The sequence below is a fragment of the Falco peregrinus genome, chromosome 4 (assembly GCF_023634155.1).
Source record: "Falco peregrinus isolate bFalPer1 chromosome 4, bFalPer1.pri, whole genome shotgun sequence".
NCBI lineage: Eukaryota > Metazoa > Chordata > Aves > Falconiformes > Falconidae > Falco > Falco peregrinus.
In genome coordinates this window covers 118,459,046-118,603,224 of record NC_073724.1, presented here as the reverse complement: position 1 = coordinate 118,603,224, position 144,179 = coordinate 118,459,046, and the positions used below count along the sequence as shown (strand labels likewise).

General features: G+C 44.3%; 2 protein-coding genes across 8 annotated transcripts; both read right to left on the bottom strand.

Moving 5' to 3' along the window:
• Positions 1-42,548: 42,548 nt before the first annotated feature.
• Positions 42,549-65,490, bottom strand: LRRC32 (leucine rich repeat containing 32). 4 transcript variants are annotated; one of them, XM_055802840.1, is made up of 3 exons: positions 65,120-65,490; positions 55,994-56,087; positions 42,549-51,432 (listed from the first exon to the last, which is right to left on the bottom strand). In XM_055802840.1, the coding sequence occupies exons 2-3, from the start codon at positions 56,078-56,080 to the stop codon at positions 49,492-49,494; spliced, it is 2,028 nt and encodes a 675-aa protein (XP_055658815.1). In that variant the 5' UTR covers positions 56,081-56,087; positions 65,120-65,490; the 3' UTR covers positions 42,549-49,491. The 4 variants fall into 4 exon arrangements, with proteins under 4 accessions (XP_055658815.1, XP_027633694.1, XP_005231193.1 ...); XM_027777893.2 differs by having other exon boundaries at positions 42,550-51,432; positions 55,994-56,084; XM_005231136.3 differs by lacking the exon at positions 65,120-65,490 and adding an exon at positions 60,362-63,633 and having other exon boundaries at positions 42,550-51,432; positions 55,994-56,084.
• Positions 65,491-78,243: 12,753 nt separating this feature from the next.
• On the bottom strand, positions 78,244-132,198 carry GUCY2F (guanylate cyclase 2F, retinal). Of its 4 annotated transcripts, XM_027777897.2 has the most exons (20): positions 131,732-132,198; positions 129,995-130,797; positions 127,958-128,259; positions 126,061-126,415; positions 121,420-121,504; positions 117,250-117,346; positions 116,318-116,452; positions 114,784-114,864; positions 113,579-113,755; positions 112,504-112,660; positions 110,997-111,146; positions 108,685-108,833; positions 107,287-107,450; positions 106,802-106,994; positions 106,487-106,661; positions 101,469-101,567; positions 99,056-99,150; positions 97,921-98,006; positions 88,300-88,391; positions 82,913-83,025 (listed from the first exon to the last, which is right to left on the bottom strand). In XM_027777897.2, exons 2-19 carry the CDS (start codon positions 130,731-130,733, stop codon positions 88,307-88,309), a joined length of 3,324 nt encoding a protein of 1,107 aa, XP_027633698.2. In that variant the 5' UTR covers positions 130,734-130,797; positions 131,732-132,198; the 3' UTR covers positions 82,913-83,025; positions 88,300-88,306. The 4 variants fall into 4 exon arrangements, with proteins under 4 accessions (XP_027633695.2, XP_027633697.2, XP_027633696.2 ...); XM_027777894.2 differs by lacking the exon at positions 88,300-88,391 and having other exon boundaries at positions 78,244-83,025; XM_027777896.2 differs by lacking the exon at positions 88,300-88,391 and having other exon boundaries at positions 78,244-83,025; positions 108,697-108,833.
• Between the last annotated feature and the right edge of the window lie 11,981 nt (positions 132,199-144,179).

The window sequence follows — 144,179 nt, the reverse complement described above, 5'->3', positions numbered from 1 at the left end:
AGCAGGAAATGTCATTAAGCCCAGTGCAGCCATCATGGCAGTTATGTATAATTCAGGTACACCTGGGCAAACGTTCAGTTGAACAGAATCTTCAAGTCTTTGTAGGTGCCATGAGGGGTCTTTTCAGGTTCTCTGTTGGTGCAGCTGTATTTGGCTGTTTCTCTCGTCTGTTGATGGGAAACAATCCTTTGATACCAGGCTAGCCATGAAATTCTACATGTGTGCAGTAACAGAAAACACCAAATTGTTTTTTTGGCTTGATATGGGTGCTGTATGAGTAAACCATAACAGTCTTGTGACCCTTTATAAGCTAACATTGGCACACGGCCAAAACTTGCTCTGTTCTTCCAGGCTTTCACATCCCTCTGACTTTTACCATATCCCAAACTGGGGAGATACTATTTGTCTAGCTCTCTTCCCAGCAGAAGGGAGAAAGAGTCTGGGAAGGGGGCTGTAGTCCTTGGCACTGCCTCAGCTCTGCCAATGCTGCTGCCTCTGCCCAGCAGCCTCAGAGCTAAGCAGAGCTGGCCAGCGTCTGGAGGTACTTCTCCTGGAAGAGAGAATCAAAAAACATTTCCCATCTCTTCACTGTTCTTCTGGGTGGCAAACCTCTGTTTAGTTCTAGCTCCTGCCTTGTACCCTCTTTCTTACTGGGCCATCGAGTCTGCCTTCCATGATCCAGGTTGGGCACTGGGGGCCAAACTCCATACACACCCGCAGCACCACAAACCTCCAGTGTTTCCACTGAAAGTTCCTCAAAATCATTTTACGTTTTCACCAGCAAGAACAGAGGTGACTGCGTTCCACTGGTACCAACACTAAGATCATTTCATCTTCCTCCACTACCAAACTGTTTTTCTGCTCCTGTTGTAGTCAATAGTCTTCTAGATCTTCACTATTCACTTAATTTACTTCTTTTAGGGTATTTTTCATCAAGGGCCAGCCATCTGCCTTTGAAGTCTTCTACTGACTTCAAGATTTCTCTTCTGTGCTAGAGAAAAATTAGTTCCTGACTGTAAAATCAGCTTTACTCCTCATGGACAATGAGAACACAATTTCAGGCTCTGTCTTTGTATGGCAATACACACAAGATTGATGAGGAATGCACACTGCACTGAATTTTTCTCACTGAACTTACTGTCCCGTTTACATGTCAGTCTGTAAAGTATCCCTCCAGATTTTTCATTTCTAGTCATCTTTGTGCAATGCAAAATGAAGCGTGCATCAGAATTATTCATACCCTAAGATGACTCGTAACATTTTTCTACAAGAGGCGCTAGAGTTTGAAGTAGCATTAGATGAATACAGGAAAATTAAGAAGCATATTGAAGGATATTGTATCAGAACCAAGGGCTGCAGGCAAGATACTGGAAGGCCCATAATTTTCATTAATAGATCTGTAGCCTTCAAATATGAAATTAACCCAAGATTAGATTCTGTCATCCAGCCTGGAAAAAAAACAAAACCCTGTGAGTGTTACAAGGATTTTATTTGGCTTCTGTGAGCTGGGATTCAAAGACACTGTAAGTAGGGCACAATATCTCTGTAGTCATCAATGCTTCTGGGTCAATAGTTTCAAGAAAGAGGAGGTGAATTGTGTGCCTAACTGGATAGATCCAATCCAGGTTTGTGGCAATTTCCTTTAGTTAGTAGAATTCCCAGCATATGTGATGCCTGACCGTCCCTCTATTGCATTTGCCTGCTTCTGGCAGTGGTCAGCAGCAATGTCTTAGAGAAGGGGAGCATGACAGATTTCTTCCCCAGCAAACTCTTCTCTGCCAGCAACATCTGGCTTGGCAAGCAGATGAGCAGGTATGGGGACCAGGACAGTTTCACAATCGTAATGAACTGAAGCACAGGCATAGCACTTTTTAATCATGATTTTTTGTCCTGCCCAGGACTTAATCTGCCTTTTCTTCACATCCATCAGAAGAAATCTCATCTCCTTCAATACTACCATGAACCATGGCCCTCCAGGTGAGTCACAAAGAAAGTTCTTAGCAGCAGGCAGGGAGCCTGATCATTTCTTAATTACCTCTCCGGGAAGAGTTCAATTATAACCATTTCCTAAGTGTGGAAATAAACACTTTGTGTAGGTTGCTCCAGTGGTTAAGAACCTCCTACCATATCCTGACTTACAGACAAAAAAATTGTCCTCCTGCTAGTTAGGAATAAAACAAAAAAATGTATCTTGTTTTAGCCTTCCTAAACCTGAAACCTTCTTAAAAGTCTCAGAAAAGCAAACAAGCAAAAAACCCCAAACCCTAGCCAACCAAAACTATTCCTCTGTCTCTTCTCATCCATGCTCCTATGTGGAACAGCTGGGAGCAGCTTGTTAGGAGACACCAGCTTATGGTCAGCCCATCCTACTTCACAGAGAGGGAATAACAGCTGAAAACAAGAGTGCTTCCAGTGACAGCCACCATCCAGGGAACACTGGGTAAGAAAGCTGCTCTCCCCTTTGCTCTTCATAAAACCCTCATTACCTAAACGGAGCTGACAAAGCTCTTTCTAGGCACCTTGACAGGTTAATTTATTACAATTCTTTTCTCTAGCAAATGGGCCCAAAGCAAAAAAAAATATTTTGGGGGTATGGTCTGAAGTATATATCCCTGAAGATTCAGGGCAATTTATCATTCCCATCCTCTCTTCAGTGTGTACGATACAGAACTCTCACTTCCAGCTGAGTTTTGGAGCAATAAGCTTTACTGACCACAGTCACAGGAACTACTTCATCGACACGAAGCTTGACTTGAGTTGCCTTAAAACACACACAATTCAAGTCACGTCAAGGGTCTGATAATATTTTCCTGCATGAGGGCTACTCTTTGAACTTTGTGGGGTGCCAATCACCCCAGAACAGTGGGGCGGGGTGTGTCAGGACATGGGGAGAGCTGACCCACCCATCCCCTCAGAGGCATGGTCCTTTTCATGAACCCCAGCAGATAACAGGGCATGACTGCACTCACCCATATATAAAGTCCAACAGATGGCTGGATTATGTGGGATGTACAAGCCAAGGGAGGCAAAGCTCTGGCTGCGGGAGGGATGTCTCAGAGTAGCTGGAAGTGATATCAGAGATGAAGAACATAAAACAGCCCCAAATCTGCCTTCTGAATGACTAATGGGGCTGAGTATTGACTGAATATCAGATGGTGTCTCATCTACAGCCAGACTCTGCTATCATGCTTCACCGATGCTAAAAATTAATAGTGTGGTAAACTCCTCTCCGGAGGAGAAATGTTTGCAGTGTACAAGATGCACATCAAACTTTTTGAAACCTCAGGAGTTCTGCAAACAATAGAAATGATAAAAGTCCAGTTTCTTACTAAGCTGGGGGTCTTGGTCAATTGGCTTTGGTGGCTGAAAATCCTGTGAGCTCTAACTTATATTTTTCTTGCTGTGGGGTCATTTATAACATCTCTCTCGCTTATTCTCACCCCGCTATATGAGTTCCCAAATGAGCATTTGTAGGATCTCCCTCCTGCCCAGATGATGGGAACATGATACAGCTGAGACATGGGATAGACACCAAGCACCCACTCACGACCCACAAAAGCCTTCTTTTTGGGGATTATCCATAGACAAAATGGCTTACACCCAAATAAAAGGAATTAAAGAAAGTTAGTAATTTCCAAGGCTTTGGGACTATCTGGGAACTTTGAGATAATCTTATCTGTCTGGGTTGTACAACTCGAGCTAAACAACTGCACTAATGGCTTCTGCACAAAGCCTTTTTTTTTTTTTTTTAGCAAACAGACATCACCTTAGAGAAGAAACAGTAAACTGGGATTTGAGATCAGCATTCAGTATCAGATCTCCTGTTTCACTTTGTGTTGCTTAATTTATTCTCTGCTTCAATTCCCTCTAGGCAAAATATAAACAACAATACTTCACTGTTTCACAAAATTATTGTAGCTGTTAAATGTTTGTAAAGTCATTCAGATACCACAGTGGTGAGAGCCATGGAAAAATCTATACATAAATCAGAACTGTTTATATTTCTGCTGATAGCAGAGATATCACAGAGTTTTTCTTGTATGTTTTTTTTTCTTTTTTTTTGAAATCCCCAAGTGTGGAGAAGATGGCGCTTCTGTCATATTACACACTGAAAAAAAAATCAAGCTCATCAACATCATAGCACAGAAAAGGGGAATAAATACTTCTTAGCAGCAGTGTCCTTCTTCACATCTTCAAAGCACTTCACAAATATCTGCCAGGAAGCTGACTTTCCACTCTGACGTTCAGATTCCCAGGGTATTGTTTCTATTTTGGTGAAATGTTTGTTATGACAGCATGACCTTCCTGAAAGAATAGCTTCAACATTTGAGAACCCATCCCTGGCAGAACTACATCTCAAACTGCATTTTTAAGTGGCTCTTCTAAAATATATCTGAAAACACGTATCAATAATCCCATTTTTTCTTATGATTGGCAAGGAGTTGTCTGTACAGATGAGAATGAATGGAGTCTTTCTCCTACCACATGTAATAAGGAGGCTGGAGGGATGCCTTCATGGGAGGAGTTGGGATTAACATCATAAACATAGTTTTGGGGAAAAAAAAGGTGAAAGCTGAAATGGCGTGTACTAAGGAGACCGTCCTCCCACCATTCCCCTCCTCAGTGGTGCAGAAGGGCACAGAGAGCTGAGGGGCTGCTCCTGGGGCAGTGAACTGCAAGAAGAGAGCTGAGCTTTGGGTGAGATGCTTTGGAGGACCTGAGCAGCTAAGGTCAGTGGTCATAAGAGGCAGTCCTCTACAAATCATTGCTCCTGGAGAGCTCCGAAACGGAGTTGCCTGAGAAACTGAGACCTCAGAACTCATGCCAAGGACCGCACAGCGTGGCCCCTCCAAGCTCAGGGTGAGAATGCCCTCCCTTCGCTGTAAGTGAGCAAGGCAGCATGGTCAGCATTGGGGCTGGGGCTGTTTCCTGGGGCGGTGTGACTCTGTGAGCCTCTTTGTGCAGGAGGAAGGGTCTTTTTGCCATACTCCTCTTTACAAACCCAAGACTGAATGTCATCCAGAGGGTTTCAAGATGTTGTCATGGAAATGGTTGCTCAGAGAAAGTCCCAATAAGGGCTCCAGCTGAGAGAAAAGCTGTGGCATGAGCCCAGACTTTCTCTGACAGCAGGAATCACCTGCATAACCTCACTCTGGACACCACGAGCTTCTTTTGTTTTGAACCCTAGATTCAGGTAAAAGTTGCTCATTGGGAAGGAGGCAGGAGAGCAGAAGAGAAGAGTCTGCTCTCACCAGAGATTTTCAGCGTTGATGTTTTTCAGTGTTTTTTTGGCTTCCTTCTCCGTGTCTAATGATTAAACTGCACGTTTTCTTGCGAGCGAGCACAGCCAAGGCTTCCAGCTGCAGCACGGGCACTGAAATCCACCATGTTGTAGGACAGCCTCGCTGTAGCCTCCTGTCACTCTGGTGCGATGCAGAGCAGCAACAAGCAGCGTAAACAGATCAGCCTGGAGAAATAAACATTAGACTACAGATTACTTAATGACTGTTTTTAATCAAGTAATTTACTGACCAAGGTCAGTGGCATGGGGTCTCGCCTCCCATGAAGACCCTGAGGATTGTGGTCTGCAAGAGGTGTAAATCAGGGGAATTTCTTTGAAGTGCAGAGACTGCCCCAGTTTACACCCAGATAAGGATCTGACCCTGTGAGTTTGCCACTTGCTTTGGCTGGAAGAAGGGCAAGCCCAGGTTTTGCAAGACTAAAAAAGATCAAAGAGGTACAGTTTCTTGGAAACAGCGGAGGAGGGAAAGCCGGTCCCTAAAGATTTCCTGCTCCTTCTGTAGGAGAAATGAACAAACAGCCCAACAGAAAAAGCAAGCAACAGGGTTCCTGGTATAACCAAGCCTCCTTTTAAACATCTCTCTCCATCTGGGATATGTATAATTGCTATCTTCCGGTTTAAGCCACAAATAAAAGGCACTGTAAACATTTCAGAAGAGCCCGGCTTCATCCTACCTAAATATAGGCAATGAGCCGTGCTTTCCATGTTAAAAGCACGTCACTCTAGGCTCCCTCTATGATTAATAGAAAGTGTATACTTTCTACACCACTAAGCCAGAGGGACAGTGAGTGCGACCCGGTCTAAGACTGATGTTCATTGCTTATGGTTGTCACCCTCTGGAGTCAACAGTTTGCATTGAATTTACACCACCTTGACTCTGCTCTGGACTCTGTGGTTCCAAGACCTAACGAGCCCAGAAAGAGAACTGCACATCCCAGGCTGCATCCAAGGAAACGTGGCCAGCATGTCGAGGGAGAAGATTCTCCTCTCTACTGTGCTTTCCTGAGACCCCACCTGCAGTACTGCATCCAGCTCTGGGGTCTTCAGTACAGGACCAACACGGACCTGTTGGAACAAATCCAGAGGAGGCCACAAAGATGATTGGAGGGCTGAGACACTTCTGCTATGGAGAGGCTGAGCGAGTTGGGGTTGTTGAGCCTGGAGAAGAGAAGGCTCTGGGGAGACCTTAGAGCAGCTGCCAGTACCTAAAGGAGCCTACAGGGAAGCTGGGGAGGGGCTTTTTTTCAGTGAGTGTAGTGATATGACAAGGGGTAACAGTTTTACACTGAAAGAGGGGAGATTTAGGATGGACATGAGGAAGAAACCCTTCCCCGTGAGGGCGGCGAGGCGCTGGCCCAGGCTGCCCAGAGCAGCTGTGGGTGCCCCATCCCTGGCAGGGCTCAAGGCCAGGCTGGACGGGGCTGGGAGCAGCCTGGGCTGGGGGGAGGGGGGCCCTGCCCGGGGCAGGGGGTGGGACTGGGTGGCTGTTAAAGGCCTCTTTCAACCCAAACCATTCTGTGATTCTATATGCATTTCCATTCAAAGTATCTGAAATAATGTAAGCAGTGCTGATCCCACCAGCATAGTGCGATGATGAGATGTAACCACAAAGATGTTGAATGCTCTGGGTGGTGGATCAGGGCATTGGGGGGTGTCTGAAGGTGCAAAGTTTGCTGAACCTGTGCTGGAGGACTGCATGACCAGTTCTTCTCCTGGATCAAGCTCAGGCCTGAGCAGAGGTAGGGAAAAATGAACAAGCCAGAGTTGAGGGCTGAAGCTGGTCTCTGACATGCTTTTGTTCAGTACAGTGTATAATAAACATTTATTTAGGAGTGCATTAATACACTCAGAGACATGCTCTAAGACCTGGTGTCCAAGGATTCTGTCAGCTCACGTGGTCACCCTCCCAGTGCAAGTGTGGCATAGAGGTGGTCTTACATCCTATTAGAACAGTGTGGCAAGGGGAGATTGGTTGCTGTGCCCCAGGAGAAGAGGAGCACTCACGTGGGAGCCTCATGAGAGCTAAACCTGTGCTAATACTAGCAGATCCTCCTTTCTCAAACAATTGTTAATAAGTTGTGTTCCTAGAGACTTCAAATTCTTACATGATTTCTTGTATTAGCCTTCAGTAAACTCATCTTGGTGTGGTTAGCCTGCCGTGTTGGGACTCACCAAGTGTAAGAAAGGAAATAATTCTTTATCCCCAGCAGAAGATAACAAGCTGTGTTTTAGTGTCACGTACACAGAGACAAAACCTGGATGCTAGGAATAAACTGGAGAAAAAGAATCAAAGATGATGATGTATTGGTGGATCATGCTCTTGACCTGGCAGTTTTGATGGGCTGTACTTCTTGTCAAGCAGCCTGCTGATTCACAATCTGCACTCCTTGGAGGATACATTCGTGATTGCACCCAGATGTTCTTGAATGGGAGTGAACAGTGTCTGTGATAAAAATGGAGAAACTGTTGGTAGCTCTGTTGGCCACAGCTGAAAAGTGAAAGGGCTCTTGCAGCATTGTACACACCAGGGTGAGTTCTTGGGAGAAATGAGTAAAAGGTGATGTGGTCTGTCTGGTTTATTGGTGTTTGTTTCCTAGAGACCTACTCAGTCCTTTGGGGAAACGTTTGGATTAACAAGAATTTTGCCTGCGGGCCAAAGTACTCTACGTTACCCCCTCTGTATGCTGGCATGCCAGGATTTTCATCCTGCAAACCTCCAGAGGGATATGACACATCTCCTTTACATCATCTTTGTTTAGAAATTTGGAGTTACTTGTTACTTAGTGTGATGTTCTTCTACCTGAGGCTTCACCATACACATAAATGGTGCTGCTGTGCAGCTAACAAAGCAGCAGAGCCTCCTCTTTGAGCTAGAGGAGCACTCAGGTTTATTTTAGGACAGCATATTTAGAGCAAGTGAAAGGAGATGATCTGATGTGGCATACAGCACTTTTGTACCGACACAAATCTTGATGGTAGTTATTACATCAGTTTGTTTTTTGGAAAAGAAAATTGCCCTCTAAACCAAAACAACAATAATGGTAAGAAATTTGAAGGTATACCAAACCTAGACCCACAGACCTATTTCAGCATCACAAGTTGCTATGCAAGGGCGTGCAGGGAGTGGAACAGGTGGGACACACATGATCAAAATAGCAAACCCAGTAAGCCTTATTAGACAGGCTGAGTATGGGACGAATATGTGACTTTCTCCTGTCACAGTGGTTGTCTAAGGGAATGTGTGTTGAACCAGATCCTAAATGTCTCACAATATTTTTACGCACCTGGATTAACCCAGAGTAAAGATTCCCCTCCCCACCAAACTGCAAGGAGCTATGCCCTGAAAAAACCCACATCCTAAAAATTCAAAAAGCTCCCCTAGATACTTTTTGTGACTACAACTGCCAAAATCATGTCACTGTTACTTGAGCACAGGGAGTAGTTGTGAACTAAAACATAGCTTCTCATTCCCTGGAAAACTGTGGGTCCTGGGAGTCTGATAAATTTTATTGTGGGGATTACTTCTTCAAAAGCCCACAGGGCTGAATAAGACAACTTCAAAATAACTGAAGCCTTTGCCTGTATTTCTTTGAGCAATTTTGACCTCATGTAGGGGCACAGAAAAAATGCAGCAATTCCTAGCTAAAATGTCTCAAGCAATGAAGCCTGTAGGAATTCCTAGGAATCAAGCTGAGTTAAAGGAGAAATGAATAATACTTAATTAATGGAGCCAGAAAGGTTAGGCTGGTCAACAGAAAATAATTTTAAATCAGTGAAGATTGTTTACTCCCTCCACATTTTTCTCTTGAAGAGGCGTGTAGAGTGAGCTGTCGGTTTAACGTAAACAACTGCAGATAAATGCCATCAGATGCTGATGCACTTCAGCTTTATTTCATGATGGAAAAAACCCCAGCAGCAACAACAACAAAACTGCCAGGAGCGGGACCTCACCCCCAACCCCCACTAAGGAAAGCTCTGCCAGGGTCTCAATCTGTCACCTACAAGGACGGAGGTTTCCTCAAACCTTTGCTTTGAAGTAATATATTTTGGCAGGGGGCAAAATACCTTTTGGGTCTTGGACTGGGAGGATGCGATGGTGCCTGCCTGACTTTTGGTCTTGTCAAAGGCTTGTGTTGCTCACCTGGGTGGATCTGCTACAAGTCACCTGTTTATTGCTCGGTTAATATAATTACTCCTGTTGGTTGTTCAAGTCCCAGTTCTGCGTTGCTTATCTCATGGCAGCAGGAGCTGAGCAAGCAGAGAGATGCTGGGTCGCTGAGCAGGTCAGCAGTGGTACTCATACCCAGCAATTAGTAGATAGCTAATTATCTGATAGCTTTTCGTCTTTAAAAATCCTTGGGTTTGCCATTGTCCAGGTCAGAAAAGAAGGCAAAGTAGGGTGTTATTTTTGACACGTTATTTTTTCACTATCGTAATTTCTGGACCAGAGAACTGTTTTAGTTTTCCAGGCTTCAGTGGGACTCCATTAGGAGAAATATATCCCTTTGCTCAGAAACTGCAGGTTTTTTCCCCTTCACTCTTCTGCTGCACGTTCTCATGGGGTTAGCTGATCACCCCATGGGTGTGGTAGGAGAAGCAAGACTGATAACTATGCATACCAGGACACATATTCAGAAAAATATTCTACTATTTGGGGCAGATGAATTGGAAACATATGCATATCCACAGAACTGAAAGCCAAAGCAGAGCTGTTTATCTGCTTGATTTTATGTACTACTGCTCACAAAAAAAATCAGTGAGGAATACACACTATTGAAAAAATGAAGTGCTACTTCAGCGTTGTCCTTACAAATGCCCTTTCTTCTCCAATGCAATTATCCAAATGGCACCAGCCTCCGAGCTGGCAGATGGTGAGATTGCTGTATTCAAGCAGCTGGGTGGTGGTCCCAAGGCTGTGTGAAAGTCCTGGTAGGAAATGCTAATTTCAGATAGCACAAGCTTTATGCACCCGGACAGACATACTGTCCACAGGAAGACCCTGGCTGTCACCTCCAAAGCAAGGATTTGTTATGCCTGAGACTGGGCAGTCCCCATCAAAGGCAGCTTGGCTGCCCCTTCGAAATCCTTAAGCCAGAGAAGTGGAAAGGCAGGTCTGGGATTAAAGGAAAGAAATAGAATCTGCACAAGAAATTGTGACATCATTTAAATGGATCCATGGTCATCAGGTCATACTTGGAGAGTGGGTCTCAGTGCTCCCGGTGTCTCAACATTGACCCATGACCTGACACCCAAGGTGGAGCAGCCAAAGGAGACAGAAAAGCAACACACAATTTTTTTTTTTTCATAAATGCTCCCATATTTTTTTTTTCAGTTAGTTCCTCAGAGCATAATAAATGGGATAATAAGTGGCGTCAGGGCATTTGGATTTTGTGTCCCATTCCTCTTTTTATGTGAAGCTGTCTCTTGGATGAGTTGAATGCTCTGTTTTGAAGACAGAATTTTCAATTCAGCTGTGTGGGGAAAGGGTCCGGTCCCAGGGCAGGCTTGGGAAAAGGTTAAGCCATCACCAGCACTCATGCAACACAAACATCACACCTACAGAGATAAACCCTGAAGAAAGTGATTGTAATGATGGTGGTGGGCCTGAAGACCCTGCCTGCAGGACAGTTGCGATTTGTGAAGCTGACTTTATATATATCCATGAATTCAGAATCAGCGATAGAAAGTATATGTGATATTCATACATATATAAACATAAGTGCCATATGTGCCACCAGCAATGCCTCCTTGCCAGTGTTTATTTTAAATTCTGTCTTCTGATTTGATTCCCCTTCCTTGTTTTTGTTGTCAGCCATGTCTGGACATTTTTGTCAGTTTCTGAGACTTGAAAGCTTTTTCTTCTAAGCACTAAGTTCACAGACTCTCCTTCTGATAAAGCAGATAAACATCTGAAGCACAGGGGCGTCTACTAGAAAACAGCCCAGCCAGCCTGGGGACCTCCGACACCAACTTAGCTGGATACAGCTGGAAAGTCTGGGAGAAAGGGACAGTCTCGGCTCAGATAAGACTTTTTAACCCCCTGAAACAAATATTCAGCTGCAAAATAAAATCCAAACTTTGTATCTTTTGGGGATGGAAAATGTACAGCTATGACTAATTTCATGACTATCTCGTTTTTCCTCCTTGCTGATTCTATTAGGATGTTTTCCAGAGAGAACCTGTGAGAAACTGATGTCTTGTTCTCAGTGAAGTGTTGAGATCACAAGGCATGTGATTTCCCCCCGCCTTTTTTTTTTCTTTTTGTCTGGTCTCAAAGCAGAGAAGAAGAGCAATGAAGAGGGAGGTTAGTAATGAAGTTATTTTGCACACATGCAAACACACACTTTAGATCTCAGTGATGCAAACCAGATGTTCCCTGTCTGACTCTTAGGAAGACTCTAATTTAACTCATCCAGAGTTGTAGAAAATATGGAGTATTCTGTCAAAGTGTTGCCAAAAGAGAATTTAGCTATTTCTAATAAGAACTATGCATTTTTACCTAATATAGTTGTTACAAATTAATCCTTGGTTGATTAAAACATTGTTCTTTAATAATGAGAAATTTTGGAGACTCCATTATTACTTGTAAGAAAGGAGTTTCACTGAAAATTTTTCATCTTGTGACAGGAGTTCCTGATTTCTCCTCCTGTGGCTACAGTTCTGAAATTTAACTCCATTTTAATCAGCCTTGATGTCCTCAGTTAAAAAATAACTGAATTTCCACTAGTCTCATAATCCTGTTCATAAATCCATTGACCTCTCAGCTGGGAGCTGCTGCTAGGTGCTTGGTTGTTCTCGTGCTGTTCATTAAGGTCTGTACTGGCCTCTGCTTCTATTTTTGGTTTTGGTTTTCTTTACTACATATAGCTCATATGGTATCATTTAAGCTCCCTGGTTGCACACAATCTAAATAGGAGGATGACAGCTCCAAAATACAGTTTCAGTGACAATTTTTAAGTGAATAAATGTTACAGTTCATTTCAGGATTCCCAAGCGCACTCTAATCACCCTCCAACAGCCAGTAACAAGACCTTGCCAATCAAAGTGATCCAAAAGCTGGGTTTCCATTTAAGAGCATACTTACAGCTCTGGTTTAAGGTTAACGTTCTGCTCTCTGGCTACCAATCACTATCACACTGCACTTCAGAAACAGACCACTGTTTTAGTTAGTCTTTTGATGTTGCTGCAGCATTTTAGGTGAAATTCATCTCCCCTAATTTTGATGTGTATGTAGTGGAGGCATCCCCAGGAGTTCTCGTTGCCCAGGTCAATTTTATAGTCATTGAAGAGAAGCAGGCACTTTGGAGACTCATCTGCCTTATTTTACACATCTTCTGGAGGAAGAGGTTTCTATCCTATCACTGCATATTTCTCTTCAGTGTCCCCTGTTAGTTCTCCCACTCCTTGTCCACTGAAGGATCTACTCTGTTGTATTACAACTACCCTACCTGAAGGCAGAGATACAATCTTTATGCCACTACTGTTATGAAATAGCTCTAAAACCTGCTCGAACCTTCAAGGGAATTCCGTCCAAAAGACCTTGGTCTATTGCAGCCTCCAAAAGATGGCTGGAAGGAGGCTTTTCAGGTGTCCTTCATGCTTCGTGTGGTTCAGGGTGGGACTGAACGAAGATGGTTTAAGCAGAGCTTTACTTGCACCCCTGTCCCAAGCTACATGTACTCCACAGCTGTGGTAGGTCTCCACGCCAGCATGCCATTCATTTCTGGGAACCATGTTCCTGGATAGCTATGGATGTGTGAGAAAGTATTAAAGAGACTGATACGTAAAGCTTGGCATGGAGATGACTGAGGAGGATCGTAGAATAGGAGTCAGCTGAGATGTGAAGGCTGTGAACATAAAAGGAAGCAAGGGATTATTCACTGAGCTTTGCCGAGAGGAAATAGCACAAATGGGATGAGGCCCAAAAGAAAACGTCAGCCTGGCTTTCGGGAAACTGGATGCATTTTTAGGATGCCCGGAGTGAGGATTAAATAAGCAGTGCGTTATCAGATAAGATGCTGAATCATGTGAGATAATTATGATAAAACATGGAAGAGAGCCCCAGCCTGGCAGCTGGGAGCCAGAGTCCTCTCCCTGGCTTTTTCATCTGTTTGCCGGCCTTGGGAAACCTGCTTCTTGCCCTCCCTTGTTATTTCATTAAGCCGTAATTGCTTTGGGAAAAGACTTTTGGGACTTATTTTGAGTTTATTTTACAACTTCTGTCCTGAGGGAACTATTTTCTGGGTGCTGCAACAATAACATCAGTAGGTAGTCTTCACCACGGTCAGATTTACAGGGAGGGTTGCTCAGTGTAGTGGTGTTCTGGGTGCCTAACTTCTCCTGGGCAGCTCATGCTGGATTTGGATTTGCCATAAAATGTTATGCACCAAGGACAAGGTTTATGATGCTGAGCAGAGAGCTACCTAAGACAGAAAACGGAAAATGTAGTGGAAGGACAGTGCTTTATTTTCAGGCTCCAAAGAGGACCAGTCCTCCCAGTGCTTTCCTGGTGGAAGGCTCTTTTCAGGTTTCATCAGCTTTCTTCTTGTGCTGCCTAAATCCTTTCTCATGCAACGTGTAGAAGAACTAAAGCTTCTCCCTTTTAACTCCAGGTGACCTCAAAGTGTTCATGGAAGACATGACATGCTGGATCCCTCCTCTCCCTCAGGTGACTTGAAGACAAAGCCCCTTCACCAAAATGAGTGCCCTTGCAGCATGCTAAAGGACATCGCAGAACCACATTTCCCTGCTGATGTTTTGTGGGACAGGGCAACATCTGGATGTCTTTACCAGGCCAGACTGGAGAGGACACAGAGAAACATCTTGTTTATGAGCTCCATTGGGTTGTAGAAGTAAGCTGAGTACTGAAAGGTTGATGCCAAGACTTAGGCAGTCCTTTTCATACCACCAAAAGGCTATTGTAGGCTGCTATGGAATGCTGCTACTGGGCGCACACACAAATAGGTTTTTAGGGATCTTTAGGGACAGCAAGCAGCTAATTGAAGGTGTTCGGCATTATTCTGATGCCAGAAGTAACAACAAGATGCTTAAGTCTTTTGGTGGGATTTAGCATTTAAACTTTGAAAACTTCTTCTTCCAGTTTCTTGAGACCTAACAGTGTAACAACCTTCCAGCAGGTTAAGATTTCCAGTGAATTGAGAAATTTTCAAAACAAAGCAAAACTGAAACAAGACCAGGATGTGGTAGTAGCAATAAATACAATAGAGCTTTCCTTTCCTCTCACAGCAATGTTCCTTTGCTGGGAACTTTGCCTTCAAAATGCCTGCTGGGAGGTTCCCTGGCAAAGACAGAGCAGGTGAAATGCTTCCAAGCTAATGAGCTCCAACAGATAAGAGCAGGAACTCATCTGGCAAAGAGATGACTCCTTTCTTTTTTCTTCCAAAGGAGCTTTCAGAGTAGCATTGCTGGGTAACCACAATTCACATAACATAGTTGCTCTTTGGAAAAGGAAGCTGAGATATAGTCTTAAGTCTGGCAGAAAATCCCAATAGTCCCCAGAGAATATGGAACGTGAAGGGGAAATACTGTTGGCTCCGCAGTTCAAAGCAGAGATAAAAACTCCACAAACTACAATTTTTCTTTTAAACAGTATTTGTAGCCTTTAATGTAAACTCTTCGCGTGCAGTCCTCTTGCTCTGAATTTCTCCCTCACACATGTTGCTCCCGAATCTTTGGAGTCCTTAAATGGCAGAGAGGACAGAAGTTCACATTCCCTTTGATGTGTGCATGCGTGTGCGTGTAACCTGCTGGCAGAGCTGCGATAGCGTTGGCCACCGCATTGTATAGATGTACTGGAACTGGATCCTGCTACACTTGGTGCCACAGACAGATGTAAGCGGTGACCATCTTTCTCTAAACAAGATTACAAATGATATAACAGACCTATGAGACACATAAATAAATGTTATTCAGTGAAAGGAGACAAGATGATCAGCAAATATAGTAGGGAATGTTATATTGTCTGCTGAAAGGCCATTCAAGGCAAAACGTGGTTCTTGGTGGTCTGTAAGAGAGCTGCCCCTTGTACCTAATATTGGAAACTGGACTTTGAGTCCTGAGCTTGGGTCCTGCTGGCAAGCCATGGGTGGAATGCTTATTATGCACTGTAAGCACTGAAGTGGGGAAACTAGTATTATCAATAATTTTAAGCACCAGACAAAATTATTTCGTCCATCTCTGAACTTAGCCTGACTTTTGGCAATATTTGCTTCAGCAGAAAGCTTTGGGACAGGGGATGAAGGTAATGATGAGGAGGTAGTACCGTAACAGCCCTGGCCAGGACTGTCCAGTGGTTTAGTCTGATTGTGAAAATGGAGACTCAAACTCTGCTTTGACCAAGGACATCAGAACTCCTCAGGTTCTTCTGACACAGCAACACAGCAGCTTTTTTTTGCCAGTGCTGTCCCTGGGTGCTCCAGCCTTTCAAGGGGATATCCTCCCCCTGCTTTGTGAATTTCATTGTGGCAGATTTATTAATTTTTTTACCCTTTCATGACAGTTAGAATTATAGCGTGTTCACCTCCAGATGAAATAGATGATAGAAAGTACTAAGGAAATGTTTGTAATAAAAACAGCACAAAATCCTCCCCAATTCCCCTATCCTGCTGACTTCAAAACACACTAGTTGGCTCATATTGACCTAGGAATGACTACTAGGACATCCGAATGTACAGGATATGTAATATTTCTAGGAACAGCTGCTAAGATGCAAGCCAAGCATCTTATGTTGGGAATCACATTCATAAACATTGGGAAAGAAGAACTTTGAACTCATTCTGATCCTTGCTCATGGTCCTGGAGGAAGGTCACCACAAACTCAAGAATGATACAGACCTGTGTGTCCTTGCTTCTGACATTCTTGAATTCTCTAGTGTTTCAGATGGGATAAATATTTTGGCCCAGATCATGAGCTAGCAGCACGTTTTTCCCCAGAAGGAACAAACTGTAAGTTGTAATCTTAGATCTAAACATTCCTTATTAACCCGTTTTTTAATCAGTGATAGCATTAATTAAAGTACACATTATTAAGAGCAAGAAAAAACAGGAAAAAACAAATCTATTCTAATATGTTTAATTAGGGCCATGTTTAAGTCAAAACTGAATGTTTTCCTTACAAATACTCATTTGTGCAAATAGAAACTTGCCCCAAGGAGCCCATTCCCTGCATTATACAGGCTATCAGGCTGAAAAATCAAACTGATCCACTCTGGACACCTGTGACTCAAACTCAATTCTACTAGTGTGGCTGAGAAAGAAGCCATATCTAGACAGCAAGCATCACCAGACCATAAGCAGATATCTGTCCTTTTCTACAGCCCATTAGACTGGTCCTCTCGGACAAGTAGGCAGAAACACACTCTTCCAAGCAAAATAGAGGTGGCCCAGTTGCTTTCAACTGTTGCTTAACATAGCTAATGAAACATTTACAGAAAATAGGACAATGATTCAAATGAAATCCTGTAGAAACATCAATTCCTGGTAGTTCCAGGGAAGTCCATGTTCTAATAGTGGATGTTTTCCAAGTATAACTTCCACACAAACCCATCATCCTATAAGGAACAGAGAAGAACAAGCTGTGATAGCAAAGACAAGTAGATGTGAGGAAAAGGATTACAATGGGCTTCCTCTTGGCATTAGGCACAGTGCCTGGGATGTCAAAGAACTGAAGAGACAGATGAGTCAGATGGATCTGGGCTTTAGGGTCAGGTATACTCAACACCCTTATTCCTCGCAAGTTCATGGAGGAGCTTCTGGAGAGTCCTGCTGACTTCTCGGAGTTGAACTGGTGTAAAAGAGTTAAAAAATTTGACCTGCGTGTCTCTTAGATGTCTCTTCTTGTAATGAGGAAAATCAGGAACTGAAGCCAAGAATAATTATTCTGAATGAAGTTCTACAACTGTCTGATTTCCAAATGCAAAAACTATGCCTCCACCTTGGCTCACAGAAGCAATTCACATACTAGACCCTCAGGGCCTCCACTGAAGCTCCCTGCAATATTTTTTTCATCTGGGAACTGCCTTTAAGTTTTTATCAGAACTCAGCTATCTGCCTGCATTATTTATATGCATACACATGTGTAACAGATCCTCAGTTAACTAATTTATAGCCACTGAAGAATGCAAGAAGCAATATGCCATAGTTGTACTTGGAGCTGATTTTTTTATTTTTAACAAAGTTTTTCCTTTTTTTAGAAAACTGTGACATTATTCTCAAAATAAGTGGTTTTTTTATTTTATTTTTTATTTTTAGTGTATTTCAGGGACAGTAGTAATTTGAGTTCTGTGTCATTGCTGGGTTGGACCCCCGACTCAAGGTATGAAAACATGTGTTTTGGGACATTCCCTTGTGATTGTCTACTTGAAGGGGCCAATGCTAATTGTCTCTTTGATGACCAAACCAGTGGGTTGGTTTTGAGGTCAAAGCTATGTGCGTGCAAGAGGGCTTTGTGGTAAGCCAACTCATATCAAAATCTCTAGTGGTTTGGGATCAAAGAAAATGGTGTTGTTTTTAATAACTTGGAGAAAGATCTGTGGACATTTGCTGGAAATGAGCTTGTAAGGATTAGAAGACTCCTATATTCGACAAACTGGTGGTTTTTTTCCCCCTTTGCTTCTCATCAATGCTGTAAGTGTTAATGGCTGTTTTATGTCAGCTGAACTTGATAAACTCATTAAAGAAGGCTGTGGGATGATAAAGCCTTGTGTCAGGAATAGCTGAGTCAGGTCCCATAGCAGAAGGAGAGGTCTCTGTTTTGCTTTGGGTGGAGCTGACAGCTGCTGGTGTGGTTGATGGTTAGAAGGGGAATGAGGTGGATCTGGAGCTTTAGTAACCACCTAAGTGCTTCAGGGACCTGGAGAAGGCCTGGTTTCTGCTACCAAGTGGCCAAGACCCTGGGGGGGGGGGGGGGGGGTATGCATCTAAAAGGCTGCCTCCTCCCACTGCTGATGGGATAATAAAGTGGCATCCCCATCTGGGGCAGTATGGACCAAGGTTATCAGTGGGGCTGTGGGGACTGTGATCTGTGGACTTTGCCCAGCAGCCTGCAGTAGCATCCCACCATGCCTGGGAACACACCCCCTTGGTAAATAGCCTCTTCCACTTTCCACATGACAGGTCTGGTTTAGGCAAGCTCAGGCTCATGCCTATCTTCAGATAAGCTCATAAACTCCTGTCCAGCTGAGGAGACATCCAGAATCAGCAGGGAATGAAGGGGAAGCACTGTATTGTCTCCAGCACCTCTGCAGAACTGGATGCCTTTTCTGTGGGTAAGAAAAACTACAGGACTAGGGACAATCCATGTCCAAAAAGAGGACTGTGAACAAACCATTGGGCTTTTCTCCAGAGAAGGAAAAATACCATGTTTCAAGTGGTGATCTGTCCAAGACTGAAGTAAGGTACTCTTGATGCAAACTTGATGTGGAAAGGTAAGGACACCAGACAACACTTATGTTCCATGTAACACAAAGGTAAAAAAAGAACCTGTCTGCATTTGAAGAATAGCATCAGTTTCCAGATTCTATTCAAATTCATAAGTAAGTAAGCTTAATAGAAGCAAGCCTTTCCATATTCTGCTACTTCTCATTCCATACTAATTTCCTTACTTAATGCTGGGTCTTGTGGAGAGACGTTCTTGACTGCATGCTGTTTGATAATTCTATCAAAGCCTTCGTGTTACTGAAAATCATAATCAGTTCTTTACAGATGACACAAACACTGGCAAAAAGGCAAAGGATAAAGAACAAAATTTGTAACATGAGAAAATGTAAATTCATATATACAGGATCAAGAGATGAAAGGCACACTTATAAGGTGAAAAAGATTATGGAACGCAGCAAGGCTGGAAGAGGCTTGAGGAAGTTACTGCTCGAATGAACATAATCATCTGTTCAGAGGGACCTTGAAAGGCTTGAGAAGTGGGACTGAGTGACCCTCATGAAGTTCAATGAGGCCAAGTACAAGGTCTTGCATGTGAGTTGGGGCAACCCTCAGTATCAGTAGAGGCTGCGTGGAGAATGAATTGAGAGCAGACCTCAGGAGAAGGACTTGGGGATGCTGGTGGACAAGAAGCTCAACATGACCCAGCAATGTGTGCTGGCAGCCCAGAAAGCCACCCGTGCCCTGGGTGGCCGGCAGCGTGGCCGGCAGGGCGAGGGAGGGGGTTCTGCTCCCTGCTCTGCTCTGGTGAGTCCTCCCTGCAGTGCTGCATCCAGCTCAGGGGCATGCAACATAAGAAGGACATGGACATGTTCAAACAAGTCCAGAGGTGGGCATGAAGATGGTCAGAGGGCTGGAGCCCCTCTGCTGTGGGGACGGGCTGGGAGAGCTGGGGCTGTGCAGCCTGGGGAGGAGAAGGCTCCGGGGAGACTTTAGAGCAGCTCCCAGTGCCTGGAGGGGCCGACAGGAAAGCTGGGGAGGGGCTTTTTACAAAGGCCTGTAGTGATAGGACAAGGGGTAACAGTTTTAAACAGGAGGAGGGTAAATATAGATTATTTATTAGGAAGAAACCCTTCCCCGTGAGGGTGGCGAGGCGCTGGCCCAGGCTGCCCAGAGCAGCTGTGGGTGCCCCATCCCTGGCAGGGCTCAAGGCCAGGCTGGAGGGGGCTGGGAGCAGCCTGGGCTGGGGGGAGGGGGCCCTGCCCCTGGCAGGGGGTGGGGGTTGAAACTAGGTGATCTTGAAGGTCCCTGCAAGTGCAAGCCATTCTATGATTCTATGATCTGACGGCATCATTGTCTCCAGAATAAGCTACTCCTTTTCAGTGTCTATTAAATAAAACACAACCAAACCAAGCTTGGAAACATTCAGGCAAGAGAACCAAGAATAATAAAGCTGCTGAAAAATTTGCCTTGTACAAAAGTCATGAGGTGCTCAGGCTGTGTAGCTGTCAAAGCTAGAGAGAAAGAAGTGTCTTGATCAGTTTCTGACAGTGCTTACTTCAGAAGATGATTTAGGAGAATTTTCAGTCTTACAGATGAAAGTAGAATGAGACCTAATGGATGAGGGTTGGACCAGACAAACTGAGATTTAAAATAAAGGCATGTAAAAAGTCATTGGAACAACCTGGAACAGGGAATGTGGTTGAATTTCCATTGCTAGTGATTCTCCAAATCCTCACAGTACATTTTTCTCCATTTCAAGTATGAATTAACTGCCAGAAACCTAATGGCCTCTTACGCAAGAAGTCAGACAAGACGATCACCATGGTCTCCTCTGATCTTACAGCCTATGACTAATATATCATGTGTTTGTTCTCTCATTCTCTCTGGGGGAGAAGGAGATGCAGTGGGCTGTTTTGTTTTGGAAGTATTATTGGGAGTTTTTAGTGTACTTATTTTAGTGGTGGGATGTCAGAAACGTGTGTTGTAGTTGGAACAGAGAGTTGCAATGTTTGTGGGGGTTCTCTGTGGAGAGCTTGTTCCATCCTGGCCCTGAGAACACTATGTATTTCATCCCTCCTCTGTTAAAAAGTGTTGCAGTGCCAGAGGACTGAGATGTTCCCAGTCCTGGAGCTGTGGATGATCTTTTGCCAATACCACTGAACCCTTAAGGAGCAGGGTTATGACATGAGCTGTCAGAAACTACTGTGCACAAGAGAGGCATTGCATTTTCCCATGTCTGATGCAACTGGATGTGGTGCTTTGGGATGCATGGAAAGATAACCTGTTGATGATGTGGAAGACCTGTCTTGCCCTTCTGTTCATCCACGGCCTTTCTTTCATAGTAAATGAGCAATATGCAGCCAGTGATGCTTGCTGAGGGGATAGCATTGGCCTTCTGAACTGTGTCAAAGGTTCAAAGATGAGTGTCTGGGCTTCTGAGTCACTTTTCAAATATTAAGATAGCTCATAATATCAGTTGCAATCAGCCAAAGATAACTATCTCACTCTCATATATCCAAGCTGTGACTAATCAAAATTATTTTTAAGGAAAAAAATATTTATCTGGGACAACAGCTTTTAGTCTGATTTAAAAATGTCATTGCTTTACAGTGTTTAGTGAAGCATCCAGTATCAGCCTTGCTGTTAGATTCGTCTGTAAGGAGAAGTTTATAGTTTCTTCTGCAAGAAGAAACTATGCTATCTATATATGACACACAATTTGGGAAACAAAAAAGGAGGAGGCAAAGTTTGTAAATATACAGCCAATCTTTACAATACTATTGAGCAAAACATTATTGTCCCTCCATGTGACAGCGCAACAGACCACTGAACTAAGGAGAGGGTTATTATTTCACATGTGAAGAGGGACTATGGACTGCATGCACAAAGGGAGTCAGGCGCCTCAGTCCTCTGAAGTAACAGGGACTTGGGTTTCCAAGAGCCTTTTTAGGTCTGACCATGACTAACTGGTCCAAAGTCACAGACAAAGAAATATAATCCCTGTTCATTCATCACAGCCTGTAAGCAATAACTGTTGAACTATTTTGGTTAATGAGACCTCCGCTTTCTGTTATGGAGGAATTGTAATTTATCCAAACCAGAGCACAAGGGCTAACAAGCCTGAATCTGAAGTAAGTTTGGAATCTTGTTTTAGATTTAAGCTTCTTATTTTGGTGGCCAACCATAAAAACATGTGGGCAGTGAGGGTCATTGGCAGTGTTTGCAATTCAAGGCATAGGGCTTAATCTGCAGCCTCTCGCTGAACAATTCAACCCTCAAAGCTTTGATGAACAGGCAGAAGTTATCCACAAGATTGAGCCCTTGTTCACTGTTTGTGTAAGAAAAACATTATTTGCATTGCAGGTGCTAGTCATATATACAATAAGACTTTCTCTGAAAATCTCACTCCCTGTGTAAGGAATATAGAGGCTAATAACATAGGGTGAAATGCATTGCTCAATAAGAGGGGTTGAAATCGTGATTAAAACCAAGATTTTTTGAGCTTTATCATTGTTAAAACTGCTCGAGGAAGAGGAAATCCTGTTCCCTTCAATTCAACGGCAAAGTACCAACCTCTTCCTGGAGGTTGCACACTTCAATGAACTCATTCTTGACAGGTACTTTTACCCTCCTCACCAGAACTCTTCAGCTCTCAAAGCAAGGGTTTTTCTAAGAATGATCCATAGAAAGTGCAGGCTCCCACTTATATTTGGCAGTTTCTTAAGATTTTAGTTTGGGGGTGAACCCTGTGGGGTCTCTGGTATGTCCCAATCCTGCTGCAGCCAACTGCATTTGGGATGCTGAGCTTTGTTTAGTAGGGTTTTGAGGGTGCTCAGCCACTGATGATTTTGCACCTTTGAGGAAGGAGGTCAAATCAGAGAACTCATCCTGGCAAGTCTGAGTGGAAATCTAAACCAAGAGACCAGACCCAAGCTCAGAGCATCACATCCTCTTGTTCAGTTAGATGTGGTGCTTAGCATATCGCCTCCTCTTGTCTGGTTCAGACCAAGATAAGTCCTTCCCAAGATCCATTATGATTGTTTTGGAACAATATTCCTTTTTTAATTCTCCTGTCCTTTGCAATGCTCTTTTACAAACATGTTGTGAGATTGATCTTGACACGGGCTGGTGTGTGCTCCTTAATGGTGCCAAGATCTCTAAGTGGTTTATGTTTCCTTTCTCCCAGCACACTTCTGTGTTTCTGACGAATGAGCTATTGTAATTCACATGACTCAGGTTTATTCAGAGTGCTGTCAGACCTGAGGCGCTGTCAGACTTGTTTATTGGTTTTATGTCTTTCCAGGCCTTTTATAGGAAATCACAGAAAGCCGCTATTTCACCTCATACACCTCTCATATCAACAAACTGCTGAATAACACGGTCCGCCTTCCTCTGCGTGATAGCTTGATGTATAAAAATTCATGTCTTACCCTCATTTCTGAAGGTAACTGGTTTTACCCGCACAGATGAAGCAGACCCAGATAAGCTGACGCATTTTTTGTAATACGTCCTACACTCAGATTTGAGAGTTTGCATGCCATTTCTCAATTCTGAGACTGCAGAGAGGCAGCAAAAAAAAGTGATTTACAAAGAAAAAGTTCTTTAAAATGTCTCTTTTAGATGTTTCTGCTAGTCAAGAATCACTGTGTTTGGATTAAATGCTTCTGAGCAACGTCAATAATCACTTTGGCTGTGCAAATCTTCCGAGTGTTGCTCCTTCTTGAAAAAGACAGTGTTGAAATAAAGATTTCTTTTTCAAGGAGGTTACAGCTTTCCCAAAACTTACAGCAAGATTTGTACAGCTCCCCGAGCTAAAATGGAAACACGCTCCTCATCCACGGCGCAACCCCTCCTATCACTTGCAGGACTGACTTTTGAAAACGTGGTTTTGAGGAAGGGTGGCTCAGGGATTTTGGCAGCTCATCTCTGCTGACCTTTACCAAATTTCGGCTTGCTGTTGAGCTGCTGTCACTATGCATGTTCCTGTTTTCAGTCTATCTCAGCTGCACAGCAAAATGCTCATGCTTAAAACTATCCTCTGCCACTCATGTCAAAGCAGAGCTGTGCTCTTGCACATTAAGAATGTGCACAAGCCAAGTAACACAGCTGAGCTGAAAAGCTATAACCTCTTAACTACCCACTTAGTTACATGTAACTGTTTGCCTAAGGGTTTGTTTTTTTTTACTTTTCCACTCCCTGTGCCGATAATATTTAACTTCATGTGCGCAAGGATCTGATGTCAATTAGCCCACTCTAATAAATGAAGCATAGCACATATGTAAATGTTTGCAGGAAGGAAGCTTTGATCCTGTTTATGTCTTTCATATCTCTAAAGGAAAATAATCTATGGTTTATAAATCCAGTCTCTATAAAAAATTCATCTTGTCACATCATTTTGCTATTGCCCAACAATATTACTGCTGCTGTGATACATGAGCGCTGCTGCAAGACACTGAGGACTTGAGCCAGCCAGTCCTAGGTAATGTTCCTTCCACAACCTTTAAATCTGTATCAAAAATGTCCAGAGTGAGGGAGAAGTGTCCAGAGTTCAGACTCAGGGGGAATTTTTTGCCACATTCAAATCAAAACCCTTGCCCTTACTGATGCCAGAATTTTACCACAGGCTTTTGGTTTTGAGCTTGCTAGGAAAGAAAGTATGCCAAGTTGCCAACTTCTAGTATGAAGTTAACATGGCATCAGACTTAGAAATGAGGTGGAATAGGTGGAATAGGGGCTATATTTCTGTTGAACTATGTTGGAATGTAGGATGCTGTTCCCAGAAGTAGCTGAGATTGTAGCCCAAGAGGTAACATCCACCTGAAACTGCAAATGCTCACCCGTTTTCTGACAAGACTGATCTATCCCATCCCTGCTCCTGTTGGGAAGGCCCATTAAGCGTAACACTGCAGTGGGCAGAGAGAGAAGGGGGTCTCCATATTAATCCCTGCTTTGGCAGTTTGGTTTTATAGTCAGGGGTTTAGCTCCTTTTCCATAGACACAGGAAGAAATCTTTGCCTTCTCCAAAGACTAATTCTATGAATTGCTTGGATTATTATGTGCTGCGCTCATTTATCCAGTGAACTTCATTGTAAAAGTATGGTAGAAAGCCACCTTCAGTTAATTTTTTTAATTCATGATACCTTGAAATGCAAATACATTTGCTTTCATCCCACTAGTTGATTAACTCCTGCCAGACTGTAACTGTTGTCACTGTTACAAATATTCATTTTGATGGAGGATGTATGTAGAGTTTGGCTCCCAATGCAGTTTGAAAAAGCCTACTGTGATTTATAGTCACATAAGATTCTGGAGAATGTGCAGTTTTCAGTTCTGCGTTATCATCCTGTCCTCAAACCTTCCACCTACTCAGAGTTCATCATTTTCTTACTGAAACATCTGGTCTTTAGGCAACCAGAAAGTGTACTGAATTATAAACTGTGAGGTTGCTCTTCAGCCTCGCACATTATCACTCAATCGCAGATATCAGAGACGTTTTACTTCTAATAAACATCACATGCGTTGCAATGGCTATGGAGATCTCTCTCCTTTGCTAATAAGTAGGAGATACCCAGCTGCACTATCAAAACTGCAAATATTCGAGACTAAATTGCACAAGATGTGCTTTCTATTTGAACCATATTGGTGGGATTTGCCAGATTAAATATAGATGTATGTGATGTAGATGTTTGTGTCCAAGCCCCTTTTTTGTTTTGCCAGTGGAGAGAAATAGGCACTGTTAGAGACTGCTTGTAGAAGAGTCTTGTCCAGCAACTGGTCTTGATTCCATATAGACTAACAGAGGTACAGGCTGGGAAGGGCCTGAAGAGGTCACTTGTGTCCCTGGTCAGTCTCCTAGGCTGGATCAAGTACTTCTGGACCTTCCTCAGCAAGTGTTTGTCTGAGCTGTTTCTAATAAAAGGGAAAGACCAGGTACCATGTTGACTTCAGTAGAAAAGATACACACTGGTTAATCCTACCACTAATTGATGAAGCATTAATGGTTGGATCTGACACTTTTTATTTCAGCTTCTGAAAAGTTATGTACTTGCTTTAAGCTACCTTTCTACTATTGGCCATGGAGAAAGAATCTCTGAAGAGCATCCTGCCCAAAAAGTTGTAAAATCACTTACTGGTAGCATGACTCCTCTGGTAGTACTTCTATCTCTCTGTTGGCTATAGACCAACACCTCAAATTATCTGCTCAGCTTTAAGTGTGATGGAGTGAGATGGAATGAATCTGATCATCATCAGGCCAGGACTCAGAGCCCAGATCTGAAAAAAGATTTTCATGAGATGACCTTGAAAGTGCTAAGACTAAACTGGTGCCAGGTTAAAAAAACAAGAAGTGAAGGGGAGGAATAAAAGAAAGAGAGAGAGAGAGAGAGAGAGAAAGAATGTAGCCTATACCAAAATGAAGACTTACTAGGTCTTTCAAACATGTTTCTGAAAAATGTCAGCCCATAGAGCTTAGGTGGAAGAGGTTAGCTATATATAACAAAAAAATCTGAAAGTGACAATCTGACCTCCTTAAATGCTTAATTTGATTCCAAGGTGACATGAAGATTATTGCAAGACTGAAACCAAATGGGTAGAGCTAAATGACTAGAAGACCACCAGCCTTCTTTACCCACCATCTGTTATTATCCTTCCATCAGGGCCTGATGGATAAAATAGATCTTAAAAATTCAGCACTCCCCTCTGATTGCAACTGGAAGAGTGCTTCTGTCATTTGCAGTTGGCACCAGGATATTTTCTAGATGCTCAGAACTGTAAGTGCTGCTACTGTCATATCATAACCTTTAATGGACATTTAAGGGACTACTTGGGTAGAGGTGGATCCCTTACATTTGAAAAGCATTTTTGAGTTCTAGTAAAAAAATGGAATTTGGGGAAAAAAAAAAAAAAAACTAACAAAAAAAAGTTTTCTATATGTGAAGTGAAAGGCACTTCCTAGAAATTGTTCTTCTTTTATTCAGTCCCAGTGCTGTAAATGGCCCATCCTGATTCTTTCAGAGCTCCCAGGTCAAACCACACCTCTTTTTTTTACAAGATTTTTCAATAACAGAAGTGCACATATGGTCCGAAACCTCAAAGTTATGTCACTAACTGCAAAGTGCATAAGAAAGTAGGAAAGTAAATATTGTGGAAATGAATAAGAGGGCAACCATTTTATAAATAAAGGAATTACTTAAATGTCTAAGACAGGATTTCAGATGACTGTTAATTGTTACGTTACTATTCAATTTCTATGTATCATTAAAAGTCTCCTTTTGTCATCTGCATATTTTTCTAATTTAAGATTCCTTTGATGATGGTCCATTTTATTATGCTTGGTGATGTTTCTAATTACCAGTGTCAGTGCATTGTTACTTTTGCTGTTATTGCACTCATTAGTGATCTCTAAACTTTTTTTCCTTTTTGATGTTTTTTCCCAGCTCAACGTATCATTAAACAGAAAAAACTTCACTGTAATGGGAAGTATAAATTTGAGAATCAAACTAATTTTCCCCATAAGTTTTTTTTCTGATACTTTCCCATTTTCTGTCAAAGCCTGAATACATTTGTAATGTCTCTTGCTGTCAGAATGCTGTCTACATTTTCTGGAAACTGAGACCTAAACTGGACATTTTCCAATAGCAATGATGCAATGATTGATACTGGATCCTTTCAAGACTGACTCTTAGGGCTTTTGATGTGCTCAACCAGTTTACTTAAGCTTTACCTGAACTTATGTGGGTCCCAGATCTCTTTCCAATCTGAAGTAATGCTATAGAAGTAAATGCAATATTTCAAGTGTAAAATGGCACATCTTGAGACTGGACTACCAAAACTAGAATGTAATAAATCTGAAGTCATTCAGCAAAATATCGACGACATACCTGCTAGGAGTCAAAAATGGAAATAAAAAATTCTGAATTTTTTCATTCTTCATTCATTCATTCTTCATAAGGGAAGAGATTATAAGGAACAGGTAAGATTTTTCTACATTGTTCATAAGAAAAAAAAATGTCACATACAATGTTTGGGATAGCTCCTTTAAGAAAGAAGCACAAACCAAGTTTGGAAGCACGGATCCAATTTCAGTTCAGTCTTTGAAATATGGATCAAAGTTGTCTGCACCACGGAGGCGTCAGTCAGCTCTGCTCTCTTTCTGCTTCTTGAAGGCATCTGCTTTGTGTTTCATTGAGACTACTGCAAAATTGCTTTCAGCTAAAAATTTACAGCAACTTCCCCTACTGAGCTGCACCACCCCTCCACCCCACCCCCCCGAAAATGAAAGACATAAGTGGCAGCTTGCTAGCAAATGAACAGTTCCTGGGCCCAGCTAAGGCTGCATATCCTTCTCTGAAGGGTGACTGCCTCTGTCTAGACTAGACTAGAGTTGTTGGAGCTCTGGTTGGTGAAGATTAAACCCATCAAACATATTGCTGATTCAGTTACCAAATGGGGAAACTAAACAGATAAGTTGGATGAACTTGAAATGAAATTTGCAAGTCATTTTCTGTTGGGGTGGTTAAATAAAACAGTTGGGTTGAGCTATAAAATTTAATGTATTTGGACCAAAAATCAGCAGAAACCAAGGCTAGTTTTATGTGCCATTCATGAAATGGAAGATTAGGAACAGTTCAGTATCAGCCTCGGCAAAAAAGAATGTCTCTGGAATAGAGATCAAGGGTTCAAATCCTTTCAAGTCTCTCCTAATAAAGGGAGCCCCACTCCAAAGTTCTGGGGGTGTCCTCAGTGGTAATTGCCATTCACTGCACTGAGCTGGATGGGGGACTCGGGCAGTGTTACAACCTCTTCGCCATCGGATAACCATAGTTAAGAGGTTCATAAGTTAGGTAGCTCTGGAATAAGAGCACAGCACAGATCAAAGCTTTGCTTTAATTCTTTTAAATATTGTTTGAGACAGGGAGCCTCCTTCCTCCCAGAGGTCCCCTTCAGGAGCCTCCTTCTCCTCCTTCTCCTCCTCCTTCTCCTCCTCCTTCTCCTCCTCCTTCTCCTTCTCCTTCTCCTTCTCCTTCTCCTTCTCCTTCTCCTTCTCCTTCTCCTTCTCCTTCTCCTTCTCCTTCTCCTTCTCCTTCTCCTTCTCCTTCTCCTTCTCCTTCTCCTTCTCCTTCTTCCTCCTTCTCCTTCTTCCTCCTTCTCCTTCTTCCTCCTTCTCCTTCTCCTTCTCCTTCTTCCTCCTTTCCAGAGTGCCTGGTAGCCCAGCAGTCTGGGCTTATGCTTGGTGGTGCGAGATGGGCACTGAGATGCTGTTTCTACATTCCTGGATCTGGACTGCTGGACCAGGCTGCCCCATCACAGCATCTCTGTCAGTAGCATCAGAGGACCTGTCATATGTGTCATCATGAGTCATCAATGGTGTCAGCAGATTCATGCTGACTTTCTATCATTATTCATGCAAATTTTCATGTTGCAGTTTGGCAGGACATTCAGCTCAGGTGCAGCCATGATTTCAGGTCAGCTTAATTTTTTTTTTTTTTAGAAAAAAGAAGTAAGATCTCCTCAGCCTTCTTAGATCCATGTGTCTGTGCAGTGAGGCCTCTCAAGTCCACAAGGTTGTGTGATCAAAGCTCCACTCCACTTCCTTTTGTTCCAGCTGAGTAGGATAATGCACAGTGCCCTTTCCCTTGATTTTGGTGAATGAGATAAGGTGGAGCCACATACGTAGTGCTGGGATCATGTTGACACATTGAGTTAAGTCAGTAGACCTGACAACTGAGGCTGTTATTTCTCCTGATTTCCATGATAAGCTCTCACAAACTGATGATATTTTATTCATATGCAAGATGCTTAATAAAGGCCCTATGCAACTCAATAGTATATGATGTCTTGTTCAAAATACTTATATATGATGACCATGGTTGTTCCACTGAAAACTAATTTCTGCAGCTGGAGCTCAGGCTGATAATCTTTTGAATCTTTTGAAACTGGACTTTTGTATCTCAGATGGAATGAGCTAAAAATATCAACCTGTATTCCCTGGTCCCTGTAAAACCTTGTCAACGTGCTGGAGGGAAGGGTGTCATCTGGAGGGACCTTGAAAGGCTTGAGAAGTGGGCCCATGTGAACTCCTGAAGTTCAACAAGGCCAGGGCCAAGGTCCTCCACATGGGTCAGGGCAATCTCAAGCACAGATACAGGCTTGGAGAAGAATGGAGTGAGAGCAGCCCTGAGGAGAAGGACTTGTGTGTGCTGGTTGATGAGAAGCAAAACATGACCTGTCAAGGTACATTTGCTACCTAGAACTCCAACCATATCCTGGGCTGCATCACAAGCAGCGTGGCCAGCAGGGCGAGGGAGGGGGTTCTGCCCCTCTGCTGAGACCCCCCCTGCAGGGCTGCATCCAACTTGGGGGCACCCAGCATAAGAAGGACATGGACCAGAGGAGGCCACGGAGATGGTCAGAGGGCTGGAGCCCCTCTACTATGAAGACAGGCTGGGAGAGTTGGGATGGTTCAGCCTGGGGAGGAGCAGGCTCCAGGGAGACCTTACAGCAGCTCACAGTACCTGGAGGTGCTCACAAGAAAGCCAGGGAGACACGTTTTTACAATAGCATTTGGTGATAGGATAAAAGAGAATGGCTTTCAACTGAAAGAGGGGAGATTTAGATTTAAATTAGATATTAGGAAGAAACCCTTCCCCATGAGGGCGGCGAGGTGCTGGCCCAGGCTGCCCCAGAGCAGCTGTGGGTGCCCCATCCCTGGCAGGGCTCAAGGCCAGGCTGGAGGGGGCTGGGAGCAGCCTGGGCTGGGGGGAGGGGGCCCTGCCTGTGGCAGGGGTGAGGGTTGAAACTAGGTGATCTTGAAGGTCCCTTCCAGCCCAAGCCATTCTGTGATCCTATGATACATTTTCGTGCCATAGCAGCATGAGTGGCTTAAGAGATCTTAAGTAAATACTGTATATGTACAAGCACTGTTTTTATTTCCTTCTGCATGAACAACGTCCTGTTGTGTGGTTTTAATCTGTAGTTCTCCTCGTGCTCCTTTAGCTTCCTTAACAGGTTCTCAAATTTCCCATTTGACTCGGCAGTGGTGTCCTGGCTGGAGTCCTGCCACCCTCTGTTTGGATACACAACCAAAACCCCAAGTGGCTCTTTTTTGGTTGTGCCATCAATTAACCTTATTGGGAAGAGCAACCTCTCCAACATGCACAACCTTTCATGCTCGGGATGTCGGGTAACTGTTATTTATATGTATTGGTTAGTCTTTTGGGTATTTATTTCTCTGATGTTAATTCTGGATTGTTGTTTATTTCTACTGGGCTGGCTAAAGCTGCCAGTTTTCAGAAACTGGAGCTCTGCAAACACTACAAGCAATGCAAACAATACAGGGATACAAGCAAGTGACTGTGAGTCACAGCTGCTACATTCAATTTCCACCTACACTTCTACACTCAATTAACTCCTCCCAGGCTTGGTTTCAACACTTTGCAAGAGTCCAGTAACTACATATAGGAGTGCAGTGGTTTGGGCAACCTTAGATGAAAGGGGCTTAGATATTCAAACACTGATAATTAATTTAAATGCTGTAAATCAATGAATGATGATGATTAATTGGTTGTGATTTTCATTATTACCTAGTGATGACAGATACTTGTTCTCCTCCAGACCTCTGCCCTCCCAGCAATACAATTCATCTGAACTGTGATTCAAACCAGAATTTATGGGAAAACTGAACAACAGAGATCCAGCTAATTCTGCAGTGAGAGCCACCGGAATGGGGAGCAAGGGCACAGCCAAAGGGAAGGCTGGTTATTTTGCCTTGCAATCACTGTCGGTAACTGGGTAGAGAAAAACCAGTGACAACAGAAAAAAAACAGTGAAAGCCACTGTTCTGCACCCTATGTCCACATGCACCCTGGAATGGTCAGATTGTCCCTGCACTACTTGGGACTTTGCAAGTAGAATCTGAAGACCTAAAAGTACCCCAGGAAAAGTGTTTGCTACCTTGCATGACCTCTGCCCACACCCTGGATGATTTCTTATGCCCCTTTGGGTATTTTCCAAGTCTCCCCAACAGGGACGACCCTCCCACTGTGAGAAAAATGTAATATTTGGCTTGTTAAATCGACTATCACTTCTGCAGCTGATAATCAGAGAACTGCTTATCTGTTAAACAACCCCAGCCGGGAGCAGGCAGCCAAAGAGTCTGCATGAGTAATGTTGCTGAATCAGCCAAAAACCCCTCCCCGGGGCTGTTGTACAGCCTCTTTGCTCCCCTCCCAGCCTATCTGCCCTCTCCAGGACACAGTGAGCAAAGGGCTGTGATCTGCTCCCAGGGAGCACTTGAGCCTCAGCCTTGTCCTGTCTACCTCTTTGGTTTGCTGGAGTGTAACCATAGCGTTGCAGAGGCAACAAAAAGCCTGGTGAGGTCTGGTCACTCTCCCTCACTGGGAAGGAATGGACTGCACCCAGTTGTCACGGTCCACTCAGTGGGCTTGTGATGGTTCGTTTACTATGATCTCGAAGCGCAAAAATCAAGGTGACCACACCAAGGGGTTATGCTTTGATCAAACTGCACAACTTTATTGTTTGCCTGTAAAGCAGCGTGCAATAGATAGACAGACAGGGATGGAAGGAAAGGTAAACTAAAAATAAAAGGAAAGAGGATTATAGCTACCACCACGGGTCCAAGGCGTCCCTATGGTCCCAGGTCCAGGCAGCGTCCCGCCAGTCCTTCCGATTGTCGTGATCCTTGGTGGGGAAGATCTCCAAAGTTGGGTTGCTAAGGAGCCATCTTTTATGCCAAGCAACACACCTTGCTCCTTCTCTGGCCCATGGATTGTTGCCAGTCTCCACCTTCTCGAGCAAGGTTACCACGCATGTCCAAAAAGGAGTGCTCAAGGCATGGTTTGCCTTAGAGGCGGGTAGCTTCAGACCAGGAGGTATGTTTTTGTATTATAATGATATTATAACGAAGAAAAGTTCACCTGAAGTTCAAGTTTTCTGGTTCATTGCTATGCCAGTGGTTGTGATCCATCTTCTGGACAGTGTTTATGTGGCCTTATTGTAATGGTTCCTTTCAATCCCAGGTGGCAGGGAATGGCACAGTACTCCTTGTACCGTGCAGTTCTCCTTCCCAGGGTGTAGTTGTTCCTTTCAGTCCCAGGTAGCAGGGAGTGGCATAGTACTCCTCGTACCATGCAGTTCTCTTTCCCAGGGTCTTTGTGTCTTGGTGTCCATGAGGACCGCATTCCATCTCCAGGTCTCTGTTGGCAATATTGAGACAATATTGTACTCTTTGGACCGACTCTTACACCAGTGCAGTTCCTTAGGCGGCGTAACCACTGATTTATGTGAATTGACTGCAAAACTGTCTCCATCATTACTTGCTCCACCATCCACAGGCACCAAACCTAATACTTCTCCAGACCATTGCTATCCTACAAGCTTTCTCCAGGACACTACATTGAAATGGGGCTGCTTGTGTTGACTAATCATGCATGATACATAACAAAGACTCATCCCTCACATCCCAACTGCCGACTGGACCAGTTGTCCTGGGTTTGTGATGTTAGCAACAATCCTTGGACCATTCTCCAAATCGGGCATGGTGAATCGTGCTATCTGACTGTGCTGCCAGTTCTGGGATAGCTTTCCTACATTGGATAAAAGCAGCACTAAACATCTGAGTGGAGCGATCCATCTGGCGATCCATCTGGCTACTGAGTCATCGCTACCAGCCCAAGAGGACGGAGGGATTGGCTGTTTCCCGTTTTACCAGTTTTCCTAGTTTAATAGTGGGGAGTGCTGTAGGACAGCTATGTCACCTCCTGGCTTTTCAGCCTTTGACTACATTCTGGGCTTGTCAATGTAGAGAGACATTGGCAGGGCATGAGCCGACCCTGTCTGGGGCTGTGTGCCCATGAAAGCTCCTTGGTGCGAGCTGTGAGCTCAGGCACGTGAAGCCATGCAGCTCCAAGCCACAGCTGGCTTCAAGCCAACCAGCTCAGCGCTTGGGTGGGGTGAATATGCATCTGTCTGCACCCGTCCATGGAGACATACCCTCAGGGAGGTCAAAGAGAAAAACAGAGCTACTGGGGAGGGTTGTCCAGTGCCTTTCTCCAGAAGCATTTTCCCTGGCACAAGGCTTGGCTGGAGCAACCCTCCTCAGGGGGCTGTTCCCTTAATGGAAGAATGTACTGGTAGCCTGATATAGCGTTGAGTTATAAAGACATGATTTGTGACACATGTTACTGCATGGAAGGAAAACGGTAGCACCAAGTAGCCTGGGTCTGGGGAAAGCATGATTTATTCCCTACCACTGTATCCAAAAGCATCCTGGAGAGGCAGCAAATCTGCTGCTGAGCCACCTGGGGTTGTTTTCACTGCTCCATCCCTCTCTCCTTCCCTCCATTTCAATGAGGAGCTGCTCTTCGACTCAAAGTATTGCTAAACAGCAGAAAGGTGCTCTCTCTCACAACGTCCGGGGCGGGGGGGGGGGGGGGGGGGGGGGGGGGCAGCTCCCTTCTGGGAGACACACACGGGTTTTCCCCACCCAAGGGAGGGGGGAGGGCAGCTGTCCGACCAGCAGAACAATACAGGGAAGCCCCATTCAGCTCAGCTTTGGCTGAGGAGCACATTGGTCTAGTTGCTAAACTGGAAGCCTCAAATCTAGTTGCTACCCCAGAGGACCTGGAGAGATGGGGGATGGCCACTGCAAGGAAAATCAGCAAAGATGTGTATGCCTTGGGGCTGGTGCAGAGCCCCTGCCTTGTGCATATTTTCACCCTTGGCCACTACAAAATGCATTTTGTTGCAAATATGGAGTGTGAGCTACTAACACACACTATAGGGTGAGAACTGTGTGCAACCAGATAATTACTGGGTAAGGATGCCCCAAATGGAGTCACCTTATATAGTTTCTCTTTGTGCTCAGAGGGACTTATGCAGGTCCTCTACCTCTATGGAAGAAGCCAGGTTGTGCTTCTCTCCACCCAATTTTGATTAACTGGAAGCTCCTCAGACACATTTTGATGCACACCTAACACAGGTCAGTCCTGATCCCCGCAGGACTCTCAGTGTGACTGTAATGTGAACAAGTTCTCACCTGAGGAATGCAAACAATTTTTTTTCTTCTTTCTCCACCTATGTTCAGAGAGTGCACTTAAGTGACTTTTGTGTAGTTCCAGATGAAAAATCTGGCTTAAAAGGAACTTTCCACGTTTGTAAGTTATCAGTTGCTGCTTTGCAGTCTCCCATGTGTGCTATGGATAACACACGCCACAAACTGATGGATGAAACAAATACTTTTAGCTATGCTTGGTGATCCAGACCCTTATACGTTGGAAATCAACAGATTGCGGAGAATAAAGAAAAGATTTATCCCATGAAGATTTGACCTTCTACCTTTTCAATAGGACTAAAGTGCTTTTTTTTATGCCTAACATATGAACAGTCAAGACTAGACACCATTTCCCCTTGGTCTGCATCCTGTTTTTGAGAACAATAGCTGCATTTTTGACACAGTGCCAGCCCATAATTCATGCTTGCCTGCATCCTTTAGAGCACAGACTTAGCTGACATTGTAATAGTTTGGTCCATTGAAATGACTGTTCCAGTTAGAGAAGATTTTTTTCCCTTATCACTAATATTATTTCTAAAAATTTAAATGTTTTAGGAATAATAAACAAGGAAAAGAGGCCTCATGTCTTGATGAAATATGGGTGCATAAATTCCCTTGACCTAATTTCCAGTCCACTCAAATATAATAAAGTTCAAAAGTTCATCTTGGGGTCAAACTTCATTGAGTTTATGTCCTGTTTGGGACAGACGGCTTGAAAGAGATGAGAGGAATCTAGTGAAGAGGGAGAGGAAGACAGTAGCTGACGGAGTAAACAATAACGGTGGAAGAAAAAGCAAGAAATGCATTAAAAGAATGAATACTCTGTACAAAGCCTCACTTTTGATGGTACCACCAACTTCCACCCAGGCTGCTCTCCAAGCACAATCTAAAAAGTTGCTAGATGCTTCAAGCCTGTTGATCATCACCTAATCTCTTTGGCAGTCCCATATATGTTGTTGACACCATTTGTAGAGCAAAAAGTGAATGCCAATAGCAGCAGTACCTTCACTGATCTGAATGAAAGTTTCCCACCTCAGGGTTGCTCCCAAGAAGGAACTTGGATATGCTGGTTGAATTCACAGAATCATAGAATCATTCAGTTTGGAAAAGACCTTTAAGATCATCAAGTCCAACCATTAACCTAGTGGTTAATGTTAGGCAGTCCACCAAGAGTTAGCCTAGGTGGACTGCTAAGTCTAGCACTAAACCATGTCCCTAAGCACGACATCCACATGTCTTTTAAACACCTCCAGGGATGGGGACACCACCACTTCCCTGGGCAGCCTGTTCCAGTGCTTCACAACCCTTCTGTGGAAGAATTTTTTCCTAACGTCCAATATAAACGTCCCCTGGTGCTACTTGAGGCCGTTTCCTCTCATCCTACTGCTTGTTCCTTGGGAGGAGACACCAACACCCCCCTGCTACAACCCCTGCCAGGCAGCTGTAGGGAGCCAGAAGGGCCCCCCTGAGCCCCCTTTTCCCCAGGCTGAGCCCCCCCAGCTCCCCCCGCCCCGAGCTGTGCCGCAGCCCCTTCCCCAGCCCCTGCCCGGCTCTGGACACGCTCCAGCCCCTCCGGGTCTGTCTGGGGGTGAGGGGCCCAACGCTGAGCCCAGGGCTCGAGGGGCGGCCGCACCAGGGCCCGGCACAGGGGGACGGGCACTGCCTGGCCCTGCTGGCCACGCTGCTGCTGACACCGGCCAGGGCGCTGCTGGCCGCCGTGGCCACCTGGGCACACTGGGGGCTCATGCCCAGCCGGCTGCCGACCAGCCCCCCCAGGCCCTTCCCCGCCGGGCAGTTCCCAGCCCCCTGCCCCCAGCCCGCAGCGCTGTGGGGGGCTGGTGTGACCCACGGGCAGGGCCCGGCACTCAGCCCTGTTGGGCCTCATACAACTGGCCTCGGCCCCTCGGCCCGGCCTGCCCAGACCCCCTGCAGAGCCCCCTGCCCCCCAGCAGGTCACACTGCCCCCAGCTCGTGTCCTCTGCAAACCCACTGCGGGTGCGCTCCAGCCCCTCGTCCAGGTCCCTGATGAAGACATCAAACAGGACTGGCCCCAGCGCTGGTCCCTGGGGACACCACCTGTGCCCGGCGCCAGCGGGATGTGACTCCATTCCCCACCACGCTCTGGGCCCGGCCACCCAGCCAGCTTGTTACCCAGCGCAGAGCACACCCGTCCCAGCCCTGGGCACCAGTTCCTCCAGGAGATGCTCTGGGAAACGGTGTCAAGGGTAGGTCCAGGTAGGCACCATCCACAGCCTTTCCCTCATCCACTAGGTGGGTCCTAGAAACAGATCAGGTTCATCAAGCAGGACCTGCTTTTCATAACCCCATGCTGGCTGGGCCTTATCCACTGATTGTCCTGCACATGCCCTGTGATCTGCTCCACAACCTTCCCCGGCACCGAGGTCAGGATCCAGCTCCCTGGATCCTCCTTCCAGCCCTGCCTGTAGACGAGTATCACATTGGCTAACCTCCAGTCAACTGGGACCTCCCTGTTAGCCAGGGCTGCTGATAAATGACAGAAAGTGGCTCAGTAAGCACTTGTACCAGCTCCCTCATTACCCTTGGGTGCATTCCACCTGGCCCCATAGACTTGTGCATGTCTCAGTGGTGTAGCAGGTCACTGGCCATTTCTCCATGGATTACGGGGGCTTCATTCTGCTCCCCATCCCTGTCTTCCAGCTCAGGGGGCTGGGTACCTGGAAAAAAACTGGTCTCTACTATTAAAGACTGCAGCAAAGAAGGAATTAAGTACCTCAGCTTTTCCTGAGCCTGTGTCACTGTGTTTTCCCCCTGTATCTAATAAAGGATGGAGATTCTCCTTAGCCCTCCTTTTCTTGCTAAAGTATTGATAGAAACAGGTTTTACTGTCTTTTATGGCAGTAGTCAGATGAAGTTCTAGTTGGGATTTGACCTTTCCTATTTTCTCCCTGCGTAACCTCATGACATCTTTGTAGTCCTCCCGAGTTATTTGGCCCTTCTTCCAAAGATCACAAACTCTCCTTTTTTTCCCCTGAGTTCCAGCCAAAGTTCTCTGTTTAGCCAGATGAACTTCTAGCCTTGTTGGGCTCCTTTGCCCTTCAGGACAGCCTCCCAAAGGATTCCATCAACCAGGCATCTCAAGAGGTTCAAGTCTTCCCTCCAGAAGTCCGAGGTGGCAGTTCTGCTGATCCCCTTCCTTGCTTCTCCAGGAATTAAAAACTACCATTTTGTGATCGCTGTGGCCCAGATGGCCTCCAGCCATCATGTCACCCACCAGTCCTTCTCTGTTTGCAAACAGCAGGTCCCATGGGGGCCTTCCCTTGCTGGGTGCCTCACCAGCTCTGTTGGGAAGGTCTCTCCCACACACTCCAGCAGCTCCCAGACTGTTCCCTCTCTGCTGATGACATTTCCAGCAGGCACCTGGTAACTTGCAGTGCCCCATGAGAACAAGGGCTCCTATCGTGAGACTTCTCCCCGCTGCTTATAGAGCATTTCGCCTGCCTCTTCGTCCTGGTTGGGCAGTCTAGAACAGACTCCCACCATGATATCGGCCGTGTTGGCCTTCCCCGATTCTTACCTGTAAACACTCAACCTTATTGGCACTATCATCAAGCTCTAGACAGTCAAAGCACTCCCTAACATACAGGACCACCCCACTGCCTCTCCTCCCTTGCCTATCCCTTCTGAAGAGTTTATAGCCATCCACTGCAGCACTCCAGTTGTGTGAATCATCCCACCATGTTTCCATAATGGCAACTATGTCATAGTTCTCTTGCTGCAGGATGGCTTCCAGCTCCTCCTGGTTGTTGCCCATTCTGCATGCATTGGTGTAGATGCACTTCAGTTGGGTCCTGCCTGAGGGTAGAAGCTGTGTGACCATTCTCAGGCACTTTTGTGGTTTCTAAGACATCGACAACTCTTGCGTCTTTGCTGCTGCATGGATCTCCATCCCCTACCTCCACTGAGATGACAGACCGAAGGATCTCACTAGCACGCTGTCCCTCAGACATCGGTGTGCTGCCCCCAGGCTTATCTCTAGTGAGCCTGTTTTTTCCCTTTCCCCCTTCAAATCTAATTTAAAACTCTTTCAGTAAGCCCTGCTAACTCCTGCACAAAGATCCTCTTCCTCCTGAGAAGAAAGAAGTCCTGGGAGAAACAAGCACATTTATCATTTGTGGAACAAGAAGGATTCAAACACTCAGACTGATCTGAAAAACCTCCAGGATAATCAGAGTTGTCTCAGAAGTCCTGAATAATTCACATTCCAACATCTGTAAGTCCAAACTGATGGGAAAGCATCTGCTCCCTTCCACATGCATAAAGCTTCTTGCAGAAGGCAGTCTCTGCTGGGTCCCCTGGGTTCAGGATTGATCCCAACATTCATTTACATCTATGCCACCAACAAGACTGTAAAAATCCACCCAACATTTGACTTACATTTTCTATGTGTTTTTTTCCTTCTTCCCTGCTGATTCAGAATGTTTAAAACATCCCTTTCTGTTTATATGCTTTAATTCTCCCCCTTCCACTGTGAACCAATTCTCATAACCTTTTTGCAAAGGTCCCATTTCTCACACCTTTCCCAGTTGCTGCTGCATCCCCTCTGAACTCTCTCACAGTGTCTGGCTGAAAAACTTTGCCAGGTTTTGTAAACTCATTCTTGAAAGAAAGTACCAGGGATCCTGAGGAACACATTTGAGAGCTCTGAAAAGCAAGACAGCAGAAGGTGGACAGGAGCAGCTGCCATGGTTTTGGGTCTCGTGACCTAATAAATTATTTCCATAACAACTCTTGCACAAGACCAAAATATCAACAGGAAAGTTGTGAAATAAGAAGTGGTAAGAAAAAAACCCCAACATTTGGGCCATGATATGCTGAAAGCATTACTTCACAGACTGCAATAAGTAGTTTGTTTAACTGTGCATCACTCAGGTACTCTGCTAGGAGGCACCTGAGAATACTTCATGTGGGTGAGTCCAGAGATCTACTGAAGAGTTGCAGGAAGTACATGATGCAAACTGAAGTGGCACATTCAGTAGAGCACAAACATGCCATGTCATTGCACTTTTATTGCATTTACTCGAAAGCCTTCTCGTGAGAAGTCTAAGGAAGCAGGAGGTTGGAAAAGCAATTACAGCATGGGAAAAGAAGAAAAACGGGTAACATGACATTAGATGTGCACAGGCAGTTGTGCAAAACCTTCCTGGCTGAAAGCTGGTCTTGATTTCTGGTTTTGATTAATATTTAAGAGAGTAAACTGATATTAGACTTCAGAGAGCAGAACTAACATATCAACCAGTTAAAGGAAAGAACTCAGAGCGCCTGTTTTTCAAATTAATTCGGACTTCTTATCCAACAGTATGTTTGACTGGATGCCCAAAAACTGGTGTTCAGTTGCCTTTGAGATACTCTGGGGCATGCTTCCTTGCTTGCAGATGATACTCAAGAACAGCTTAGTTTCCTCTCTATCCTGTATCGTACCTGCAAACTGTATTATGTAGCTAAAACCCCAGGAACATCCCAAAAGGCACTAGTTTCTTGTCATAGACCGTACTAGCTGCCTATGTTTAGGCAATTGACTCAAGCTTTTGTCAGGACCTGGGTTAAGAATAAGCTCTGACTTGTATGAGAAATGGTATGGCCAACAGGACTGAGGAAGTGATTGTCCCCCTGTGCTGGGCCCTGGTGCGGCCGCCCCTCGAGCCCTGGGCTCAGCGTTGGGCCCCTCACCCCCAGACAGACCCGGAGGGGCTGGAGCATGTCCAGAGCCGGGCAGGGGCTGGGGAAGGGGCTGCGGCACAGCTCTGGGGGGGGGGCGGGGGGAGCTGGGGGGGTTTAACCTGGGGAAAAGGGGGCTCAGGGGGGCCCTTCTGGCTTCCTACAGCTGCCTGGCAGGGGGTTGTAGCAGGGGGGTGTTGGTGTCTCCTCCCAAGGAACAAGCAGTAGGATGAGAGGAAACGGCCTCAAGTAGCACCAGGGGAGGTCTATATTGGATGTTAGGAAAAAATTCTTCCACAGAAGGGTTGTGAAGCACTGGAACAGGCTGCCCAGGGAAGTGGTGGTGTCCCCATCCCTGGAGGTGTTTAAAAGACATGTGGATGTGGTGCTTAGGGACATGGTTTAATAATGGACTTAGCAGTACTGGGTTAACAATTGGACTTGATGATATTAAACGTCTTTTCCAACCTAAACAAATCTGTGAATCTAAGTTATTAAAATGTGTCTAGACATCACCATGTGAACTGGTAGTCAATGCTCCTTTTGCAGCTAGTGGAGACCTACTCAATACAGTTGGTGGAGGCTGAAAAGAGTTTCAGATCAATATGTAGCAGGACTGTGGGTCTCCCAGAAGACCTGAGTAACAGCCTGCAGCCCATGTAGATGTAGATGCCCTAGAAGAATTTAGAAGTTTGTCAGGGGACCCAGATGTCCCTAATCCTTCATAAAAGTACTTGCATTTTAAACTCCCTCTGTGACTTAAGTGCCTTAATCTGGGCTATACAGGGAGACAACACCGGCTACTGGCGGTTCACATGCCCAGGTCTTCCTCATGAAACACAGTGACTGCAGGCTGTTGTGGCTTTTCTTTCTTTTCTCTTGTAGCATAGTGTTTAGGGCACTGTGTAAAGCATGGCACTCAATGGTTCAGTTTTCTCCTCTGCAGGAAGGGAATTGTGCTAATCAGTACATCAAGCAATATGGGAGCATGGTACTTCCCAAGTGTCTCATTCAAGCTCTTCCCCTCTGCCTTTTGCAGTCCCAGTGGCCAATTCATTGTGTTGAGGGCACAGTTCCCTCCTCCAGAGATTACTTAAGTGCTCCTTAAGGGGCAAAATGTTCTATAAATTGAGACAAATTTGAGGACAAATTGATAGGGTCCCCGCAGACTGACAAGGAGGGCACTGCCTGAGGAGTAGAAAATACCCATCTGGGTAGGGAAGAGAATTGAACCAACAGTCTAGGCACGGAATTGTCATGGCAGATCTATTTCCAGCTACACTTTATACAGAGCTTTATTTAGCAGAGGTACTTAGGCAATATCTACCTGCTTAGGAGACCTGGCAGAGGGACCTGGCAGCCCTGTTGGGGCTTACACAGATATGAATGGTTTTGTGCTGTCTGCAGCATTTCTGAATATGCCAAGGAGCAGACTGTTAAATGCACAGGGAATTTCACCATTAAACGTAGTCCTCTGCAGGCTTTAGGCACCAGACAGAAGAATCAGCATCTGAACATGGACTGTAAAAATTTAGATTTTGGACTTAAATACCTAAAGTGGCAATTAAAGCACCCAAATCCTTTTCTGGCCTTTCACCTCACTGGGCATCATTCTTCCCAAACAGACAAGGAGCTCGATTCAGGGGTGATGGGTCCAGTTCAGCAATGCAACAACTTGCCTGATGTCTGTGGTGAAACATGAGGGACAGATTAGATGAAACATATGGTCTTGAATCACATATGTAAGGCAAGAAACATATGCTAATGTCTGTTACAAAGAGCTTTTTCCAAGAATAAGCAACAATTAATGAAGCTGGGGGTTTGAAACTCTTCAATCTATGTTTCTTGCCAGAATTTTTTGTTACAACATTTTAAAGTGAAAGGCACTAGGGTCATAAAACTTGTAAATATTCTTTAAAAAGCAGGAATTATGATATGAGTACTCATGATGGAAGGAAGTTTTACAATAAAAAATGTTTTTGAAATAAAATCTTGCCTCAGAATTCTCTTCTGGATTTTCAAAAGGTTACTGCCATTATTTTATTTTATATTCTTCCTGTTTCACAGCACTACTCGATGTGTTAAGACATGAAAAGACTTGTATAGTTTCAGCAGCCTAACATTTTGTTTTTATTTTCTTTTGTCTTGCTTTGTTTTGTTTTAGTGATAATTGGGGACCACGTTATTTAGCATTAGCCGAATCAAACATTTCTTCATCTTCTCTTGAACAAAGATAGTAAAAGCAAACTGGATGTTGCAATAAATTTTTTTTTGAGAATGTGTTTACTGCAGCGGGAATACCTAATTCAAACTGAAGCTCTGGCCTTACAAAGCAAATGTTTCCCAACTTCACGTTTTTCAGGATTTTCACAGAAAATTTTGGAAAAAGTAATTTTTATTTTGAGCTATAAAAATGAAAAAAATCCGCCAACCCAAAATATTATGTGAACTCAGACTTCCACGATTTGACTAACTCTGCCCACATAGGACATCATCAACACCTTTTGCCATCTCTCTGGACACTTCTACTGCCAAATCCCTTCCGCAGCTTCAGTGCAGGGACTAGATACCACTAACAGACTCTGTTGCTCAGAAGTTTCTCTGCTACTCTATTCCTCACCAAAGTATGTGACCCATTCTTCTCTGGCGAAGGTTCAGAGAGTAATTCAGGTTGGAAGGGGCCTTTGGAGAGCTCCATTCCAGCTCCCTGATCAAACAAAGGACAACTTCAATGTCAGAAAGTGGTTGCTCAGGGCCTTGCCCTAAAAAGTTTTGAAAATCTCTGAGGATTTTCCAGAGTTTGACCTTTCTCATTATGAAGAATTTTTTCCTTACGTTCAATCTGAACTTTCCAGGTTGCAACTCTCAGCAGTTGCATCTTGTCCTTTAACTCAATACTCCTGGGAGGGCTAATGCTGTCTTCTTTGTAACTGCCCTTTCAGTATTGACAAAAGATTTTCCCTGCAAAACTTTCTCTTCTCCAGGCTGAACAAGCCTAGTTCCCTCCATCCCTTTCTCAATTATCATATGCCCCAGCCCCCTGACCATCTTGGTGGCCTCTGCTGGACTCACTCCAGTTTGTCAGTATCTCCCTTGCACTGGGAGGCCCACAGCTGGACACAGCAACCAGATGTGTGTGGTGTTAGATCTGCCAAAGAGAGGGGAATAACAGTGCCTCTTGACTTTCTAAGCTTTTGCAAATACATCTCAATATGCAGCTGGATTTCATTGTCACTAGGGCATGATGGTGATTCATGGACAACTTGTTGTCGACCCAGACCCTCAGGTCCTCTTCTGCAAAGCTGCTTTGCAGTCATCTCGTCCCTCACCTGGAGTGTTGCATGAGCTTGTTCTGTCCAAGATGCAGGTCTTTGCTGATCGTCATGAAGTTTCTGTCAGACCATTGCTCTGACGTAGAAGGTACCTCTGAATAGCAGCTCTGCCTCCAACGTATCAACCACTGCTCCATCTGGAGTCATCCACAAATACGGCAAAGGTTCTGTCCCATCAGCTTAAGTACAGAAATGTTGCTTAAAGTGGTGTGCACCCTTCCTTTCCTTTATTTCTGCCCTGTATTGCTGCACTCTCTGCTTCTGCTCCTGCTTTAATCCTCACCATTCCTTCCATATTTGTCTTCCAAATTCCTGGTTTAGCTGTGCTTATTCCCCTTCTGTTCTCCCCACACCACGCTTCCTGCCCAGCTGCCTGTCCCAAACCTTCTCCTTGGTGAAGGAAATTTTCCTGCCTGAAAATGGGTTTCTCTCCTCCTCTGGCCTGGTCTCTGGCGCTGTGGAGTCCCCTCTCCACTCCATTTTCTGGGGAAGTCAGAAACTGTAGAGAGGAATCTCTTCTGTTGTCACCTTCCAGAATGTTTCTTCATGAAGAATACTGCTTATGAACTGGAAAATATGTGTCTTTGATGCAATGACTTCTAGAAATGGGCAGGAGGAGGAAATCTGTGGAACTAACTTGGCTCTGCAATAAGACAGAAGAGCAATGATCAATAGCTTGGGAGAAAAGTGACTCTCCCAGAGTTGCAGGACTGTTCCCTTATATTTGCCAAAATTTTGTTTAGTGTCATGTTGCATCAGCCTCCAAATGTCTTTGCTTGTGAAAGAATGTTGCACAGACCGACGGGCCCTCCTTGGAAAGTTCTTCTGTGCTTATTCAGTCTCTTTTCCCTCCCATTTAGTTTTCACCCTGTTTCCCTGGTTACTATATATTTCTGTTTGTCAACCCTCATGTGCTGATGTCCACCTCTGCTCACGTGTCACATATTCACAGGCAGCTAGCATGTTGCCTAGCCAAGATACCTGTGTCTCCCTCTGCTCTGCACAGCTCAGCTCTCACTGCCTCTTTGCAAAGCTTTTCCCATCCCTCTCTCTCGGATGCTCTTCAGTTTACAGTTACACTTCTCAGTCACACCTCATAAAGAGCTGAATTTTACTAAACCCCTCTTCTCTTCCCCATTTCCCTTCCCTTTTTCACTTCTATCAGCTTTGATTTCTGCTCCTCTGTAATCTGTTTCCTAGGCTCTCTCCTCACTTTTCCACTACAAGAAATGGGCTGAAGCTCCACAGATCTCCTCTGACCTCCTGGCCTGGGGAGAGGTGGGTAGGTACCTATTACCACCTGTTCCTCTGGAGAATTTTCAGCTCTCCACTGTTTGGAGGGAATTACACTAAAACTTTGTTTTCTCCTTTTCCCATTGCTCACCCTGAGCTCTCTGATGGCTCTCAACTCTTCTCATCCCCCTTCCCTCTTTTTTCTTGGAAAAATCTGTTTGGACCTTCATCAATCCATGAACCAAAATCTGCTCTGGCTGCATAGTTGCAGCGTTGCTGGAAAGCTGCAGACTCTGGACTTAATTTTTGTTCTTTCCTTATAGATAATTTTCCTCTTTCACTCAAATTAAGCTGCAACAGAAGGTGAATGATGGCTCTGTGAGGGAGGAGATATCTAACTTGGTCTATCTGAGAGCAGACTATAGGGCAGAGGACGTGTTGGTGGGTAGCTTTGCTGTATTTCAGCTCTCCAGATGCTCAACACAGCTCTAACAGAGCAGGCAACTATCATTAGAAAGGAGTAAGTGAAAGAATTATATATACATCTGGACAATATCACTTTTTTCTGGGGCTTGTATAAGACATACTACAGAGCCTTAGTTGTGAGAGGAGATGGACTCAGTTTTCTAGAAAATCAGACGTTTCAGGATTGGTGAGATGCAGGCTGCAAATCTAGGCATCTGAAATGAATCACTGATCACTTTTGAAAATCTTGACCAAATTTCTGCACAAGGACATGCATGAAATAGGAATCCACAGGCACCAGCACCACAGGCTGTTTGTTATTATAGAAGATCATTTAGTACAGGCTGTTCTAATTTAGGTTAAACAAAGCTAATCCCGAAGTGATGTGTTTCTTATACTAGGCTGCGTGCGTCTGTGCATTGCACATGTGTGCACAAACAGAATAGGCAGTTGTTTATGGAAAATAATAGATATGGCCAGAGGATACCTTGCCTTGCATGGTAAGACATGTTTTTCTCTTCTGTGGGGATACAGGAAATTCAGGTTGTGGTTTTGGTTTGTTTCTTCCCAGGCAATTAAGAGGGTACTGAATGGCATGGGGAATGGTTAGGAATAGGAAAGCAAATGTTCTGGGCTCCGTTTCAGAGGCACTTACTCCTAGGAGGCACTTACTGTGTTTTATACTAATCCACCCTGGCTAGTTCAGGGCTGAGCAGAGTCCCTGCAGAGAGGTCTGCAACCAGAGGCTCTGGTACTCTGCTAGGGTATTGTGTTGTCTTGGCTTTGCAGGAAGAGCCAACGCCTTTGAAAACTGAGGCTTGGCTTTCCGTGGATGGCCAACATGAGTCATGACTTGCTGAACCTTTAGGGACTCTCTCTGGGAGTGTTTCTAGTGCTTCCAGTACTTATATCTATTTGATTCCACTGCAGAAGATTGTTTTGGGGAACAAACCGCAGCAAGCTGTGGTAGGAAATATTTGAGGGAGACCTATTGTCCTGTCCCATGCAAACAGTTGCAAAGGAAGCCACTTGTTGCATGCAACAATTTTTTTTAAAAAAAGTTTGCATAGGCTGCATAAGTCCCACATGTTCTGCTATGTATCCCAGAATCCTAGAATGATACTCCTTGCTTAGCAGCATGAGCTTTCTTTGCATCAACAGAGGCTGTTGCAAGGACTTTATGAAAAAGCAAGGAATGAGGGTATAAATTTTGGTTGCAAAATTACAGTCAAAACAGCCTGAATCATGCCAGCCTATTAGGACAATGGGGCGAACTGACAGAAGGATGTGTGATGTTGATTAACAGCTATGTTTGATGCAGGATCACGTACTTTGGTGTTGGGGCTGCTTCTAGGCACACCAGCAGACAGGGGAGGCAAGAGTTGGGGCTGTCATCTGCATACCTCTATTTTGAGGAATAATATCATAGCAAGCTCCCATTTCTCCCTGTTTTCCCTCTCTTCGCTGTTTTCTTTCCCTCATGCTCCTCATCCTATCCAGAATAATAGTTGGCTGGAGAGGGCTCGTGTCACTTCTTGGTTGCTTATGCTGCTAACGGAGAAATCTAAATGAGCCATGCTGTGTTTTACTCCTGAGGCTTATTCCTCGAGAAAGCTGTTTCTGCTCCCAGGGAAGTTAATGGAAGTCTAATTAGTCCCAGATGTTTAGTAATAACAAGCACTTCCTTTTTGTAGAGCCAAACAAAAGCAGTATTAATACTGTTAATTAAATAGGTTTGGCTCTGTCATCAGGTTATTAACTAATTCCAGGCATGGCAGCCAAGCTAATATTGGCTCTCAGAAGAAGATATAATCTTGCCATGCTTGACACAAAAGGCATGAACTCGGTGTGTGGCTAAATTAGCCTGTGTCTGGGTGTACAGCTCAGCTTGCTTTCACACTAAAGGAAAAGCCGACAAACTTCAGCATCAGGCTTCCAGCTAATCCCTGGGATTTCTGCTTGTGCATCCTTTCGCGTACAAGAATAAGGGCTAGACCCAACGAGTTTTGTTGGCTCTTGGAGGCATTAGATCAGACCCTATTGCTGCTGACGGTTTGTGCAATTGCTTGCCTACGCCTTGAGTAGATCTCCTTGTTCTCCATTGGTTGTAGTCTAAGATATGGAGCAGGCGTCCCTTCTTCAGGACCAGAGGCTAAAGGTCTAAAGTGAGATCTGCACACCGTAGAAAAATAGGAAGACATAGCTTTTCATCTGTGGAGCATTCCAAGCTGGTGCTTTAATATATTCACAACCCTGTGCTTTTTATAAAAGTCAAAGGTGGTTTTATTGTACAAAATTCCACGATGAAAACTACCAGCCAGTTCCTTACATAACTGCTTTAAAAATAGAATTATACACCTTTTTGTAGTGTGTTAATTTGGACATTCACTAGCTGGAATAAACAGAAATGAAGCAGCAATTTGTCTCTGAGTTATTTACCCGGACAGGTTTTGGTCTGACCTCTATTTGCCTTATGTGCCTTAACGTACAGTTCCTGGCTTTAACAGAACACCTGATATAGCTCCTTTCGAAGCCGTTGAACCCTGTTAGTAGGTCAGGCTCCCACTTTTGGTGAGCTTTTTTTCAAAAGGGTGACTTTGCCATGTCAAAGTACGGGACATATGTCAGTGTCAGCTTTTAGCAGCGCAGCAGCGTGGACATGTTGAACCCATCACAGAATGAGGTCCTACATAACTTTTTTTGCAGCCAATCCTCTAGACCATAAAATCTTTTTAAGGAAAGATAGTGGACATCTGATCTCAATAATGGCCCAGGACTAGGTTCCCTGTGTAGTGTTTTGCACCACTATCCTTAAAAAACCTTTTTGCTGTCTAACCTCCTGTGACCTTTAAAAATAGATATATTGTTCTTTTGCATTGAAACGTAACTGTATGCAGTGAACTCCCAACAGTTTTCCTTAGAAATACAAACATTTCAGTCCAATGTTAGCTGGCTGAAATTCATTCTCCAAGATTTTTCTTTTAAAAATCATTCACCCCAGAGATGAATTTCTTCACATTAAACCCAGTTAAATATGTATTGCACGTGAGGGGCAAATTTCTCCTCTTTGAGTTGAACTGTGGACCTGTAACCTTCTGAGCAGATCTGGGTAAGGTATAGTGCAGCTGTTTCATGCCTGAGATTTCTCTTACATCCCTCGTGGGTACTAAGTGCCAAGACTAGTTGACCTCATCTACCTCTCATGTCTTGCCACCGTGGCTGGAGCAACACACTGCGAGCAAAGGGAGGTATCCAAAGAGGTTCCTACCACCAAGGAACCCATTTGGTTCCTATCGTCAGCCGTGGATTTTCTAAAAGGCAGCATTGAGACACAAACTGTAATTTTCTTTTTTAGCTAAATCCTCATTGTTTTGGAACTCATGGGAGATTTGCAACCAACTTCAAGGAGTGAAAGATTGTATTTTGGCCTGCCCTGGCATAGTTTTGTATGATTTCAGTTTAAGAAGGGTTAGGAGCTAACCAGTTAGGAAAAAGCAAAGCTCAGACCAAATCGAAATATCTCATCGGGGTACATAACTTTGAGAAGGGCTTTCCTACTAAGTTGATGTCATCAATGACTGTCATAAAAAGGTGAATCAGTTGCAATGCTCAGTTTTCATAAAGTCTTTCTGTGAAGGTGACATCACAAAATATCTTTGAGCTTAGTGAAAGGTCTCAAGACCTTAGAGGCTGTTTTCTTTTGATCTGGTTTAAATCACACATCCTTTGAAACAACAGCAGGACTTTACAGTGGCCTCTTCTACCATGGTATAAATGTTTTCAGCAGATCTGCTTGTGAATGAAGCAAGTGCAAAACATGGCAAATTCTCCTTCCAGTCCCTGCAACCCAGAGCAGCATACTGGTGCAGTTCAGGGGCACTTTGAAACTGCCTTAACGTCCACAGTTAAAAATCAAAGATGAGAATTTTACCCTTCATTCTACACACTGGCAGTGTAGCACCTGATTTCTTCGGTTTTCAAGGCATTTTGTGTTCCTATGCTTTAAACTGATGGCTAAAGTTTTGCCTGCGGAAGCAAAAGAATGAACCCACGCCAATGATGATCACAGATAAAACCAACACAAATGTTAATATAATAAGGAAATTGATTTTCTTCAGATCCTCTTTTTCACAGTCTTCTGGTCTAATGTTCCCAATGTGCATCTCTTCCTGGTACCTGAAGTTCTGAGTGTGCTGGCACGTTAAGTGCTCCACATTGGGGATCTGGACATTTTTGTTCTGGATCATTGATGAAAGCCAGATGTTTCCACAGCAGCTGAGTGGATTCCCAGTGAGATACAAGTTTTTAAGTGAGTTTTCTAATGCTAAAATATTGCTGTTCTGTAATGTACTAAACCTATTGTTCCGTAGGTCCAGAACTTCCAGTGGAGAGTCACTACCCCACTTTGGCAGCCAGTTCAGCTGATTTTCAGAGAGGTTTAAATGTTTAAGGTGACTAAAACAAGGCAAGTCAATATTTAAATCTGTCAGGCTATTGCCATGTAAGTACAAATATTCCAGAGACTTTTCCAGTCCTGATAATGCTTTAACTTCTATTTTCAGTCCGGGGTTTATGGAGAGGTCCAAGACAACCAGAGAAGTCTTGTAGAAGGTGTACGCTGGTAGGATGTTCAGCATGTTGTCAGCTAGGTACAAGTACTGAAGACTGGGAGAATCAACAAATGATACACAACCGCTTTGCTCTCCAGCAAGTCTTTGCTTAGCTAATCCTGAGTACATGCTGCAAAGGCTGATATTATTGCTCTGTAGATTAAGCAGTCTGAGGCTAGGAAGACTTGAGAAGATATTAAATTGCAGGGTCTGAAGATGGTTGCTTTGAATATAGAGCTCCTTCAAATTTGACAAAGTGCCAGCATCTAGGAGAAGGTTCTGCAAAGCATTATAGCTCAAGTCAAGGACAGTTAGGGAGGTCAATGCACTGTCATAAGTTACTGAAAACGCCTGAAGACAGTTTTTACTGAGATTAAGGGTGTGAAGGGACAACATTGATTCAAAGAACTCATCCGGAATGGATTTGATTTCATTATAACTTAAGTCTAAATATACAAGGTGGGATAAATAAAGAGAACTTTTGTTTCTGCTTTGCTTCTGATCAAGAAGATGAAAAGAAGCATCTAGCCATTCATTTTCCATATAGTCCATTTGATTATGAGAGGATTCAGCAGTAAACTGGATTAAATTCTTTGATAAATTCAGAGTTACCAACTTGTTTACCTGGGGGAAGACTGGGAACTGAAACAGTTTGTTTTCACTCAGATCCAAACATCTTAAGCTATATTCATCATCTGACTTTGTGGTGTGGAAGGTCTCAATGCTATTCCTGCTAAGGTCAAGTATCTCCAGCTGCCTGAGGTTGAAATCAGAGATGCAAGTAATGGAATTCATGGAGAGATTGAGTTTGGAAAGGTTCACTAGAGTCTCAAAAGCACCTTCTTCTATTTCCATTATGATATTACTCTGAAGATCTATCTCCACAAGGTTGGGAGATCCCTGAAACATCTTGTGTGATATCATTATAATACTGTTGTCTGCCAAGGAAAGATACCGCAGTGCTGGAGCTTGTTTAATGAAATACTCAGCCATCCCATTGTACAGACTGTTGTGGGACAAGTCCAGTATTTCCACCTTGGGTAGAAGTCCAATCCCCTCTGTCCCATTCTGAGCAAGTTCATATAAGTGATTGTAGGCTAAATTTATTTCCAGCAAACTTGTCATGTGTGCAAAGACTCCAGGCATGATGAAACTTATCTGGTTAGAGCTTAAATCCAGGCACTGGAGGGAAGTGTAAAATGATGACGGCATTTCAGGGATGCTTTGAATCAGATTTCCAGACAGATCTATTTTGTTTATGTTCGGATGGAGCTCATGAGGGATCTGGTGGAGGTCTTTGTTGTGGCAAAATGCCTGCAAGTTGACCTGCCAGAAAGAGAGAGAAAAGGGGTTGTCACTTGACAAATGAAAAACATCTTTGCATGAAATATAAAGAAAATAACATTCAGCATCCAGGCAGATCCTTCTTCTGAAACACTGATCACACTGCTTTCTCTGAGTGTTCAGATGGCAAGAACAACAATTCTAATGCTTCCTTGCAGCTATTAACACTTATTTCATTTTAAAGACATTTCTGACTTACAACAGTAGAGTTTCATCTGCATGAGATACCCACTAAATATTCTCTTTTCTGTACATTTCTCCCAGGCTCATTTTAATAGTCCCAACTGAAAGAGTTTTGCCCTCTTTCCATTGCAATCAAGCACCTTTTCCTCACTTTTGTTCTGATGTTTAATTTTCTCAGCTTCATCACTGTATTAGATTTTGCAAGCTCTACTTGCAATAGTAAATAGTACTTGGAAGGGCTTCACTCGTTGGCAGCGTAGGTCCTGTAGCTAGGAGGTGGAGCAACGTATAAGGATTCTATAGTACAAAACCTATGTCTCCTTAGTCACACCCTCAAATATTTGATCATGTCTTCCTTTAGCCTTGGCTTAATTAAGCAATGCATCTTTAACTGAATGAGCCATTCAACAACCGAAACATTTCTGATGCAAATCTCCAAACTCTTCCTGCTTTTACCATCCATGCTTATCCTTTTCCTAAGGCAACAGTTCCATTCTCCTTGTATGGGGAGCACACCTTACGAAACCACCCACACAAGACACCTCTGATACCACATGGAAAGGACAAATTGTGTAAAACCAGATTTTGAGAGGAAGAAAGCTGTGATGTGCAGTGAGGGTCATGCCTTTTCAGTCCAATTCTCAGCAGCAGGGAAGAGAAAAAAACCCAAGTGTCAAAGTCAAATTCATCTTCTAGATGCATGACTGTTTCATTGATCCTAGGACCCAAGCTGTGTCCAGAGCAAATTTTGGAGTGTGCGTTCATAAGAAACATTGGAAACATGAACATAATCATCCTTGCATAAATGTTAAGCTGTATTTTGTTATTAAGGAAAACATACAGCATCAGGAGGAAGTGGAATGTGAAAGGCTTAGGCAGCATTTAATTCACTGGAGGAAAACTCTTGTTATGAATGTATTTGGGTGCGTAGGTCATATACTGTTTGTAGAAAGATCAGAAAGACAAGAAAGAAAAAAATCTGTTGAATCTTAACTTCTGTGGAGAAGCAGAATCCAGATTCCATGACGCAAAGCCTTTCAGACATTAAAAAAAACATTAAAAGTGAAAAATATTAATAACCATCTGTTTCATGTGAACTTTAGGTGAATGAAGTGGCAGGCCTGTTTAGAAATGAGGGAACAGTCAGCATTTTGTGAACCTCTTTTGCATCATGTGTGTTTTGGACACCACACAAAAATGTGCCAGAAAAGTGTAAATGCGCATCCAAACCCTAGATATACGCAGGCTGCTCTGCAGTCCTTCCCATGATACATCTTTCCCAAAGATCCAAAGTAAATGGCATATTAAAACCTGAACCCCTTCCTTTTCCCCCTCCAACTCATTCAAATTGCCCCTAGGTAAACAAACTAGAAAAAAGGAGAAGGGAATTTTATGGCTTCTCCCTGACATTATTTCTTGCCTGGAAAGCCACTGTAGAATTGCTTCTTTTGAGCTGAACTGTGCACAGAGTCAGACTTAGCTCCAAATAATAGAGCAGGAAGTCTCTTCTCGCTTGGTTTGTGGAAGACAGAGAAGCTGGAAAGATACAAAAATCCAGAGTGAAAAAGTAGTAGCCCCTTTTCAGCCTAAGGCAGATGCCAGGTTTCTTCCCACGCTTTGAGCCAGATGTCAACAAATGTTGAGCACCCTCCACTCCCTCTGGGCACCCAGCATCTTAACAAAGTCCTGATCCAATTCCCGTTGATGCCAGTCGGCTGGTTTTCACTGAAGTTGATGGGGGAGAGGTCAGTCCCAGTTCATCAGGTACCTTGCAGGACTGGCCCTTTAATCTGCATCCACTGAACCCTCCCAATGATAAAAGGGACTGATAAAATCTATACCTCCCACTGTCTGCCAGTTAATCCTATAACATTTCCTGTCCCTTTTTAAAAAAAAACAACTTTCATTCCTTTTCACCGACTATTTTGATCCTCACTGAATTTCTTATCTAGTCTGTTCTGCACCATTTTTTGTCCCCCCAAGGCTCAAACTGCATGAATTTTATTCTCATCAGCACTAGGAAGAAAAGATGAAGCACATCTCAATGGGATGGAACAAACAGAATCTGTTTGTGTGCATCTTCCCTCGTCCCATCCCACAGCCCAGTGGGTTGGCAGCCTGAGGCTGGAAAAGAGGTTTTTGCCGGTCTCATGTCCTGTCTTCATCACCTCTGCCACTGCTGCCACTGGTTTGTTTGAAGTCCATTGGAAAGAAGTACTGCAAGATGGGGAGCAGCTGGTCTTTTCAGGTGCTGGCAAAAAAATGACCCAACAGCTCAAAAGTTGAGCATCATTTGGATTCTGACTCCAGTTCTTCACTGCTTAGCACTGGGTGGAAATTGTCACCCACCTTGGGAAGAGCCCTACAAACAAAGCAGCTGGATCCAAGCCTCCACTTGTTTTCTCCTATATCTCTACTCATGAGAACTTGAACTTAAGAATTTTGGGTGGAGCCACTTGGCACTGACTTCCACTTGCAAGGCGTCCATACCCATCCTCTAGAAGAGCTGCCCAAGTACCCTTGGTTAGACCACCAAACCTTAGCAATTTGCCCAGGTACCACATATCAGCTGACCTATGATGACCAGTTATGCCCATGCTCTTGTATCACCTCAAAGCAAGGTAAGACATAATTTGCTAAAATCTGTTCTATATCTGCTTCTGTTCTATAAATTATAGTGCCTCCTTTGCCAGTTAACATGAATTAGCAGAAATATCTTTCTTTGGGAGGTAAAACATGGACTAGTTGAAGCCCCTCTCCTTGGCAATGTGAATTAGGAAGAACCTCCTGACATTTAAGCTATGCCTTGTTGTCTCACAAACAGGTAGATGTGGAGTAACTTGTATCATCAGTGCAGCTCACTCCCACGTCAGGGGTTTGGTAGGGACTGTTTACTTCCTAAAACCTCTTTTACAAGACCTTGGTTCAACAACAGGAGCACTAATGGTGTCAGAGAAGGTTTCTGACTCCTGCCTCTTCCATGGTATCTGGGATGAAATTTTACCATGTAAAACAGCAAGGCTGTAACGAAAAACAATCAAGTGAAGTAACCAGGACTCTCAATGGACCCATCAGCTAATCCAGTAGCTCCCTCTTTATTTAAGCTGTGTTTGGATTTACACCCTCCTTCTTCCATTGGACGAAATACCCAGTGAAAGAAGATGATCAACACCGACATTAGTGATGCTGAGCTGTTAATTTATACCAGACGAGCATCCCAGCCCTCGACTGCAATGTGTTTTCTGTTGGGGGCAAATTTATCCCAGCCTAGTTGCATAGAACCTTGGGCTGTTGGCTTGATAGAAGCAGTTTACAGTGGAGTGGTGGAAACAATCATGTGTTTATTTCTAAGCAATCAACCTGATCTGTGACCCATCAAGAAACAGGACAGGACAAATCTGCTTGGATTATTGTGTGTCTCACCCAGCCTTCATGTGACTATGATACATGGGATCCAAGCTGTCATGTTTACAGTGGCTTCATCAGTCTTCCATTTTCAGCCAATGAACTGAGCTACCCAGCCACCTTCCCAAGATCTTTATATATACTAGGTCTTAATTTCTTTGGAATTCAGGAAGTGCAGCAATACGGCAGGGTGGGCAGGAATGGAATGAGTCCCATAAGGGAGATGTGTACAGCTAGCAAATTATTTTTTTTCCTATTTTGGAAATTCTTGAGGATTTGTGCTGAACAGCTTCAACATTCAGGAAAAAAAAAAAAGTATTTTTAAACAGCCTGTTACAGTCAGAAGCACTTGGATAGGGAAGGGGGAAAGTTCAGATGTGAATAACATTTATAATATTGCACCAGGTGCTTGCAAAAAATCAAGGACCAAATTTTGTACTGGAGCAAGAGGCTTTGTCACTTCTATTATCTCAAGCAGAAATCAGGTGTGACTGCCCTGGCAGCAATGTTGTGTTAGGGCAGAGGAGGTCAGTCTCCCTGTTATTACAAAAGGGCTGGTATAGATGTATTTAAAGCACAAAGCACTTAGGTGTAATGTAAAGGAGTTGATTTTCGTCTAAGTTCTTCCTCTGTCTGAGCCACAGAATCCCTGTACAGTCTTGATGAAATCAGGTCAAATGTCCTTTAACCAGCTCCCTCTTATAAAAAAACTGAGATAATGATCCTTCTTTTCCCCTGCCCTTTCATGTGCTGTCACTACGAGGACACAGCCTGAGAACAGCCTGCTGAGCACCCAATAAGCCAGCAAAGCCCACCTCTGCCATCACAGAGACCCTGGGCCTGGGCCTGGGGAGTTTCCCTTCTCAGAGACCATAGCTATTTGTGTAGTGCCTGTAACAAGTGAGGTCCAACCCCATCCAGATCTCAAGGGGCCTGAGCAGGGACACAGCCTTACCATTTCACAGGACATCCCCTTTGTGGGCTGATGGTTAGCGGTCCCTCTGTTCACCACTGCCAGGAAGAAGATGACGTACAGTTTCATGGTTCTGCTGGTAAAAGTAATTATGGTTAGATTTCATAAGTGACACAGTGGTCGATACATGTGAAAGCTGGCACCAGAACATTGTCTAACATGAAGCAGCACGCAAGTAGTACAATAATTTAACCCATCTCTGAGCCTACAGCACTCACAACCTACCTATGTACTTTGCATCCCTTTGAGCCTGGTGGGAAAAAGAGAGATTTGTATGAGGACCTGAAAGGAAGGTTCAAGGCATTTCATGGGATGGTCCCGGTGTGATTTCAGCTGCTACTTAGATGATACTCAGGCCACCCAATGAAGTCCAGATGATTAGCTGGGCAGTGTGTCTGGCATGATGGAGCAAGATGATCACTGAAGACCAAATTACCATCACTCTCCTCATAAGAGCTTAGATACTTTAAACTGGGGTGGAGTTTTGGGGTGTCTTATCACAAAATCACAGAAAGTTTGGGGTTGGAAGGGACCTCTGGAGATCATCTAGACTGACATCCTGCTACAGCAGGCTGTCCTAGAGCAGATTGCACAGAGCCATGTCCAGGAGGGTTTGAATGTTTCCAGAGGAGACCCCACAGCCTCTCTGGGCAGCCTGTCCCAATGCTCCATCACCCTCACAGTAAAGAAGTATTCGGATGGAAGTTCCTGTGTTGCAGTTTGTGCCCGTTGCCCCTTGTCCTGTTGCTGGGCACCGCTGAAAAGAGCCTGGCCTCATCCTCCTGACAGTCACCGTTGAGATATTTGTAGGCATTGATAAAATCCCCTCTTTGTCTTCTCTTCTCTAGGCTAAACAGGCCCAGTTCTCTCAGCCTTTCCTCTTAAGTTTCCCTTGCCTCTTCTAAACAGATGGATCCCAGCCCTCCCTAACAGGCTATAGTCAAAGAATGTCCCATTGTCATAGAAGCCAAACCCCTCACGATGGCACCAGCTGCAAAGCGAGAAGTTGATGTGCATTATATGTCTACTTCTGGCTGCACCCTTTCCTTTCGCTGGTAAGATGGAAAATCAAATGGTGGGCACCAACATTTTTCATTTGCATCCCCAGGGCTTTATAGTATTCCTTGATTCTGCCCAGGTTCTGCTTTGCGGTGTCATTTGTGCCCACAGGGAAGAGTGGCAGAAGATAGCAGTCCATGCTTTTGACAAGTTGTGGTACCCTCTCCACAATATCTGGGATCTTAGCTCCCAGAAGGCAGCACTCCTCATGTGCTTCCCTGTCAGGCCAGCAGATGGGTGCTTCTGTTCCCCTTAACAGAGAGTTACCCGCTACAAGCACCTGATGTTTCTTTTTGCAGTATCCAAGGTGTGCTGCTGGTACAGTTTCTCCATTCAGTCCTGAGCAAAGAGGATGGGTGCTGCACAGAAACAAGCACTGGGAACAGTTTCATTTTCCATCCACAACATTTTCCACTCCTCTCATCCCAGAGTGTCAAAGAGCTCTTATACATCCATCCAGGTTTGTTGAATTTATATAAACAGCTTAAAAAATGGATGGAGAACTTTTTGCCCAAATGCTAGTTTTCCATTTTATACATCCCAGGTATTTTGGGCAGGCTTTTAAATACATTTTAAATACATTCAAAAGCAGATGCCTTACAAAGAGAAAGATATAAAAAGGAATGGGTTTGTGTGAAACAAAGAATTCATCAGAGTTTAACTGTTTGCAAAGCACTCCAGAAAACAGTATAGAAATAACTGCAAAAGGAGCAAACAACACTGGGAGGCCTGTCACTGGGCAATGGGAGAAAAATGCAAACGAAGCCAAGGGAAAACATCTGTCCTTCAAACAGCTTGTTTCTAGATGGACACTAATGAGGTCTCTGTCTCTGGTCACTACTGATGTGAGCTCCAGATATCACTTCGTTATGATAGCCTCTGTTGCAAACATGCCGAATCTGTCTGTATTTGTATGGCTTCTTGCAGGCAGATCTGAGCTGGTCCTGCCTGCATCCAGAGCCAGCGAGGCACTCGCTAACTCCCAACTGGAAACCATGCAGCAGTGTGCTTAGCTAGCACTGCTCTCAAGTTTTCCGGGAGCAGGCCTATATCTGGCAAGCTCCAAATGCCCGCCAATCCCATGCACATGTGCTACCAAAATCCTGCATCAACATACCATTACTTAGTGGCTTCAGAATGCACAGAGCATTGGGAGGCTGGAACCAAAAGAGATGGGATCATTCCCAGCTGGTGGACATCCCTCCACATAGTCACTGTTTGAGGGATGCAGCTGATGGCCATGCTTGCACACAGCAACGGCAATTGCTAAACAGCAATACCAACAGGTTCACTGTGGGAACCTGCCCATCCCTCCACTTCCCAACCAGAGGAGAGAGTTGTGTCCTAGCAAGAGAGAAACTAGGGAGGCTTAGACCACAGCTACTCTGTTTTCATATTGCACATTCCTTCCAGTTCACGGAAAGAATTAGTGATGGATGATGATCTGGGACACCAGGGTGAAAGAGCTTGGAGTTGGTCTTTGGGGCTCAGCAGCAAGATCAGAAGTCTGGTCCTCTCCTCTAAAACAAGACTAAGAGTATTCATTTTCAACCCTTTTAATTAATGTTTGCAAGATATGCCAGAATCATCCTATGGAAGGAGGAGTTGCGATACCACAATCTATAACATCTCTGTCGTTTCCACTCTGTTCCTTATTTCTCAGGCTTAGAGGAGTGGGTGCCTCCTCTAAGGAAGAGAAAATGAGTTTTATTGTTTGGGTATTAGTTTGCTGGAATTGAGAGAAAAGACAAACATACCGATGATTACAAGGCTTTACTCAGAGCCCTCAAATGGAAATTGTTTCTGTTTAGATCCAATGAATTTAGCTGAGGAAGTCTCCATGGATATTACCCAAAACAGGGCACCACCCTGATGGACAGTGTGCATCCCGTGTGCTCCGTGATGTCTTCTCTTGTCACACTGCCAGTGCAAAAAATGGTGCCTTTGCTTCTTAAATAATAAACCTGACACAATCCAATGTCTTTACATGCTTTGAAACTTCCTAAATTGTAAGTTTATAAAGCAACTGGGAAATGGGTGTATTTAAACACAAAAATGTGATTTAATGGCTTGCTGTGTAAGACGGATCTTTAGTAATCAAGGGTGCTGTCCCTAGGGGTGTTTCTAAGGTGGCTGCCACACACTGAAGCACTAGGACATAGTGGTCTCTTCCAACATGAGACCTCACAGACTCCATCCAGAGAAGGGTCAGCCGCTCCTCATGGTACAGCACAACCTCCTTGCTCATAGAGATTCCCTTCCCAAGGTGGTTTTCAGTTCTGCTGTCCAGCTGAGGAGCTTTTCCTGCCTAGTTTTTCCCTGGACAACCTTTAGACCCTCCTCAGCAATGCCTAGAATGATGCAGCACTGTGTCTCCCTCCTCTCTGCTTTCTGGGAAGTTCTCAGGCCTCACCTGCACCACCCCTCCCCCCCGCCCCACCCCCCACCCTCCCAGTGCAGAGCTCAGGGCTCAACAGGACCCCCATTGCCCTGGTGTCAGAAAGCATCACTGCTAAGCCCTGCCTGATGGCACTGGCAATGGTGTCTCAAACCACAGCTTACAAAAACAGTCCGGGAGCAGCAGTAGCAGCAACTCGACCCAAAGGAGCTTTTATTGCTGTGAGGCTTTCCCAGAGCTGCAGCAGCTTCATGCTTGGTGCCAGTTTGCTCTCACTGGCGGCTGTGATAAAATATCCCAGCATACCTCAGATCAAGCTCTGAATCCCATTCAGAGTCACAGCTTTCCATCCAGGTACTTCAAAATCACCCATCCCCATCCCCAGCTGAAAAATGTAGGTGATTTCAGTGAATAACACTTCCAAGGAGTCTTATGAAGTTGGTCAAATAGTTTAGCATCTAGAAAAAGGATGGTACCCAAAACGTGTCAGCTTACCCTCTTAAGAGACGGGAGGGCAAAGGCAGAGAAGAGCAGTGATTTGTCTCAAGACACATTTGAAATCATGGAATAATCAGAGTTTAAACCCAGTTTGCCCAGTTCCCACTCCAGAACAGTATTTGCCTCCATCTCTATTGCAATATTAACCCTGAAACCACTTCATAGATGTTGCCTGTAGCTAACAACAGCAGCACCTTCCAAATTTCCCCCAAAGGTAATTTTTGTTACTGCTGAGACAATTAACAGAGACGTTCTCCTGTGCCAAAGAGAGGTTAAATACAAAAGAATACAGAAAACACAAACCAGACTCCCCAGGGTCTGATCCTTTTTCACACAGGACTTTACTAGTAAGTTAGAGCCTTCAGAGTTAAAAAGCGTGAAGATATCACATTTACCTTGTTTCAAGGGTTTCTCGCATCCCCAAACACTGCTTATCATGTCTTTAAAAAGCATATCCAGCTCTTCAAAACCGGTTCAGTCCTGGTACCGATGAAATTGTTCTTCAGCTTCACTTTCACCCATTCAGGATGCCAAGAGGCTCACTCGTAACTTTAGAACAAAGGCATTTTCAGGGAAATAACCTTATTTGGGACAGTGTCTGCTTTAAATTATGTTCCTTGTCTTCCTCCGGACTCCTCTCCAGGCTCTTGCTGGGTCCTAGCCACCGCTGTGCTCTGGACGGAGTCAGCTACTGTGTGACATCCTGGAGCCCTTGCTTGGGGCAGGCGTTGAGAAACAGGGGGAGTTTTGCCAGAGAAACCATCAGGATCGGGCCACGAGTTTGCTCAGGGGAGTAAGTGACTTATCGTTGCTGATGCCATTGTTTAGCTGCCTGCGCGGTGCAAGGCGGAGCGTTTACTTTAGGGTTTTGTGTCTGTGAGTTACATTCCTGGAGGGTTGCAGCCTCCTATCCCTGCACCTAAATCACTCTCTGCATCTTTAGGAAAACGTGGCTTGAGGATTAAAAGTTTAAAATTCACAGCTGAGAAAACCCAGAATCTGGAAACCTGTCCTGGAAGAAATAACTCTTTCTCTCTGCTGTGGTCCTACTAATCAGTGTGCTGGCAGGATGGGGGTCCAGTGCCACTACAAGGCACCTGACTTAAAGGGTTTTCATGGCACAAAGCAGGAATTAGGGGCCTTGGTAAAGGCAGAGGAGTCCGAAAACCCGGATGGGCTGCTGCATTTTTAGCAGTAAGTGCATAGTGCTGAATCTATCGGACCTGCTAGGAAAAATTCCCACTGCAAAAGTGGCGCTTTAGATGATTTCACGTTGCCCGAGTTCAACGTTTTATTTATTATTTTGTGCTGCCCTCTAGGGCTGGAGCAGCTATCTAATTGTTGGTTTCCTCACTTCCTTTGGCTAATTAAGTCCTGCTTCTAGAAACCCCACCTTTACACAGACTTCTCTGTTGCTTTCTCCCAACCGCACAAGCCTGAACTGTTGCAATGCATTTTTCCCATGGCTAAAATAATACGCCAAAGAGCTGGGCTCTCAGCATCTCGTTTGCTTTGCAATGCTCCCTGAAATGAGAGGCATAGATGTTACTAGGAGGCGGCAGTATGCGTGTGGGCAGGAGAGGGCTCGATTAGGTGCAATGGATAGAAAAAGCCACACTTAGGTCTCAGGAGAAGAGTCAGCCAGCGAGATTATCCCAGCCCTGGGTGAGTTCCCCTTGACTGGGCTCTCATCAGACAAGCTTTGATCAACTGCCCCTAAGCACGTAGTTTCTTGAGCTTCCCTTGGTTGGAGCTGACTGCAGTGCTGGTTTACACTTGATCCCTTTGGCATGCTCCCTTGGGACAAGCCCTCCATCTGCAATCCCCTTGGGGTAAAAGCAGGAAACTCATGCTGAAGCTGGGGATGGCTGGTGGTGCCCAGAGGTTTAAATGCCCTTTGGATGCTCTGAGTTTAGAGTTTGCCTAGTCAGCAGCGTGCAATAGCCATTGCAACTCACAGACACTTTCACAAGGAAAACCTCAAATATCCGAGGTCTTCAGATAAAGAAAAATACTGCTCTTTTTTTAAAAAAAATAGGATATTTTGATTCAATTTGGAGATTAAATACAAACATCATGCCTGTAATGAAGAGCAGTGAGTGTCCTGGATGATTGCAGCCTCACATTTTTCTACACCTGGATGTTGAGTGTTCTTCAGGAAGTTTGGATTTGCAGGGGTAAAAATAGCAGGGGTTTTGTTCGTTGTGCTTTTTAAAACTCCAGCTCTGTTCCTCAAGCTGTTCTACCGAGTGCCCAAGCAGCTGTGCCAGATGAACTGTGAAGAAAGCCTGGACAGAAACAAATGCCAAAGCAGGAGGGAAGGGCATGCACTGATTCTGCTGCTCAGGACTTTTATTCATTAAAACCACAGCCTTAGAGGACACCAACTGCACTGGGAAAGATCAGCACTGTCCTTATCATCTGTGCCCTTTCCTTAAAGGGTATCTGACAGCAAATATAGTTTCAAAGCCCGTAAAGCATTTGGCTGACATCCCATTTTCGGGGTTTTTTTGTGCTTTGGGCTACCCAGCTGTTTACACCTTAATGTGTTGTTGAAACATTAGCATGGTGTATGCCTGATAGCCACGTCTGCAGAGCAAAGGTCACCTCCATCATACAGATTGGGTCATCTCCATCAGGCAGATTGGAGAATCAAGCTCTTTTGCCCAGCAGCACAAAAGAGCAAGGGCTGTCCCTTCCCACTGATGCCAAAGGGTTTGCACCTGTGACTGAAATCAGGCCATTCCTGATTTTCCTGTGGTCTCCTCACCAATCGCTGCCTGCTCAGTTTCTGTGAACTTCAGCTGGATTTCACCCCACGTCACCTGAAGTCAGGGGCACCTCATCAGGCCTCTCCTCTCCTCCAAACCCCCTTCCCAGCATGGCCCCAAGCAAGAAGGAAAAGCAAATCCCAGCCGCTGGCTCTCACAAACTGGTCCGTAATCTGCTGCAGGTTCCCAAGGGTTTCAGATAAACAAGAATATGTCTTGACGATTATGTGTCTTGAACCTCCAGACCTTTTGGAGTCTGTCCATCCGTAACGCTGCTGCTTTCTAAGGCACTGCTTTTGGGTTGAGTCCTGTGTCAAATAAGACTTGCCAGAGAAATAAACAAAACAAACTCCCGCCTTAGAAAGTGGGTCTGAACCGCAAGGGCAGGAGCGGGGCAAGTCTTGCTCCTTTTCGACTGGAATAACTCCCTGGTGATTCATCCCACCAGGGAGCTGGAGATAACATTAATATTAACCCTATTAAAAATAAATAGCCCATGCCATCCCGAGCCCCAGCCTTTGAGAAGGAGGCATAGCTCCAGCTCTTGAGACCCTACGGCATCTCCAGGAGCTGCTTCTCCCAGTTAGTTTTGCTCATGCCATCTGCACTGTGCTTGGTCTCCCGTGGGCACATGCAGCCTCCTGCCTCTCTAGTGGCAAGTCTACACATCAAAATAAGGACTTCTCCATCTCCTGTAATCCCAGCATGGCTTTTCTCCCATCTTTTGAAGCTGCTACCTTCTTTCTCTGTCCTCTCTCCACATGCACCTCTATCAGGTGTTCAGCCAACAGCATTTCCCCCCAGCCAAATTGTTTCTGATTAATTGGGCACACAGGGTTTAACCAGTTCCCCTACTTTATTCACTTTTTTTTCTCCAGGAGAGAAAATGTAAGTGAATGAGAATTGCATGAAACTCACCAGCCTGGAGACTTTGTGAGTGAGGGGCTGGGTGAAGGGACAGCAGCAGATGGGAAAATGAAAACACCTCCATCAACAAAAAGTGACACATACTGGCATTTGCAGATTAAACTATCTGAACATGAAATTCTCTCCCTGGAGAACAAAATTCCTGGAGAAACTCAAAGTCAGGAACCAAAAGAGAATCTTTTCTCACCAGCTTTAATCTAAGCGCAGCAAAAAGAAAAAGAAAAATCGGCTTTTAATTCAGCAGTTTTTCTTTTAGTGACAGTGGAGTCAGTGTTTGAGAAATAGTGTGCTCAATTTATATGATCCAACAGCAGATACAATGAAGTGAGGAGAATTATTTCTGATAGATTTGAACTGCACAATACTGATACCTCCCCTTGAATCCATCCATCATTTTATTAGTAAAAGGCCAAGCACTAATACAGTCACTAAGCTCTAACCATCTGCTTTAAAAAGAGATGACTGACTGTAAATTTTTCTTATTGAAAATTAAAGGGTTTCAGCATTTTAGAGTAATAACATGATTTTAAAGTTGAAATGATTGCATCTTAAAAAAACAAATTTCCACTCTTGTGGAAAGCCAAACTGGCTTCTATTCAAGGGAAACATATTTGTACTTTTATCAAAAATACAACAGGGTTTGGTTTTAGAAAATTGTCTGTGACTTTTATATAAACTAGTATTTTCTAAAACTACTAAAGTTTTAAAGTCTAAAAGTCTAAACTTTAATTCCTCGTGATAACAGTCCAGATGCAGCTAAACACTATCAGTAAGTCACCGTTCACCCAAGGTGACATTCAAGCTGTCAGGATCTCAAGAGCAGAAAAATAACCCTGCCATCTCACACCTTGTCTCCAACAGAGAGAGTTCAATGACAGCTCTGATAGCAAGAAGAGCAGATGAGCTAAACAGCATTTTGCCCATTTTGCCCGGGGTCTATGTGATTTGCCCAAGGCTGTACTAGGATTCAGTGTCAGAGAGCTGGGCAAGCAGTACTTAATCAGCGCACAATGCTGATCTCTGCGGCACTCCCGGTTCAGCATGCTATAATGCAGTAACACCATAAATAGACTAAAGTCCTGTGAAGAAAGAGAAAAAACCCTAAACACATCGCTCCATCTTCCATTACTGTAAACACAGAGAATAATAAGAAAGCAGGCACATGACAACTGTACTGTTATAAACTAGCCGGTGCCTCCTTAACGTAAAGGATCTAACTCGTTGCAGTCCCTGATGGATTAAATATACAGCTGTGTGGATAGAGCTATCTGCACAATGTGTTTAGCCAGTTCCTCAGCCTATTCATAAACACAGTATATTTTATTTATACGGTACCTTCCTCATCTGTGTTATTTTTAAAGGCTGCACCTCTAAGCCACCAGAGCCCCCATCTCTCCGGCAGCCAAAAGCTCAACTTTCCAGCAGGCTCCCTGTCTCGCGCACGTCTCCACGTACCTGCTCTGTGGCTGGAGGAGGAGGAGGAGGAGGAGGAGGAGGAGGTTTCGCCTCTGCTTGCAGCCTTCTGCCTCCCGGACTCTCCCAGCAGCCTTCCCAGCGTAAGCCGAGGAAGAGTTTCCTTGGGGAAGTCGTACCTCTGTTGCATGCCAGCTGACTAAAACTCTGCGAGCTCCGAGAGAAGTTTGAAGTCACAGGGAAAAAAAATACTCCCCATAGACTGGTCCTTGAATTCATTCCTTCGCAGTCATGAGCTCTTATATATTCCCAGGCTCCCATGAGCACGTGAATACATACCTCCGTAATAGTTTTAAAATGTGTGTGTCCTCTGCGCTTCTCTTTATTTTCCATTTCGTTCATTCAACCTTGGCTTATTTCCTGCAGTTTCTCAGCTGGTAATTACACTCCTCTCGTATTGACACATGAAACAGTCTGCGAATACCACAAAAAAAATCCCCTCTGCAGGCTTCGGGGACACGTGCTTGTCTCTGAAGTTTGCTGTGCCTGTCCCACAGATGTGAGCGTGTGCTTTCAGCCACACGGACCTGCAGGTTCTTGGGGCTGGGGTAAATCACGGGGACCTAGCTAGCTGCAAACCCTAAACTCCAGGTCCGTGCGGGATGGGGTGTGCAGGAAAGGGGCATGTCAGAGGGAAGCATTGCAAACACGTCGCGTTTGATGTCCCAACAGCTCAGGTGTATCACTGTGGCACAGCAGTGGGATGGCCAAATTCACCCTTGGGGGAAAGGATAAATTCAATTTAATGCTTGAATAGGTAATAAGGTAAATGCCTTCTAAAAAGGGCAATGGGATGGATTTTTTCTCCTTGGGTGTTAAACTCCCTTTTATTTCAGAAGCGATGCACTTTTGTAAATCAGTGGGAGACGTGCACGTTGCCCTTGTCTTCTTCTGCCCAGAAATCTCCTGATACCCGGGCAGGTGTCCACTGGCTCCATGTGTTAGTTCGCAGGAGTACAAACCTTCGATGGGGTTTTGCCTGAACGGTGTCTTAGGACCAAACCGAGTCTTGCCAAGCCAGGACTTGACCTCCCCGGGGCCACCCCACCAGGGAGCTCTCACAGGCACCAGGGACCACTGCAAACCTCCCATCTTCTCCCTAGGTGCATGAGCAGCACCTCCACTGAGTGACCTTGGCTTCGGCATTGTGTGTTTTCCCCGCTTTGCACCAAGGTGTGCAATGATAGCCAATGATTTTCACCAAAAAAATGGGGTGCTGACTCCCTTCTCCTCGACAGCATCAATTCTGTCCCACTTTCCTGGATCTGCTTATTAAGATCAGGTAAAAGCCATGTCCTTTTATACCATGTGCCAAGCAGCTTTGAGGATTCTGCTAAACATCTGCCAGCTCCCAGGCTTTGGTTCTTTGCAACAGGTTACTGTTCATTTTCTGTAGCACACCAGCTCCTGTGATTCAGAGTTATTTCAGACCTGCAACATACTGGGAGGCTCAAGATGAAAACATCTGCAGATGTGAAAGGTGTGGTTTGTTAAATATCGCAGTAAATACATACATTTTGCACATGTTGTCACAATAAATATGTAACAAGGATAATAAATTGAATAATAACATGTACATAATGATAAAGAAGTAAACAGTAATTATTTTATTGCTGCAATCCCCTGTACATGTATAGCTATATATGCATATTTATTGAAGGCCAAATGGTTTAACAATTAGTAAGGGAATGATTTCTCATCGATTAGTCTTGGCAACAGAAGCAGATCCTCTGGAGAAGCTGGCTTGTGTACAGCAGTCCCCAAACCTTATTGATACCCTCAGAATAGCACTTTCAGAGGACACAGGTGGTCCCAAGAATACTTGGCAGTACCAAGGAGTGAGCTTATGGTCTGAAATCTGTATGGCCCCAATGACCCCATGCCATGCCTAAACTAGCTGTCCACTGTCACTCCACTTTGTGGCGCCAGGCCTAGTGAATATGGCTGCACTGTTTGGTTTGGTAGGAGCTCAACATTGATGTGTTGATGTACACTCCTACCCAAGCCAAAACTCGCCTCTTAGTCCACGCTAGCTTATTTCTTTGGAACTGACCCACAAAGAGAGCTCACCAAGGCACAAGGACACATTGTATCCCGTCCTGTCACCGTGCCAGGCCAGCTTGATGACCAATGTGATGTGGCAGCAGCCAAGGCTGGAGGATAGCTGTGGAGCTGTGGACCTGCAACTTAGAGGCGGGGACCAGTTGTATTTTCCAAGTGGTGCACGCCTAGCTAATAGCAAAATGACCCATCACAGAAAGGATACAAAGTCTCCTAGCAATAAATTTCAGACTCACATGGAAGCAGAAGGAATTATTCCCACAGATCCTGCTGCTGTTAGACCTGTGTCTCAGGTGTGTGGTCTCCAGAAGACTTGGGTCAACCTATGGCTGATTCCTGGTGACACCTGAGTCCTGATGCTTCTCCAGTTACATCTCTCCCGCTGATGATGTCTCTTCCAGGGAGTGATCCCTGGCTGGATCCACACAGACCTGGCCCTTCTCTAGAGAAAGTTGTCTACAACCAGCTATGTAGCACTCAGATACGTAGCTCTGGATTGTGTCCCCACAGCCCTGTGGTCATTGTGTCACTTACAAATTTCTTTCGGAGTGCCTTGGATAACATGGGGACAGCATGCAAAACCCTCTGGAATAGTGTAGGAGGACTGTGCAGAGCAGAAGCAGCCAAACCTGATGCAGGCCCTGAAGAAAACGCCAGAACTACACCCAGCTTGGAGGGAACAAGCTGGTTTGGTGGGGAAGGGTGCCCATGAGAGACCTAACCCTCAGGGTGGTTGACTGTGGGGAGACAGGTTATCTGACAGCATCAATGTGCCCATGCATACTCCATAAAAGAACCTGAGGACACTAAGAGAGATGCCACACCCTGAAGACCTGTAGCATCATGCCTCCAAAACTGCTTACATGCACCAATCCTGCAATGATTTCTGCTGGTACCTGCCATGCACAAACCCTACGTGCCTCCACACCAAGGCAGCAGGATGTGGCAGCCGGGAAAACCCACATCAAAAAAAGGGCCACAGGTCAGGGCTGGTCACACAAAGTCAACCCTGGGCCATGTCCTGCCATAGGCTCAACCCCTCCAAGTCTCATGGGATTCTCACTCTTCCGTGGGAGACTTGAGCAGGCTTGGTTGGTGGGGCTGGCATGGAGACAAGCAGAAGTGCATGAACAGAAAGCAAAACTCCCAGCAACTGAGATGCTCTGAGACATCGCTGCCAGTATAAGCATCATTATCTTGAGCTGACATTAGCCCAATTGCTTTTTAGAAATTACACTTAAAAAAGAAAACAGCCAAGAAGAGAAGAACTGGCATTTTTTAATCATTTGCAAAAAGATTAGAGGCTGACTGCGTGCTCACCTCATGCTTAAAATAGGTTGTATCATGTCAACAGGATGCCCATCTCTAATTATAAATGATATTTCCCCAGACTAAACAAAGTTTGATATTTATGCTCCATTTCCTCCAGCTCTGATTATAGCCTGTTCTTTTAAAAAAAATGCATGAGGAACAAGAGGACCAAGAGCTTTGCTTTGGCCACTTTTTTTCTATTCAGCTGCTTTTTAGGGAAGTTTGCTGCTGGGAGCATGATGATGCTTTCCATGCTGGGATTTTGGCTTGCTTTAGTACTGACACTGGTGGTGAGCAGGACAGGGAGATTGTCCTGGTCACCAGATCAGCTGTGATTCCTGTCCCATCTTAGCCTCACCATATGGTGCCTGCAGGTCTCAGGCACTGTGTCTTTAGTTGAACTTGAGGAAGATGCTGCTCTTGGCATCTCCCCAGACTAGGCTTGGCTTAGTCCCCTCTGGTACCAGCCATGACCTTTCTCAGGTCCACCTTGGGCCTTGGGCCATGAAGATGTTGACATTGCAAGATGCAGACAGCTCCACTTAAAACTGCAAAGTGACCCAAGTAGCTGTGAAGTTCATCTGAAAAGCAGGGTAATAAATGCATGTCCAGTTCTCCTGGGACATTCCACACTCACTCAGCCAGATGTGACTAGCTACAGAGGGGTCTGCTGTGTCTATGTTATGATACAGTAATTTGCAGGAGGGGCGTAGTCCTGGCTTGTATTGCCCCTCTTGGGTGATTGCCTGTCCCCAGGCACTGCTTGACACCTGGGCAAGCAGTGCTAGAAAATTGAACAAGAAAGCAAAATGCACATAAGGGTGCTTGAGACGTTTGTGGAGTGTGTGAGGGACGTTGTACATCACTTGGAGTGGCAGATACAGTTGAAACTCCTAGCGTGAGCAAGTATCACTGTGGGATACAGATGAGGTGACTTTGGTGATAAGGGTCTTCTGCAGAGTGGGAGATGGCAGAAGATAACACAAATACGGCTGAGGAGGAAACAATGGCCAGATGTGGAGAGTTCTGTGGCATGGGCCAGTGATACTGTAAGAGAAAAAGGAGAAGGAAAACAGGAAGGACAAAACTCCCAAGCAAGAAAAAGCATATCACAGGAGGTGCAGAGAGTCGCATCATTTTTTGGGTGTTCAAATCGGGGAAATAAAATTTATGTTTGGATTGTGGAGGGCCAAAAATGTCTCCAGGGTCCTCTGGTTTTATTTTCTGATGGCTGTGGGCTTCAGACTTGCACCATTGCCCAGCAAGACTTCGAGGTATGGCTTGCAAGCAAAGTTGCCAGGTGAACATCTTGAGAGAACAGAATAAGGGCAGAGACCTGCTGCCTTGGACTTGTCCTGCCAGCTCTGATGGGTGGAGACAGGCTGTATCCAACCTAGATTTTAAATGTCTCTGGGCTTTGTCTGCCCCCTCAACACCCCGCACCCCCACCCCCATCTCCAGGGACATCTTCTAGCCTGTGCTTGAAAAATCCCAAGCTTTATCAACAGGTTCAGGAAACTGCTCCATGTGATGAATCCGGTGTGTCTTGAAATGCAAACCAGATGAGAATGATGTGGTTTCTCTGGCAAATATTTCTCATATCTCTGCCTGCCACTGCAATGGCAGGAGGATCTATGAATCAGGTGGTGCTGAAGAAGCTGCAGAACAGTTTGCTCTGTCATCTGTGCTAATGGGGTTGAAGATCATGTTCCTGTCTTTAGATCTCATGGTCAATTCAAAGTGTGAAATATCATCCATTTTTCTTCCCTCTTTTCATTTTCCTTTGGGTGAGAGAATGAAGAGGGAAGTTTGTTTCTCCTCCCTGGCATTTTCAGCCCCTGCTATTGACTCAAACCTTATGAAAATTACTTTAAGCTATCAACCCCATTGAAATAATCAATTTTCCCTTTTTGTTGTCCCCTTCTCTTTCCACATCTTTACCCTGTTTGCTTTGGGTAGGTGGTATCTTACTGCAGGGAAGCTCTGGTGAAGGGGTTACTGGCATTACATCTGCAAGGCCTTGAAGCTGATCATGAAACAGGTAATTTTCAGCTCTTGTTGAGAAGGCTTTCAGCACAATTGGTTGAGAGTGTGATCTGCCCTGTCTTTTGCTCCTTCCATGCTGGTTTTTTAGGCAAGCACTAGAAAAACTAAAAAAAAAAAAAAAAAAAAGGAGGTTGCAATCATAATTCTAGGGAGAGCAGAAATGAGTTAGAAAGGCTCTATTTTTGTCATGTTCCTTAAACCCTTTGATCCTTCCCATAGCCCCTTGATCCATCACTACGTCATCACTTATTGAAAGCATTTTTATTTTTTTATAGCCCACAGCTGGGTTCTGGGTTATTTCCAAAATGTCTTTGTTTCCTGTGAAGTGTGTTGGCTTTTCTTGAATAACCTAACTCCCACCCCCAATGATGTATTTTGGATTTTTTTGCATGAAGGAAAAATATCAAAACCCTGGTTTGATCCTTGGTGATGCTCTTTGTTGTGCTGATGCAGTACATCATGGCAGTCTGTACAGTGCTTCAGGTGGAACGTACTGCTGGAGGAGAAAGTTGCTTGCACCATCTAACAAACCCTCTGGACTGAATAATGAAGTGGGGGTTCACTGGGAGATATGGGAGAATGTTTGAGTTATTTCAGTGGAGAGAGAAAGCAGACATAGGACAACAACTTGAAGGAAAAGATGCCTTTTCTAATCCTGTTCATCAGTCTCTTTGACTTTTCCAAATACTGAAAATTTCATTTGATGCTGAACATCTCCTTCTAGATTTCAGAGATGGAATGCACTCAGCAAAAACTTTGGAGCCACTGCATAGGATACATTTCCACTAGGAAGTTTGGTGCACTGGAATGGTGAAATAAGGAGAACACAGAGGCACAGATAATTATGCTCGAACATATACCATCAGCCCCCTGTCAAACCTGGGTAGAAGAAGCTATGGCAGCAGTGTTGAAGAGCCAAGTAAACTCCTGTTCTCCTTTTTCTTATACAAATCTGTAACTCCAGAATGATGTCATAGGTGAAAAAGACGAGATATCTTTGATCAAATGTAGACATCTGCAAGGCAGGCATCTAGCAAATGAACCACTAATCTTGCTATCTTTCAAAGCTCATGGAGGGAAGTGGAAGCCCTTCTTGCTCATGATTCATCTTGTACTCTAGCAGATGAATCACAAGGAGCTCCTGCTTTCTTCTGTGAACACGAAGGGAGGGGTGAGTGACTAATGCAGACACAGATTCAGAATTAAAGGAAATGAGTCCCTCTCACAGTCAGGAAACAGGGAGCTGGATTTTTTTGCTGGTTGTGGGTATACCTCCTGCTGATGTAAATCCCAGCTTTTCAGCCCAGGTTGGACATACCAATCACTTAAAATACTTTCCAGGTTTCCTTGGGAGAAGCTACTTGGGGATGGTATTTCTGGATGTGTTGCAAACATTATAAGTGATTCTGCCATTCTGTTGTTGCTTTGAGGGTCTGACATCTCATCCCATTGAGAAAAGCCCTGAACAAGATTCCTGCCCTGAGAAGCCTCTGTAAACCTATAAAGCATCTCCTTGTACACAGATGCAAAGATCTTTGTTAGCAAATTGGGATGCAGTTTCTGGGATTATATCGTACATCCCTTTTCCTCCTCAGGTCAAAGGCACTGGGCCTTAGACAATGTTCCTTATAGATCTCATGACCCATTATATCTAGAGGGTCTGTCTGTGACATATCATAAGCATCTCCTGGTTGGAGGAGCATGCGTCTTAGGATTTACTTTCTGGTGTCAAGACTCCTGTATTTTTGTCCTCTCCATAGCATGAGCGAAAAGAAGAGATTCTCTTCTTTGCTCATTGTAGCTTTCCCAGAGCTCCATGTTCCTGTTAGCACACCTTATATCTTAACAGATGAAATAAACTTTCCCTATGACTCAGAACTATGAGAGTGGTCACATTGCTTATTGGCTCATATCAACATCACTGAATTTAGATCTAAGTTGTTTTTGGTTGTCAGGTAAGACAATCTTGATAAACGTTTAACACAGCTCAGAAAGGACCAGTCGTTTTACTGGACTTGATGATCTTAAAGGTCTTTTCCAACCTAAATGATTCTGTGATTCTGTGATTCCAATGAAAAGTGGAGGCATACAGCTCCCGCTGACCTTCCCTTTCCCCAAACACACGCCTGCCAATATCCATTCCCTTTCAGGCTCAGCACTGAGGAAGCTTCTCACCCTCTACACGTGACACTCCCTGTGGTTACCCCATGGTGGACTGCTCTCAGCTCAGACCATTTTGTCCTTGAAAAATGCAGAGAATTTCTAAACAAAAAAAAACCCCCAAAACACACACACCCCACCCCACCCCACCCCGAAACAGCCAGCACGTTGTGCAATGTGAGGTTGTTGTAAGGCTCGAGATTCAGGATAAGAAGGTCATTGGAGATGGTCAAAGAAAATAACTTTCTGGTCAGTTCGCTCGTTGATGGGCAGGGAACAGCTAGGACAACTGATTTACACATACTTTGCCTGCCCTCTGGTGGCGAATGGCTGTTGATTAATTGTGTGCATACAAGCATATTTATATATACTTATGTACACATAGGTATATGTGCACATATATGTATACACAGATGTATATGCATTGACATGTATGGCAGAAAATGCTTTCATCTGAATTGCACCTTGAATCTGAGTGTTGCAGATGTGAGTAGTAGTTAACTATTCCCATTGGCTGTAGCTGGTCTTTTTAATGCTGAAGATTTTCCACCTTACTGTGTTTGTGTTAAAATTTAGCCCAGTTAAAAGAATCCAACATGAAAATAATAGGAGTATAGTTAAATCTTTGCTCCATGTTGGAGAGACCAGTGAGCTCTTCACGTGTCCTTTTCCTCTCTATAAATAAACTCTGCTGAAACTGGGTGAGCTGTACAAAATCAAGAGCAAAATGTTTTTCCAGGACCAGTTCTTACAGCAAATGCAGGACAGCATAAAAATAACTGCTGCAGTATGGATGTGCTTTTCCCTACACAATGCCAGACTGGGTCAGCAGGAGAGCACAGAGACAAAGGTGGCCTTGGGCTGAAAGCTTGGAGGAGAAATATTCCTTCAGTCCCTCAGTGGGGTTCAACATCATATTTCCACTCGTTTCCCCTTGTAGTTGCAAAAAGCGGAGGGGTTTGCCCTGCAGTCCTCCACACCTCCTGCAAACGTGTCCAGCATCTGGGCATGAGGTAGTGAGGATAAGCGTGTTCAATGTTGCAGCTCTCAGGACTTGTACAAATCTAAGAGGTGTTGCCAGAACACGGCGTTCTCAGCCTTTTCTCTTTGGATGACCTATTACAGTAGGAAAGGGCAGCAGAAGTGTCTTCTCAGGCTGTATTCGTATTGGTGGGGTTTGTCTATACCTAGAGGGAAGTGAATCAGAGAAGCGTCTCGTCTCAGCGCCTTCATGCACCACTCAGCATTTCCTAGTGAAACCACAGTCTTTCTCCTTTAGGAAAACAGCCTTCAGCCCTTGGAGCCCTTGAGATCTGCAAGCCCTTCAAACAGAGCATTATCCTGATTTCCTATTTGCCTTGGACTGTGTTTTGAAGCTACGCACAGGGATGAGCACACCGTGTCCCTGGACTCGTGTAGCCTTATGCAACATGGAGGCGATGTGCATAGAGTCCAAACCCACCATTTATAGCACAATTTCCAGTGATGGTGGCAGTACTCATCTGCCTTTCTGTCTCACGGTAACTCCATCTGAACCCGTGACCAGTTCCTGGGTGGTGGATTCAACTGCTGATTCAATTGCTACCACCAGTGGTCCCTAGGCCAACAAGTACCACCCCAAACAATCTCGGGGCCAGGGATATTCCCACTATGTTTGGGTGTTTGGGAGGGGAAGGTAGATGATTAGCTAACTCCAGTGCCAGGGAAGGGTGTCATCACATGTCATCTAATCATGCAGGTATGTCCCTTGCTTTCTGAGGAGCATTCCTTTTGTGCTTTTCCTTTTCTAAGAAGCACCATGCAAGGCTGGTTGCTCTCAGTGCTCAGAGCCTCCTGTTGTTCCACATGTGGGGAATGATTTGCTGGAGACCTCTCAGGATGTGAAACCTACTGTCAAACCACAGCTGGAGGACTCCCATCTGAGGAGATTCTTCACTCAGTTCCTTTCCACCCATCCTTCTTCTGGCTGGGCACATGTGGACTACAGTGCCTGAACATACAACCAAGGCAGGTTCATCCCACCTAAATGAAGAACTTTTTGTCTTCTAACCTCACCAGGTCAGGACATTATTATTCTTATGTCCCCTGTCCCCCTCCACACACACACCACCGTTGGACAGTCTGCACCCTGCCTGGTGCTCAGCCACCAGGACAAAGCTACAGCAGCAGAGGTAGAGGAGAAGGTTTAAGGCTTTCAGGCTGATCCTTCCTCTTCATAATGTGAGAAATAGCATTCACTGGGTCACCCTGCAGACTGGACCTGCAGCTTGGACCCACCATGAGTATCAGGTCATATATCCCTCTTGTCCTGACCATGTTGCAGTCCTGACAGGTGTAGTCAGCCAGAGCAACCTCCATGACATCTCTCCATGAATAAACTTTGGCACCTTACCTGGATAACAACCTGTGCTTATTCCCTCCGGTGCTTTCTGTGTGATGATGGTGTTTGGGGAGCTAGAGTCTGGCCGGGCAGACAATCACCTCTGCAGGGAGCCCACACAAGTAGGTTAAACAAAAGCTTTATTTCCACACAGTGTTCTCAGGACACGGTGCCAAGATTTCACAGACGGCTCAAAACAAGGATTGGCAAGGAATGCTCTGCTCCTGTGATGCTTTCTTATTGCAAACAGCCCTGAGAGTCACAAAATGCATGTTCAGAGCCAAGCCTGAACTTCCTTTAAAATCAGAAGTGTTCAGATTAACAATTTTCAGGTTTGTTCTTTAAAGTAATAATGTAATAATCACATGTAGAGGACTATGAGCAGCTTCTACAGCACCAGGCTCTCAATGCATGGTGAAAGCCCTCTGGTAGTACAGCAGAAGAAATATGCAATAAGCCACAGTTATTAAGGCAATTAATTGCAATACATCTGCCATCAGGTATTATTACGTGCTACGCGACGTTCAGACAGTGCATTGCTCCTGGTCAGCAAAGACATCAAGACTGGCGCTTCAGCCGTGCAGAGTCTGTTTGCTGCCTTCTCTTCCTGCCCACAGTTTTATGACTAGTGTGAAGAAAGGTCAGTTGGTTTCCTGCAGGATTTTGCTATTTTGAAATGTTATTTCAGTTCCAGCTTTTGAATGAAAAAATAAATAAAGAAGGAAATTGGATGTGGAGGTTGGATCTGAGACATCTGCCTCCAGGGTTGCTTTGCAGCGAGAGGCTGGAATCGGTGACTGAGGTAGCCCAGCAGACGGGCAGCTGAGGGGTCTGGCAAACAAACTGTTAGAGACCCAAACCATTTTCTATTTGAAAACTGCAGAACATTTTCAACTTGGCAAATTCCAACAGCAACAGCAAAAAAAAGCTTCAATGCTAATAAAAGCCTTCTGTTTGAGACCAACTGGAATTTCATGCATCATATTCTGGTTTTCATTTGGACATCAGGCCTATGTAGACATCACTTATTTCAGCATTGGTCCTTGGCCCTATATTGATTTTTCCTGAGCTTCTCTGCATATGTTAATGAAAAGCATTTCAGACATCTAGCTTGGAGAAAATGAGTATATTTATTTGCAGAGTCTGTTCTACAGTTTTTTTAGCAGTGCCTGCAGTCTGTACTATCCAGTTTGGTTCCTGGACAGTTGCAAGTTGAGAAGAGATAAAGGCAAATGGGGGATTTAATTCCTTTGAATAAAATAATTTTATTGTGTCAGTGAAAGAAGTCAATAAAAGAGAACTGTCTGATAATTTTTTTCTGGACTTTCAGGAGATCCTAATCAGATCCTGTGAAGAAAAGGAGACCGTATTGCACCAGTTATTGACAAAGTGAAGGGTAAATGTCATGAATCAAGACTGATGTGGAGGCAGGAAGCAAAAAAAAAGAATTGCATGATCAGGAATCATTGTGCAACAACTTTTGTGGGTGGTCCTTGCAGTTCCCCACTGTGTCCTGTGCTGTTTAGCAGAATTTAGAGGTGCTTAGAGATGTTGGTCAGGGAAGGAAGGAGAATGAAGGGGTACTGACATCTGCAGATATCATGAAGTCAGGCTTGGGTGAGATTGTGAGGAAATCTAGTGAATGAGGAAAAGGATGATGAATGAAATTTAATATCAACAGCTGTAAAGTAACGAGCATCAGAGGAAAAGTGTTAGGTGCTTCTTACACTGCACAGCACACAGAGCTGGTTTCATCAGCTCAGGGAACCCTCTCTTGTTCTCATCACAAGAAGATTGGGGGAGTACCCTGGTGTGGGATGAATACCGAAAAGCTTCAGCTGCTTGCCTGTCTCAGCAGTTGCTGGCCCAGGAGCACTGCGTGCTGCTGCTGACCCACCAGCTGCAGGAGGCTGGAGGAGAGGATTGCAGTGACCCAGGGTCTGGAAATCATCCTGAATGCAACGGCTCCCAGTGCATTTTGGGATGTCTGGTCTGACTCTGCGCTAACCCAGCCTCCCCTTACATCAAGCTCTCTGTATCCTACAGCATTGTCCCCACAAGCTGACCTCGCAATCCTACAGCTCTTCGTTAGGCTGAGTTTTGCCTGCCAGAGCTTTGTCTAAGTCTCTCGTTTCACACAGCTTCAGTTTGAGTGTGAAGAGCTGTAGCTCCTCTGCCTTCTCCCTCCTATTCTTTTATTCAAACAATTATTTTTTAAAGCAAATGAGGTCAGTGGTGAGTGTCACACTAGGGTTTTCTGGTACAACTGCAAGGGAAAGCAAGGATGTGTGGTTACAATGGTAGGGAATCCTTAGCTCACCTTCACCAGCAATGCCCATGGACTTGCAGCCAGCTGACAACCACTGTTACTGTGTGTGAGTGGGTGGGTAAAGGGGGGTAAGGGTCTGCCTGTGCATAGGACCTTGTGAGACCACGTTCTCGATTGCATGGATAGAAGGGAGCAGGTTGCCCTGATGGCTCCCATGCATTTGACAAAGGGGGAAATCTATTGCTGGTGTGAGGATGGAAGGTTGAGAAGGGAGTGCTCCTGCTGCACTGACCGTGGAGCAGTCCCTGACCTCACCACTGAAGGACACATCTCTACAATGCCAAGGGAAATAACCAGTGCTTCAGGGGAGGCGGACGTGCTGATGTTTTTGCATGAGGATGTCAGGACAGAGACAACATAGTTTCATGAGTTCAAAGAGGGGTAATGTTGCAGAAGACCTACCCACAGCTGAGCTCCTGCCTTCACCCAACTGCAGTCCCAAGGCCCAGAGATGCATCTTGATATTTTCCAATGAAAAATGTGCTGTGGCAAGTAGTACCACCCCCTCCCTGCTTTAGTGTCCCCATGTCATGGGAGACTTTTCCCAAACATAGATCCGTGCAGCTGCTTGGACACTCATCCATGCTGTGGAGCAACCATCTTCCTTGGGTTCTTCTGTAACTCCTGATATCTCCTTTGTCTGGCCATCCTGCTGCTGGCTTGCATATTTTGAGACCTGCCTCTAAAATACTGAATAATGGAGTGACTGTGGGAACAGGAGTCTCCATAGGTGCCTTATCTGCACAGAATGCTGAAAAGTAAGCTGAGAAGTAAGCTGAAGGTAAATATACAACCAAGAACAAGACTTTCAGGTGGAGGGATAGGTCTCCAACGATCTTTATTGGCATTTGGTTTTAATCCACTCTTAAAAATACTGTATGAAATATGAACTATATTCAGACAGTGTATATTGTGCATAAATAGTCTGATGAGGAGCAGCTGAGGGAACTGGGGTTGTTTAGCCTGGCGAGGAGCCTCAGGGGGAACCTTCTTGCTCTCTACAACTGCCTGGCAGGAAGCTGTAGTGAGCGGGGGTCGGTCTCTTCTCCCAAGTAACAAGCAATAGGACAAGAGGAAACAGCCTCAAGTTGCACCAGGGGAGTTTTTGTTTGGATATTAGGAAAAAAAATTGTTCACTGAAAGTGTTGTCAAGCATTGGAACAGGTTGCCCAGGGATGTTTTGGAGTCACCATTCCTGGAGAAATTTGAAAGATGTGTAGATGCGGTGCTTAGGGACATGTTTTAGTGGTGGACTTGGCAGTGATAGGTTAACAGTTGGTCTTGATGATGTTAAAGGTCTTTTCCAACCTAAATGATACTATGACTCTATGATCCTATAAATACATTTTCTACAGGTCTCAATAGGTTTGAACAATTACATTAAAATTCACCTTATAACATCAGCAGTAAAACCTCCAGCAATCACGTGGTAGGTTCTTGTTGATAGTGGTTTTTGGAGTGTGTGCCTCACTATCTGAGAAGTCCACCAAGTGACTTGTCCACAATCACCTGAGAAGTCTGCTGCAGAGCTACAAAAATTTACATTTGCTGCTTCCAGCCCCCCTCTTCCTCATTACAACATGCAGACACTAGTTTTAGGAGCAAAATAACAAGAAAAGAGCCTGATACAGTCACAGTTAGTATGGGAAGAAATCTCATGAGTAAACCTAAACCTGTCTAAACAGAACAATGCCAGGAAAATATAAATATATTTTCTGGCTTTCTAACAGTAGAGGTTATCACACTCAGGGATGAGTCCTTGACTTTTTCCTGTTGAAATTAAGAGCTAAAAAATACCACTGGCTTCAAAGAGAATTAAGAATTATCCTGGGATTACTAAAGTCGCCAGTGATTAGAACTTTGGTTCTCTGCTACCCTTTCCCACAGATCTACTATTTTATTTTTTTTAAATAAATTCAAAGAATGTTGTTTATTTTAGAAGACTACAAACTGAAGAAAGAATCCAAAAACTGTGTGCAGAAGGGCAGATTGAAATCCTCTTGTTTAAAACATCTTCAGATGGAAAATTCAGGTTTTGGCTACCCAATATTTTCTTAAAATTATCTTTTCTTGGACTAACAAAAATACACATTCAAAAGATTATTTCTTAGTGAGTAAGTGTGAAACAAAAAAACTGAGTACCCCAAAACTGAAATATATATGTGTCTGTAGATATGTGTAGATTTTGAAAAGGCGAATATGTGCGTAGTGGTAGTCTGAAGAGGTGTGTTGTTTTGCAGTTTTCTTCTCCTGCATTTACTAATGTTTAATATGATATATAGCAGAAATAGAAGGTTACCATGCCTCTTGCTCACTGTCTCATTACCAGCTAAATGGATCTATGGGCAGTTTCTTGTAGCGAAAGTTGCTTCACAGATTTTATACTTTCTGCTCATATATATCTTCCTTTACCTCCATTTTGTCTGTGTGCTGGGAAGAACAAGTGTTTCAGAGAGGGTTAGCCCATCTAGAAAGACCAAGTGGCAGAGTTTCCAGACCCAGGGAAAAGGTCAGGGAGTCCAGCACCTCCTCTGAACCAGTGATGATATCTATGTGGGGGTGAGGTTCATCCAACTTGAGTTTATTCATCCACGATGTAGGTTTCTTCACCTGAGCTGGCCATCGGAGCTACTGTTAGAGTCAATGGCAAGCACTTTTAGGGCATGGTTCATCCATCTGAATGCAGATATCCAGGATAGGATTCACTTTTGGGTTAAGGCACCCAACTTTAAAGGTGTATCTCATTAAACATACCTGTCTAGTATTATTTAGATCTTAGGGTCTGCTGTCTGGCCTCCAGCTGCCGTTGCAAAAGGATCTGGTCCTGTGTCTTATTTGTCAGCTCTGTTTGGATGCTGTAGGTACTCTAGGGCATCCTAAATGCCATTGAGCACCTGTGTTTCAGCAGGTATCTCTATCTGGGTATCTCTGCATGCATCAGACTCCCATGGTTTGAATGGAGACCTTGCCAATAGTCAGTGAAGTTTAGGGGTGACTGTGCTAGCCAGATGTAGGCACCTATTTTAGGCTCAGCTGAGTCATGAAGCTCCTTGAACTTTTTGACCTGGTTTCCACTAAGCGCAGTGGGAGCCAAGTCACCCAGCACACACAGAGGTATTCACCTGTAGGAGCCTAAGAAACACTCCTGGGAAATGCCTGTTTCCCTTCTCTGACTGTTAGGGGACCTGTCTGGGTGACTGTCTCAGACTGCAACTTACAGGGCTATATTTAGCCAGATGATCCTCCTTTTGCACTTTGTGGGTATTTCTCTTCATTTGGAGGCCAGCCTTGACTACACATAGGCTTTTCCAAGCAAAACCCATTGATGCAAGTCTTATTTTCATGGAAATACCACACCAAGAGGAGAGGGAGAGATCACCTGTCCCCATCAGACAGGACGTGCTTTCTGTCTGCCACACTTGCAATTCTCTTTAGCCAAGTCTTAAGGTCATGTTGATTGAACCTGCACCACTACCTAACAAAGCAGCACTGATCAATGTTTTTAACATGGGAAAATAATGGAAAAGATATGAATTATGTAGAAATTGTTTGATTTTAAACTCACATTTGCGTAGACCAATCCAGATAACGTCTCTTCCTGGAACTGTATATGGATGCATATTGTGTCAGAATTGCCTGGCCCATGTCTCTTCCACAGGACTTTATTTCTAAATGAATTTGCAATCAGAGCGTGAGCACAGTGTGGAAGGTGAAAGCTTTCCTAAACCCTGTCTGACAGCTCAAGTGACAGATGTCTTTCAAAGCCCAGCTTCTCTCACCTGGAGTATCAACTCTCATCATTAAATAGGCAAAGGTTTCTTTCACAAAACCAGGTGCCACAAAGTAAAATCTCATTATACAAGAAGAATAATGAAGTTCATTTCTATTTTCACTTTTCAGATGTTCATACTCCAAACAGCTCTTACTTTGACAGTACAAGTGTTTTATACTTGCTATGGTGAATTAGTTGTGAAAATAGTATCTTCCTTAGCTTTGTGGAGTTGGGCTTGCCTCATTTCATAAATATATTTGCAATAACCAAGGAAGGTTTGGTGAGTGGTTGTTGACTCTTATTTATCATCTGAATGATGAAAATCTGCTCTGGTGGCTCTGATGAGAAGAATTCAAACTGAGCTTGAGAAAGGTCTCCCTGTTTCAAATGAGCACCTTCTGATGGCAATATTGATTAAATTACCATCTCTGCTGTTCTCTTCAGCCTTGCAGAAAAGAGAACAACAATTCCCAGAAGTCTGTTAGATGTTGAACATGAGTAAAAAAACCTGGGAGAAGAAGTGGCCAACAACAAAATTACCTGACCTTGATGAAGTGTGCTCTGTGAGAAGTGCCTACAGGCCAAATGCTGGCCCTTTGCAGAAAGGTATTTTTACCCACTGGGAGGCTTACTTTGAAGACAAGTGCCTCTGAGACCACTTGGAGATTAGAAAGGAAAAACAGTGATGTATTTTAGGCTTTGCACTGCTTAAGTGATGTACTTTTCATTCCCTTAGTCCCACTTTTGCAGGAAATAAAATTTGTATCTTATTAGTATTACTCAGCTAAAGGAACTGAAGAATGTCATTCTCTGCATCTCAATTTTACAGTATCTTGGCATTTAGGTTTTCATCCTGCTTTAGGATGAAAGCGTAAAATGTTTCAGATATGCTATATGTGTGAATGTATAAAGCTAAACAAAATGTTCTTCCAGTTTAGATCTGGAATTGCAAAGATGACATATTTTGACATTTTAAGCAAAATCACATTTTGGCATTTGGAAACAAATATTGATTCATACCAAACTGTTTCATTTCAAAACTGCCATTTCAGTTTGAAAATAATATTAAAATGGCATTTGCAGCCGAAATGTCAAATTAAAAGAAAATGTTTCAGCTTAAATTGACATACAGGAACAAAACATTTTGCTTCAAAATTTCCCCTTGTGGGGGAGTAAAAAATATTTTTTGTTCTTGTCAGAAACATATTCTTCTGAATTGCACTGATTTTTATGAAACCAGAGTTCTCTACAACAACAGCAACACCCCACCCCACCCCCTAATTTAATGCAAAATAGTTAAATCGGTTTAGCACTTGGCATTATTGTTCAAATCCAAGCTCAAATGCAGCTGGACATGTTTGTGCTGCCATGCAGACCTAGGTAAAATATTTTTTGGGCTTATCTTTGTGACAGATGCTGATGAAAAGCTGGTGCTACCATCACCATCACTTTTCTCCCCAGTGGACCCCTGCCAAAAACGTACACATACAGCTCGGAGCTGGTGCCCAGTTTCACAAGAGATGATGGTCAGGATTCATCTGCCTTCTTAGGTTCACCCTCTGCAAGAGCTAAAAGGCTTCATCAATTATACTGCTTTTGGCTGGAAGGGGATTAAATGGAGGGTGAGCTCCTCTGCTGGGTGGCTTCAGGGTGTCCATCCTGATCTTACTAGTTCTTGGTTGTGATCTTCTCAGATTTCATCCTCTTCAATACTTATTCTGGCCTCCTTCATGCTCCCCAGCTCTTTAAAGGTTGCTTTTGTCAGTGTCCTCTTTGTGTCACTCAGGACAGATTTGAGTTTCCTGGTCAGTGCATCTGACCATTTGTGGCTGTAGAAGAGAAAAGAGAGGAGCAGTTAGCAACCCCACTCTCTAAGGAATAGCCTTTTTTTTTTTTTTTTTTTTGCACCGTTTTGTCAGACAAAGCAGAAACGTTAGACATTCTCAAAGCCATCAAGAAGCATCAGGCAAGGAGGGATGTTGGTAGAGAACTGAAGGCATGCGGTGGTCCCAGTAGACCATACAACCGGTGGAGCTGTTGCATGGGTTGATAGGTCACACACTCAAGGATATTCACTTCACAAATATAAGTTACATCTAGTTGTAAGAACAACTAGAGGGCTTCAGCTGCTCCTGAAAAAACATTCCTAACTGTGCATCACAAGCCTCATAAAGCACCTAGCTGGTAATAAAAGAGATTCCCTGATAATCATCTGTGCTTCTCTGGGTTTGAGGTCATTCACTGCCACCAAGGAGCAATCTGAAGGTCCAGTTGCTCTGACAGCCCCATGATCTCAGCAAGCCCAAGACATGATGGTCAGAGAACCAGAAAGTCCTGACATCAGTCTCAGATCCAGGTGTGGTTTTGCTGCCTTAGCCTGGCACTGTTCCTGACAGAATAAGCTTTGCTGAGTGCCAAGACTTAAAAGTTGGGCTAACTGAGAACCTGCATCTAGATCCAGGCTAGTAAACTGATGTGATGAAGCTGAAAAGCATCATCTGATATGATGATCCAAGTGTCTGTGATGTCCAGCTTCTACCATCTGTTGGTAGGCATAGATTTATTATAACATAACGGGAAGTTCAGAGACAAAACAAACATCAAGGACTTGTAGAAGGCCAGAACTTGAGTGAATCACAAGGTTTTAGGTACGTCTCAACTCTGCAGCTGTCCTGCCCAACATAAAGCATCATATGAAAGCAAATTTACTGTGCATAATAGCAGAAAATATCATTTCAGCTGTTGTAAACCGAAAAGAACCAAATGTTAACCCATATGAATAATATAATTGTGATCATGTAGATATTAAAAATAAATGGTTGAGAAATTGTTGTGTGTGTATATATATATATGGTTTTCAACTGTTCACAGCATTGTCGTGTACAATGAACACCCAATACTTTAGAATAGAAATATATAAAACTGACTAAATGAGGCAGCAATTCTGTAGCCGTAGGACAAGGGAGAATGGTTTAAAAATGAAAGAGGGGAGATTCACACTACATATAAGGAAGAAATTATCTGATGATGAGAGTGGTGAAACACTGGCACAGGTTGCCCAGAGAGGTGGTGGATTCCCCATCCCTGGAAAAAACATTTAAGGTCAGGTTGGAAGAGGTTCAGAGCAACCTGATCTACATGAAGGTGCCCCTGCTCATTACAGGGGGATTGGACTAGACGGCCTTTAAAGGTCCCTTCCAACCCAAACCATTCCATGATTCTATGATTCTATCCCAAGAGTGTAAGATATGAGGCCCTGAAAGGAGGGGAACGAATATTATTAGGCCCAAGGACTATTCACACTGGTGACCAATTACTAATATAGAATTGTTAAGCAACCTAATAAAATTGCCCTTGATGACAGCGCAGGATGAGCTGTTTTTAAAGTATCTATTAGATATCTATAAATTATATAAATATACTTTAAAGTATATATAAGACTATAGAAAAGTCAACTAATAGCACTGGCACCAGAACCAGGTATGCAGGGTTGACCACTCTGACAGCCTGTACCACATATCTAATGTTTCTTTGTTATCATTCAAGGGACATACATTTTATTATTTGACCTAAGGTTCTGCAGACAGTGTTTGCTGGTCTGGTTACCTGTGCCTGAGGACTGGCAATTAAATCTGGATGCAACAAGCAAAGAGCCAGGAATTCCAAACTCAGCACACGTCATGTTCCCTTCATTCTACACTCAGTGGGAGACCAAGGGCAGCCAAGGACAACCAGGGGCAAAAAACAGGAAAGGGGTCTAAAGGCAAATTTCTGAATCTTAAGGAATCACCCAAATGTATCAACCCAATGCAACTGAGGATTCAGTGGAAGATCAACCATGAAAATTAATTCGTTGAACTTTATGAGAAAGAGCTAATGCCCTTGTCAAAGATGATCCAAAATGTATTGCAACGACCGAGGAAACAAGGAAAAGAATTTTTCTTTATTTAGGCCTTTCTGGTGTTGGACAAAGGAGATATGCCTTCCACTGTGTTTTTGGTTTTGTTTGGTTATTGTTTATCTTTGAGATACTGCATATCAAGAGAGAAGAAGTAGCTGATACAGAGTGTAAGAAAGGGAGAAGAAAAGAGAGACACGTTGGGGAGAAAAAAATCAATAGAAGTGAGTGTTTGGTTTCTGCAGTTCTGATTTTAATCTTTGGAGAGATCACGCAGACAAAATCATCTGAGATTATCCCTACAGTGGGGCTGAAGGAGTAAGCTGTAATTGTATGGGCTTCTGTGTAGGCACCGGTTTCACCTTTGAGGACAGAGAGAACCTTTATCAAAAACCCTTTCCTGAATGAGCTTTCACATCTTAACTGCTGGTCAGCCCCACCTTGCTGATCTATGGTTTGGCCAGCAAGATGCAACGATTTGGATGCTTACGGTATTTCCTGAAGAAGAAAGAACTTCGAGGGATCTCCTGTCACTAAGCTCAGTTCATAGGACAAGAGGTCAGAATACAGGGAGAGACAGTTTTGAGGAGGGGGGTGGGGGTGGGGAGAAAGAGAGAAAATAACTTTAAAAATTGAGACTTAGTGCTTTCAGGTGATCCTGGAGTGGCCCTTTGTCCATGCAGGACTCAATACCTGTATGCTTAAATGTCTAAAGGTCAGCAAAAAGCAATACAGGTGACACTAAAATTTATACAGCATGGATCCCTCCACAAAACAGCAATCGCACTGGGGTAAAATCTCCCCCCTTTGAACCCCACAAGGAACTCTGGACGACTTACATGGGGTCTAAGTCTCATCTCCAAAGTGAGGTCAATCTAGGGATCACATTGACCTCTTTGTGGGACAGTTCTCTGCTGGGCCTCGAAGGAAAGAGAGAAATCACTTTCTCCATATCAGAAGCATTGTAAGATGCTTGGGGTGGGATTCAGCTGTCTGAGGATACTGCCTAGCAGCATCTGAGATGCTATGGTTTATTCTACATGGTCTTCAGCTGCTGTTTCATCTGTCAGCCTTGCACAAGAGTCTCTGACAGCCACAATGCTCCAGGCTGAACTCCACTTGCATGAGTGGGTTAGTAGGTCCATATTAAAGGCAGAGATCCTACTGCAGGACAAAGTAAGATCACTACTGGTATAGCCAAGGGCTTTATCTTCGGGTAGCTGGAGGCGCACTTTGGTGTTGCTCATGCTTTGCTGCGTATTTTTATCAAGATATAGGGAGAACCATCACTTCTCTTGGAAAACAGGTGTCCACCGAGGACAACAGAGTCCACAGTCACTCTTTGAAGTTTAAAAGATTCACTTCCTGAGCATGAGGAGCAAAGTCTTGGCCTTCCTTTAGACTCTAGGCTAGGTGAATACTCCAAAAGATATAAATACTCCAAGATGGAGATTCCTACCTTATCACAACAAGGACCCTGCGATACCATTAAGTTTACAGTCCCAGACTAATGGGACTGTAAACTGGGTGGATGGACTATAGATCACTACATCTGAGATCCTTATATTGCATTCCTTTATTGCTATCAAGGAAAAACAAGGTTATTGATGGCATTTTCCCTTTCATCATAAATGTCTAAGATAGATTAGCTGGAAACATCACTAAACCACCAAGCAGGCACGTGGGAATAAGTGGCTGTTGAGGACATAATTGCCTCCATTGAAAGCTTCATGCACACAAGAAGGATTGAACTGGGACTGTTGAAAAGCCCCAGGTATAAACGCCTTATTGATTTTTCTACTGTTTCCCATGAAATGAGCCAAGTGGGCTTACGAGGACCTTCTGTTCTCCATAATGTACTGCTAATCAGCCTTGCTTCAGTGCAGAAGTCCATGTCTGTGGGTGATATATGTACTAAATATTTTTGTATTGGTGTACATGCAGTTTTTCTCAAGCAGGGCTAATCCAACTGAGAGATCCTCTTTGTCTCTGGCCTTGGAGGATTAGCTTGTGGTCATAGGTGTAGATCAGCAGGGCAGTCTTCTGTGCCTTGGAGCTTATATTTAGCAGTGAGTGTTCATATATGGTAGTGCTTATGCAGGTCTCTGCACAGTGTGTCCCATATTTAAATCTTTTTTGTTGTTGTTTTTTAAGTGAGGAATTTTTGCCCTGCTCCTAGAATAGGAAGAGCCTCATACAAAAATTTAAAAATCTCTTAAGGGAGATAAAACAGCCTAGTAACACCCACTGAATCTTTAAAAGTTGTGGCTGTGAAAGAGGAACTCAGCCAAAAGTTCTCTGCTGGGTTTTATCATTCTGAGAAATTTGGATGGAGCTTTAGTCTTTAGGGTAATCTATGAGCTTGATACAGTGTATCTTAGGACTTAATAACCAGACTATATCTAGGCACTGTGGGCTTTCACCCACCTCCACCTTTTTCTAAGAAAGTGGAAATTAAGTAAAAGTTAGTTCAGAGGCACTGGGCAAAAACATTATTGCTGCTTTCAGAGACATTATTAAGAAACCCAACCATACAGCATTTTCACAGGATACCAGACCCTCTGTGTGCGTGTGTGGGTGTGCGTGCTTATATGCCAGCCTTGCTCTGGTACTTGTTTGATCAGGCACCTCAGGTCATGCTGTTATACTCCATGGAACTTCTGAATTCCAACCAAATCATCCTAAATCCACGTTTATTTCTCGTACCAGTAGGTACCATGGGGATGAATAACAAAGCTGCATCCTGTTTCACGTCATGAGGTATGGAATTACACTGGGCAGGAGATACACACTACAGGAAAGCAACAATAGGCAATTTGGATTCTTCCAGGCTTGATCTCCAGCTTCATCTCTGTGTTTACCACGGACTGGGCTCTTCCTGGCACAGTGCACATCGACATCCAGTAGGTCGATAATACACTGCAGGTAAACACAGTAGTACTGTATGTCTTTCAGGAGTTAGTGTGATAATAGCTCACAAATTTGCTATGAAATTTCCCAACAAGGCTACTACTATCTTTAGATAGCTTTTCTGTTGTTCCAAGCACCTTCTGAATGAGACCCTTTAAAAGAATAATCCAAATTTTTTTACAAAAAGAAATAAATAAAAAAAAGCATGGCACTAAAACCAGCAAAGTGCGGACAAATAACACATAAGCAGACACTAAAGAGCGGAGCTACGCTGGGACTGTCCTACAGCTACTACCTCAGATCTAGGCCCTTTTGCCAAGGAGTTTTTCAGCTTTCCTCCTTTTGAACTCTGCAATTTCTTCCGGGGGTAACCCATGAGCTCTACACCTGCAGTGAACATGTAGGCCATTAGACAAAGAACCAGTTCAGTTTCATCTGCAATAAAGAACAGACCGTAACGGAGACCGAGTGAAAGGCGTTTTCTGGTGTGAAAAAGGAAAGCAAATTTTATGCATGGTTCTGATTTAATTTATTCCCCTCTTGTGTTGCTTCAGCTCGACTTATTGCGAAGAGTGAGGTTAGTTAATTTTGGGCGTCCCAGAGTTAAGTGCCTGCTCTGAGACAGGCATCTTTTGTAATATCTGTAGCCCGGCACATCCAGAGGGCTCATGGCACATCTTAGACACTTCTCCCAGGACAAGATGAATGACTTTGTTGACTGAAGAGCACAAAATGTATATCTGTGATGGCTATATCCAGAATCTATCAGACAAGTTGAACCCTGGGAGAATTATGTCCTTGTTCCACTGATCCTCCCTTTCATTCATCAAAGGGAAGAGCAGAACTACACTGTTGTGAAGATCTTGCCTTTGGTTAGTTCAGCTCCTGCGTCAGTGCCTTTTGGTGGTCCAGGGGTGTGTCTTTCAGAAACTCAGCTCTCAAAGCTATGGGCACATTTCCAAATGGAAGCCCTATTTAGCTGTCCCCGGAGACAGCCAATTTTCCCTGGAAGCTTAGCACAAATTTAACAGCCTTCACCGAGGGAGATCGGAGTCAAGTTTCAGCTCTTTTGCCAATTCTGTCCTACAAACGGAAACATCTAACCAAGCCATCCTTCCGTGCCTTACCTAAATCCTCAGCCTTGGCACCATCTTTCCTTTCTATAGAAACCTTGAGCCCTGTTTATAAACCCTCCCGTGAGTGCTGGAGCCTTTGGGGCTGGGTCCCAAGGACAGAGAAGCCAGGAGAATACAATCCTGATGCGCTGAATGAGGAATGGCTTCTTCTGGGAATCTACAGCTCAGATGGGATGCAGCTCCTGAAATTTAGCTATATGCGACAGAGGTGCCTCCATCTGAGCCAAATATCTTGGGCTCTCTTCTGAGCCTGTGGAGGGAAGCAGGCAATGCCAGACCACAGTGAGGGTTTACCCCAAAGCAGATGTCCTCTGCGCGGCAGAAAAGCAGCACCTAGAAATGCCTGTTTCTCTGCATTGACTCTAAGAGATGTGTAAGATGACCAGCTCAGATGGAAGCGTCTATGTTAGAGGTAAATAACTTTTAATAAGATTAAATCTTACCAGCTGGAGTGGGAAGAGGAATACTTTGCCTCCAGCCCCTTCATGCAAGCAGTAGCAAAATTCAGCTACACATGGGTAAGCGTGAGGGTCTTGTTCTTTGAGTCCACCCAGCAGGACTGTGTTATCCTCAGGGGAGTGGAGGAGGTTGCTGCCTGTTTCTGCACAACAGTGCAGCAGGTTGTGACCCACAGAAGATGAAGACCTGACCAGAGTATCTGGGGATCAGGCACAGTGTGACATTGCCTGAACTCTGCCTCCAAGCACTGCTCACACAAGTATCAAATAGCCATTTGGTAATGACTGGACCTTCATCCACAGCACATAACGAGAAGAAAGATCCAGTGTAAACAACACTGACACATCTCCTGAACTCACTAATGTCTGAGCAAATGGAAAGAGCTGATTCTGCACCACCCATCCCAATCTCTTACAGCCCCCTTCTGTTTGAAGTCAGCCGTTGTTTTTCCAAGGTCCTCTCTTACCTCCACCTTGCTTCCAAAGCCAGCAGGAGAAAAACTGTAAGGTCCTGCACCCCAGCTCCCTGGACAGTTAAGGAATTTGCCTTCTCTTTTCTGAATATGGTGTGTTACAATGATTTTCTGCTGAGCATTGAAAACACAAGCCCCTGGCTTGAACCTTGGGCAGCCAGCACAACTTCTAGTTCCCAGTCACAAGGGAAAAGGCTCAGAGCCATAGGCAGAGCATCTTTATGACATGGTCACTCCGTACCCTTCCATGAGAACAATTGCAACTCAAACCGCCTTGAGACCTGGGTCATATGGATGCAAAAATAGTCTTCTCTGTCCTTTCTCTTATCTCTGCTTTGCATAAACCTTTATGCTGTAGCAATGCAAACCCCATCACAAGGCACCTGATGTGTCCTGATGTATACTGAGCAGCCCACTACATCTCAGCTCTGAGGTCCTGCTCCAGCCAGCCCTGAAGCCCCATCATTGACTGCTTCCCACACACCTTTGCCTTTATACCATTCAAAATCATCTCTGGGGTTACTTGTTTCTGGGGTAGTTCATTTTATTTTAACCCACATTTTGTCATACTCCGGTTGTTCTTACTTTAAATGGCTGGTAACTTTGTAGAAGCAGTTGGCCGGGGAGCAGAGGAAGGCAGCTCAGATGTTTTCTCTTCAGTACTCTTCCGTCTTGTCCTCAGCACTGTTGTTCATAAAAGAGCTTTTGGGCTGATGTGCAATGAGAAAGCCTGTTTAGACGGCATGACGGAGAGCAGTGTACCCTGATCGGTACACTCTTGTGTACCGATCTCACTTGGCCAACCCACGCAGTGGTGCACCACCATAAAAATATCCCTAAACTCAAGCTGTCTCCTGTTCAGACAGCTCAGATCACTCATCATTGGGCTTTCCTCTGCTTCTCTTTTCAAGGAAAGTGTGGGCAGATCCAGGGAGAAACACCCTCAGATGAGCTCCCACAGCCAGGACCCACCCTAGATAGCCTCTCCTGCTGCAGAGGTGCTGATTGCTGCTCTCTCTGTCCCTCTGCAAAAACATCCTTCAAAGGGACCTTCGCCTTCCAGTTCACCTCCCAGCCTGTCTGGGTGAGACAGAAGAAAATACTGGGTACATCCAGGCACATCTGGGCACACCTCAGCCATGCCTGAGGCCATACCTGAAAGCCAGGATATGATCCACAAAGCCAGCCAGATCCTGACCACAGTTTCAGAACTACCTTTCCCTAAATCCATAGAAACATCCAGTGGAGAAAGGGTAATGCATTGAATCACATCTTCCAGCCAAACAATGCCCCTACCTGACTTTGCTTCCTTTCCAAACACATCATTTAGGATTTCTTGCTATCAGCAGCAACTCTCTAATCTAGTATTCCAGTAATTCTTCCAGAAACCTCAGTTGGCTCAAAAAGAACTTGTTTAAATATATCAACTGGAACAACCACATTCCAAGTTAGACAGCCTTGTTCAAAGGGAGATGAGTCACTGGCTTGCATTCTTTCTCCCCTCAATCAAACTTCAGAGGAAAAAATCTTCTTTCTCACCTGCATTATGCCATAGCCATGACCAGAATATTCCTTTAGCTTCATTTTGCTGTTGTGTTAAGGGTTCAAAAATAGTTTGAAAAGAAAACGTTGTGAGGCAAAAAACATCTGTCCTGACATTGGATGATCAAGCCTGAGTCAGAGGATGCTTTGATTTCCCCAAATAAGTTGTTATAGGTCATATGAACTTTGTGAAGTGTAGTGATGCTGTTGTATAATTCCAGCTATGTAAGGAAAAGTTTTTCACTGATGTTTGCTCCACAAGCTCTTTTATTTCTGATTTAAAAGTGCATTGGGTGAAAAACAGGAGCCTAAATGGAAATGCTTTCACTTATCCCCCCAGAAAGACACATCAGCAGTAACAGCAACAGCAGAGACACTCCACTGATTGTCTCCCATCCTGCCAGGGTGCCTCAACACAGACAAAGCAATTGTGAGCCTTTCATTGGGTAGAAGAAAAAGCTATGTTGTCCTCATGGGTGTCTTTTTCCTGGCTTGTGAAAAGATGGATTTTTTGAGCATCTTTCACTGCTTCTCACCCATTTCATCTTCAAACAAGGATCTCTGTGTTTTCTCCAGGGTTGATCCTCATATATGTGAGGATGGGAAAGCCCAAAACCTCTCTCCTATCCCTGGCTGCATCTTCAATTTTTAGTGATTTTTCATGTCAGGTTGAACTTATCGTTGTGGATGGTGGTGGGCTAGATGATCTATCAGTCCTTCTGGACTTAAGACCTACTGCATGATTTCATACAAAAGAAAGGATCTGGTTTGATGATAAAAATTCAAAACTCTTGTATGTTCCTAACCCGGGCCCTGGGTTCTTGGTTCAAAATCCTTGAGATGACCCACAATCTGTACCTTTCTCAATTGTATTATTATCCCTGCCCCCCACCCCACCCCCCTCCAGTTAACTTTCCATAGCTAATTTAAAATAGTGTTAGAAAGGGAAAGTTTCTAGATACAACTGCTTCATGGGATAGAGGGCTCCTGCTGCTTGAAAGTACTGTATTCACTGCCAGAGCAAAGGATTTCTGGGATAGTAAAAGTTGGGAAGTCAGAAGACCGAATATGTCACTTATCTCCTTGGAACTGCAAACAAACAAGATCCCAGCTCTGGGATTTTTTTCCGAATTTCATTATCTATCAAATATTTCCTTGTGCTAGATATTTTTTTCAGTGCTTTGCCAAATACATCTGTGATTTAGTGCAGGTCAGGTTTGTATTTGCTAGGTCTGTGTAACCTCATATCTTTTCTGCTGTTACGGACAAGAGGAGCGCTCTACCAGTGCTGACAAGGTGCTGCCTGTCCCAGAGCATCACAGGACACCAAATTCCAATATCCCACGTTCATAAACTAGCAACTCTGTGCTTTTTCCATGGCTGCTCTTCAGCCCCAGAACTAACCTCCTGGTGTACCCTGCCTCACAGCCTTCCTTTGAACCTGATTATGAAATCTCAAAAAAAAATATTTATCCTACAGGTAGGCTGCTGCTCGACAGCTCAGCATGCTTGTTTTTGCTCTCTCACCATTTTGTTATACCTTCTCTATGTCCACCCCAATATGCTATTATTTCCTGTGGCAGTATCAGGCTTTTGTGGAAAGCTTTTTAATTTGCCTTCTGTGGCTATTGCACAATGGAGCCTACAAGATCCTAAGATGCTGCAATACAGAGCCTAACAAGCTACAAGGAAGAAGGAAAAATAATATTTATTACAAGGCAGACATCTGCCAGGGAAGGTGTAGAAATCTGGAGCAAGGAAAGGACTAAGGAGCCTATTGAATTGCCTGCCTTGTTCTATGTGATGCAAAGTTAAACTCAAGCTCCCATGTAAAGCAGATGAAACCGAAATTTTCATTTGAAAGAAGGAGGTTATCCTTCAAAAAGGAAAATTCTCTTGTGCAGGAGCCAGCACTGCAATCTGGATGTTAAACTTGCACTTTCCATGTGTCCTGGGCCCACAACTGAACCTCCAACATATTCCATAAAAAGAGCATGGGAAGGGGTTTCTTACTTGATTACATTAGGAACCTAATGAAGTTCATCAAGGGCAAGTTTAAGGTCCTGCACCTGGAGAGGAACAACCCGAGGCACCAGCACAGGCTGGGGGTGACTTGCTGGGGGGCAGCTCTGTGAAGGACCTGGGTGTTCTGGTGGGCAGCAAGTTGCCCACGGGCCAGCAGTGTGCCCAGGTGGCCAAGCAGGCTGATGGGTTCCTGGGCGGCATCATCAGGAGGAGTGTGGCCAGCAGGCCGAGGGAGGAGATCCTCCCCCTCTGCTCTGCCCTGGTGGGGCCACGCCTGGAGTGCTGTGTCTGGTGCTGGGCTCCCCAGTTCAGGAGAGACAGGGATCTACTGGAGAGGGCTATGAAGATGATGAGGGGACTGGAGCATCTCCCTGGTGAGGAAAGGCTGAGGAAGCTGGGGCTGTTCAGCCTGGAGAGGAGAAGGCTGAGAGGGGACCTCATCAATGCCTACAAATATCTTAAGGACAAGTGTCAGGGAGGACGGGGCCAGGCTCTTTCCAGCGGTGCCCAGCGACAGGACAAGGGGCAACGGGCACAGACTGCAACACGGGAACTTCCATCTGAATGTGAGGAAAAACTTTACCCTGAGGGTGACGGAGTGCTGGGACAGGCTGCCCAGAGAGGCTGTGGGGTCTCCTTCTCCAGAGACATTCAAACCTGCCTGGATGTGACTCTGTGCGACCTGCTCTAGGAGAGCCTGCTGTAGCAGGGGGTTGGGCTGGATGGGCTCCAGGGGTCCCTTCCAACCCCAACCATTCTGTGATTCTGTGATTTCCAGTAAGATTTTTGCTTCTGAAATTAGATACACAGGCCATGAACAGCTTGACCAAAGGTAACTTTAATAATAGTATTTTAGTTCATTTGTTCTTATATACGGTTTGAATGAAGTTGGGGCGCTAAGAAGCATATTAGGTCTTTTAATTGAACTGCCTTTCTTCTAATTTTTTTTTTTATCCTGTGTGAGCCATGTCACCCACAGCATTTGGGTTTTAAGAGTAAAATGCATTTATCTGAACATCCTTACACAACTGTAAAGGTATGTAAACCTGGTGCAGACAGTGGAAATCAATGGCAATGTTCCGACTAATGCTTCCAGTAAGTCTATAATTGTGATTAAACAGAGAGGTTGATGAATATCCATTTACTCAAATTATGTAGGTGCAATAATTATTCCTTTCTTAGTCATTTGGTGGCATCTTGATGTTTATTGCTAGACAATCAAATGTGTTCTCTCAGCAATTTCAGCATTACCAGGAGTTGTTATCACAGTATTTTACTGGACCATTAGTATTAACCCAATCACAGAACTAAAAATTCTTTGATGTTTTTAAGTTTGCTGAAGTTTGGTTCTAACCTGCATATAAATTCACCTTTGTAAGGTCAAGGACCATTCTCCAGGTGTAGGGTGCCAAGGCTACTGCAAGCACAGCGGGATAATGAAGCTTGATTTCTCCCTAGACATCTATGAACAGCTCTATGAGCTACTTGATCACAAATCTGCACATGACTGCCTACCAGAGCTGGAAAATTGCTTTCAGGTGTCAAGAAATCCTGCTGCCAAGGATTGTGCTTGCTGCTTTAATTGGCTGATGGGGTTTATATCTCTTGAAATAATAGGAAGTTAGCATCTTTTTAATGTTATCTGCTGTCTTTTCCATAAACCAGTGCACTCAAGGCCTGAAATACTCCATACCTCAAGGGCTATGCCTTGTTATGGCAGTAAGAAGCATTAACAGACTATGAGTGAAACTAAACTTATCAAGTTGTCTAGGTCTATATGAGTTCCAGGAGATAACTCATGGGGTCAGACACAGATCCAGAGGTTTATATAAGGGTGAAATATTTTTTTCTTAGGGTTACTTTGAGCCCTTCCTTCACACAGAACTCCCACCCCTAGGATCTGACCCTTAAACCCATGGCCCACAGGTTTGTATTTCCATAGTGTGGATATGAGACCAAGCACGATTTATTAAGCTTCTCTTAGTAAATATCAACACTCAGCAAGACTACCACAACTGCCAACCTCTAGATGTTTAGCCCACCCAAGTCACAAAATAAAGCATGAGATAAAAGCAAATGCTCCAGGACCTCATGGAGAGGACAGACCTAAATAGAAGATTAGTTCCTTCAGGAGAGAGCAAAAAGATGATTAGTAGAGGAATTCAGTACCTCCTTCTTCAGCTTAGAAGTCTACAGATGAGAAAATTCCTATGGCAGTATATAAGGCAGTGACTTGAAACCATCACACTGGCCAGCAAGAGAGAAAAATCTTTCAGCCTCTCATAAACCAGCACTAAACTGAACCATCAAGATAAGGCTGGAAAAACAGGACAAAATGTTTGATACCCCTCTGATAACAGCACAGCCTATGCATGAGCCAGTTCTCCAAATATTTGCTTTGCTTGAAACAACCAGTTACTTCTTTCTACCATTTGACATTTGACTTCTACAGGGTATAGCTTACATTTGACCCTTCACTAGGACAGTTTCAGTTTTGTGTAACTTTGCTTCTTCCTCTGATTACTTTCACATTCATTCAACTGCTGTATGATGATCCACGGGGACAGAAATACTGCAAGGGAACAGTGAAGATCACAGCCCTGGGACAAGGGCAGAAGATCTCCTCCCTCCCTGAAGTGCTACTGGTGGATTCTTCTGAGGTTACACAATGATGTTCAGGATCCCCTGTTCCTGGGTAAGTGGGGAAATTTTTTACCTCCTCTTATTGTCCCCCTGGACCTGATGTATTTTCTGTCATTTACAATCCCCATGTTTAGAAACAGCTTGCGCCTGCATAAATCTGACTTTGGTACACAGAGGACAGGATCTTTGAAGGTTGTGGAAAGAACCTCAACAGTCAACAGTGGCATCGCACGTGACTTTTAGATGGCAAAACCAAGATGAGAAGAACCTGCTTTCAAGGTAGAAGTCTTGGTGTGTCTGTGGTTGCATTGTAAGTCAACCAGCCTTGCTGATCTGGCAACACTCCTCCAAGTTTCACATTGCATCATTGCTATCAACACACATTACTCAATAGCTCATTTCCATCAACTATTAAACAATAAATACCTCTAAGCCTAAGAAATACTGCCTCTCAAAATTATCTTCCAGCAACCTTCTATCTTCCACACTGAGTGACACCCAAATAACTTAAAAGTTATGGCCCAAAATACTGTAGTATATACTACTTGCTATTACTACTGTAATACATGCTACTACAGGAAAGCTTTGGGAAAGCGCTGAGCATGTGGCTTGCCCTGTGTGGAACTGCCCAAGTAGGTAACCATCATCTGCAAAAGGAGATAAAACATCTTCATTTTACTAAGAGGAAACGAGGCAAAACTTAGAAGGTGATTGCTCAGGGGAAGTCAGAGTCAAAGTGAAAACAGGCCCTGTTTGCTGTCAGACATCTGCAGGACCTCTTTATAGTCAACAAAACAGGCATCTTGCAAAGGCAATTCATCTGGTAACACAGACGTCCAAGCAGGCCAGGTGAATCAGACCCCTGAGCAGGTATTTCTCTTTGCTGGCTATAAAGGGAGTCAAGGTTGACTAATGTGGGTGACTACACCATTCTTGTCAAACAAATCCTACTCCTGGTTTTTAATGTCCTGACCACAACATCCTTTCCAGGCATACACAGCATGTGACAGCTGAGCGGGGAATACTCCATTTGCAAAGGCAGGCATTGCAAAGCTACAAAAAGTCTTAATGAATGTCAAGTGCTCAGTCTCTGCTCACCATTGCTTGGATGGAGGTAACATCATGAAGTCTTAAATTACCTAATGGTGCCATATTTTACAATACAAAGTCTCCTTACTGTTCTGTTCGAATGAACAGTGCTACAGGGAAGAAACATGTTTGTACGGTGAATGAGGCTGCTGTTTTCTGCAGGAATTTGATGGAAGGAGAGAAAAGTCTGAGTGTCACCGTAACACTGATGACACCAGAGACCTGGAATTGTCCCCACCTGTGTGTCTCCCATACGCACACAGAGTAGGAAGGAGATTCAGGAAGGAACGCCCTAGTGCTCAGCCTCCAAGGGACTATGGCAGAGAAGCAGCAAGTTTCCATGCCACTTCTTGGGAACCGTGATTGAGGACAGGAGTTGAAGAAACCGAATCACTTCTGAGTCCCAGTACTACACCTGAAAATGTCAGTCACCTAAGGGAAATGATGCAGACTTTGCAGACAGATAGCATGGGAAGACAGATACTCAGCCTGTGAACTCCAACAAGGACCTTTTAATGAATCTATTGAACAGTGATGAAGTCACACTTACCCTGGCTTTATTTCAGGAGGTTTAGGTAAGGGCTTCAGAAAGCCTTTTTTCCCAACTAGCCAATATGTGTCTTCTACTCCTTTACCCTAAAATAAAAACAAAAAAACTAGATAAAGAGCAGCTTTCTGACCACCCGCTGCTCAACCCGTAACTTCCTCACTGGGTTTCTGAGGGCTTCACGTATATGCAGAGACAGAGAGTGGCTGGAAATCTTGGGCTCATGGTTCCGGGATCGTTTCAATTTCACTCTGCTAAAAGAGGATGCCTTTTCCAAACTGTCATCTGCAAATGACCCTCATTGATCTGGGTCATTGAAACTACACAGCTTAACAGAAATGGGAAACTACAGGATCTCTAATCATCTTGTTTGGCAGCACTAGCATCACTAACTGAGAGATTTTACAACTCTTGCTGGGCTGAGTGTGAGAATAATAACTTCCTCTCCCATCACTAATGATTTAGCTTTTAAGGTGAGATGCATCTGTTAAGCTGTAGGCATCTACATCAGAATCGGTCACCCTTGACTGGAGAAGTGAAGAAAAGCAGACACTTCCAGGGCAACATTCATCTTCACATTAAACTGGACCCTGAAAGTAAGTCAGGTTAATGGTTTCCTAAAGTGCCAATTTATCTCTACTAATTCTGCAAAGGTTTCTTTCCATTAGCTAAACCTGGAATAACTACCTCAGATCTCCACCTGCAGACACGTGCACTTAGGTGACATGATTCCACTTGTGAAAGATTATTGAGGGACCTGAGGCCATATTCAGACCTTATTGTAAGTGTTCAAGGCAAGCAAAGCTCATACTTATATCTATTGAATATGTAAGGGAAGAAGTGATGTTCTGAATTATATAGTGTTGTCTTGTTTGGACACTGTGAAAAGTAGCAGTTTCCATCAAGGGTGGACTAAATAGAGTCCTAAATGAATACTTAGATCCAGCACAAACAGCTGATTGCTCAGTCCCACAGTCCTTCAATAATTACCTCATGTACTGAAACAACTGATGGGGACAATTTGGGAAGGATCCAGCAGAAGAGTGGTGGATGAAGGCCAAACAAGAACTTAATAGAAAAATTCCTTAAGTAAGAAGATTCCCCTGTGAAGCATTTCACACAGCCCTGACCTTCTTACCTTCAGTTCTGTTTTTCCCCTAGGTATGATTTCATAGCCTTCATTTAGACTCCGAAGCGTATCCACTGTACTTTGGCTGACATGAATTCTGTAAGCTGGGAATGGAAAGCAAAACAGATGGATCACTGTATTGCACACCCGCTGCAAATTCCACACTGCTTCATACTAGCAAGGAAAAATGCTCCAAAGCATGCGGGCATGTAGCTGGTGTAGCTGTGTGGTGCTCCTCTATGTAGTTTGATGCTGATGTATGGATCTTTCCAGGTAGGGCTGTAGTGAGGGTGAGAGGAGACCTGCACTGGGGACTTCCCGGAGAAGGATACCAAACATGCTAAGTGTAGATGTCCAGCTCTTAGTAAGGATGGCATTTTTTTCAGCAATATTGTCAGCTGGAATAAAAAAATGCCATATTTCTCTCTTGCCACAGTGTAACTAGGGAACAAGAAAGAAAAGGAAAATAACCAACTGTCCTGCTCCAGATATCCAACGTCATTTGGAAGCTGGGATGAAGACCAAAGAGACGGAATTTTTAAGGGGACATAAAAATGTGGCTGTGCATCTAGATCCATCTGGGTTTTATCAGAAATTGACTCCATCCAGAGACGCTACTAACAGTCTATGAACAAAAAGGGCAAAGATGGAGATCTTTATTAAATTCCCATCTTCCCCAGTTTGTTTTACAGCCATTACTGGAACTCACTGAATTTTGTTGTGGTTCTGCTGGTTTGAACAAGCCAGAGAATGTTTCTAAAATATTTTTCCCCAAAATAGTTGTCTTTGTTGTTCTTCTTGTTGAGCTTTTATTTCAAATGTGCCAATCACATTCCCTTCCCTCTGGAAGGGTGGGGAATAAAACAATTAATATTTTTTTCCAGAATAATCAGAAGGAAGAACAGTTCAACTATGCAGAGGAAGACCACATAGCTTTGAGCTGCACTTCCTGAGACATTGACTTACAATCTTCTTATTATTGTGGATCTATATAAATTTCTATTGATGTATAATAATGCTCTTGTATCTGCAGTGCTCCTGCTGTCTATGATCTCAGGAGACACTTTCAAGGCTCTAAACCTTGAGATTCTTCAAATATCTGTCTTGCTATTAGAAATCTGCTGTCAAAGTATTCCCTTCTTTCCACTGCTTTCCAAATGCAATGCAAGCCTTTTAAAATAAGACAGCCATTATCACAAGAAAGGCAATTTTCCTTAATTAAAGATTAGATTAATTGTTACTCCTAATTAGTCTAATCAAAACCACTGGAGCTAGGGCTGTTTGAAAGACTGAGAAAGTTCCAATGCAGCATGTATACTGCAACACATTTCTAGCCTGGCAAGACCTCAGGAGTTTCATATTAAATATCACAGACTTCATGTAGCTTGTAAACTAACTATAATAGGTAATTTCTTAGAGCCGTTGAAAATATCAAAAGGGATGTCAGAGATCAATGATTAAAATGTATGAGATGTTGCCTTTGGAAACCAACTTGTACTGACAGCATGAACATCAAAAGCAAATGCAAAACACATCCACTGCAAAACACTGTCCGCTGCATCATGCGCTATAGTTTACATATATATCCTTGTCCTAGCCAAGGACAGCAACAAACAGCAGATATGTGTATACATAAGACTGAAAAGTGGGTAAATGTTCCCCACCAGCTCTTTTTACAAGTCTAGAAGTCTCCAGCCATGGGACAGTAAGAAGCTGAGAGGTGGTACTGTCTTATCTGCTGCAGCTATTGGCTCTGTGCATGTAGACTGTGCTTTTACAGCTGGAAGCCTCAGGAAAACAAAGGCAATACCTTGAGGGAAAAATAGCATTAACATCAACCCATCAAGAAAAAACATCAAGAAAACCTGAAGAGGAAGGGAAACCTAATGATTGTGTTAGGACCTGCCGACACTTGTTTATGGAATTGTTATTGCTGATAAATGAAACCATCACAAATAATGCCCTTCATGTTACAGGACAACATTGCATGTGGTCTGCTTTTCTCTGCCTCCAGCATGATGGAAGAAATTCCTGCATGTGCTTCTACCCTTGCTTTGTACTGGCCATGGCAGGTAGTGCATTATTTTGCTGTGCAAGAACAGCTCTGAATAAAGGGTTCTCAGCACTGACTGAAAGCAAGATCCAACCTACGCAGAAGAAATCTAGGGCAAGATTAATGTTGATTTTGGCTGATGGAATCCAAATCAGAGCACCATAGGTGGAAGGCAAGGCCTTAAAGGCTATCTTACGATGGCAAAGTCAATGCCCTCCCCTTCTGGCTGCTTTGAATTTTGTCATTTTATTTGCCCCTTTCTTCACAGTTGATTCAGTTGCAATGCTTATAAGTAAAGATATGCATTTCTTCATCCCCCCTGAGAATTTTATTCAACCACCCACTCCAGGGACTGTCCCAAATACTCACGCAGGCCTGTGGACTCCATTCGTGACGCCGTGTTCACCGTGTCTCCAAAGAGGCAGTACCGTGGCATGGTAAGCCCAACCACTCCTGCCACACAAGGCCCTGAAAGACATGTCATCTGTATAACCCTGATGGTACTGCACAAATCAAGGGGCTCCCCAGCAGACAAATCTCATCCTCTCCTCCGATATTCAAGAACCACTTGAGAATACAGGAGAAGGTTTTTTAAAGATCTCATTGTCCTTAGTGTTTGCTACAAGTGATCAAAAATCAAGCATTGCTTTGCATTGCACATTGGTGTTTTGTGCCTGAGAAGGGTCTTGTGTCATAAGACTTCTGTTCACCATCATCTGGCAGAAATTTGTTCAGAGTTCATGGGAGCTCAAGGACTATTGCAATTCATTTTAAAAAGACCTCCTTTTCTATCCAATGAAACTCAAGTTCAGATCCTGTGATATGCCCAGTGAAACAGGATTGAAAATCAGCTTTGGAAGTCTAGAGATGCTGGCAATAAGCTGGACCACCCTGTGACCCCTCCTCGGAAAAGAAGACAACATTAGCTCGCCTGTCTAGCCAAAAACTGTTTATTTTTCCTCTTTCTCATTCTTTAGATGAGATCCACTCCCTTCCAAAGTAGCTCCCAAGGAACCCATGCCAAGTTCTCAGAGAGAGGTATGTGTGCAAGATTCATATGAACATGCACACACAGAGAGATAAAATGCGTAATGGCCAAACAGCACAGACAGCTGTCATCTGGGACATTTGGATTAGCTAATGTTTGGACTATGTTCTGAAGTCTGAGATGCTAAATTTCATCACCCACATTTTAAAATATCAGGCTTGCAAAATAAATGCAAAAAAAAAAAAAAAAAGATAAAGCAAAGAAAAAAAGAGAATGCTCTCAGCAATGTAAGGAGGTGTGGGGCTTCCTGCAGAGAAAAGAGACCTCTCTGTATTTTCCATTGGATACATTTATGTCATATGTATTTGCAGGCTCTGCCTGCCTTTTCAATTTCATGATCCTTCTGGGTTAAGATTTAGCAAAAATGAAATCTAGGAAATCTTCTCCAGTGCAAAGATACAAGTGATTTGAAGTAGCGCATCATCAATATCTGAAATGATACTATAGATAAGGTTTCTCGCAATATAAAAAGGTGTAAGTTAAAATGTTGTAGGTTAAAATAATGATGATGATGATGATGATGATCCAATTTAGAAGTGATCAATTACTTGTTTTAGGACACTATTTTTACTGTGATTTTTAGCTTTCTTAGTTACAGAAACTGATTCTGCATATAGTTTTCAGATACATCTTAATGACAATGAAACTCCATAGCTGAAAGCTATGGGGAACTTTTCAAGGACACCTCTTGCTGTGACCTCTCAAAAATTGTTGCTGCAGAGTCAAAGCAACAGGATTGTAATATAACTGACAGAGGATGCAAATTGAGAGGTAAGGCAGATTTTAACTCCTGCCTGATAAAGCACCGTTTGCTTTAAGATTGAAAAAAAAAGACAAAGGAAAAATGGTTTGCACCAAAAATGTTACAAGGACTTAAGCACTATCTCTGGCTCAAACACAACATTCAGGGACTGCTGGAGATCAGGAGAACCTGATTTAACGGTGTTTTTTTACTGCCAGTGTGCTGTGCCACCTTGGATAAGACACTTCTCCCCAGAATCTCTTCTGATTTAATTCCTGTCCTTATCAATATTCACTAATTTTGTTCAAGCTCTTCAGGGGAGGAGCTATAACCACTAGAGGAAGGTTTTTCATGGTCTAGTCCATAGGCACTTCTATAGGACAACTACAAAGGCACTGTTGATACTACTGGGTCAAGGACCTAATGCTCACCTAACTGGTCCTTAATGTGTGCACAATGACGTGGCATGTGTATTTAAAAGGGTCTTGTTGGAGACTTTTTAATTCATGATTCAATAAGAGCTTTCCCTGAGAAAACATTGACACGGCATCACCTCTCTTCATCTTGTGGTGATGATGTGACAGCAGCACTCAGAAACCTCAGTAAGGATCAAAGCTCCTTCTGTAATAGGTGTTGCAAAGACACAAAAAAAGTGGTTCTTGTCAAAAAGCAGCCCTCAGTGAGGAGGATTTGATTTCGTTTTAAAAGGCACAAACAGAGAAGGCTGAGCTCCTGCTGTAGTTGGTGGAGGGCAAGTCAACGCAGTCAACTGAGCCATGAGAGCCTTTCCACTCCTGCACTGAACAGCTCTCCAGGGCCTACTTATATGTCCACCAGCTTTCCACCAAGCACAAAATCAGTGCGGGTTCCCCAGCACTCCTGGAAACACCTCCACGTGGGTACCTGAATTCAGGTTTCCTACTCAGTCAGTGAGTAAGTCAACCATCCAATCACTTCTGCAAAGCTCAAAGCCTAGGATAGGCAACAATTTTGGGGTGAAGTACTACCTTTCTAGACTACTACTTTTAAGCCTTTCCTCCTGTTGCAGAAAGCTGCTAGCTCAAAACAAACCCTACAGTGTAAGCATGCCTGAAGGATTTCTCCGTGTTGAAGGCATCCAACGGTTAATTCACTCACTCTCTTAACTGCCTGTGTGTGTTCCCCTTTGTCTAGACAGCTTCAGCCAAGGGCTAACAAAAACTTCCAGCAAGAAATCTCCCACAGTAACAAGTTTCAGAGGAAACCAGATACCCTGTGATGAGAACGTTATGGCCTCGTTTAATTACACAGGTTCGCTGATTTGTTTTGAAGTGACTCTTTGCCAGGCCTTGCAGGGTCAGTTAATGAGTGATGCTGGCTAAGAGTCTGCAACAACCATCAGTGGTGCCACAGAGGTTAATAAACTTGACCAAAGTGCGGGGCTGCCTGCCAGAGAGCCTGACTCTTCTGCCTCTGTGAAAAAGCTTGTCTTCTCACCACTGCTCTCCCTGACTGCCCAGCTCCAGCCCAGACACAGATGGCGTGGAAACAGCTGAGCCAGCTGAGTTTTTCTGGACATGCAGTAAAGTCAGGAGAGCAAGCCAAGACTCCAGGGTGGATTTAAAGCAGGGCAGAAACTGCAGACTGAACACTGGTCTTCTTGTCCTCTTTGTCTTACCCATGCATTGCCACAAGTGGACCACAGGCATGGGCTAGCAGAAGTTCCAGAGGTGCAGTTCTCCATTGGTGGGATTGGAGAGGCATGGGCAGTGCATACCCAAATGCCACACACTGCTTTTTCAGAGAGGGGATCATGAGGTCTTCTTGGCACTGGTTTCCAGAGAGTGGTTGGCCTGCAAAACCGGTGGTCACACCCATTCTCCATCCTTTTCAGGACAGTGAAAGTGTTAGCCAAGCCCTGCTCTCCTTCCTCAATGTTTTCATGATGCTGGTGATTCCCTCTTCATGCTTCTTCCCTCAGGAGAAATGGGGTCTAGGGTTAATCAAACTCTGCTGTCAGCTCAGTGGCTCAGAGAGCTGGTTTGCTTTGGAGCATGCATTTCTTGCTGCTCCCGTGACAGTATGATGTTGCCAGATCTGTGCAAAACAAGATCTGGCTTCCGCTTCTTCAGGAAGAAAGCACCAATTCCTCCCCCTCTTCCTCTCACACCCTACACAACAACTCATAGAAACACCACTTTCCAGATACCCGGCGTTCATAAAAACAAGAAAATACGTAACTGACCCATGTACACTTCACCTAGGGATAGATTTTTGGCTGGGTGCATGGAAGACACGTTGCAGAACTGCTGTCAACAGGCAGCAGCAGCTGTTGCACACCAGATTCCTCTTTTCCCCAGTTGACAATACTACTGGTGCTCCAGGGACTTCTGCTCAGGGCAGGACAAGCTGGGGCCATAGTCTCATCTAATTTTTGCTGGACTATAAAACCCACAGTGCTCCTGCAATCATTCTTTAACACTTCAGATTCTGTGAGGGGCAGCTAAGACCACCAAACTGCAAAGAAAATAGTAGGGAGATGAGTTTTCAGAGATAAACCCCAAAAAGAACTTGTGTGGTCTAGCAGATACGACATACTGATTTTAGCTCTGCCTGTCACAACCCTGTTCTTAGGATATTCTGGGTGAGATACTTCCTTTTCTCTGCTGTTGTTTCACAATGTGTACAACAGGGACCAGGATATTGACTTTGTAAAACACTTGCATGCCAGAGCTGCAAAAATGTGGGCATTATCAGATAGGCAGAAGGATAAAACACCCTGTAATACTGGGTCAGACGTCTGAACAGTCTCATTCATTGTTTGGCTTCCTGCAATGGGCAGTACCTGGCACTTTAGTGGAAGGCACAAGAAGTCTGATGATGATCAGCTGGGAAAAAATCATTAATGAATGACTACGGCATAAAATTATGGAGGCTCATATCTCTTCTAAAAATATTGATTCTATGATAACAGCAGATGTCTTTCCCTCAATTTAAAATCCAGTCATACTTTCGCTTTTATGACTGCAGTCCTACTGGGGTTTTTTGTTTTGTTTTGGAGTTCATGTACACTTTGTATAAAAAAAACCCCAACTTCCTCATTTCTTTTTCAGCAAGCCACTTTTCTGTTAATTGAATACGTTATGACTTCTACATTAGAGATACTGTCTTCATAACAGAACTTTTTCTTAATAGCTGTATCACATGTTCTTCCAGTTATGTCCTATCCATGTAACTCTCCCCAACCTTTTCATTCTTACACTCTATATGCCTGTTTTTCTGTCCTTTTTCCTTTCAGGACGGTTACAAAGGCATTGCTGGATGTCTGTGTCACACCAGTGAAGAGCCTATGGCACATCAAAGAGCCACCCTTACAACAAAACCCTTGGGACTAACTTGTCTGATGTAGTCCCTGACTGTGACAGAATACACAATTTTTCCCCCCAGATTATACAGAGTCGTTTTCCTCCTTAGTGTTCGTGCTTTGCTATGGAAGACTTAAAGGCATCTTCTAAGACCACTTGTTTTGGGGTGGGCAGGGAGAAAACATTCAAAGCTGGAAATACCATTGCAAAGGAGTTCTTTGATGTTCAGGCACAGGAGAGAGTCACTGCCTACCTGTGTGCAGGCCGATTCGTATCCTGAGGGGGATGTCTGGCATGTGTCTCATTTTGAATGTTCCCACAGAGCTGAGGATGTCCAGGGACATGTTGGCTATCTCAGCTGCATGCTTGTTTCCATTGCGTTTTGGAAGCCCTGAGGCAACCATGTAGGCATCACCAATTGTCTCCACCTAGCAAATAGCATTACATTAAAAATGTACGTTAAAAAATGAACAAACAAATTGAAAAAGATGGAAAAGAGACATAGAATGAAACTACAAGAATGTCTGAACCACAGACACTTTGATCCTCATGCGCAGGTACCCCTCACCTTGTAAACGTCATGGTTTCCAAGAACAGCATCAAACAGTGTGTAAAGGTCATTTAGGAGATCAACTACTTCAATGGGTTCACTGAGGGCTGAAATAGTTGTGAAGCCCACGATGTCACTGAAGTAGATGGTCACCTGGTCAAAATACTCCGGCTCCACTGTGCCACCAGTCTTGAGGGCTTCCGCCACTGATCTGAAATAACAATGCAAACAAAGACGACAGGGCACAACCCCTTTTTGCAGTACATGCCCAAGAGCTCAGACACTCTTGTCCTCAAAAAGGACAATCTTGTGCTTGAAAAATCTTCCACTAAATAGAAGGTTCTATATAGCTGTAACAAGCATTGATTAAAGTTTCTTACTTCGATTGGAAGGTGCTTGCCAAAGTTGGAGGTCAGATCTGCAATCTTGCTCCCTTCTGGGGAAGAGTTTTGTCCCCTCTAGCTACGGGGTTTATTTTTACCACCTAAAGTACTAGTACTTACGGGGGGAGCATTTGGGACAGTAGTTTTTCTGTCTTCTGTTTTTCAATCTCTAGCTCTTCGGTCCTCTCTCTGATTAAATCTTCCAGGTTGCTTGAATACTGCTCAAGCATCCTGAGCATTGAGTCAATTATATTGGTCTTTTTCCCTTTGTTGATGGTTTTGAACTGTAAAATCAAACTGGAGAGTTATTTAACCATCTCCTTACACCATTGCAGCACTCTAAGTTTGGAAAGGGACAAAAATCAAACACTTCTTTTAAAGGGATAATGCTAAAGACTGGCTTTGTCAGTGGCAAGAGTTCAACAATAAAGGAAAAAGGCAAACTGGAGGGTGAATTTGCAGCAATAACCATGGAAGCTGCCCAGGAGCATGTTGCTCCTCTATGAACTTTCAGTGAGGGTTAAGTGAAATACCACCTTCAATGAGATGACAACATGTATGGGAGTTGTTATGGAGGCCTACAGTGCTGCAGATTTGCACTCTTGTTTATCCCATGACCATCCTTTAGAGTAATTTGCAGCCCTTTGCATTCAGAAATGCAAGTTTCAGGGCATTAGCCACACTTAACAACCTGCTGATATGTTACTGGTGTTAAATCCATCTTTGCACACTGGCATATATGTGTATCACCATCCCCAGCACCACACTGAGTCGACCGTTCTCCTCTTGACCTGAAGCTGTGCCTCTGGATCATTTGGATAATCTGTGACTTCAGAAGCTGCCTTAGACTCAACAGTGGAGTCACATGGATGTAAATTTATTCACAGTTTCATAGAAGCAGAAGGTAAAAATTACGGATATTAGTTTACCTAGTTTGACCTTATAAGAACTTAGGAACAGTACTACTGGATCAGACAAGGAGTTTATTTTGCCAGTACCTGTCCATGAGACTGCCCGGTAACAGCTGTCTGGGAAAGCTGTTCAAACAGGACTTAGGTATGGTCGTATTCCCAGGGATATGCTCCCAGCCTCCATCAATCTGCAGTTCAGAGATCTCCTGTGCCAAACGTATCTTTGTGTTTAACAGCCTTTGGTGAATTTTCCTTTCAATCACCTTTTAAATACTTCAGAAGATTAAAAAACGTATTGATCTGAAGGTGCTATCATAATTTACAGATCTCCGTGAGACCATCCGTGCAGGTACACTGCAAATGTGAAGACACCAAGCCCATGCCCAGGCTGCTTCACACCTCACGTGGTGATGCCATGGCAGCCAAGTTCAGGACAAGGTGTCAGCCAGTCACCACGAGCCATAAAATAACCCAATAGCAAGGGCAAGACTAGAACTCTGGGATATGTTCAATCATTTTTTAAGGGCTCACTTAAAGAAAAAAAAAAACCCCACACTTTCCTGCCAAGTGCAAACACAGGATTGCACCTGCTGCTCTATTCACCAACCTTATGAAATACCTCCTCAAAGGTTGGACGACGTTCGGGGGCTTCACCCCAGCATTCCTTCATTATCTGGATACACTTCAGGGGTGCCAACTCAGGGGCTATGTTTGGGCGGCACAGGGGAGGGGGCTTCTTCACTTTCTTTATGATTTCTGTGACAAAGAGAAGAACGGGAAGCACATTGTGATATGGAGGGTCTTGATGAGGGTAAAGGACATAGACCTTTTCACCTGTCTCTTGCTCGCTCCTTCAGCTACCACCATTATTGCTCACCACCCAGTGTTTGTGTCAAATAAAGCTGGGGGTTTCTGCTTTTTTCGGCCAGGAGTCTCTTGGAGGATTTGAAAGAGAAGAGATTCATCTGCTGTCTTGTCCCTAGAGAACCAGGTTATGAGCAATAAAGTGGTTGGATGGGGGAAGGTTGTGTGGTAGATGGATGTGTGAGCCTGCAGGCTTGCATTTAATGAAATTGCCTCTGCGTCTTTCCATTAGGATCTGTGGTCCTCCAAGAGAGCAGAGGGTTATGGCCGAGCCCAGACAAGAAGGATACCAGCTTCTGATGCTTCATTGTTGACTGGGAACCAGTAGGTGGGAGGTTGATGGGAATGGAGACAGTGGAAAATATTTTAAGGGGCAGAGTTTGGGTTCAAAACAATGTCTGGAAAGTGACTCCCTATCCAGAGGTGAAACAAGATTAATAAGGAACCGGGCTTGGGCTTTCAGACCCTGATAATTCTTTAATTTGTGGGTTTTGGATAAAACAGCACTAGGCAAAGGAGCGGAGCCACAGGTTTCATTGACAGCTGAAGCACAGGCAGGGAAGCGCGGCGTCTCAACCCAACCTTGACTTCAGTTTAGGTATTTCTTAGAATATCCTGGAGGAAACACAGGTTTTTGTAAGGCAGAACTATATCTTCCTGCTTAAAAAAAAAAAAAAAAAAAAAAAAAAACAAACCAAAGGGATTGCATTTGAAAGTTTTATTTTGTGCAGTGCAGAGCTGTCAAATGGAGAGAAAACCACCCTCTTCCTGGCAGGAGCCCTGCATTTCCACAGCTGTTACTGTGACTACCCAAAGCTTTTAGGTGTTGACAGTTTACTTTAAATCTCTGGCTCATCCCACCAGTCTTCACCAAATGAACTAAACAAAGCACCTGGCCCAAATATTTCTAGGGGCAGCCAAGGGGAAATGCCTTCCCCAGACGATTTTAAAGTTCACGCCATGAGTGAAAGCTCCTTGAGGATTAGGGTGCGATGACTAGAAATTCATCATTTTATCAGGTCAGGAAAATGGAGTGCACTAAGTTCAACATTTGCTGGAGGTTCCCTAGGGGGACTAGGTGGGGGCAACACCTGCGAATTACATCATAGGCTACATCGTAGGTCCAGCTCTGAATTACAGAGCAGGTTACATCATAATCTTCATTGTCATTGCATTGTTGCAGCAGCTTGGGGTGCAGCAAGGTCAAGGCCCCAATTCTGGGGGCACTGAACTGGCAGATACTGGATAGCCATACCCCACTTGGTGACTGTCCAGCCCAAAATGTGTTGGGAATCTGCTTTCACTGAAATCAGCTCTTTTTTGATTGATCCCGCTCCCTCCCTGTTTAAGTGCTTGACCCTGACCATGGTGTGTTCGCTCTTCCTATGCATGCATGACACAGTTTGGACAACTGAGAGCTGCACCATGAGCAGTTCCTAAGGAGTTTATCTATTTGCTATTTCTGATAAAAGCCAGCTTATATATGTCATATATAATATATATGTATGTATGTTATATATATAAGTATCACTTTGTCCTCTGCTGAAGAGAGAACCTCTTTAAATAGGGAAGTAATTAAGAAAAAATAGATGGGCAGATGGACAAAACAGGATGCTAGTGAGGAGTGCAGCTCAAAAACTCAGCCCCCATGACATACAAAAAAGGGTTGATGAGTGAGAAGCGAAGACGTTTCCAAGCTATGGAAAATTCTGCTATCAGATCTCACCCCACACTTGATGAAAAGTGAAAATTTGGACAGGGAACTGGAGGTTCTGCAGTGGTCTGACCGCAGGCCAGCTCTGAAGTATCTTGGGGGGGGGGACTCAGTACCCCAGCCCCACTGACAGCAGTGATGAGTCACGTACTGAGGCTGAGATCAGAACTACACATTTTGATGTTTATTATGGATGTTTTGTTGAAAACAGACATATCACTGTGAAAAGTCATGAGATCGGGACATTATTTCCATACCAATGTTTTACACAAGGGGCTTGGCCAGACATTCTGTGCGCACTGTGCATAAATCCTTAAAAATGTACTGAAATAGTTGCCTACCTTCAGCTGAGAGCTCTGACATGCAGTATGGTGGACCCCGAACAACCACTTCTTGTAGGATGATTGCAAAGCTGTAAATGTCCCCTTTGAACGTGCCTTTTCTGTGCATGTCTGGGTCCCTTAGTAACTCAGGAGCTGTCCAGAGCAATTCTAAAAAATTCAAGAGCATCACTTTTCTTACATTTGAGCTCGGACTATTGCAAATTAGGTGCTTAAATAAACACTTCATTTCAGTCATTTAAAGAAATGTTGGAACATACTTCATTATTCACTGGATCAAGTATTTTGCTTCTTGTGACGTATTAGAAATATTAAACTTCCATCTTGACAAAAAAATTTGCATTTTCAAAATTTAACTCTACCTTTTAAAAAATTGTTGCTTTACAAACAATTTATATCCTCTACACCAACCCTGAACTTCAGCATAAGATGTTTTCTCACCATTGCAAAAAATTTAACACCTTTTTTTGTTTAAAAGTATCACTCAGGCAAAATGTTGGTGCTGAAGCCTGGATTTCTTGTTACAGTTGTTGCTCTTTTACAAACAACAGCTAATGAAGTATTTTCTGTAGCTCTCCTTAAATGAAAGTAGTTTGTGTAAAAGCAGGTTGTGACAGTCTGAAACATGATCAGTCTTCATAATCTGATAGTTCAAGTGATGAAAGACACAGTTGTAAAACATACCTAGCCTCATCTAGAAATGAATCTCCCTCAAACTAGGATATTGTTACCCTGGGAACAGTGCAATCTGAGTAATGGGAACAAGGAACATGTAAGCTGCTGCAATATATATATATATATATAACTTTTGTAAGGGAGGAGAAGAAGGTCTTCTGGGAACTGCCCTGACACACTGGAAATGTGTAGGAACCAGATCCTGTGACCGAGGGATCAAAACACTACATACTAATTGAAACCAGGTTTTAAGAACAAACTGGGATACCAGAGGAAACCCAAGGCAATAGCAAGGTGAAAGAAATCTTGTCAGTCTCCAAACCTGGTCCCACGAGATGCTGTCCCTAAGTGGTGGGGATGCCACATGGCAGCCTTTGGTGATTGGCATGTAGATGATCTATTTCAAAGAGACCTGTATCATCTTGAGTTTCAGATGGCTCTTTGCATTTGGATTAACCTAAAACTTCAAATGTAGGGTTGGGGCTAAGGATGTTAAACCAATTCCACCGGTCACAGAAACTCAGGACTGATCAGATTTCAGGGGCACTTAAATCCTTCTTCAGCTATGACAAGCTTCAGTTCTGTCACTGCTTACAATAAAATCTTTTTTCCTTACCATGGCACTGCTACTCACCACACTTTCAGGAAGTCTGAAAAACTTTGCTTATCCTTTACTGTAACAGTGCATTGTATACAGGTAACCAGATGCGGTAAGATTGAGCACATAAATCCTTGTGTGACCACTGGCCTGCACTTGCATTAGGACAAGCATCTGCTAAATCAATGGACAAACATTTTTTTAAGAAAAATAACAAAACCTTATGGCACCTACCTTCTGGGGATGGCTGAATATATGGGCATTTCTGTGCTTCTAAGAGCTCATTATAACCATAGTCAGTGATCTTCAGCACAAATCGGCCATCCACAACACAGTTACGAGACTTGAGACGTCCATGGGCAAAATCTCGATGATGCAAATACCTAATTCCCTATGAATACATAAAAGATTGAGGCTGTTCCTTAAGAATTATACTATCCACCAGCAGACACACCAAGTCAAATTGTCACCTTAGATGGCATTAGATACATCATTCACTCTATGTTAAATGCAGTCCTATCAACCCAAGACACTATGGGGGAAATCCAGTAACGGATTAGGAACAAGAATTAGGTTAGCTGCATCCCAAAATAATGCTGGAAAGGACTGGCAACTTTAGGAAAAGTCAAATGCCTCCCTCTGTATCCCTAGGATTCATTGTACTCTGAAGTTGTACTTTTAGACAAGGTTAAGAAGATGGGCACAAGTGGTACCCAATGGTTAGGTCAAGGGAAGCCAGTAAGAGCTGAATGCCCTTACCCAGCTCCCTCAAGGACGGTCAGAAGGTGGATGATCATGGGCTGTAAGAATAGTTCTGGCAGTCTACCTTCTGTAGGTCATCTGTGCCAGACTGGTAGTTCACTGTTTGGGTGAAAACACATGGGATGTGATTGGAAGTGTGTGAACGCTCGTTTGAAGTGAACACATGCATAGCCAACCTGTGGCAAGGGATGGCTACCGTTTGGTTCTATGCTGAATGCATTTCTGATTTATGACAAGAAAGGGCCTCTGGAATGTACAAATTTGTCACCAGATTCATTGTTCTAGGTGATCAGTTCTAGCTTGATGTGTGGTTTTAACTCCTCATCCTGCTGCATGGATGTAGTCCTATTACCCCAAATAGTGCTTCTCTCGGATGGTAACAAAATAAGAATAAGAGGTCTCCATTAAAGACCCTCTATACCAGTATAACTACAGTCACATTGGTTTTCCCTGCATTACTATAAAAATCCCAAAGTCCTGAATTAAATAGTTATGTCAATATAAAAGTCACATGCATGTCACGCCTCAGCAGGAGCAATGGATTTACTTTAATTAGATCCATCACGAGAGAGGACTTAAACATCCAATCCAGTTTCATGTCTTCGTTTCTCAGCAAGTCTTCCAGGCTTCCTCTGGAGCAGTGCTCTGTCACTATGGCAAAGATGCCACAGTCAGAGAAAAAGCCCAGGAACAGATTCACATTTTCATGACGCAGATCTTTCATCTGAAACAAGACAGTGAATCACAGCAAGACCAAGTCAGGTAGACATCTGCTCAGCAGCTTCTCTATATCATTAGGTGTCCTCACCATTCTTGTAGTCCCAGTCTTTCACACAAGGATGGGGAAGAAAACAACCTCTTTGCTGCTTACCTTCAGCTGCCCTGCAATCTTTCTAAGCTTTGCTTTTCTTAATCTATCCATTAAGACAAAGAAAGCAAGATAGCAAAAGCAAACAGAACAGAAATTTGTTTTTCTTTAGACGAGCTAGATTGGATCTTTCATTGGGACAAAATGGCTTCACTGGGGTAAATTGAATTCAGCATGTGGAGTCTTACTCCAGCTCTGATCTGATCTGGAAAGCAGTTCCAAGACTGGAAGATCCAAAGTCATCCATCAATGGTGCTTTTGGAGACATGCCCTGGTAAATTTGTTATATTTATGCGCATAAAAATGCTACTTCTATGTTAGGAGTAGCTGCCAACAACTAATGGCCTTGAATTTGGAAAATAAATGTGTCAGCTTGTCATTTAGTAATACAATAATAACAATAAAATTGAAGACTAAAAGCAAACTTCTAATAGGCATCTTAGCAGGAGGCACAAAGCAAATCCCAGAGAAATGCACAGCCACGTCTGTGCCACACTGTCATCAAATTATACATGAAAACAGCTGCCAGTGCATTCTCCTGCCCCGACACTGGCAGGGATTATTTCCTCCAAACTGCTCTGCCTTTGCACAAAAGGTCACTTAGAGGACTTACTGTACATTCAGCATGGCACCAGCTTTGAAGTGGCAGGTCCAGGGTGGGGTTTTGCAAGCTGCTGACTCTGCCACGTGGGTTATTGGTGGGTATGTCAGGTGCAATTGTGCATGGTCCATTCCACCAGATTTCACTAGACAAGACTCACCGACAGCCATGGCATATGATTCAACAGTTAAACAGGAGACAAGGAGAATAAAAATACCCTGCCATCGCAGAAGTGCCCCCGAGCAACCTTCCCTCCACATGCCCTGTCATCCCCTGTTCTTACCTTCCTCAAGACGTTGGTGGAGCTTTGCCGCAGATTGTGAACTGCTCCCGCCTCAAATTTTTTCAGCCACACCCAGTCTCCCTGTCCACAATACAGGTGGGTGAATGATAGAGCAAGTCTCTGAGCAGCAGATAACGTTGGGACCTAGGTCTGAATTCCACGTCCTTGACTTTGAAAGTGTTTGAGGGTTTGCAGTTGTCCTGGTTTTGGCTGGGATAAAGTTAATTTTCTTCTTAGTGGCTAGTACAGTGCTGTGTTTGGGCTCTGATGTGAGAACAAAGTTGAAAAAGCACTGAAGTTTTTAGTTGTTGTGGGGGTGATGTTTATACTAAGTCAAGGACTTTTCAGTGTCTCCGGCCCTGCCAGCAGAAGGGCTGGAGGGGCACAAGGAACTGGGAGGGGACACAGCCAGGACAGATGACCCAAACCAGCCAAAGAAGTATTCCATACCATAGGATGTCATGCTGCATATATAAACCAGGGGAAGAAGAAGGAATTGGGGGACATCTGGCATTATGGTGTTTGTCTTCCCGAGTCCCCGTTATGTGTGACAGAGCCCGGCTGCCCTGGGGATGGCCGGACACCTGCCTGCCCAGGGGAAGCGGTGAATGAGTCCCTTGCTTTGCTTTGCTTGCGTGCGCGGCTTTTGCTTTACCTATTAAACTGTTCATATCTCAACCGTTGAGTTTTACATTCCTTTCTGATCCTCCTTCCCATCCCTCTGGGTGAGGGGGAGTGAGCCAGCAGCTGCATGGGGCTGGGTTGCCAGCCAGGGTTAAACCATGACAGCAATGTTCTTGGCAGTAGATGCTTTCTATACTGCACCTGAATAAGAATATCCACAGCAAACCCTCAAAAAATGGACTGAGGCAGGAGCTTCACTTGGATCAGAACTTCATGCCTGAAAAGTGTATTAGTGTCTGATAAACAACAATAAAGTGATTTAAAAAGAAAGTACTCTGCCCAGAACTTTTTTCTGGCATTAATGATCCAGTTGATTTTGCTCCTTTTCAGGAAAAACTGCCATGCCATTTTTTCAAAAAGCTGTGTTTTTAGGAAAGAACTGATGAATGTCATGAGTTTTCTTGGCCATTGCTTCTGCTTAAGCTCCATACTATCCTGTCAGCACTAAGGGGAATTTGATAGCCTTTAATCTGTGTATTTGGATCCTGTCCTGTAAGAAGTGGCCTTATTAGAGATGTCACCACCTAAAGGCTGTCTTGTAAGAAACGTTCTTCATGATGCCTTTACATGGTAATGTCTCTAATATCCTGTTAGTTACTGCTAGAGTCCCAGTTGGAGACACACCTGGCAATGTTACGTATGGATGTTGAATACCACCACTCACATGACTCCAAGGGTCAGAGCGAGGGTCGGGGTAGAGCTGCCTTAGACACTGGCAAGTCCATGCTTGGGAGTAACTTATTTTCACCCTTAGGGTCTATCAGCAGTGCTGCAGCTCAAGACTTTCCTCACTTAATCAGCTCAGTGAACAGCAAGTGGTGGGAGAACGCTGCACGAGGTCCCTACCTACCTCATACAAAGCCACGCTGGAGGTTTCGTGGGTGGCAGCTGTGCTTTTCAAGGAAGAGGAGCGGGTTACAGATTTCAGGCTTTTGCTGTCGGCTCCTATGCTGTTTGCATCAACCAGGCTGTCCAAGGTCAGCCTCTGGAAGGCAAGGAAAGCAGGTGCAAGACAGTTACCACCTTTGGATGTGAACCTCCACTCCAGCTCTGCCTTGGGCCATTGATTTCACCCATGCTAGCAACCTCCCAAACCTCCCAAACTTCCTATCTCACCTCTCTGAATACCTCTAAAAGACCAAGGTTGATCCTGTTTGGTACCTTGAAACACTACAGCAGCACTTGTGATGGAAATGTCATGGCTGAGAGACACCAGAGGAGGCAGGTGTTTCTCTTTGCATTGCACAAGGAAGTGTCTCCTCTGGAACAAGCAAGAAACCCGTATCTATGTGAGTGACCTATGCAAAGAGATTGCTCCACAGCAGTCCATATTATTGGCATGGTCCTGGGCATGGGGCTGGTCTATGCCAAATAACAGTCCCCCAGGAGATCCCCAGCTCTGGAAAGGAGCCAGCACAGGCCAGGAATGGTTCCCAGTAGGTGGTCTGGATGCAGACAATTTTAGAGGTTAAGATGGTTTAGCTATATGGACGTGAACTATGCTAAGCCATCCAACCTCAAGAACAAAGAATAAGCCTCGGCTGTTAGAATAAACACAGCCAAGGGTACTATTTACATAATTGTAACGGCTTTCACACTGCATGTGCATCTAATCTAAGATTCAAAAACACTCAGCCTATGGGAAATTTTCTGATATGCAGGGGAAAATGAGACATGCAGAAGTGAAGGAGCTTCCTAGAGCTTCATGGGTATGACAATATCACAGAGCAAACCTGTTTTTTAGTGTCCCACCAGATTACTTTCATGAGTCGAAGGACTTGCCTTATTATATATCTCTGGGTTGATGAAGATGACGTCATCCAAGGTCAGTATTATCTTGTTAGGTCCCCTGAATAGCTGGCTGTTCAAGATACTACGCCTGCAAGAGTTGGAGAGTTACCGTTAATCATTTTTAGGTGGGTGACCAGTTTACATCACCTCTGAGCGCCCCACATCTGGCTTCCCTGCAGTATTAGGAAAGTGCAGCATGTGGTGTGGCAGTGGGGATGGACATGGGTGAAAGCAGTAGACAAGTCATGATGCCCTGGCTTAGAGTGAAATCCCCTGAGTCAAGGGTTATCCAATTCACAGATTACAAAAGCTGTAATCTCAAAGGGTCTCCATCACAAACAGATATCTTGAGTCAATCTGGTTACAAATATGAATTGGTTCTGTATATAATGCACACTTTGTTTTGCTTGGTTTTATTTTCCATATCCCAAATCATTCTCCATTAGAAGGGAATAATAGGTTTTATTAGACCAGCCAATCTGGCTGGTGAGAACACCAGCCTTTCTTAGGGACTGAAACTGAATCACGGATAATTTATAAAAGACGCCTGGACACAAATTACCATCAAAATAGGCTGGCTGAATCTCTCTGTTGTAGCATAGTGCAGTATGAAGCATACAGCAAGATACCCCCTTGCAATGACTGTCAGCTCATACAGAGGGAAAAGCTGCAGGGGATGAGCAGTTTGGCATGCGTGGTGTAGTGCAATGCGACATGGAGGTCTTGGAAGCAGTATTGATGAACCAGGGCTGTTTCTCTTGGTCAGGAATAATTAGATCAAGAAGACCATGCCGATTCAGATCTGCTTCTTCCAGGACATGAGCCAGATGGGTTGTCTATCATACAGTGTGTAACACAGAACAAATGCGCTTCTGGCCTCTCCATAGGATGCTGCTGCCTGTTTTCCAGGGGATGACTCTCTGCACTCGTTGGTAGGCTACCAGATTTGCAGAATAGCCACCAGCAAGAAAGAAAATTCAGTATACTCGTGAGAACAGCAAAGACACTATCTGTTGCTTGACTGCATCCTACTACTTGCACAGCTTCTTTTGAATTTGCAAGGCAGAAAACTCAACAAGAAATGTTGTACCATCAAGGACTATGTTCATGTTCATGGCACAGTTCAAACAGGCTTACGTCCACTTTGTGCAAATCGATATCAAACACTCCAGAGTTTCATTGTTAGTTTTTAGCTGAGATTCATCTGACAGTAATACTCAACACATGGCTGTTTTAGGGACTCAGAGAAGAGGCTGAAGTCACACCCCATCATTCTGGACCCCCTATTTCAATGGACATCAATGTCTAGCACAGAGCACAAAGCACACTGTTATCTATTAGACAGTCAAAAACTCTCAAGCAGAAACAGAGAAGGGAGAGGAAAGCTCCCCCATTGCCCTCAATGACACTTTTTGTTTAAGGAACTTTGTTTACACCACAGCAGATGTCTGATCTGCACAGACCTAAGACTTTTCCTGATGAGGTGGGCAACAGGACGCCTTTTGCTAGCTGTACTCTAGAAGGAATTCATTTCACAAAATCCCTGTACATCACCACAATTCACTTTTCCATTGCATGTATCACTGGGAATTTTAGAAGAACACAGGCAGCTTTCTGGAGTTCAGAATGAGCCTTGGCCACACAAGCTCAGGTATCACCTGGTAGTCTTTCTCTACCACTTTGTCCCAAGCCACCCAACTCATCTTCATGCAAAAACCTCATCACATATGTACCTTTCACCCTTCCACCTGAAGAACTTGCTTGGTCAATCTCATCCTTTCACACAAGCATGGAGGAAAGCACACCTCTGCCAAAAGCAAAGCACAAAGTGTGGAGTGACTCATTTAAGCTCATGCAGAGCTAAGCCTGGAGTTCCCACATTTGAACTCAAACCATGCTGTGGTTTAAATTTAGTTCCAGACATGCCCTTCCCTAACATAAATCAGTCTGAGTCATTCTAGACCTTTTTTATTTTTTTTTCTTCCCTTGCAGATGGCCATACATCTTCACTCATGACTGAGTCTTCCCAAGCACAGTCTGGTACTTGTGGAACAGCTTACAAGTAGAGTAGGCAGAAAGACTGTCTTTTATTTACTTAATTGTAGAGGCTGGTGGCCAAGTAATAGATCAGGGTTTTAAAGTGCGGGTGGATGGAGGCAACCTCCTCAGTGCCTGCAGTTGTAAGATATTAGAAGCAGCTGTGTGTTATAAACAGGGGGGCTGTTTAGGGTGTTGCTCGCTGGGTGGCCTTATATAATCTGTGTTTGGAGGGATGATTCAGGAGTGGAGAGAAAACATGTTTTGGGATGATCTGAGAGGCAAAGCTGGATGGTGTAATCCAGGAAACTTTGCTCTGCTGAATTCATTGCTGCTGAGTAAATATGCCTTCTGATTTCAGTCACACGCTATATAGACATCAATAAGGAGAGAAAGATTATTTCAGGGGGCAGTTTGGAGCAAAAGATTACCTTAGGTTATGGCCTTAGTGTCCTTGCCAAAGAGCAACCCACAGGCCCTGGACCAACAAGTCCATGACACCTTGAGTATAGAGTCGGGACACAAGCATAACCTATGCAATTGTTGGAAACCCTCCCTTCTCCAGCAAACTACTTAATTTGCTCCAAAGATCGTATGCCCAGACCAATATATATGCAGTGTGAATGACCAGGGAGCTGGACTTGAGTTCAAAACAGGGAATAAATTAGCTTGGTAATAAAGAGGTACCCTAATTAATGGCTCTGAACCTTCTCTAGAGATATTATCTCTCTCTTTAGTACATGGAGAAAGAGGTTCAGCCTAGTGCTTCATAGAAAGTAGGAATATATTAGGGAGAGAAATTCAGACAAGAATGATCTGGAGAAAGAAAAAGACATTTAACATGGCAGCCCACTTGGTCTCCACCCCAATGTTCTCAAAGCAGATTCCCATCTTTGGGTTTTATGGCATACTTTGAACTTCCAAAGTGATAGTCACTTTCCTAATGATTCAGAGCCATCATCCAGCTAATCCTTCCAGTAACAGACTGCAACATTCTTCCAAACCAGGACTGGATAAAGGGCAAAATGACTGCTCCTGGGACTGCAGAACCAATGTCCGCAGTGCTCAAGCCACTATCACTTTAAAAAGTTGTATTTGGTTTGCATGGCAAAGTTTTGGTAGTGAGGAGGCTACAGGGGTGGCTTCTGTGAGAAGCTGCTGAAAGCTTCCCCTGTGTCTGATGGAGCCAACACCAGCCAGCTCCAAGACGGGCCCACCGCTGTCTAAGGCTGAGCCCATCAGCAATGGTGGCAGCACCTCTGGAATAGTGTATTTAAGACGGGGGAAAATCTGCTGTGTGACAGCAACTGCAGCTGGAGAGAGGAGTGAGAACATGTGAGAGCAACAGCTTTGCAGACCCCCTGGCCGGGGCAGAAGGAGGCAGGAGGAGCTCCAAGCACTGAGCAGAAATTCCCTGGCAGCCCGCGGTGAAGCGCATGGTGAGGCAGGCTATGCCCCTCAGCCCATGGAGGTCCATGGTGGAGCAAACTTCTATCTGCAGCCTGGGGAGGATCCCATGCCAGAGGGACCCATGCTGGAGAAGCTCATGGAGGACTGTCCCCTGTGGGAGGGACCCACACTGGAGCAGGGGACTAATGTGAGAACCTTCCCCATGAGGAGGAAGGAGCGGCAGGACAGCGTGTGAGGGACTGACCACAGCCCCCATTCCACATCCCCCTGTACCACTGCTGGGAGGAGGGAGAGAAATCAGAGAGCCTGGGAAGAAGGGAGGGGTGGGGGGAAGGTGTTTTTAATATTTGGGTTTATTTCTCATTATTCTACTATGATTTAATTGGTAATAAATTAATCTGATTTCCCCAAGTGGAGTCTGTTTTGACTGTGATGGTAATGGCTGAATGACTTCCCTGCCCTTACCTCGACCCTCCTCTCATTATATTTCCTCTCCCCTGCCCAGCTAAGGGCAGTGACAGAGTGGCTGTGGTGAGCATCTGGCAGCCAGCCAGGGTCAACCCACCACAGAAGTGAAGAGATATGTGGCTGGAGAGCAAAAACCACAATCAAACCTTCTATGTGTTCACTCATTGTCTAAACTGCTGGCTGAAGTGCAAGTCTCCCACCAAAGCTAAAAGTAGCACTGAACCAAATACGTGATGCAATTCTCACCTGATCAGGGAACCCAGGCTCACAGCACCAAGCACCAGAGCAAATAACAGCATCACCCCCAAAATCATGACTGTAGGCTCAATCCCTGTGCAAAGAGGGGGAAAGAATTAGTGAACTAGAAATCCCTTTGATTTAGGAAATAACATTAAAAATATCAATATCAGATCATTAGACTACAAAGTTAAATATTCAGCCAGGAGAATGCTAGAAGGCAATTTTTATGCCACGTTAATCTGTGAATACACAATACTTACTGACTTTATTTACATGAGACTGCAACTACTTTATCTGTGTACTTTTTTTCTATACCAGACCCAGAGCCCTGAATCAGTGGAAAACCAGTTTTTCTTCAAGCAAATAAAGACTGGATTCATAGGGAAATATTAAGTTTTAGAGGCAGTTTCTGAAAAGTTCATAACTTTTTAACATTTGACCCTCTGCTTTCCAGGAACTGAAATGCTGAAAAAGCTTTATCATGTGGTACCAAACTGACGGCCAGTGTGAGTCACCAGCCTATCTGGGGTTCTTCATCCCCTGCTACAGATTTCTAATGCTGAAAAGAGCAGAAGAGAAGGAGAAGGCAGCAGTTGTTTTCCTCAACGAACCCACCGACACAAAGTACTGGAGACGGATACATTGCTCAAGAGCTAAGGAAAGCCAACATGAAAGGATGAGCTAAATTCCGGTGGGAACTGTCTGCTGTCTGTGTCTCTTCTGTCTTCTGTTTTTTTTTTTCTATTTTATTCTGTCTGTATTCAGCAATCCTTAATCACAAACAAGCACAGAGAGATCTGGGTTGATAAAAGGTTTGTAACTCTACGTTACACTTCCACCTAAATCACAGGGTTTTTGCAAGCACTGAAACCTAGAGCTTCCCAGTGAAAGATGCAGGCATTTTTGTAAATCGATGTCCTTTCCTGGAGAAGGAAGAGCATTTTAGCTGAAATTTTCCTGCCAGGTTTGGACTTCCTTTCTGCTTCAGCCCAGAGCCCCAGTCCCTGATTGTCCTCACACATACACCGGCCCAGGCTGCCCAGAGCAGCTGTGGGTGCCCCATCCCTGGCAGGGCTCAAGGCCAGGCTGGACGGGGCTGGGAGCAGCCTGGGCTGGGGGGTGGTTGGACCAGATGATCTTGAAGGGTTCCTTCCAACTCGAACTGGTCTATGATTCTATGATACTAATTAAAGATGTCCCTAACCATGGTGGTGTGTCTGTACCTGGTTATCTTTGAAGATCCCATCCAACCCCAACCATTCTGTGATTCTACGAAACTGTGTTGCTATATTAGAAGTCACTCTACTTTCATGCTCCAGTCTTGTATTATCCCTGTGTACTTCCACTTGAAAAGAAATCTGGCCACAGTAGAATAGATACTTTACACCCATTTCTCCACCTCACAGACAATGTAGATGCAGACCAAGGTTTCACTTCATCAATGGGTAAAGGAGACACAGCCAGCTTTCTCCAGGAGGTGGTCAACTTTAACACAGGGACAAACAAGACCACACCAAGCTGGCCTGAAGGGCACAGTTTGCTCTTCATGCACAAAGTCAGAGTGTTGTGGTCCCCACAAGAGCAGGTAACAGCCACCTAACGTTCATCCCCAGGAGGAAAGGGAGCTGCCAAAGATGTGCTCCCCTCCAGAAGGACAGGTGTGAGTGTGAAGCCAGAACACATCCAATAAAGGTCTTGCATAACGCTAAATCCATGGAAAAGGAGGGACTGGATCAGCTTAGAGGCAGACTTGCAGGAGACCTAGTGCTCTGGGGTTGTGGTCATCTTCTAGGAGACTTGTTACTAAAGAGTGAATGAGCTCTGAATAGCCCAGTCACAGTAGCATGATTTGGTTTTCTGGCTGGGCAAAGGGTCAAATGCCTTCTGGACAAACAAGTGATGAAGTGTAGGGGTATGAGTGTCCCATGTCAACCTCTGCATGGCCTGCTAACATTTTCAGAAAGGATCTGCAACGCAGACCACAATGTGGTAGGAATAATGTGGAGTTTGTTAATGCTCTCTTCTGTATTCAGTCAGGGTTTTTTTGCTGGTTGTGTCTCCTAAGCTTCCCCAGGTAACCCCCAGAGACACTGCTCTCTAAACAAATCTCCTTTGAGAAAGAGTCAGAGAAATTATTTTGCTTATTACCATTGTGTATTACAACCCACAAGTGCTTGGCCACACTTTAAAGGACTCTAAGGCAACACGGTACTTGAAAGGCAGTGTAGAAAGCCAAGGAATAGCCAAGGATCTCTCCCTGATCATGTCCTTTGCTGAAGTAGGGGCACAGTTACACATCATAACATGAGGACTCTTTCACAGCTGGAAAACATTCGAAGTCCATCCAATTTCATTCACAGAAGCAGCATCTGATAAGCTGAGGGTGAGAGCTGGTTGGAACACAACATTCACAAGGGTAAACAAGAGACAGTAAAAGGACAAGAGAAGTAAAAAATAAACACCCAGATAAACAAACCCTAAGGAACAGGAGATAGCAAAGGCAATACCAAAGACCAGAGAGTTCATGGCAATGATGGATGGGCCATTGCAGTGACCATGCAAAGCCTTGAGGAAGCTCAACCAGAACTTTACAACTAATCAGAAGTGAAAGCAAGGTTATCATGGGCTCATGGGAAAGAGCAAACTTACAGGATACTTGAGGGAATTTGTGGGATTGTGTTAAACTCATTAGGGGATGTTTTAAGAGGACTGTGAGAGTATGTGAAAGTTCTTATGGAATGTTTAGAGGAAAGGACAAAAACGGGGAAAGGGAGGGATGGGGATGTTTAAGTGCGGGGTACTGGAGAGGATGGGGATGCTGGTCACATGTAAGAATGTTGTGCATTTTTCCAGCCAAACCCTGCACCTGGTCATCACAGTCTGTACTACCCTCTTCTTCCCTGTTCCTAATTTTTTACCTGGGAGTGTGCTCTCTGCCTGTGTGTGACATTTGTAGTCTTCAACCTAAGCAACAAGTAAGATAAGTCCTGGAGCCAGCTACACATGAAAGGCCACAGATGTGGAGACGTCCGCTTGCACAAACCACCGGGTTTGATAGCTGGCTTTTTTGTTTTGTTTAAGTTTTTTTGGGTTTGCTTTTTTTTTTTTTTCTTTCTTTTTTTTTTTTTTTTTCTTGGGGAATTACAGGTTTGGACCATCTACCAGAGGATGAATTTGTATGTGTGTAGGAGTTGGGGTGGTGAGATCTGGCAGCAAGTCTGTGGCACGATCTAGTGATGCATAAGAATGGGATCTGGCCATTTGTGTTGTCCATGTCTTGGCAATGCTGGTTGTGGGTGCTGGTGCCTGTATGTGTTACACCGTCGGTGACTGGCTCTGTCTGCAGGGCGTGTGTGTGCGCACGTACATGTACTGGGAGCACCTGCTCACCCTGCTCCCGGTGGATATGGGGTCAGGAACCACAGCAGCCCGGCAGCATCACATCCAGCCCCCCCTCCAACCCTGACTCCATACAAAAGCCAGACTGAGACCTGGATTTAATTCTAGTCATAAAATTCAGTCTCTGAAACATTAGGAATAATAATAAATTACTATTTCACTGACAAATGCCTAGAGCTTTATGCTTTTGTAAAGGTGTGAACATAAAACCTGATCTCTCTCAAAATCAGTGGGATTTTTCCATAGACTGCAATGGGATGCTAAATTGCTATGCTGTTCCTAGTGGCAGTGCAAAATTAGATACATGGTAGCGTTATATTTGTCTTTTCTGTAGCTTGCCAGCTGCTGTAAGATCAGTATATCTCCAGTTTTTATGGAGTGACACTGATTTAAACCAGCTATGGCTGAGCCAAGGGGAATGTTTTTCTCAGCTGCTGAATGAAATATTCTGTAGATGTGGTTAATTTTGTCTGTTTAAGTCATATCCTGGAGCAGTAGGAGTAAATGCTTAGTATTATAAGTAAATATGTCAAGTGGCAGCTAAGTATCGTACCCTGAGATTTTGGCTTCCCTGTGGACTTCAAAACTGCACCACAGTTGCCTCAAATTAAAAACAATAAGTAAAACTAGGGCCCAGACTCACAAACCTAGGAAGCAGCACGGATACCTCTGCCCCTAAGTCTTCGATTACCACCGGTGTTGTTTACAGTAACTCATTATTTTGCGTAATGATTACAATCTGTTCTTGCTGAGGTGAGCTGTGATGATCCCTAAAGCTGCATAGCTAACTGGGTAAAGAAGCTGGGGTTAACTAGGAGAGATCGTGAGAGCATCTGCTGTTGTGCAGCTCTTCTAGGCTGTCCTCCATGCAAATCCTCTTAGTGCCTTGTCCCCAGAAGGACGGGGACACAGTGCTGGGTGGAGCCTCTGACATCACTTGGTTGCTGTCAAAATAGGCAGATGTTGACTGTCAGACCTGGAAAACCCTTCCCAGCACACAACAGTGGCAACAACCTTATTGAGCTAAGAAGCAATAAAAGAGTCTTGTGGATCAATAGTGGGATCTCTGCATAGGACTCCCATTATGAACAGCATGATGACTGGTTATCTATATATTCATTTCTTGAGTTTAGACTTTTCTCTGTGGGGAGCTCTAACTTAAAGGAGCAATCACCTGGGGTAAAAGAAAAGATAAAAGAAAGATGCAGCATGGACCCAACACCATTTGACCCTGTTTTTCTGTCTTACCTGCAGTGCAGGGAATATCTGGGTCAAACCAGCAGCTGGAGTCTGGCTTGGGTGGAACTCCACTGGGAAAGTGGATAGCCCGGTTTAGGGATTCCACAGAGCCTGAAGACATGTCCAGCAAGTGGGTTGGGAAGAGCTGGTTCCCATGACCATCTGTGTCTAGTATCACGTAGTTGCTCAGCCCCTTCCCATGGTTGTCTGTCTCTACCCGGTGACTAAATCCAGGGAAACTGAAGTTTTTTGTGTGCCCAGCTATGTTAGCTCCTGAGACTCCAGCTCCTTTCCTCCGAGCACTGTCTATAGCCATCGCCATGAAGTATATAGCGTCATAGATTGTTCCAAAGAGTGGAGAAACCTAAAAACACGGGAGAAATTCAGGTCAAGATAGACTATTTCCAACCTCCGGTTTGAGATTTTTGGCAAAAAAGTGTCCCACTGGCTAAGCTGTAAACTCAATATTGAGACACCTGAGCGTTAAGGCCCACAGAGTAATGGTTTTGAAGAATCTTAGGTTGAAGGTAGCTCTGGATTGGCCCAATATATGCATGACTTTGAATATATGTCTTTTCTTATGGTTGCTGCCCAAAATAGAACTTGAAAATATTGCTTTATCATGGGAAGAGCCAAGACTCTGAGCCTGATGTGCAGCTGGCATTTTATCACAACTTGCCTCAAAGCACTGTGCTAAAACATCTTCCACAATCGATCAAAATCAAAGGCTTGCCTCCCAACACAGGTGGGAAAAAAGTGTCATGCCCAAAGGATCAGTCCCCTCTGTCAGAACATTGTTTGTTCCTAAGATGTAAAAATCACAAAGCAGAGCCACAGCAAACTTGTTCTCTGGAGTACCAGAATTTTTTCTCCTTGCATTCCTCCCTTCCATACCATACTTGATTTAGGAACCTGTAACTTTTGCCTCCCCTAAAACCACACACAGTGGCTTTTGCAATCACATGTCTATTCACAGTTGGTAGGTGAAGTGAGAGTATAGCCATATACCTGTGATAAAATCAAGAGTGCTATTGGGAGCCATAGAATTTGATATGTGTGATGAGATTCATTGATCAGATGTAGACACCTTCAGTGAAGAACCCTACCGTTAATGTAGGCAACCTGCGTTCTCATTATAGCGAAGGGAAAGAAATGAAAGCTTTCAAGGCTTGATTCATCTCCGCCTAAAGCAGACATCCGTGTAGATCTGATAAATCGTGCCTTAAAAGTACTTAAACTTTTTTGAAAGACCATAGTGAGATTGGAAGATTGACTCAGCTGAATCCTGCTTCACAGTGTGACTGATTCCCCAATTCTTCTTGTAATGTCTACAAGATAGCAACCAACTTGGGGTTTTTTTATGGGCTACTGGTGAAATTTAGATAATTGTGCTGACAAAGAGTAACTTTGAATATAATGCTAAGTAGAATGAGGCAGCAAAGATCCTAAGCATTTCCCTCTAGAAGCATCCAGTATTTTGTTTGCCTGTTGCACCCCCACCCCCCCACCCCACCCCCCCACCCCCCAATTCTAAGGCATGTGGACATCTTATTTTGGTGCTTTACAAACTCCATGGAATTTATCTGCCTTAGGAGACACCTCTTCAGCTTGTGCCTGCTGCTGTTAGCACATAGCAAATCAAATCTGAGAGCCTCAGTGACAACCCCATTCTCTTGAATTCCCAGCATGGCCTTGCAGTTGAACCAACTGAGTTAGATTGCCCAGCATCCAGGAGAAATATTCTTTCCAAACATATGCAGGCCACATCTAACTTTCACTTTACCTTTCTCAAAACAAAAGCATGCAGTCTGGGTTGTCTCTCCTCTGTGCTTTCTCTATAACTATTGCTTGTCCCATGGCTCCTGTTGCCAGGTCCCAGAAAAAATCTAAGAGAAAGAATATTTACCTGGGTGGCTTCCAATTCTCTGCTTATTTCGTCACTTTCTTTAGCTTCCCTGAATGCATCATAGAAAGTGCTTTCTCCAGGCTCCAGTGTGATAGTCAGCACAGCATCGTATGCTTCCTGGAGCTTGCTGTCATTATCAAAGACACTGAATGAGTTGTTTCTGTAAGGAAGACTGTACAGTAAAGTGTCATATGGAACAAAGACGTATCTTCCATCTGCTAGTCCCATTTCCAGAGCTTTTGTGAGTAAGATGGCTTGTTCCTTCCCTCCAATGAGCACAGAATGCATGCACAGGAGTATAACTGAAACACAAGGGTTGCAGGCAGCATTGGCAATCTGTTTGGATTTTCAACACAAAATATCCCCCCCACCCCCGCACCCACAATTAAAGAGCTGTCTGAACTGCTGTTTCAGGTCAGACCCTAATGGTCCCCCACCAATGCTATATGCTGAGGAAGCTGGAAGCTACACTAATTTTGTTCAGCCTTTGAAGGTCTGCAACGTCTAGCAAAGATGGCTGTAAGCATTACCCATTACCCATTCCTGGAGCTATACAGAAGGAGGAACGGAGAGAAGTTATGACAAAAGTAAGACATGAGCTAACATGATGGGTAGTTGTGGTCATTGCTGTCACTGACTGACTGACATGAGCTTTCCGTCTGTGTGCCCTGAGCTGACAGACACCACAGTCATTAGCAGTGCCCAAGCTCCACCCATTCACCCTGTCATCATATCTGCAGATTTTAGGTTGGGCACCGTGTTGTGTTTCAACATCTGGTCTGTGCTAGGCCATCCCACAGTCTGTCTTTGCCTGCAAAATGCCATGCAGCCGATGTCCCCATGTCTGGTGGTGGGAGATCTGAAATACATGTGTAACTGTTTAACAGGCTTTTGATGGTGCTCACTGACCTTTCATGAAAGGAAGCACTCCTGATCTTCCATCCAAGACAGTATTTCAAAACTCAGTCAGTGAGAAAAGCAAAGTAGGGCAATGATAGGAAAGAAAATTCCAAAGGAGACCTGCCAGCTACTAAACCAGGAGGGAGCAGGATCTCTAGAGTAGCTGTGGTGTCTCCTTAGAAGTATACTTGGCAAAGTAGAAGCTGAAGTGAACAATAGCATTTTCAGGCTGCTGAATTACAGGAAAGAAAAGGGTACTTCTAGGCAGTGATCATCCCATACTATAGCAGAGGGCTTAAGCTGGTGAGGTGAATCATGTTTGAAGAGGGATTGGTTCTCTCCATTGGTTGTGAAAGGAGCCCATCAACTCTTAACTCACATAGAGAGCTGTGATGGTAATGAGATGAATCAGCCCAAGGCAGCTTTGGTCTCGAGCATTGATTTGAGCACTGATAAAACTCCAAGTTAGACAGCCCCTTGCTACCCTTGTTACTCTTTGACACAGAAGTCAAAGTCTTAGCTAAAATGCATCCTCATCTGGATCCACAGTGTTGACTGCAGAGGTGTATGTTCAGGATCAGAGCTCCATCACAGACTTCCTAACAAGGCTCTGAACCAGGAAAACATGACTTTTTTTCCTGCATTTTCTCAAAAGAAAAAGGATCATTCTTTACTACGCCCTGTACATCGACAAGGGCCCTTCTGCTGTTTTAGTATGTGGTGCGTAACACTGGATTTCACTTCTGATGCCTTCAATGAACACAGGTAGCAAGGACACAGCATCAAAGCGTGAGATTTTTGATAACCATAAATATAAAACCTTCATATAAACCCCTCTTTAGATTTGACAGGGTCAAGCACAGACACCCGCCTACTAAATATTATTGTTTCGGAGAAGCTGGACCCAGTCTTTCCCATTGTAAAAGGCTGTTTTGCCTTATCTCCATTACATACAAAATGCCCAGCATTTTTTTACGTGAAGCCCTGGATCCATTAAGGCCAGAGACAAAATTCTGTTTGACTTAAATGACTTCAAAATTCCGTTCTCTAAGCTATGCCCATTGCATAACAATGCAGTCCTGCCCTGGAGAAAATAAAATCAAAATTAAATAAGGTAATGAGACTCAAAGCACTTACTTCTAATGTCACCAACTCCTTTAATCTCATTCCAGGTGTCTTCAATGCCTTTTTCCCCTTTATGGATGGATGTAACAATGCGTACAGGAAGCCCCTGGCTCCTGAGTGCACTCGCTAACTTGTTGGCTGTGTCCATCCAAATATCCTCGTTGGAAGCGATGATGCCAACACGAGCCCAGTTAAAGTACTTCATTATTGTAAACAAAACTCGGGTTGGAGAGGGCAGGGTTCTTGCAAATGTAGGGTGGTGGATGGTGGAATCCAGTTTATAATTGACACACATCCATGAGAAGATGGCTTTATTCCAGTTTTCCCCCAAAAGTGTAGCCACCTCACAGAATCCAGGGTTCAGAGGGCCTATGAAAGCTGAGTAAAGCTTTCCAAAGCCAATGAATCTAACCAGAGCTCTTGATGTCTCACATTCTTCTTCTAAAACCACATAATCCAGCCTGTGACCAAGATCTAGAGAAGGATCTTTGCTTATTCGTCCCACTGCTAACCTGGCAGCCACGTGGGGAAAGGCTTTGGAAAAGAAGGGGTCACAGTTCCAGGGTCCAAGCAGTCCAATTTTAAAAACAGAACAATGTGCTGGAGAGCAAAGTAGGTTTATTCCCAAGAGCAGCCACCAGAGAGCCTGGAAAAATGTCTTGAATACGTTTCCCTTGTTGAACTGATACAATCTAATGTGCCTTGACAGCACCCAGAAGAAGCTGTTAGGGCACAGCAGGAGAAATGACATTGTTTTACAGGTGGGTAGATCTGTGCTGAGTTCTTCAGGAAGCCAGGCAGTGCATTACCAGCTGCTGGAAGAAAAGTAGATTACATTTGTCTTCCCATTACATGTATTTGTCCAGCGCGTGTAGATATAGCTGAGTCAGCCCAAATTACACAAGAGTTCTCAGGGCGCGAGTCTTATGAGCTGCCAAAACCCTGCACAGGCATGTGGACAGGCACCACACAAGCCACTGTCACCACACAGACGAGCGTCCAACCAGGTCAGATGTACCATAGCCCTTAAATGCACACTTATATAGACATTTTAAAATGCTTTGCAATGTATTCTGAAACCCAGCAATGAAGATTTGAGTCTGCCTGCAGCAGTAAACGCAAACTATCGATACACAATGTTTCAGCTTCTTCAGAAGGATAATTCCCAAATCACACAGAAAACCACGCATATAAGAAAACAGAAAGGTGAAATGTATTAAACCGGTAACTTTTGCCAATCCAAAATCCTCAGTGAGTTTTGAATATGAATCAGAACCCATACAAACATAAATGTACATACACATGCACACACACATATAGAGACCCATATATACATACACTTAGAGATATGTAAGTATGTGCATATGATTTTAAAACTTTCTGGAAAGGTTTTTCAAGGACAACTCATAGCAGAGTCTCTTGAACCTGACAAAATGCAAGGTGGATAAACAGGTAATTACAAAATGAGGAGGAAGGAGGATTACGGTTTGAATTTAGATAAAAAACTATTAAATAACTGTCAGAGCAAAAGCTTTGTGTTCACTCTTGGCTTAAAATATTCTTGGTTAAAAGCTAGGAGCCATAGGGGTTTTTTTGGGAATAACAACCTCGCCCTTCACAGCCAGGCACAGAAATCGCAAACCCACAACAGTCCGCCCGCCGTCTGCAGTGTCACCCTGTGGCGTATAAAACTGGCTGATTCAAGCAAGTTTGTGCTCTAAAAATAGCAGCCCCATTACACCAGCTTACCTGTTCATTACTGAAGAAGTATTTTTATCCTGGATCCTCAGCCACCGAGACATGCAATGCAGAGCACCGCAGTGCAGTGTGTGTGCTGTAAATGTACCCACTGGTCCTCTAGCCTGATGGAGAGAGACCTCCAGAAGGAGCCACCCACCAGCACAGCAGCTTCTCACTGGTGGCAGTCGCTATCCTTGAACATGGATCCCGCCTCAAGGACAGGCAATGCATGGTAAACCTCCCCTGTAAGCGTGCCTGGGTGCCCACCTCCTTCAACTTCTTGCTTGCATGGGCCTCTCCAACTGGGCGAGTGCTCTGAGACCCTCCACACTGTATCAAAAGCTTCCCATGTCCCTTTTGGTGAAGGCCATCCTTCTCCAGGGTTTCATGACTTGGTGTACATTCCCCCAAGCCTTTACTTCCTCGATGAAGGCCTTGCAGAGTTCCAAGGCTGTCTTGCTCTGAACTGCTTCAGTGCAGAGACATACTCATATCTAATTTAGTAATTGTAGGGATGGCATCTTAAAGCTCTGCCCTTGGATTAGTGGGATTTAGCTCCTAGGATCTGCCCCTGCAGAACAGCTCCTTAAGTCTCCCTGCACCACAGCAGGGATAGCTCCTCTTCTGCCCTGTAAGCAGCAGTGACAAGAGCTATTTTAGGTCTGAGGTAAGCAGAACATTTGATTTTGGGCTTTACCATCCTGCTGATGCATTACATTCTTCTTTTCCCCATTTCTTTCTTGTACCCATCATGATGCACACAGAGCTTTCTACACTTGCATCAAAGTCTTCTTGGTTATTTGTCTGAGCCCTCTAGATATCTCCCTGCAGCTGAGCCCTCCAATAACCCTCCCTGCAATCCCAGATAGCTTCCTTCCCCAGTGAACCTGGCAATACAACTGTCATCCTGGAAAGACCTTGAATGTCTCATGCCTGTCCTAGCTAGGAAGCCCCTTGCAATAATTTAGCTGAGGTCACAGGACCTTGTGGTCTAGAGGGTCTTGTGGTCTAGCTTGTGGTCTAGAGGGAGCCATTTGTAATTCAACCTTTTAGTGGTATTAACTTCAAATACATCATATAAATTTTACATATCTCATTGGTGTGTGTTCAGGAGCAGTTCTTAATGACTAATGATTGAGGGAAGCCACAATCCACTTCAGATGCAGTGGAGAGAGCAGCTCTCCAGTCATTTCATTCATTCCCTCCTATTCATTCATCTCCTTGTGTGGCCCAGACCTGGGAATGTTTCTGGACACGTGCTTCATTGAAGATGGGTATAACTCAAGACAGTTATCAAGAATTACCAAATAGCTTTGCATTTGGAAAGTGCCTAAAGGACACACTAAGGTCAAGCTTAAACTAAGAACACTGCTGTGTATGCTACTAGTGCATTAGGTCTGGACACCAGGTTTTAATCAAAGAATGAAATTAAATAAAGTTTTTGAAGGTAGGAATCTGATTTTTTTTAACTGAACTTAAAAGTTTGATTTATCCATATACAAATATACCTACATATCTATCCTTATGTCATATGCTCACTGCTATCTTGGTTTTTTCAGTGTTGGCAATGGTGCTGCAGAGTTAATTCCGCTCAGGGTTAGGAGTCTCAAAATCTCCAGGAGCAGCTGCAAAACTCCAATGACATACTTCTAGGGGAGTTAGTGTTAGTTCTCTAGCTAGTGTTCATAGCACTCAAATCTCCTATGTTGAAAAAAATGTGGGTCAGGCACCCAACAATGAAAGATTAAAAACCAATTGACTTGGAGGTCAATTACTCTGACCCTCAACAAGTTATATTTTCCCACAGCCGAAGTGGTTGAAACCTTTATGACATTCCCCCTCTTCTTCTGCTTCTTGTCTGCCAGTGAAAGACAAGACGCTCCTGCAAACAGGTAATAACAGTGGCAGGAATCCACCCTCCACAGGAAAATCTGCTTATCCCAAATAGCTCTGCCACAGCTGTCCCATGTTTACAGTATCCAGAACTGGGGATAACACACTTACTTTTGCAAAACAAGCTCAGGTGCTGGCACTACCTGATTTGCCTCACAAATAAACAAAGGAAGTAAATCAAGCAGCTGAGGAAAAAAAAAAAAAAAGTGTTTTTCAGATCATTTATCTGGCTGGAATTAACATTAAGATTCAAAACCTTGTGAATGTCTCCGAACCTGTTTGTTTTTTCTCACGTCTTAAACTCATCATTACTGCAACAACCACATCACAGAGCAAGGATTTCTTTGTAATGCTGCGTTATTTGCCCACCATCAGATCAATTCCCAACACTCCGCCACACTCACTGAAGTGAGCGAGAGATGTGCTCGTCTGTACAGAACATTTCCCATGGGAAGGTTAAGCCACAGCTGTATCGCTTTGCTTTAAATTTTCAGAGCAGAAGAGGGTGCTCTAATCTCTCGGTCTGACCTCCCACGTCAGCCTGGCCAAACCGCCTCCCAGGAGCTGCTGCTGCTCTCAGCTCTTCAAGCATCCTGGAAATAAAATACATTTTGTAATGAATTATACCAGAGGGCACTGCTGAATAAAGCTGATTTCCCTGGAAACCCTCCGCAGCCAGCAGCCAGCGAAAAGGCTTGGCTCCTCTTCTGACTCTCTCTGCAGAAAAGTCTCGTATCTCCACCGATTATAGAGAAAAACGAGGGAGAGCAGCATGGTAACACTGGCATTAGCCTTTCTTCTCGTCCTCTGAGCCTTAATTAAAAGCTCCAGCCTTAGAGGATCTACCAGGGTCCCATGTCTATTATTCCAACTGTTAATTACCCTCAACACTAAAAATACCCACTTAACATCTAGTGTGCCTGTCTTCAGCTTCCTGCAACCGGCTCTTACTCTGCCTTTGCCTGAGGATCAAAAAAGCAGGAATCACAATGAATATCACCTCCCTGTAGACATTTGCACACCATAATTAGCTCACATCCTAGTCATCCTCTGAGTAAAATAAACAACTCCTTAAGGCTTTTGCCATAGAGCATGCTTTCAGGATTTTATCCTTGCGAGGCTCTTGACATTCATTTTTAGTTTTCCTTCTTTTTGCTAAATTTAAAAGAGTACCCATTAGTGAGCCTTACTCCTTAATGCTGAATATAGAGGTGATGGCATCTTCTATCACCTATTTGATTTTTCTACACTTTAATTCTATAGCTTAGATGATCACAGTTGCAGCATCACTGTTTTCAGGCCCATCTCTGCTTTCTTTAATGCAAGTATCTGTCTTGGAAGTGTGGTGTGAATTCTTTGTCCCCAGCTGTGTACAAACCCGTCTGGTTTTAGTTTAGTGGATACTTTTCAAGTACATCCATTTAATGAGACGTCCAGACCAATACGCAAGTTTTATGAATAATGATTTTACTGTTTCTTCCAGATAATATAACATAGTTATTGAACCACACCAGAAAAAAATGAGATCCCAGAGGGTCCATTAGAAAACACTACCAAAGGAGGCTCCTCATCTACTATTTTATTTCAAAATACCAATTAATAATTTTTTATTTTCTTTATGACATGGACACACTGACTATTTAGCACTAATTTTCTCTCTCAGTATCACTTTTCAGCAGGATGACAACTCATCGGCATTTAAGAAAACAACATCACCACTTGAATTTACATGCCAGACTTGACTCAATCAAAAAAATTATGTAAAGTCAGACTGACAAGATCTATTATTGTTCCAGCCTCACTGCCTGACATTATTGAACCTCTATCCTTTAATTCTTTACAAGTTCCTCTTCATTTTGTCCTTTCCATGACTTTGAGTTGGCTTGATGTCAATCCAATCTGGCATCAGCTTCTTGGCCATGCAGCATAGGAAGGGTGTGATGTTCCATGGTTTTGGTGGGGCTGTTTTTGGGGGAGGGAGTCTCCTGCTGCATCTTATTGCCCTGTTTTCAAGTTGCCGTTTGGCCTGTGAAATCTGTTTTTCTCCAGTTTATCTGGTTTGCATCAGAGCAGCTCTATGTCAGCCCTGAAGAGTCCTGTAGAGTCAAGTTCAAGTAAGTCCACTTCTTTCCCAAAATGGCAAGATTTATTTGATTTTCTTGGAAGCTGATGTTGTAGCCTATGAGATCTGAAGTCTCTGGCCCTGGCATTAGCGTCATATATGACATTGCAGGTAGTTTGGATAGTCAATATTAGAGCCGGCAGGAAATAGTTTCATAGCACTGGATGAGGTTTTTATACATGTATTTATTTAGGCATCAAAACCTGACTGTTTAATTTGACAGCCTTGTCTCCGTAAGCTCGTTATATAGCAATACATAGAGAAATGGCCCTCCTCCAGGGGACATTTCCAGACCTCTTACAATCCAGCTATGATTCAACCTAAGAAGTTGCTACTGTTCATCATTCTCTTTACATGAGGCTTAGAAAGGCTGGACTTTTAATGAGCAAGTTAAAGCCAGGTGCTGAAGGAGATGGCGTGTCTCGTGGTGTTAACCGAAAAAGCATTTGCCCAACGTGCCTAAAATGTTTTTCTTGAAATATGTCAGATTCAAAAAACTCTCAGACATATCTGGATCTATGTCTGGAGACCTTAGAAATTTCCAGGTGTCTTATCGGGGAATAAAGCTATCAAGAAGGTCTGTCTCATAGGCAGGGAAGCCGAAAGTGGATGAGTGTTTGATACATGCTTTGCAAGCCTGGCCCGCATAGAAAAGCCTGGAAACCAGCCACAGCAGCTCAGTGACAATGACGATTTCATTGATGGCCTTAACAGAAAACCTGAGGGGAATAGCAAACCCACCCAGCACTTGTAAAGTTCAGGAAGCTTGTAGCTCCTTGGACAGTTAAAAAATAAATCACTTCATCGCAGGATGGCGAAAAAAAAAAAACCAAAATAAAATAAAATATCGCAGTAAATCTTCTGGCAGACAAAGAATGATGGGATCTGGCCAACTCTGTTCACAGTGAATGGTAACAAGGCTTCCAAATGCGTCAGTGGACTCATGAATGGCTGGCTGACGTCTTGCATGATGTCTTACCCTGTGCTATGTTGCAAACTTTCCCGCAACCACATAACCTCGCTAGAGCATTCATCCGATCCTGCCAGATCTGATAAATGGTGTTTATCCCTAAAATAAAGCTTGAACATGCCACTGAGTTGCATTTTCTTTACACCAAGGCTTTACAACCCCCATGGAGGAAATAATCCCAGAACATCTTCTGTCCCAGTAGGTCTCTCCTAGCCTCTGGCATCTTTGGCAGCTTGAAGAAAATAGCCAGTTTTGCAACCTTATCTAAATGTCTGAGCCTTCAAACGTATACTGGAGGGACTTTAACTTGGATACTGAGCCACAGCACAGTCCATACAGTGCTGGCGTTCTGTCTTCCTCTAGCTCTCACCTTGCCTATCACAGCATATACCTTTGTGCCCCATTATTAGGCTACCCAAACTTCTAGACAGTATTTGGTGGTAGAACAGCATCATTAGCATCATTTAAAGGTTTAGAAACTGAGGACATAAAAAGTTTAGCTGTCTAGCCCAAGCTGCATAGGAAATGCATATACTAGACCCAAAGCTTTATGTTCTTTTTAGTGTGGCATGAAACAAGACCCAAGAAGTATGTTGCCTCTGTTGTAACTGTAGACTACTGTACCATGTAGGACTTAGGCCAGCATTTTCAAGACAAAGTCTCTGCACGACCTGCCAGATGTTACACAGAAGACCATACAGGAGCAGAGAAAGAAGCCACCCCAAGCTGAGCTGCATGTCCATGCAGCCCTAAATCACTTCTCTGAGAGCATCTCAGCTCCCTGACACCCAGCTTCTACTGCAGAAGAGCTCTCCTGCCGCAACACACTTTATTAATTTATCAGCAGCATAAGAAATAATTTCTTATATCCCTATTTTCTAACACCACTTCACCCATAATGAGGAGTTACAGAAAACAAATAAATTAATTAACTAATTAATTAATATGAAGCATGAGTTAGGGATGAACTTTCCTGGGTAGGTGGAAGTTCTTAGCAAGCAGCAGCCTCCAGCAACTTGATGGCTTCATCTCTCCTGCTTCAGTTACAAACATACATATTTATATATGTATATATATAGTCAGTGTTTATATATTTTTTTTTCTCTGGCGATGTCTGGCAGCTGCTTTGCATTGCAGCATAGCAGGGGAGTCACCGCCTGGCTGCAGTCTGGCTCCGCTGACTCCCTGCAAAGCCCTCTCCCATGGAAAGCCCATGGTCTGCCCAAGCTTCCCACTAATCCTCTCTGTCCCCACAGCAATGGGCAAGTGCCTGCTCAATTCACTGGAAAGTAACTGGCCCTATTTCCCTATTTCAGCCTGGCAGAAAGGCTCATCTGTTAGCATTTAAAGCCTTTCTGAGGACCCTCTCTGAAGGAAATAATTTGATTTCACTGCATTTCCAGAGCCTGCACAAAACTTAACGAGCATCACTGTCCCCAGTTTCAGAGCACACCTACTTTTTAGTGCTCTTTAATTGTCATTCATAAAGACAACCCTTGAGATGACTGTTTCCAAGGGACATTCGAAGCACACGGACTGTTGCAGATGGTTGTTTTGTAGTGCCGCTCAAATTCAGTTAACTCAGCTAGAGTGAAACATCTGCTAAACACATGCTTTAACTCTTCAGTAAAGCTAAGACCAGAGATAACAGAGAAAAACACCCTCAATGTCTCTTTTTCTTTGCCTCCTGGGGGTATAGAAACAGTCAGTCTTAACTGCCACCCAGCCATCAAATAACCAGCAATACCTGCAATTAAATAACCACAGAAGGGGTGGGTGTGTGTAAAATAATCAATTGCTCTTATCTATCTTCATGCCAACCATATGATTTGTATTATTTTTTTTTAAGGAATTACAATGTAATGAAGATGTTGACAGAAACAAGACAAAGGATAAAACCCAGTGCAATCATTGCCGTATTTCAAACTTGGAGTCTGCAGGAGTCCCAAACAAGCCCCCAGATATTAATCCCTTCATCTGAAACACGCACACCCAGGCTAACACCTCGCTAAGTCCCCATTATCTGTTGCTGCACAGCATGGTACGTTACAGCAGGGCAAGTGCTGCATGCCCTCAGAGAGACGGAGAGAAAAAACAGATCAAAACTACTGGTGAAAATAAGCACTGACCCAGAATACAGCCAGGCATTTTTATATAGCAGCAGCCTGCTGTGTCCTGGTACAGCTTTTTTTCAGGGTGGCCATCACGAAGGGTCCCTTCCAGAGCAGTGAAAGAAATAAACAGCATGCTCTTCATGGAAAAGCAAATCCTTCAGAGAAATTTAACTTTCAAAGAGCATCTGTGGCTGAAAAGCCGGAGCATCGGCAGCTGGGAATCAGCACGGCATCACTGCAGTTCATGGGGCAGCTTATTTCAGCTGGGATGAACAGAGGAAGAGTCCCAAGAGCTGTAGCTCAGCTCTACTGGTGCCCATTTAAGGGAATTGACAATATCTCTGTCTCTTTGGGTGTGAAAATGTCTCTGCTGATTAAAATTCCCTAAAGACCTACATCTCCTAAGCTGATAATGATAAGCCTCTCAGGCTGACTGCGTGTTGCTCTGGTACTTGCAGCACTGCTGTGGATGGGCAGCAGGCACAAGGCACAGGTAGTCGCTGCTGAGAGCTCTGCAAGCCAGAATGGGAATCTTGGGTGCTCAGAACCATGGGAGACACAGGCAAGAGCAATATCCATGTCTGGGGAAGCAGTGAACCTGCTGCCCTAGGAACCACCTGGCTTGTCTATGGCCAGGCTGGGTCCACGAGTGTCTGTAGAGATCTGTAGAGAGGGCTGCAGGGTGATTTATCAGGGGTGGGTCAGGAAAGCCCCTTCCTAAACTGTCCTTGGCTCTGATGGGCTGGTCCTCTCTTTCCATAGTTCCAGCTCCCCATCAGACACCAACAAGTTCCACATCTGTTCTGAGCCCAGACTCCAACCCTGGCTGGGCCAGTTCTCATTTGACCTTTCAAATCGATCTCAGAGTGTCTCTGTGGGGCTTGCAAAGCTCAAAGGTGAGCCAAAGAGAGCAGTCTTGTGTGAAAACACTTCCCCAGGTTCTAGGACTTTTTCCTCAGGTGGATTTAGTAGAGAAAAGGCAACGGGGAGGGCAGCTTGCCTTTCACTACTAGCACTGCCAGCTTCATCCTGTGAAGATGGGGCACAGTCATTGCCTTCTTTCTTCTATCACTTTACCTTCTGCAGCTGTCTCTAGAGCAGACCACGTAGTCTTATACAAGAAGACGCTGCACCCTGGATTACCTTTTCTTGTCTTTTAAAGAGCACAAAGTGCTTCCAAGCCTGCAATCTGGATCAGCATCACTGTGAATGGCTGCGATAACGAGTAGATAATGCAGCAGGTGCAGCAAAGAGCTGTCACTTCTGCTTCTTCCCTATGACCGTAGACACATGTGCAAGCCATGTTTTACCTCATATTGAGCAATTTGTGCTGTTTTTCCTGAGCACTAGACTGTTTATGTAAGGATCTGCCAAAAGAATTCATATCTGGCTGACTGGCAGGGAGAATCTCAAGGAGCAGTTTGAATATACCATCAGGTATTCAGCTGATGGAGTGAAGATGCTCATCCACAGCAGTATCAAACTCTGGTTCTAGTCCTATCCCAAACTCCAAGCATTATCCTTGGAGTGGAAAGGCCAAAGTGGAGTTGTCCTGGCTGGGAGGAACCTCAGTAAAGTTCATAAGGATATGCTTTATAGAGTATGGAGACAGTAGTTTTGACGTTGATAATGTGCAGCCGTGACCTTGCTTTAATGATGTGCAGCTATTATCCTGCAGCAAAGAAGTAAATAACTTTGAAGGACTGTGAGAAGAAAGTCGGAGGGAACAGAAACAAACGAGGAATATGATCTCACCTCTGGAAGATAAGGAGACAGCATGAACAGCTGAGAATAGCCTATGTGAACAGCGGCTGGGTGCGTGGACAGTAGACTTTGGCCAATAATAAAGCTTTTAGCAGCGCACGTACAAAGTATAAACTTATAAAAGCTGTAACTAACTAACAATAAATGTCTTTGCTTCACTACCCTTGCAAAGTCCGTGCCTCAGTCTGTAAGAATCAACATTCCACACATTAGCTGAGGTCCATGTGTTGGATCCACGCTGGAAAAGGCTCCAGCTGTCTCCCGAGGGTTTTCTGGTAGTTTCTGAAAGCTCCTGTGCCATGAGAAGCCACAGAGATGGGTATGTAGGTGCGATGAGAGAGGAGCAATTTGCATGTTCTTCACAGTGTACTAAGGCAGGTCCAAAGAGGTGGAGGGTACTCCAGGAGGTGGGAGAACCACTTTCAGGGTTTCCTGCTTTGTCACAGGCTTTTATGTAAGACCAGAGGCAAATCATTTCACCCACACAGCAAAGATAAGAAGCCTGGCTGCAAGGCTTTAAAAGGAGACATATGAGTCAGCCTTGAGCAAACCATCCTGTACCAATTAACTGGTTCTTCTTCCCATCCATCATCTTCATTTCTTCTTCCTTCTGTTCACCACCTTCTCACCACTGTGAGCAGAACACCCACCCAACATTTCCTGGTCCTGCTGCCATCCTCAGGTGCTGGCTGCTTTGCCAAAGCCCTGACACAGGGGAAGTTAGAGCAAACCCAGCACGAGTATGCCTTGCAGTGAACTGTCCTACAGGCTTCTGCAGCTCGCAGCCCCCAGCCAGGGGGATGTGACATGTTGGACGTTTCATCTCAGCCGGCCTTGAGCAGCACAGCGGGTGCCAAAAGTGGCTGTGACACTGGGGGGGGGGGGGGGCTTATTTGCCTTCCCTCTTCCTTGGTTCTTCAAGGAGAAGATCAAAAACAACCTGACATCTGGCTGCACTTTACTGGTGTGCTGGCTTATGTCAATTCTTTCTTCCACAGTCTTTATTTTCTTTGTTAAGCACCTCTGAGCTGATGTCGCTGACTCAGGCTCTGCTTATGCCCCCCACAGCCCACGAGAAAGCACTCCCTCGCTGGTAGACTGCACATTTTTCCAACTGGTTAGGCTGGAAAGCAACTCAGCTGGGGTAGCTTGGTCCCTGGGCTGCTCTCTAATCCCCCACTCACACCCAAATCCCACCAAAGTCAGCTCCCTGGGAATCAGACATGATGTATCAGCATCTGGTCTGTCAGAGGGTGGTTTTTTTCCCGGAAAGAGATTTCTGCAGGGCACAAGTGCTTGCAAGCACGAGAGCTCAACAATGGAAGGGGTTTCTGTTCTCCCAGCCACACACGTCCTGCCAAGGGCAGGTGTGATTTGCCAGTTCATCATCCGGACTAAACTGTCATCAGCAGGATTTTTATCCTTAGAGCAAGCTGGAATCAGTGCAGGCAAAATATATATCACTGCCCTCAGCCTTTCTTTTCCTATTCAGGGACCAAAAAAGCCTCGGTTGTTCCACTAAGCCACTGAGCACAGTTTGTTTCTCCAATTAAGCAGTGAGCTGCTCTGGAAAGAAGAGTGGCAAACCTCTCTCAACGCCTCATTTTAATTAAGTTTCCCTCGTAGTGACTGTCTGAGGATGACAGGCAGTTCAGAGGACTCCCCAAATGCCAGACTTATAACCACTCCTGAATTTACGTTATGCCGAGTTTTTTTCCTGTTCAGATGATCACTAGGTCTCATCAAGCCATGTGTGTAAGAGTCCTCGCGCTAATCAGAGAGTCAGAGCTGCAGCCCCACACTTACCGCACCCTGCAGCTGCAAAGTAGTGCTATAAAAACACTTAATGAAGCGTGATGCCTGAAAAACACCCAGCTCATTCCTCCAGGGAACAGGAATGCCCTCAGCCATGATTAAAGTGATGCTCAAACCCAGTGGCTGGGGGGAGGATGGTGTTGCCTGCCTGGTGTGCTGCGTCCCTCACACATTGCTCTGTGTTGGACAGCAGTGGAGCCTGTGGCTGATCCACCATCCTGCTGCACCGGGAGAGGGGAAGAAAGGCTGTCCTCTCCAGAGCAAGGGGCCCAAGGCACTTCAGATGGCAAGGGGAAGCTCCTGCTTTAAAACTGGGGGAACTGAGCGGCTCAATACCCTAGCAGTAGGACTGGGGCTGGCCCAGGGAACGGTCTCTTTGGAGGAACAGCAATGAACATCAGTTGAGAAGCTGGGTCCTCCAAAAATGCCTTGGATGTTGAGTTTGTCCCTCCTTTCCTGACACCCTTTGAAACTTTCTTGCCTCCCAGCACAGCCCTTCAGCTGTAAGAAATCCCTTCCCAGCTGTGCCTTGTGGGAAGTGCATCCCTGCAGCAGCACTGGTGTGGGTTTGAGCCCTCCAGCTGATACCAGGCTATGTTTCCATGCCTGCAAGGGTCCCTGATCTCCCATGGCGGATAGTGTTATTGGAGCCATCAGGGAGCCTGGAAAGTAACTCAGCTTCCCCTAAAGCATTGGAGCAGCTGAATAGCTCCATTCAGCTGCACCCCCAGGTATATAGTGGCATATGTGGTATCCTCTGGGTCCAACACATCCGTGTGGTGTCAGACATGCCTCAGGTAGGAGCTGCATGTTTTGTTGGAGCCACAATGCCCTAGGCCATCTCCTGTTCCACGAAATACCCGAGTGTGGTCACACAGATCAACCCTACCTGGTTCCCTAATTCCCCCTCCAAGGTCCCCAAAGTGTCTCACCAGTCTCCTATTGACTTTTCAAAAAATGCAATGGTCTCCCATAGGTTGTGTCATACCTGACGTCAGCACCATGCAAACATCTCAGGTACTCCAGGGCATCTCAAGTTGAAAAAAGTGTCCCTGCATGGATGGCTGGTCGGAACCCAGATGTGCTCCTTCCCCTCTTCCAGACTTGTTAAGAGGCAAGATCCAGGCCAATGGCTAAGATGCCTACACCTCTTGGGAGCCTGGAAGTGCCCTGTGGCCTGTGAACTTATGGTCAAGTGGCACATCAGCTCAGTGTGAAATAAACAGCACCAGCAGATGACAGCCTCTGCAGACCAGACTGGTGGTCTCCACCAAACTGCCAGTGGACAGATGTCCACGTCGTTAGCATTGTAATTGGCATCCCCAGGAAACTGCCGAGCAGACTGCAGAGATGAGCTGTCCGCTTGCCACTCTTCATTAGTGAGGGCAGGAAGGGGGGAACAGGCATTTTATCCCGTCACTGGTCCCGGTTGGTAGGAGGGCAGGGAGCACTGATCTGCCCAACCAAAGGCTGCCTGCTACCATTGCTCTGTTTTGCATGCACCAGCAACACAGCAGTGACCAAAGAGCACCCATGTGGACTGGGACTGGGAAGGATGTGATGGGAGAGAAACTGGTCAGAGAGGAAAACCACCTAGAAGCAGTGTGGTCAAATGCAGAAAACAAGCATGAAGACGCAAGAAGGGGGCAGACAAGACCTCAAAGGTGGAAAACAGAGAGAGGTGGCTCCGCCTTGGATGGTACTCCCTGTGCTGTGGCCATAGTGCAGATGGGATGTAGCAAAGCCTGGGGGTCCCTATCCTTGAGATGTTCAGCCTGC

Excerpts from the sequence above, each read along its gene's own strand:
- GUCY2F (XM_027777894.2), bottom strand. The coding sequence starts at position 130,733 with ATGTCATTTCTCCTGCTGTGCCCTAACAGCTTCTTCTGGGTGCTGTCA. Across the intron at positions 113,756-114,783 it reads CCACCAACGTCTTGAGGAAG|ATGAAAGATCTGCGTCATGA; the intron begins GTAAGAACAGGG and ends GTCTTGTTTCAG. Across the intron at positions 98,007-99,055 it reads GGGGAAAAACAGAACTGAAG|GGTAAAGGAGTAGAAGACAC; the intron begins GTAAGAAGGTCA and ends TTTTTATTTTAG.
- LRRC32 (XM_027777892.2), bottom strand. The coding sequence starts at position 60,384 with ATGCGAGAAACCCTTGAAACAAG. Across the intron at positions 56,088-60,361 it reads CGAGAAACCCTTGAAACAAG|CAGAACCATGAAACTGTACG; the intron begins GTAAATGTGATA and ends TACTTTTACCAG. Across the intron at positions 51,433-55,993 it reads AGGGGATGTCCTGTGAAATG|GTCAACTTGCAGGCATTTTG; the intron begins GTAAGGCTGTGT and ends TCTTTCTGGCAG.